Source organism: Rutidosis leptorrhynchoides, chromosome 1 (assembly GCF_046630445.1).
Source record: "Rutidosis leptorrhynchoides isolate AG116_Rl617_1_P2 chromosome 1, CSIRO_AGI_Rlap_v1, whole genome shotgun sequence".
Lineage (NCBI taxonomy): Eukaryota > Viridiplantae > Streptophyta > Magnoliopsida > Asterales > Asteraceae > Rutidosis > Rutidosis leptorrhynchoides.
This window is the reverse complement of record NC_092333.1, coordinates 584,416,859-584,561,037: the sequence shown is the minus strand read 5'-3', so window position 1 is coordinate 584,561,037 and position 144,179 is coordinate 584,416,859. Positions and strand designations below refer to the sequence as shown.

The window sequence follows — 144,179 nt, the reverse complement described above, 5'->3', positions numbered from 1 at the left end:
CTACCGTGGTCAGCATTCAAGCAATTGATGAACGAGCAGTACCGTCCTAGAAATGAGGTCAATAAGCTCAAGGTAGAGCTTAGAGAGTTACGAACACAAGGGTTCGACATTACCACATATGAACGACGATTCACAGAGTTGTGCCTATTGTGTCCGGGAGCGTTCGAAGATGAAGAAGAGAAGATCGACGCCTTTGTAAAAGGGTTACCAGTAAGGATTCAAGAAGATGTGAGTTCACACGAGCCCCTTCCATACAAAAGGAAAGTCGAATGGCTCATAAACTCATAAATCAGATTGAGGGAAGAATTAAAGAGCAGGCGGCCGAAGAAGGCAACATGAAACAACTCAAGAGGAAGTGGGAGGAAAACGGTGACAAGAGTCACCAGTACAACAACAACAACAATTACAACCACAATCGCAACAACTATCCCAACAACCACAACAACAATCGCAACAATAATCGCAATCCTAACAATAACTACAAAAAACGTCCCAACAACAACTACAACAACCGTTTCAACAACAATAACAATCCCAACAACAACCTCAATAACAACAACGACAATAAAAACCAAAAACAGCCATGTCAAAGGTGTGAAGAAAATCACTCGGGGTTTTGCACGACATTTTGCAACAGGTGTAAAAGAAATGGTCATAACGCAACAAAGTGTGAGGTCTACGGACCAAGGTTTAACAGAACTAAAGGAACAAATAGTGTCGGAACAAGTAATGCCGGAACGAATAGTGTCGGAGCAAGTAATACCAACGCTGTTTGTTATAAATGTGGAAAACCGGGCCACATTATTAGAAATTGCCCGAATCAGGGGAATACTAATGGGCAGGGCCGCGGAAGAGTTTTCAATATTAATGCGGCAGAAGCACAGGAAGACCCGGAGCTTGTTACGGGTACATTTCTTATTGACGATAAATCTGCTTATGTTTTATTTGATTCGGGTGCGGATAGAAGCTATATGAGTAGAGATTTTTGTGCTAAATTAAGTTACCCATTGACACCTTTGAATAATAAATTTTTACTCGAATTAGCAAACGGTAAATTAATTTCAGCAGATAATATAAGTCGGGATAGAGAAATTAAACTGGGTGATGAAACGTTTAAGATTGATTTAATACCAGTCGAGTTAGGGAGTTTTGATGTAATAATTGGCATGGACTGGTTGAAAAAGGTGAGAGCAGAGGTCGTTTGTTACAAAAATGCGATTCGCATTATGCGTGAAAAAGGAAAACCTTTAATGGTGTACGGAGAAAAGAACAACGCGAAGTTAAATCTTATTAGTAGTTTGAAGGCGCAAAAACTAATAAGAAAAGGTTGTTACGTCATTCTAGCACACATCGAGGAAGTTAAACCTGAAGAAAAGAACACAGTGATGTTCCCGTCGCAAAAGAATTTCCCGATGTATTTCCGAAAGAATTACCAGGATTACCCCCACATCGATTCGTTGAATTTCAAATAGACCTTATACCAGGAGCTGCACCAATAGCTCGTGCTCCATACAGACTTGCACCCAGCAAAATGAAAGAATTACAAAGTCAGTTACAGGAACTTTTAGTGCGTGGTTTCATTCGACCAAGTGCATCACCATAGGAAGCTCCTGTTCTGTTTGTCAAGAAGAAAGATGGTACATTCAGGTTGTGTATCGACTACCGAGAGTTGAACAAACTTACCATCAAGAACCGTTACCCATTACCAAGAATCGACGACTTATTTGATCAACTACAAGGCTCGTCGGTTTATTCGAAGATCGATTTGCGTTCTGGATATTATCAAATGCTGGTGAAGGGGATGATATTCTGAAGACTGCTTTTAGGATGCGTTACGATCATTACGAGTTTATGGTTATGCCTTTTGGATTGACTAACGTACCAGCTGTGTTCATGGACCTCATGAACCGAGTGTGTGGGCCATATCTTGACAAGTTTGTCATTATTTTCATCGATGACATACTTTTTTACTCGAAGAATGATCAAGAGCACTAAGAACATTTGAGAAAAGTGCTAAAGTTGCTGAGAAAAGAAAAACTGTACCCTAAGTTTTTAAAGTGTGCATTTTGGTTGGAAGAAGTTCAATTCCTCGGTCACATAGTGAACAAAGAAGGTATTCAGGTGGATCCAGCAAAGATTGAAACCGTTGAAAAGTGAAAAACCCCGAAAACTCCGAAACACCTACGCCAATTTTTAGGGCTGGCTGGTTATTACAGGAGATTCATCTAAGATTTTTCCAAAATAGCAAAACCCTTGACTGCATTAACGCATAAAGGGAAGAAATTTGAATGGAAGGATGAACAAGAGAAAGCGTTTCAATTGTTGAAGAAAAAGTTAACTACCGCACCTATATTGTCATTACCTGAAGGGAATGATGATTTGGTGATATATTGTGACGCCTCAAAGCAAGGTCTCGGTTGTGTATTAATGCAACGAATGAAGGTAATTGCTTATGCGTCTAGACAATTGAAGATTCACGAGCAGAATTATACGACGCATGATTTGGAATTAGGCGCGGTTGTTTTTGCATTAAAGACTTGGAGGCATTACTTATATGGGGTCAAAAGTATTATATATACCGACCACAAAAGTCTTCAACACATATTTAATCAGAAACAACTGAACATGAGGCAGCGTAGGTGGATTGAATTGTTGAATGATTATGACTTTGAGATTCGCTACCACCCGGGAAAGGCGAATGTGGTAGCCGATGCTTTGAGTAGAAAAGACATAGAACCTATACGAGTAAAATCTATGAATATAATTATTCGTACCAACCTTACTACTCAAATAAAGGAGGCGCAACAGGGAGTTGTAAAAGAAGGAAAGTTGAAGAATGAAATACCCAAAGGATCGGAGAAACATCTTAATATTCGAGAAGACGGAACCCGGTATAGAGCTGAAAGAATTTGGGAACCAAAGTTTGGAGATGTGAGAGAAATGGTACTTGGGAAAGCACATATGACCAGATACTCAATACATCCCGAAGCAGGAAAGATGTACAAGGACCTCAAGAAACATTTTTGGTGGCCGGGTATGAAAGCCAATATTGCTAAATACGTAGGAGAATGTTTGACGTGTTCTAAGGTCAAAGCTGAATATCAGAAACCATCAGGTCTACTTCAATAACCCGAAATCTCGGAATGGAAATGGGAAAACATTACCATGGATTTTATCACTAAATTGCCAAGGACTGCAAGTGGTTTTGATACTATTTGGGTAATAGTCGATCATCTCACCAAGTCAGCACACTTCCTGCCAATGAGAGAAGATGATAAAATAGAGAAGTTGGCGCGATTATATTTGAAGGAAGTCATTTCCAGACATGGAATACCCGTCTCTATCATCTCTGATAGGGATGACAGATTTGTTTCAAGATTTTGGCAGACATTACAGCAAGCATTAGGAACTCGTCTAGACATGAGTACTGCCTATCATCCACAAACTGATGGGCAGACTGAAAGGACGATACAAATGCTCGAATACATGCTACGAGCATGTGTTATTGATTTTAGAAACAATTGGGATCGACATCTACCGTTAGCAGAATTTTCCTACAACAACAGTTACCACTCGAGAATTGAAATGGCGCCGTTTGAGGCACTTTATGGTAGAAAGTGCAGGTCTCCAATTTGTTGGAGTGAAGTGAGGGATAGACAGATTACGGGTCCAGAAATTATTCAATAAACCACAGAGAAAGTCATTCAAATTCAACAACGGTTGAAAACCGCCCAAAATCGACAAAAGAGCTATGCGGACATTAAGAGAAAAGATATAGAATTTGAAATTGGGGAGATGGTCATGCTTAAGGTTTCACCTTGGAAAGGTGTTGTTCGATTTGGTAAACGGGGGAAACTAAATCCAAGGTACATTGGGCCATTCAAGATTATTGATCGTGTCGGACCAGTAGCTTACCGACTTGAGTTACCTCAACAACTCGCGGCTGTACATAACACTTTCCACGTCTCGAATTTGAAGAAATATTTTGCTAAAGAAGATCTCACTATTCCGTTAGGCTAAATCCAAATTAATGAAAAACTACAATTCATTGAAGAACCCGTCGAAATAATGGATCGTGAGGTTAAAAGACTCAAGCAAAACAACATACCAGTTGTTTAGGTTCGATGGAATGCTCGTAGAGGACCCGAGTTCACCTGGGAACGAGAAGATCAGATGAAGAAGAAATACCCGCACTTATTTCCAGAAGATACGTCAACACCTCCAACTGCTTAAAATTTCGGGACAAAATTTATTTAATGGGTAGGTACTGTAGTGACCCTAACTTTTCCATGTTCTTATATACTAAATGAAATTGATATTTTACATGATTAAATGTTTCCAACATGTTAAGCAATCAAACTTGTTAAAACTTGATAAATTGAAATGAGTTTCATGCAGACAATTGATCACCCAAGTTGACCGGCGATTCACGAACATTAAAACTTGTAAAAACTATATGATGACATATATATATATATATATATATATATATATATATATATATATATATATATATATATATATATATATATATATATATATATATATATATATATATATATATATATATATATATATATATATATATATATAGTTAACATGATATTATGATAAGTAAGTATCTCACTAGGTATATTAACAATGAGTGATATACATAAAAATGAGTTTATTGAATTAAGAAACTCGAAACGATATATATAACGATTATCGTTATAACAACGTCTTACTAAATATATATGAATCATATTAAGATATTGATACACTATGTTTAATCATGATAAATGATAAGTTAGCATGTCAATAAGTGTATTAACAATGAACTACATATGTAGAAACAAGACTACTAACTTAAGGATTTCGAAACGAGACATATATGTAACGATTATCGTTGTAACGACATTTAACTGTATACATATCATGTTTAGATATATTAATACATCATAATATAATGATAATGTAATAATTTAACATCTCATTAGATATAATAAACAATGGGTTAACAACATTTAACAAGATCGTTAACTTAAAGGTTTCAAAACAACACTTACATGTCACGACTAATGATGATTTAACGACTCAGTTAAAATGTATATACATGTAGTGTTTTAATATGTATTCATACACTTTTGAAAGACTTCAAGACACTTATCAAAGTACTTCTACTTAACAAAAATGCTTACAATTACATCCTCATTCATTTTCATCAACAATTCTACTCGTATGCACTCGTATTTGTACTCGTACAATACCCAGCTTCTAAATGTATTTACTATTGGTATATACACTCCAATGATCAGCTCTTAGCAGCCTTTGTGAGTCACCTAACACATGTGGGAACCATCATTTAACATCTAGCAAGAAATATCTAACAAAACAACAAACTAATGGAGACTATATGACACCATGTATATCACATTTTCTAGCACTCACACAAACACTTTCACTTTTCAATTTTTATGCATCAAACTAAACTCTCTCGAGTGTTCTTCTATTGTTCTAAGTGTTCTTCATCATCTTCATCAAAATCTAGCTCAATCTAGTTCATAAATCTATACATAAACCAAGATACAAAACAACTACTCAAGAACACACCAACAACACTTCCAAGTTTACTAGCTTACTTTCAATCTTGCAAATCCATTTCAAGTGATCATCCAACCTCAAGAAATGTTTCTTATTTACAGTAATATATCTTTCTAATACAAGGTAATACTCATATTCAAACTTTGATTCAATTTCTATAACTATAACAATCTTATTTCGAGTGGAAATCTTACTTGAACTTGTTTTCGTGTCATGATTTTGCTTCAAGAACTTTCAAGCCATCCAAGGATCCTTTGAAGCTAGATCTATTTTTCTCATTTCCAGTAGGTTTATCCACAAAACTTGAGGTAGTAATGATGTTCATAACATCATTTGAATCATATATATAAAACTATCTTATTCGAAGGTTTAATCATATCCTAGCTAACTTATATTGTATTATACATGTATTATAACATATTATGTAATCTTGGGATACCATAGACACGTATACAATGTTTTGACATATCATATCGACCCATGTATATATATTATTTAGAACAACCATAGACACTCTATATGCAGTAATGTTTGAGTTAGCTATACATGGTTGAGGTTGATTCCAAAAATATATATACTTTGAGTTGTGATCTAGCCTGAGACATGTATACACTGGGTTGTGGATTGATTCAAGATAATATATATCGATTTATTTCTGTACATCTAACTGTGGACAACTAGTTGTAGGTTACTAACGAGGACAGCTGACTTAATAAACTTAAAACATTAAAACGTAATAAAAATGTTGTGAATATATTTCGATCATACCTTGATGTATATGTACATATTGTTATAGGTTCGTGAATCGACCAGTGACCAAGTCTTATTTCCAACGAAGGAAAAATCTGTGAAAGTGAGTTATAGTCCCATTTTTAAAATCTAATATTTTGGGATGAGAATACATGAAGTTTTATAAATGTTTTACGAAATAGACACAAGTAAATGAAACTACATTATATGGGTGAATGATCGAAGCCGAATATGCCCCTTTTTGCTTGGTAGCCTAAGAATTAGTAAACCGATCTACTAATTGAAGCGAATCCTAAAGATAGATCTATTGGGCCTGACAAACCCCATCCAAAATACCGGATGCTTTAGTACTTCGAATTCGTTTTTATCATGTCCGATGGATGTCCCGGAATGATAGGGGATATTCTTATATGCATCTTGTTAATGTCGGTTACCAGATGTTCACCATATGAATGATTTTTATCTCTATGTATGGGATGTATATTGAAATATGAAATCTTGTGGTCTATTATTATGATTTAATATATATAGGTTAAACCTATAACTCACCAACATTTTTGTTGACGTTTAAAGCATGTTTATTCTCAGGTGATTATTAAGAGCTTTCGCTGTTGCATGCTAAAATATGGATAAGATTTGGTGTCAGCATGCTTGTATAATATTGTTTAAAACTGCATTCTAGATTTACTTTGTTGTAACATATTAATATTGTAAACCAATATGTATTGGTCGTGTGTAGGTGTGATATTTTTAGATTATTATTTCTTGATAATCTAGGTGGTGTCCTTTTAACCTTGTCGATAAAATAAAGGTTATGGTTTGTTTTAAAAACGAATGCAGTCTTTGAAAAACGTCTCATATAGAGTTCAAAACCTCGCAAAGAGATCAATTAATATGAAACGCTTATAATCGATATGAACGGGACATTTCAATATATAATAATGTACCACAGTGATAATCCAAAATATCAGTCATAGTAACCAAAAGATAAATAAAAGCACATTTAATGTCATCAAATAACAAACATATCTATCTCAAGCTATTGAACTTTTCAATATAAATGCAACTCTAATCTATACATATAATCCCTTAACTCGCCTGCAATAGTAACAAACAATAAGGTCCTAATACAAATATGTTCTAAGAACGATATCTAATTGTCAATATTAAATAAGATAAAAGGCTATATTAGAAAGAACATACCCTGTCCGGTCGAAATGAGGAAACGGTGTTGTTCATGACCATCCTTTTTTCAAACAACAAAGCCAGGCATCAGTTGATGAGGCTAATAATCACAGAATATAGGTCCAGATTAAGTGATACCACCTGTCAGTAAAAACGGAATGCTTATATCACCCTTGTTTTGTTCCACAAAAGGCGCGCAATTCAAGTGTAACTTAACGATCCGGTTGCAAGCGCATAATAAATCTATTTCGGTCCTTGACTTAAACCTTTAATGAGGAACAAACTATTAGAATGCATACAAATAGAAACCAAATGACACTACCCTGTATAATAAAAGTTAGTCAATACAAATATTTATGATAAAAGAATACTAAAGAACACAAGTCTCTTGAACAGAGAAAAAGATCTTACTGTCAGTAAAAACGGAATGCATATATCACCCTTGTGCAAGCAAAGGTATTGCTCCAGAATTGATAGCAGTTTCAATAGGAGGAAACTCAGATTTAGACTAAAACGCCTTAGTTAACGAAGAGCTTTAACCTTCTTTGGAATTGCACCTTTCCCCATAATCATAATAGTATAAAATGATATGACTTTAATGAAGTTAACCCACAGTATCAAGTGATTTGACCATAAGTCCAACTGAGAAATTAAGAAACATAATTAGACTCTTAGACTCCATACTAAATACGTATAAACACGTACTTATCAAATCAAATAACCATACAAAAGTTTGCGAGGTAGCTATTAGTGGTAGATCTTTGATTCAACAGTACGTCAATATACTCTGATTAACAAAATTTTCAATGAGATTACACTACAATAACATACTTTAGGAGGTGTTTGGGTTTGCATATTCCATAGTCCTTATCTGCATTAGTTAACCAAGTACTAACCTACTTCAAAGTGCTTATTTCTCAAAAAGAAACAATCCAAAAAAAAACACACATGATTTTGATATTTTTACACTAAATAGAACTTTCGTGTATACAACATAAATGAACTCAACAGAATTACTTCACAAATAATAACGAACTGACTCACTGAAAGGCAATTGCAGTCTTCAGTTCTTCAACTGCTTTAGACATTTGAGCCTCTAAAATCGATTGCTCTTCTTCAATCATCATGTCATTATTATCACCAAGAACATCCATATTAGTGCTAACTCTCACTCTACATAAGCATTTGGTTCGAAACAATGCTTCACTTCTTTCTTTACCAACTGAAACTGAATTGTGCTTTCTCTTTTGTGCAGTTGTACTCCCACCTACAATACTAAATTAACAGTTCCATCATAAGACCGAACTACATATGCCATATTTGCAAAAATATCTCATTGGGACATTTCACCAAACAGCTTGTCTACATATAAATTCCTTATTTCCTATTTCAGTCAATTGAAAGAATAGATGAAAGAATACTACTCAATTACCTTTATAATCAAGGATCGATCATTATTTGAACCCTAATTTAGAACCCTAATTGAGGATTTCAAGGATGAACTGACCGGCGAAGCGTCCAACGAGTTCTATTAATCAGGCTATATTGTATAAAATTTATACCTTTATGTAGATAAAATCCTAACGGATTAAATAGGGGTATCAGCGTCGTCTATTCAGGCAGCATGAGGCCATGGACGCCGATTTGAAGGATGGCGTTTTTTCAATTTTGAGGAGAGAGGAAAAGGGTGGGTTTGTTCTGCGTATTTTGTGGAAACTGCTGTTAATGACGGATTTTAGACGGATACATGTAATTTTATTGTAATTAACTGAAATAATCATGATTATTTGGAGAATTAACACGTGGCCAGTAATTATCAGAGTCATTAGCAGAGTGACAAGTCAGCAGTACCCTACACGCTTTGTAAATTGTAGAGATAAATGTATATATGTATACATATTTTTTAGCCAAAATTTTAATCGACTAATTTGTACCCATGACAGATATGGTCGTTAATTTAATACAAAAAGTTCAAACTAAAATATGTCAAATTTGACCGATTTTACATACTTTCTGACTTTTTCGAACTTTGACAGACTTTGACCCAATTTTTTTCAACTTTGACCAGAATTTTGACCGTTGACTGTCATATTAGACGGTTTTCTTTGAGAGTGGACGGGGTAGTCACCAAACCGTCGGAACGGGCGTCGCAACGGCTTGAGACGAGGTCTTTTGCAACAGTGGGTGCAACAGTGCACTCAATACCTAAATTATTCATCCAGGTCGTTTTTCACTTAGTGCGGGGGTAACGGAGAGGGGTTTTTACTGGCCATGCCCTCGGATTGGTTCAGGTTTCCTCTAGGGCAGTAGTTGGGGGCGGATTATGCAACTACGAGAGATGAATGCGTGAGTGGTTAAGTTCCCCTGATTGATTCCAAACTGATGTCCCAAAAAAAATTACTCGTAAAATTAGTATAAATAAAAAGAATAAAGAATTTTTTATTTGTAGCTCTAAATGCTAAGGTACTGGAGTACATTCGGATATACTTTGCTTTATTGCACTCCATTTTTTTATTTTTAATAAAAAAACATATATCACTGACTTTTTTTTTCAACGACGACTTTTTGGAATCAGTAGATCATTTATTTCAACGACTCTCATCATTTGCACCTAACACACACACGTTCGGGCGGAAACCAGAACACGATCGACGGTACTCGGGAACATATCAATTCGAGCAGTGTTACGGGTAGAGATCTGTGAACGAATCCAGTAAAACCTCTCTATAGGGTCAATATATACCACCATTATTGATATTCAATTGGTTTAAAGAAAATCATGTCATTCCTAATTATCGAACTCATGACATCTCTCTATTCCATGGGCTATGCCTGCAAATTCATATATCACCAATTAGGGATGGCATGGTGTCGGGTTTGGGCCGGGTTTAGGTAATCCCAGACCCGAACCCGATTAGAAAAACCCGTTCCAAACCCGGATCCGAACCCATCACGTCCCCATTTAGTTATTAACTAGCGGGTAATCGGGTTTTCCCACGGATATTCGTGTCCCCATTTACTTAAGAACTATTGGATAAATGAGTTATCCCATGGTTATTCGAGTCTTTTTCGGGTATACGGGCCGAATATTCGAGCAAATGGGTCGAGTAATCGGGTATACGGGCCTAGTATATGGACTCGGGTCTTTTTTCGGGTATATGCAGGCGGGTAATCGGGTTTGTGTCTAAAACCATCCTCGGACCCGAACACGCAAAAAATTGAAAACTATCTCCATACCCGACCTAGAGCCATTTACCCGGTCTGAACCCGGTCCAAAAATATCGGATTTCGGATTTCTCCATCAAGTACCGGTTTTTTGCCATCCCTATCACCAACGGACTTCATCTATCGAGAAAAGGACCTATCAAACATAACAAGTAAAACGGATAATTAGTCACTAACTTTTAATAACCACACCATTTATTACTTTGATGTAATATCAATGAAGCATACAAAATATTCTTTTGGGGGGGGGGGGGGGACGACTTTCCTTTTGCTTTACGCTCTGCTCACTTTTAACGTCATTGTTTCCGATCAATTTTTTTTCCCACGATCTCGACTTCGTAGACATGGTTCAAAATTTGTTTAAAGAGGCTAGCGATGTTGTGATTGTTGGTGGACCCTCATTTTTAGCTGGGGGACGTACATCAGGTTCATTCGGGTGAAGCCTCTACCTCTTCGAGATCAAATGGTTTTGATATGTTTAAAAACAAGTTGGAGAAAGACAAAAGTAAGGCGGTGATTGAAGTGGTCGCGATTGTGGATAAAGATGAAGTGGAGGAGATTGATGCGGAAAAGAATGGGCCTGACTTTTTTGATGGCTTGTGAAACGAGGTGTTATTCCTCCCTCCACAACTATTTTAGTTGGGTCAGGATCGTCAAATGTTTTAACTAATAGGATTTGATCATCCTTCGGGTAAAGAGCTTCATAAAAAAAAAGTATTATCTAATTTTGTTTGGTCACGGGTTACTAGCAAATCGGGTTATTGTCCTGGGACTAGTCGGCTGTCGAGGTATAACAAAAGATATTACTATTTTTTTCCTAATAAACCATTCATACTTTTTTCAAAGGTAGATGTGTTAATTATATAAATTTGTACGCAGCTACATAACATACTTTAAATCATCCTCGTATGAAATAATACTTGTTATTATTTCCTTTTAAATTTTAATAAATATCCTTATCCTTGATATCCGTATACATTTTAGATCATAAAATATAAAATGTAGTATAGAACGTAAAAATAAAAAGGGTATAAACTGTAGATCTGGTGTTCATGTGTCAAAATCTCATAGAAAAGGTGTGAAAGGGAGGTGATATTTTTACTTTCTTTTTCTATAAATCTATTACAATTTCATGCAATATTCCAGACATACCATTCACTATATACTAATGAGAGATTTATACAACGTATCATTTAAGAACGGATTAGTAAATTTAACTGTATCTATCAAAATTAAACTTGAAAATATCATCTCCCTAACATAAACCACGACACCTGCACTCCTAAAGGGAAATTGATAATTGCATCTTATAGTACAACTATAGTTAGACACACACAATAGCAAGTTGCAGTATAAAATATTTTAAATCAACTTGAACTTATAAAACAAAACCTGTTATTTCCCATGTACTTTACATAAATAAATAAAAAGCCTTATAAATTTTAGATCATAAAATATTAAAAGTATTATCTAATTTTATTAGGTCATGTGTTGCTAGCAAATCGAGTAATTGCTTTGGGATTAGTTGGCTCATAAAAAAAGTCGGATATCCAAGTATAACAAAAGATATTACTTTATTTTTGTGGTAATAAACCTTCCATACCTTTCAAAAGTAGATGTGTTAATTTTATAAATTTGCAAGTAGCTACATAAATTACTTTAAATCATCATAAACTTATAGACAAAACTTGTTATTATTTCCCATTAAATTTTAATAAGTATTCTTTTTTTTTTTTTGGAAAAAAACAAAACAAATTATTGATTATCAAGCCTAACCATCAAAATGATGACTTAGCCCATTAAAAATAAGTCCCTCCAATGATCCATTATAAACTTGGATTTGAGGGCTTAAACGAATTACAATATGAGTATACATTTTAGATCATAAAAAATAGAAAGTAATATAGAATTATAAAAATAAAAGTATTATAGATCATAAAATATAAAAAATTATTTTTGGAATTGAACATGTATCAATTTGATTAGAAAAAAGCTAAGCCCACATGATTTGGGCTTTATCCGAATAATTCGGAATTTGGAATCAAAGCTAAGCCCACATGATTTGGGCTTTATCCGAATAATTCGGAATTTGGATTGTACCCTATAACCATCTTTTGAGTTAAATGCCGAGCCCACATGATTTGGGCTTTATCCGAATAATTCGGAATTTGGATTGTACCCTATAACCATCTTTTGAGTTAAATGCCGAGCCCACATGATTTGAGCTTTATCTTGACTAATTCATAGTTCAAGAAAGTCATACTTTAATAAGGATGATGCCTCCACTTGGATCATAGTTCCACATTACTAGACTGGCATGAAGTTAAATCTAAATAGCATTTAAATATTTTCCATCACATTTATTTGCAACCTATGTGGGACTATTTCTTTTGATTTTCCATTTAACAATACGTAACACAAACGAGCGCCTTCTTTTAATAACGATAAGTGGCAAAATTCCAATTGGTCTTCTATTTTGACCCAGTTAGTACATGAGGTGTAATTCTAGCCAAATTTCCTATCTAGTAATTTATAACAGAAATTTTGAAGTAGGACTACCAACAAAGTGTATCACACACATTGCATTGAAGCAAAATTTGCACGCTGACCAGGTTTCCTAGTGTGATCAAGTCTGGTTTATCTTGATACGAGACTTGCTGCTCTACTCTGTTTAAACTTTTGGACCATATCGTAAGCCTGCATATTCAGTATTGTGTCGTTATTCATTTATATGTCATTATTGTAAACCAAGATCACTAGAGAAAAAAATTATGTTTTTATGTAACTAATCTTCAAACAGATTTATTTCAGTAAAAAAACTATTTGAATCTTTTTGCATTAAATGCCGAGCCCACATGATTTGGGATTTATCCTGACTAAGTTGTAGCTCAGGAAACCGATCCTTTAATAAGGATAATGCCTCCACTTGGATCATAGGTCCACGTTACTAGACCGGCGAGAAGTAAAGTCTAAATAGCATTTAAATATTTTCCATCACATTTATTTGCAACCTATGTGGGACTAGTCGTTTGTTTTGTTTTTCCTTTTTAACAATACGTAACACAAACGAACATCTTTTTAATATCGATATGTTGCAAAATTCCAATTGGTCTCCCTATTTTGAACCATTTAGTACATGAGGTGTAATTCTAGCCAAATTTCCTATCTAGTAGTAATTTTATAACAGAAAATTTGAAGTAGGACTATCAACAAAGTGTATCAAGTCTGGTTAATCTTGATACGAGACTTGCTGTACTCTGTTTAAACTTTTGGACCATATCGTAAGCCTGCATATATTCAGCTAGCGTTTGTCAAAAGCCATAATTAAACATCATCTTTCATCATTCAGTGAACCATAGAATTTCAAAGCACAAAAATTAGTAATTAGTGATGAATGAAAAGGTAAAAAAAAAAAAAAGTTGTAGTAATTCCATATCTTGACAAGGGGTATCTAAAAGGCCTAAACTGAGAGTTCAATGAGCAGATTATAATTATTAAAAGTGTTATATATTTTGGCAATAATAATAATAATAATAATAATAATAATAAACTTTAAAGCCACAACATGTTTACCTTTCTAACTCCAGTTGATAATCCCAGGGTAGCAATGGTTTTGGTATGTACATACTTATAAGACATCATTCCTTTATCCTTCATTTTGTTCAAATCTGTAACCAAATAATAACACTTTCTATAAAACAAAATTGTTATGATATAGAAGGTTGTAGAAATTATAAGCACAAGTGTTCGTCCCATTTATCACATTTTCTTTATAGCTTGTTTATTTTCCCATTTGATCCATAAATAAAGGTTACTTGATTGTAACCATAACATTATACATCATGTGTAACATCTCATATACTAACATTAAATTAAACTTGACACATTTCTGTTAATTAAATAAACTTTAAATTACCTTGTGAGCGTAGAACCAGTAGCTCGATATACATCTTGAGACGAATGTGAGTAAAGATATGAACATATTCTCCTATTTCTTCTCTTGTAACTATATTCGACTTCCTATTAAGCTTTAAACCAAACGATTTTTTCAAAAAATCATCAACAGCCGATCTCCTTGTTACCAAATCAGTTTCTCCATCCAAAGAAACTGACGGAAACTCCCAAAGACCAGCAAGTAAACCCCCTTCTGGTCTCTTAACTAATAAAAACTTATTATTTCCCATATCAAAATTAATCAATTTACTTTCTTCACCTTCTTCTAATATTTCAACGACACTAACGGCCGAAAAATCCCGCCTTTGTTTCACCTTCGCAACTTTAGTCGGATAATCAGTAACAAGTGCTGACGGGTTATTCTTGGACTCTGAAATTGCACTACATTGACCAAAAACCGGGCAGGATGAACAATTAGGGCTTAACGGAGTACATAATGTAGCACCGAGTTCCATAAGTGCCTGGTTGAAATCACCGGGCCTAATAGGATCAACTAGTTGCCCCGCTAGTCTCCTGTTAAAAGTATCATCTTTAAATGATAATCCAACGTTATCTGAAAAGGAAGACGTAACTAAAAAGTGAACATACCAGATGTTTTTGACAGTTACATTGTCTTTAAGGTTTGCAGAAATTGTCTTTAATCTAGCAATCACCCTAATAACATTTCCGTCAACCACAGGTACTGCCTAGATTAATAACATAACATGTGTTAAAATTACAAACGTGTACAAAAACAAGAAATGGAAGAATTATTTTTTTAACTACTCACCTCGTTGAAGGCTATAGAGGCAATTGCACCAGCTGTGTATTCTCCTATTCCTTTAACCTTACGAAGATCATTTACTGATCTAGGAAATCGCCCTCCTTCTTCAACAATCATTTTTGGCATATTTTCTGAATAATAATAATAATAATTTATAATACCTCAATAGAAGCTTGAGCTTGGTGATGAACAGAGGGCCATTTCTGAATCCATCGATTGAAATAATCAATAACAGTTTGAACCCTAGTTTGTTGAAACATGATTTCAGAAACCCATACAGCATATGCTTTTACATCAATATCAACATCATCATCAGAGTTGATTCTACGCCATGGAAGGTCTCGTTTGTTATCATCGTACCATTTTAACAACGATGCCATGATTTTGTTAACTTGGTGTTGATTAAATTTAAGAGCATCTTCTATGTCGTTGATTGTAGAATCTTGTTTAGGTTTTGATTGACGTGTTCTTTTGTTGGATTTGGTTACCATATTAGCATCTGCAACAGTCTTGTTGTTGTTGTTAAGTTTCTTGTTCTTCATGTTTGGATTTTGGAAGTGAGCAGAGGTTAGTGGGTTTCCCGCTTCAGTTAGGTTAGGGCGCTGCAATTATATACTCCGTATTTCTGCTACTAAATTCTTTTTATTTTTTTTATTTTTTTAAATAGTCCCTTTTCCACTTTAGTTTAGCTCTAGTGGTCCCCACCCTGTTGGTGGTGGCCACTGACGGTGATCTACCACCATGAGAAGGTGGTTACGAGGTGCTGACTTCTGTGGAGGTAGGGTGATCTACCACCATGTTGGTGGTGATTATCCGACATTAAAGGGAATCAAAGGAGGTGGTGGTGGGTGGGTCTTCGGTTGCGGGTTTGGGTGCTTAATAGTCGTAGGTGTGTTTCAGATCATGTTCCTTTCTTCGGGGTTGGACCGGACGACATTCGCTCGGTTGGAGATCTAATCTAGATCTGGGGTTGATCTGGTCTTTTGCGGTTCGAGAATTTTATTTGACGGCATGTGATGTTGTGATCGTTATTGATGTTCTGTTGCAGTTACGATCGACGTTCTCTCAATCTTCACCATTCCTTATGTTTGTTGCTTTTACTAGTGTAATTATTACATATGTATTCATGTTGACTTTGTTTACAATTCTTTACTTCCCTAGTTAATGTAATTAATTGTAATAATCCCTGTGGGATGGACATTCATTATAGAATTGTAATAGTGGGCAATATCATATCTATGCATTGCACGGCTTGTTCCAAATTTCTATACTTCAAAATTTATGTTTAACTTGATGTTGGTCTTAATCTGTATATGTCTAAATATGATTTTTTTTTTTTTTTTTTTTTTTTTTTTTTTTTTTTGCATATGTGCTTGCGAAAAGTTGTACATTTAAGAATGATTCCCCATCATTCATTGGAGGAATTGCTCGAAAACACATAAAAGAGATTATAGATTGTATTTCTACACAATAAGTGACTTGGATAGTTGAGTTATATATTTTGTGTTGTTACAATCACACTTTGTAAATGTTGAGGTAAACGTTTAAAATACCCCGTAGCATAAATTAATAGAAGGATAATTTCTATACAAACTCTAAATATGATATAGTTAACAATGATATTGTTTTTATTTTTTTAAAAGGCAAAATATTATGCAATCTTTTTTTTTCTCCTTTTGTTAGTTGCAATCTTTGCAATTAGCTTAGGGCGGTGTAATTTGTTTTCTCTATTTCTTTCGTGGTGTATCGTGTTGTTAAGGTTGTCCAGTCAACCATGTACTATTCGTGATTGTTTAATATAAGTCCTTCTTGCTTTTCAAAAAAAAAAATATTATATTAAACACGAAGATTACAATACGGGCGGTCTAAAACATTAGTCGTCTTGAGCCTTACATTACACGAAGACAAACAGATTCACGAAACTAAAACAATGATATAGTAAACATGATGCAAAAGTTTGTTACGTTGTGTACGTTAGCAATGCATGAATTATTTAAAAGAAAACTTTTTCATTTCATCATTTTTAACATCATCATTTTTAACATGGTAACCATATTTACAACTTCGGATTTGATCGAAAAAAATGTTTATGCTAAGCCCAACAAATATCATAATATTAAAATAAACAAAGAGATGTGATTGTCTTACTAAGAGTAATGTATCAAGTTTCTTTAGTAATTAGTAATACACAGATTTCTATCCACTCGATCGAGCTTCGCCAGCTAGAAATTACTTGCAAAAAATAACAATAATATCCATCAAATCATCATTCGAACTAATTATAAGCTCGCCATGTTTTTAGTTCTACGTAATGCAAATTCAACAATGTAATCTCAAAGAGGGTGTAAAAAGTTCCTCTCTTTTCCACTTCATCTTCTCAAAATGCAAAGCTTCTAACTTTTGAGAGTAAATTAACAATGAAGCTAGAAAATGAGAGGAAAGTGAATGGTATAAACGTACATGTGATGATGTTGCACGGTTTGGTTATCTTTCTTGTACTATATATACTCATTCAATTAGTTCTACGTAAATGAGTAGACCGATGTTACTTTCCATAAAACTCGTACGTACTATTTCAAGCTTTATATATTTGTCTTATGTTGGTATACTAACCTTACCTTCAATGTTTTTGCACATCCACACATAAATTCTTCCAATGTTTGATAATCTTCATCAAGTTCATCCCAGCCTATGAAAACAACAATCTTGAAATCATGTATATTTCTTCAAAGAAAGTTTGCAAGCAACTTATAGCAACTTATTCTTCTTTTGTGAACTGAGTGTAGATGAAAAAATACAATAAAAAAGACATTAATAATATCGTTTTCAAGAATAAAAGATGATCTCCTTTTGGAGTAATTTTTATACCACATAAGAATCAAATAATCATGTTTGTAGTATTTAAGAAGTGTGAACTGAAATAGTTAATGAATACCGGGAGTATGACATAAAAATTTCTAACTTATCAATGCAACTACATGTAGTACCTAAAAGATCTACAGAAATTAAACATGGAAAATAAGTAAAACAAAGGGTCTAATGTAACAACATAACCTCTAGACAAAAATTAGGAGATACCAACCTTAAGATGTCATCGCTGATTTCTGGAGTAATAGTAATGATTCTTCTTCGATTTCTACGGTGTTCTGAAGTTGTTGTGCCTTATGACCTGTCACATACACACAATGTAATAATTTAGATTAGTTTGTTTACTGATGAAGGATATTCAAGAATCAAGAATATAAATGATGTTTCATAACTCATCGGAAAAATAGAAGAGATTGGTTATTAATTACTAAATTAATTTTAACAATGTAACTTAAAAGACTTCACAACATCAACTCAAATGTTATTTTTATTATTTAAAAGAATTAATTGTTCGTATCTTTTTTACCATAGATTTTTATCTTTTACTATAGATTAATTAATACATGGGATAAATCATATTTATTAGGCCATATTAAATCCTATGGGAGTCAATCTCTCTCTCTCTCTCTCTCTCTATATATATATATATATATATATATATATATATATATATATATATATATATATATATATAAAAGATATGTCGTTTCTTTGGCTCTGTTTGGATATCTTTGTGTATAATGTGTGTTTAAGATATTCGGATCCGTTTAGAGTAATTTGTTGATGTAGAGTAAGATTGTTGCATGTATCATTCATTCTACATGAATGATTTTTTTTTCCGGCGAATATATATATATATATATATATATATATATATATATATATATATATATATATATAAAAGAAGATCGTAAAGATCTGGTGGAGTACACAAACGATTACAATTGAAAGGCCTCGCTCTGATCGTCCTACTCAATGGACGATAACATTGAAATAGAGCGAACACATTGAAAATGATTGAAAATGAAATTGAAAGATACAATACAATCGTACATTCCACCAAACCTAAATCTAAAACTATATAAAAACTAATCTCGTATCCAACACCGCAATCGCCACTAAATAGAAGCCGCACAACTAAAAAGAATGTCGGGCACTCCAGCAACACCTAACCCGCGGCCTGAAAACCAAAATAGCCTCTCGTACCCGAAAACCCTGTACAACTCCTAAACCAGAGAAACACAAGCCCGTCGAATAAGATCAAATCCCCGTTCGAGCGAAAAAAGGACCCCGAGAGAACACTCTAGTAAACATCAATTTTCCGAGGACAACTAAGTCGACACACGTCGGCAACGACATCGGGCCTACCCTAATAGACCCGACTACGGGAAAAGTATGAACTAAATACACAAACAGTAACCACCCAGGGCCAAACACAGAATCAAACCTAAAAGAAACCAATCTATCTCTGCCAAATTTTCTGAGGATAAACAAACCCGCAGATCCCAGCGGCTACAAACCGTCGACTAGCCTCCACCCACTTCATCGATAGCTGTCAGCAATTGCCAACACCCACCTCCATAGGCTGCAGGTAGCAACTCAAGGTTACCAACAACATCACAGCAACAAGTCGCTTGATGCCGTCGTCGAACCCAAGTCATCACCAAACTCCCGGAAGTAGAAGCCACTCTCCTGTTTTGTGGCTTCCCGCAGCCATGTTAACAAAAGTTGACCGCCAGGATCCAACGAAGGCTGTTAGCAGTCGTCCTTCGTCGACAAAAGCTTCCGGAAGGCAAAAAACTGCCGGATTCCACCAGTCACACAAACACATAACGCCGGAACCAACCCAACGGCCACCAAACCCCACCCACCGATGCCAACCAAGAAGGAAGTAGAGTTCTGAGGAACTCTCCGCCTACAACCAACAGGGTGCAACACGCCGGCGAGGGACAGAGGACGTCACCGACGACCGGAACCCACCTAAAACCCCAAAAACCCCGTGATACCCAGATCTCGAACAAAGAGACTCAGGATCGCCGCCTGGACGAAAAGAGAGTAACCGGAGAACCAGATGCGTCCCAACTCGCCGGAGAGAGAGAAAATTCCGGCATTACCTTATTAAACGACAGAAAGCGAAAAACACCGAACCACCGGTGTGACAACCCGGAAATTTCCGACCAAATTTAAACTTAATCTTTATATGTTTCCGAAACGATAAGCAAAGTCTGTAATATTGATTCTCAAACTTTTTGAACTAATGTTATATATTCAGTTAACCTTTGACTATTGACCGACGATTCACAAATATTTGTAAATAGATATATATATATATATATATATACACACACACACAATAAGTTAAAATATTAATTATTCATAAATAACTTGCAATGTGTATTTAAAAACTGATTTATGTATATTAAATAAAGATATATACATATATATAATTTCACGTTATTTAGTAAACGATAGTAACATTCGTTTATTGATTCGATTGATATTTAGATAAGTTAACTAAAACGTTTAAGAAGAAAAAGTAAAACACTAATTTACTACAGTATTTTCGAATTGCTACAGTACCCGAAAAGCTACAGTGTTTTCGAAAATCACTATTTGCTACAGTAAAAATCATTTTGCTACATTGTTTTCGAAAATCACTATTTGCTACAGTAAATACTATTTGCTACAGTAAAACACTATTTGCTACAGTGAAAATTATGTCGACAAACTAGAAAACAAAACGAACATGAGCTGGACACAAGTGCCATGCGATCGCATGGGCATATGCCTTCCCAGCCATGCGATCGCATGGAAGGCTGGGACAGGTGAGATCCTATAAATTCGTTCGATTTCAGGCGAGTTTAAACATATATCCTTCTCATCTATCTACCTCCCTATCTATCTCCCTATGTATATATATAATTATTTATATTATTATTATTATTATTATTATTATTATTATTATTATTATTATTATTATTATTATTATTATTATTATTATTATGAAATGGAAATTATATTAACTTAAAAGTTTTAAAACTTACAAAAAATTAGTGGGAAGCCTAGAGACAATCTGGGCCCCCACACCTCTAGCAATAGCAAAACCTATCCTAGTAAAAATATGAGCAGCAGCACCGGCACCAATATCTTGCGCCATCGAAATCTTCTGAACCCGCTTTAGCAAAGAAACAGCCTCCTTCTCTAATTCCCCAAGCGAAGAAAATGAGAAAGGAATGAAACCATAACCAATCGCCTGACAGCTAGATTCGTACTTGTCCCGCTTCCGACGAGCCGCATCAACCACAGCACGTCCAGGGACGAAGTTAGAAAGCCCAGACTGTGTCAAAGGAGAAGACCCTGTCAGGTCAACACAAACATCACGACCACGATCCCAGGAATAAAGTAACACATCTGCAGGTCTGAGGGCCCTGTCGTTCCCTCCAGACAACCCAATGTCAACCTCCTTTCTCGCTGAAATCCCAGATCGATAACAAACATCAACAAGGGAATCCCGAACAACATTATGTCGATGCTTAATACCCACCATACCAGCACAAGACACCGCGTGATCCCCGAAAATATCCCCATGAAAAACCCGTGAACAGGCAGAGCATGCCGTCGAGACAGAGAACAAAGGAACACCCAACCGGTAACACAACACACATCGGTAAGTCTTTGCGTTCATCGTCTGACCCAACCCCAAAATAGGGACTGCCCTTAGCCAAGCAGAGGTGTGATCCCCCTGTTGTGATTTCCACAATGCCGATTGTCGTGGAGATAAGGAAAAAGTGGATTCTGCAGAAGCGGTAACCTTTGTGAAATAAACATCTGCCAATTTCTTCATGAGTATTGGGGCAGCGACCTCACTCTGATTACCCAAAAAATCAAACCCAACCGTTTGATTAAACAGACCCAAAGCATCTTCGAAAGCACGACCAAGACCAACAATACCAGCATGTCGTAGGAGCTTGGTCTGCAACCCAGCAGACTGTAATCGAGATGCAAGGAAAGCATAACGACGAACATCTCCCGCAGAATAAACACCAAGCCCTCCAAATGCAAATGGCAAGGTGGCAAGCCGCCACTGCCAATCACCAAACCCAGGCCCTGAAGCAGTAACAATACGCTCCAAGGAAGATCGAAGGGCTCCATCGAAAGCGCGTTGAGCCGCCTCAAATATACTAGGAGGACAAGTACGCAAGGAAAAGTAGAGTTTAGAAACTCCAGTACATGCCCTAAGCAACAACAACTCACACTGAGGATCATCACACTGAGGATTATTATTATTATTATTATTATTAAAGATTAATATCAGTATTAATCTTATTATTATTAGTAGTATTTGTATTATTATTAGTAATATACATAAAATACTACGACGAGGTTATGTCCAAATGATTTTTTCGAGCGGGAAAGAGCTAAGAAAATTATGAGTTATAGTTAAGGAGGTGATGGGTATTATTCGAGGGTATTGCTCGTGAGTCAAACTAGTATTTATCATCTGCGTTGCGTCTACGTACTTTCCTGCGATATTGAATCACAATATTGATACGTGAGCATACATATCTTATCTTTTATATATTAATAGTGTATCCATGTCTAGTGCTCGAGTATATATGTTTATGCATGCTTGTATGCTTTAATTTTGTCGTTAGATAGTTTATGATGAATCGCGAATTTTATGCATATGCTTCTGATATAAAGTATATGATATGCATGTTTTTGGAAAGCTGGCGAAAAATTATTAACTTTTCATTTAGAAATCGCGTGATTTTGATGAACGGATTAAAAAATATGGTCAACTGAATTATATTTGACGTCAATTGAAATTGTGTTTGAAACTGTAAATTAATATTTAAATAACTTGTCTATGAGATTGATAAATCGGATTTTTAGATATTACTAATCGAGTAAATGAATTTCTATATAAGGCACGTCTCGTTTTGTTGAACAATTGTCAAAGTTGACTGTCTTATCATGTTTTAAAGCTTTATAAACACTATAATCTGATTTTACAAGTATTGAAAAGCTATGTGAAATAATAAAATATTTTCGATTGCCATGATAATTCAAATATAATATAGCTCTTGAAATAAATAATATTTTAAACGCAATGGATACAAGTACATACTAAATTCTACACTGAGTTTGAACCGAAAATCCCTTAGCTTTGGTAACTGGTAACTGCCGGTTATAAGAACTGGTGGGCGCGAGTAGTTGTATATGGATCCATAGGGCTTGACATCCCCGTCTGTTCCAGGTATAGAAACTCTAGCCTGAACTATAATACAGACGTATGCTATTTGAGTTTAGTACACGTTGGTTTGCGTGTATTGTACATGTTGGTTGTATGTATGTTAAAACAGGGGTACTTATTATATATACGTTAAGTTTAGTTACCAGGGTGCTCAATCTTGTAGAATATTTTGATAAACGTTTCTGGATGAAACAACTGAAATCTAGTGATCCACCTTTATATACAGATTGTGCGCAACATTAAAACTATGAACTCACCAACCTTTGTGTTGACACTTTAAAGTATGTTTATTCTCAGGTTCCTGGAAGTCTTCTGCTGTTTGCTTATCTGTTTTACAAGCTATGTGCATGGAGTCATACATGCTTTATTCGAGAAAACGTTGCATTCATAAAATCATCATCATGTATCTTATTTTGACTGCATTATCAACGGATGTAGTATTGTGTAACGACCCTGGAAATTCCAACTTTTATTAATAATATTTATTATTAATACTTGCACATTAATAAATGTATTTTTATACGTTTACTTGTTATCGTACTTGACTTTACATGGCCCGACACGTCTTTGTGACACGCGTACTTTTCACAAATAATATTTTCAAATATTATTTACATTCATGATTATTTATTATTAATCATTTTTAATTAACTAAGGTTAGTAGTTAATTACTTGGGCTTTATTTATTTTAATTGCTTACTTGGGCTTGGGCTTGTGTTAATGGACTTAGAAGCCCACCCTACTTATCTTAATGGATTAATTAAGAGCCCAACATTATGTTAATGACTTATTAAACTTAATCAAGGATTAATTAGTGAAGGAATCTAGTTACAAGTATCCTTACACCTTGTTCCCATGCTACTTTGCTTTTATACCACTTCAAGCATTCACCATCTCCCCATATTAGAAAGTTGAAGTTTGACATTTCCTCTTTGGGACACCCTTTTGGTCGTCGGCCTTGGCTCACATGGGGAAGAGTTTTGTTTCAAATTTTGGTTACTTATTCTCTCATTTTACTTCACATTTCACACACACTCTTACTTGCACTTTCATTTACTCTTCATTCTCTCTCAAACTTGTAAGTTACAAGGCTTCTTTTCCTCTTCTTTTTCTTGAGAAAACCGAACCCATAAACCTACATCATCATCATCTTTTACTTGTTTAAGTTACTTGTTGTTTGTTGATTGTTTACTTACTAGTTGCAAGAATCAAACTTCCTAGTTTATTCTTCATATTATCTTGTCATTACAAGAACAAACAAGAACCTAAACTTTCTAGTTTATGGTTCTACATTTAATGTTTTCAAGATTTAAAGTTCATAAATTTCATATTCATACTTGTGTTCATGTTTGTAGACTTAAACCCTAAGATTCAAACTTTGATTTGAATCTTCCTAAGTATGAAACAAAACATGAACATAATACTTGTACTTTAGTTTATTTCTTTCTTTTGTAAGTACTTTAAAGTTTGTGATATTGTTATTTTGGTCAAGTGTTACTAGTTAATCTTGATCTCATTTTTCTTGAACCAATGTTAACTTTGTAAGTTCAAGAACATGGAAGTATAACTTTTTAGTTATAACTTCATATACTTGTGTTGGATCTAAGTTTCTATAGCTTATGGTCTTCTAATTTTGTTGTAAATAAGAGCTTACAAGCTTACATACATTTTTTAAGTTGAAAATCTAAGTTTCATAACTTATGGTTTCATTAAAATGTAGATCCAAATTTTATAACTTAGGATCAAACTTAAGAACACTAGATCTAGACTTTCTAGTCTAGGATCTTTAAGATCTAGCTAAGATCTAAGTTCTACAACTTAAGATCTTGATTATTTAGTTTACTTTCAAGTTTGTAGCTTAATATTACTTTTGTAACTCATGTATGTGTCGGATCTAAGATCTTGATGTAACTTTGGTTCATCAAACTACATACAACTCTTAAGTGAGTTGTGCTACATATCTTAGACTTACACAAGTATTATGATGGTTAAACCTTGGCTAAAATGATGCAAACCTGTCAATGAGTTGTACACTTGAAGCTATACGCATCAAGGATGAGAACCGTGATGAGCATCAAGCACCAAGAACCCACCGGAGCACTTTTAGCTACTGTTTCTGGAACTGATCAGACTACCTGGGCTACTGTAAAGTTGATTTTCATTTAGTTCGGTTCTAGTAGATGATTTTCCATTTAGACCTCGTCTTAATCCGAGTTACGGTTTAGGATCTATGGCCTCCCGAAAGTCACTACACCCTATTAATGTTGTGCTGAAATTTTTGAACTACTCGCACTTAAACCGTCACCACGGTCAAACGAAGACCCGTTTGGTTCTGGAAATTGGTCAGCCTCTAGGGGAATCATATACGGAGCCATGGCCACTGGTCTCACCCCATTTCAGTTTGTATAGAGGTCGTGGCGACTGAACGAAGTCAACCTTTATTTCAAACTCTACTCTTGAATGAAACTACTTTACACTTTTGTTTAATGATGAATGATGACGGTACTTAAGACCTAATTTACATACATTTAAACCTTTGGGAACGATTTACTGACTTAGTAACTTTTGACTTAGGTTGAGGACCTTTTGGACAAACGTACTTGCTTACTTTTCCCGAGTCAACTTTACTACTACTTTTTCACTGTGAGTTATAGCATCCCTTTTTACTTTAACTATTTTGGGAACTGAGAATACATGCGCGTTTTATGTTTTACATACTAGGCACGAGTACTTAAACTTATTATATGTGTGGGTTATACAACGGCATAAACTTTCCCCTTAGCTCAGTAACGTTTAGTCATTGGTCTTTGAACCGGTGAACGCGAATCTTAGATATGGATCCATAGGGTTTGACATCCCCACTCGGGCTAGTAGCGCTAATATTTAACGGGTGTTTAATACTTTGTAAGCATACGCACTCGCCAAGTGTACTTTTAGGGGGTGATAAACGTTAAGTTAGTTACCAAGTGCCCACGGTGATACATATACTTTTCATACTGTTTTAAAACGCTGTTAAAGCATTGAAATCTTGTGGCCTACCTTACATTACTGTTATATTTAAACTATAGCTCACCAACCTTTGTGTTGACATTTTTAAGCATGTTTTTCTCAGGTGCTTAAGGTTTGCTTGCTTCCGCTGTACTAGTTATGCTTTGTAGACACCCGCTGCGCTTGTTAGAGTTGTCACCGCATGAAACGTTTTATTTGCATTCAAACTATGTTACCTTTTGAAACAATGATTTGTAACGACCATTGGGTCACGTACTATTACTAATTGCTTCTGTTCATTGAAGCATACTTGTGTTGTAAGACACTTGATGTTGGTTAAGACATCACCTTTATTCACAAATGCAAACTTCTTTTGAAACAGCATATAGTATTTGACCTTGTAATGATCCTGTTGTTGATGATTCGTACACGATGGTTTTGTACAGGGCATCACATTTGGTATCAGAGCATTGGTTGTAGGGAATTAGGTTGCATTAGTGAGTCTAAGACCGAATCAAGTAGGATTCACTAATAGGACTAATCTACAACTTGCTAGTTTACTTGATTCTGCAAAACTTACTGCATGTTGTTGCTTACTTTTACTGCTATATGTCGTATACTGTTACTTGCTTTCTCTACTGCATGCTATTATCTGCTTTTGATTGCATGCTACTTCCGTACGAATTGTTATTTTTACCATGCTATTTACTGCTATACATGATTTAGACTGTCATAGTTACTTTGCCTAATACGTGCTTGCTTATGACTCACTGACATGGAAAAAGTTATTTTTCCTTGTTCAGATGTCGGATATTCCACCTGTCATCATTTTGGACAGCGACACAGACTCATCAGCCACCTCACCTGCCATCGTTGCCTATTCTCAGATCCCGTCGTCGACACCCTCCAGTGACTCAGGCGCTTCGTCCTTCGGAGCTAGTAGCCATGCACCCGGCCCAGTGATTACCTCAGACGGAGCCGAGGACCCACTGGAGATTCCAGCTCCACTTGCCCCAGGATCCTCGGAGCCACAGCGCCATTCTGGTGGTGCTGTGATTCCTGCAGAACTTGGGGAAGGTCCAGTCCGTAATGAGCATAACCATTGGTGCCGACGCCTTCCTGATGGACGTCTCGTGACGATCGGGCCCGGTAGATACCGACAGATGATGGCCGCCCGAGGAGAGCCACCCGTGCAGCCACCCCCAGCCGATCTAGACGACCCATCATCCGCCGATTCTTTATCCAACGACTCATCCTCTGACCACTCTAGTGACGAGGATTCAGATGAGGACCTGATGATGCACCTGTACAGCCACCCTCCACCTCGCCGAAGAAGCGGTACCGTTTCGATGGTACCGTCATTCTAGGGATTAATGGAGGTCGACCATTCGTTGACGCTCATGGTCAGCGTCGTAGGGTTACCGCCCGTAAGCGGCTTGTGCCGTACCCTGCTGATCCTTTTGTGCGTAAGCCTTACCGCTTTGCAGCCTCTACTTCTGGGGCCAGATCGTATGCACCACCGGCACCACCTGCACCACCAGCACTGCCTGCCCCACCATCTCCCTCCGTCGAGGAATTGACGAGGGAAGTGGAGATCCTCCGTGCTCGGTTAACTGAGCTCGAGGACCAGATGTCCCACATATTGGACATCCTACACCCACCGTCACCGTAGGGCCTTTGTAGTAGATTTCATTATGTAATCTAGTTGTAGTTTCATGTTTCACTTATGTATTGTACGAACCTATGCTGATGTATGCAACTTATTATTAATGAATGGAACTTTGTGTTGTTTAATTCTTGTACAGTGTTCTATTTACGTTACTGTATGATGATTCTGTGGTATCTGAATCTATTTGCGTTACTTAATAAACATGTGATGTGTTGATTCCATGTTGGTTACCATATACTGTATTATTACTATTTGATTACTGGATTTTGACTTGAGTCAAAATTTTTGTTTAGAACATCAATGGCCAACGGAAGATCAACACCCACCGCAGCCCAAATCGAGGAAATGATCAACGAACGAGTCGCCGCAGCTTTAGCGAAAATGAACCCCCAAGCTCCACCGCCACCGGTTATCCAGCCCATTCGTAATGGGTGTACATACAAAGAGTTTCAAAGCTGCAAGCCCCACAACTTTAGTGGAATTGAGGGGCCAGTTGGTCTCACTAGGTGGTTTGAGAAATTAGAATTTGTGTTTCGAGTTAGTAACTGCTCAGAGGCGAACAAAACCAAGTTTGCTTCATGTACGCTGTCTGACGGCACACTAACATGGTGGAACACGTTGGTTCAAGCAAAGGGTATTGATGAGGCGTTTGCTACCCCATGGTGAAATGTCCCGTTCATATTGATTATAAACGTTCCATATTAATTGATTTCGTCGCGAGGTTTTGACCTCTATATGAGATGTTTTTCAAAGACTGCATTCATTTTTAAAACAACCATAACCTTTATTTTATCGATAAAGGTTTAAAAAACATTACGTAGATTATCAAATAATGATAATCTAAAATATACCGTTTACACACGACCATTACATAATGGTTTACAATAAGAATATATTACATCAAAAATAAGTTTCTTGAATGCAGTTTTTACATAATATCATACAAGCATGGACTTCAAATCTTGTCCTTATTTTAGTATGCAACAGCGGAAGCTCTTAATAATCACCTGAGAATAAACATGCTTAAAACGTCAACAAAAATGTTGGTGAGTTATAGGTTTAACCTATATATTATCAAATCATAATAATAGACCACAAGATTTCATATTTCAATATACATCCCATACATAGAGATAAAATTCATTCATATGGTGAACACCTGGTAACCGACATTAACAAGATGCATATAAGAATATCCCCTATCATTCCGGGAAATCCTTCGAACATGATAAAAACGAATTCGAAGTACTAAAGCATCCGGTACTTTGGATGGGGTTCGTTAGGCCCAATAGATCTATCTTTAGGATTCGCGTCAATTAGTAGATCAGTTTACTAATTCTTAGGCTACCAAGCGAAAGGGGCATATTCAGCTTCGATCATTCACCCATATAATGTAGTTTCAATTACTTGTGTTTATTTCGTAAAACATTTATAAAACTGCATGTATTCTCATCCCAAAATATTAGATTTTAAAAGTGGGACTATAACTCACTTTCACAGATTTTTACTTCGTTGGGAAGTAAGACTTGGCCACTGGTCGATTCACGAACCTATAACAAATATGTACATATATATCAAAGTATGTTCAAAATATATTTACAACACTTTTAATACATTTTGATGTTTTAAGTTTATTAAGTCAGCTGTCCTCGTTAGTAACCTACAACTAGTTGTCCACAGTTAGATGTACAGAAATAAATCGATATATATTATCTTGAATCAATCCACGACCCAGTGTATACACGTCTCAGGCTAGATCACAACTCAAAGTATATATATTTTTGGAATCAACCTCAACCTGTATAGCTAACTCCAACATTACTGCATATAGAGTGTCTATGGTTGTTCCAAATAATATATATACATGGGTCGATATGATATGTCAAAATATTTGCATACGTGTCTATGGTATCTCAAGATTACATAATATATTATAATACATGTATAATACAATATAAGTTAGCTAGGATATGATTTGTATAGAATTGTTAATATTTCCCGTAGCTACAAAAATAAAAAAATATCCAATCTTGTTTTACCCATAACTTCTTCATTTTAAATCCGTTTTGAGTGAATCAAATTGCTATGGTTTCATATTGAACTCTATTTTATGAATCTAAATAGAAAAAGTATAGGTTTATAGTCGGAAATATAAGTTACAAGTCATTTTTGTAAGAGGTAGTCATTTCAGTCGAAAGAACGACGTCTTGATGACCATTTTGAAAAACATACTTCCACTTTGAGTTTAACCATGATTTTTGGATATAGTTTCATGTTCATAAGAAAAATAATTTTCCCATAAGAACAACTTTTAAATCAAAGTTTATCATAGTTTTTAATTATCAAACCCAAAACAGCCCGCGGTGTTACTACGACGGCGTATGTCCGGTTTTACGGTATTTTTCGTGTTTCCAGGTTTTAAATCATTAAGTTAGCATATCATATAGATATAGAACATGTGTTTAGTTGATTTTAAAAGCCAAGTTAGAAGGATTAACTTTTTTTTGCGAACAAGTTTAGAATTAACTAAACTATGTTCTAGTGATTTCAAGTTTAAACCTTCGAATAAGATAGCTTTATATGTATGAATCGAATGATGTTATGAACATCATTACTACCTCAAGTTTTGTGGATAAATCTACTTGAAAAGAGACAAATGGATCTAGCTTCAAAGGATCTTGGATGGCTTGAAAGTTCTTGAAGTAGAATCATGACACGAAAACAAGTTCAAGTAAGATTTCCACTCGAAATAAGATTCTTATAGTTATAGAAATTGAATTAAAGTTTGAATATGAGTATTACCTTGTATTAAAAAGATATCTTACTGTAAATAAGAAAGATTTCTTGAGGTTGGATGATCACTCTACAAGATTGGAAGTAAGCTAGCAAACTTGGAAGTATTCTTGATTGTATGAAACTAGAACTTGTAGAATTTATGAAGAACACTTAGAACTTGAAGATAGAACTTGAGAGAGATCAATTAGATGAAGAAAATTGAAGAATGAAAGTGTTTTTGGTCATTGGTGTATGGATCAGATATAAAGGATATGTAATTTTGTTTTCATGTAAATAAGTCATGAATGATTACTCATATTTTTGTAATTTTATGAGATATTTCATGCTAGTTACCAAATGATGGTTCCCACATGTGTTAGGTGACTCACATGGGCTGCTAAGAGCTGATCATTGGAGTGTATATACCAATAGTACATACATCTAAAAGCTGTGTATTGTACGAGTACGAATACGGGTGCATACGAGTAGAATTGTGATGAAACTGAACGAGGTTGTAATTGTAAGCATTTTTTTTAAGTAGAAGTATTTTGATAAGTGTCTTGAAGTCTTTCAAAAGTGTATGAATACATATTAAAACACTACTTGTATATACATTTTAACTGAGTCGTTAAGTCATCGTTAGTCGTTACATGTAAATGTTGATTTGAAACCTTTAAGTTAACGATCTTGTTAAATGTTGTTAACTCAATGTTTATTATATCTAATGAGATGTTAAATTATTATATTATCATGATATTATGATATATTAATATATCTTAATATGATATATATACATTTAAATGTCGTTACAACGATAATCATTACATATATGTCTCGTTTCAAAATCATTAAGTTAGTAGTCTTGTTTTTACATATGTAGTTCATTGTTAATATACTTAATGATATGTTTACTTATCATAATATCATGTTAACTATATATATATATATATATATATATATATATATATATATATATATATATATATATATATATATATGTCATCATATAGTTTTTACAAGTTTTTAACGTTCGTGAATCACCGGTCAACTTGGGTGGTCAATTGTCTATATGAAACCTATTTCAATTAATCAAGTCTTAACAAGTTTGATTGCTTAATACGTTGGAAACACTTAATCGTGTAAATAACAATTTTATTTAATATATATATAAACATGGAAAAGTTCGGGTCACAACAGTACCTACCCGTTAAATAAATTTCGTCCCGAAATTTTAAGCTGTTGAAGGTGTTGACGAATCTTCTGGAAATAGATGCGGGTATTTCTTCTTCATCTGATCTTCTCATTCTCAGGTGAACTCGGGTCCTCTACGAGCATTCCATCGAACCTTAACAATTGGTATCTTGTTTTGCTTAAGTCTTTTAACCTCCCATTATTTCGACGGGTTCTTCGATGAATTGAAGTTTTTCGTTGATTTGGATTTCATCTAACGGAATAGTGAGATCTTCTTTAGCAAAATATTTCTTCAAATTTGAGACGTGGAAAGTGTTATGTACAGCCGCGAGTTGTTGAGGTAACTCAAGTCGGTAAGCTACTGGTCTGACACGATCAATAATCTTGAATGGTCCAATATACCTTGGATTTAATTTCCCTCCTTTACCAAATCGAACAACGCCTTTCCAAGGTGCAACTTTAAGCATAATCATCTCTCCAATTTCAAATTCTATATCTTTTCTTTTAATGTCAGCGTAGCTCTTTTGTCGACTTTGGGCGGTTTTCAACCGTTGTTGAATTTGGATGATCTTCTCGGTAGTTTCTTGTATTTTCTCCGGACCCGTAATCTGTCTATCCCCCACTTCACTCCAACAAATCGGAGACCTGCACTTTCTACCATAAAGTGCTTCAAACGGCGCCATCTCAATGCTTGAATGGTAGCTGTTGTTGTAGGAAAATTCTGCTAACGGTAGATGTCGATCCCAACTGTTTCCGAAATCAATAACACATGCTCGTAGCATGTCTTCAAATGTTTGTATCATCCTTTCGTTCTGCCCATCAGTTTGTGGATGATAGGCAGTACTCATGTCTAGACGAGTTCCTAATGCTTGCTGTAATGTCTGCCAGAATCTTGAAATAAATCTGCCATCCCTATCAGAGATAATAGAGATTGGTATTCCATGTCTGGAGACGACTTCCTTAAAATACAGTCGTGCTAACTTTTCCATCTTGTCATCTTCTCTTATTGGTAGGAAGTGTGCTGATTTGGTGAGACGATCAACTATTACCCAAATTGTATCAAAACCACTTGCAGTCCTTGGCAATTTAGTGATGAAATCCATGGTAATGTTTTCCCATTTCCATTCCGGGATTTCGGGTTGTTGAAGTAGACCTGATGGTTTCTGATGCTCAGCTTTGACCTTAGAACACGTCAAACATTTTCCTACGTATTTAGCAATATCGGATTTCATACCCGGTCACCAAAAATGTTTCTTGAGATCCTTGTACAGCTTCCCCATTCCAGGATGTATTGAGTATCTGGTTTTATGAGCTTCTCTAAGTACCATTTCTCTCATATCTCCAAATTTTGGTACACAAATCCTTTCAGCCCTATATTGGGTTCCGTCTTCTCGAATATTGGGATGCTTCTCCTATCCTTTGGGTATTTCATCCTTTAAATTTCCCTCTTTTAAAACTCCTTGTTGCGCCTCCTTTATTTGAGTAGTAAGGTTACTGTGAATCATTATATTCATAGATTTTACTCGAATGGGTTCTCTGTCCTTCCTGCTCAAGGCGTCGGCTACCACATTTGCCTTCCCCGGGTGGTAACGAATCTCAAAGTCGTAATCATTCAACAATTCAATCCACCTACGCTGCCTCATATTCAGTTGTTTCTGATTAAATATGTGTTGAAGACTTTTGTGGTCAGTATATATAATACTTTTGACCCCATATAAGTAGTGCCTCCAAGTCTTTAATGCAAAAACAACCGCGCCTAATTCCAAATCATGCGTCGTATAATTTTGTTCGTGAATCTTCAATTGTCTAGACGCATAAGCAATTACTTTCGTTCGTTGTATTAATACACAACCGAGACCTTGCTTTAAGGCGTCACAATATATCATAAAATCATCATTCCCTTCAGGTAATGACAATATAGGTGCCGTAGTTAACTTTTTCTTCAATAACTGAAACGCTTTCTCTTGTTCATCCTTCCATTCAAATTTATTCCCTTTATGCGTTAACGCAGTCAAGGGTTTTGCTATTCTGGAAAAGTCTTGGATGAACCTTCTGTAGTAACCAGCTAGTCCTAAAAACTGGCGTATGTGTTTCGGAGTTTTCGGGGTTTCCCACTTTTCAACGGTTTCAATCTTTGCTGGATCCACCTGAATACCTTCTTTGTTCACTATGTGACCGAGGAATTGAACTTCTTCCAACCAAAATGCACACTTTGAAAACTTAGCGTACAGTTTTTCTTTCCTTAACAACTCTAGCACTTTTCTCAAGTGTTCTTCGTGCTCTTGATCATTCTTCGAGTAAATAAGTATATCATCGATGAAAACAATGACAAACTTGTCAAGATATGTCCCACACACTCAGTTCATGAGGTCCATGAACACAGCTGGTGCATTAGTCAATCCAAATGGCATAACCATAAACTCGTAATGACCGTAACGCGTCCTAAAAGCAGTCTTTGGAATATCATCCTCCTTCACCCGCATTTGATGATATCCAGAACGTAAATCGATCTTCGAATAAACAGACGAGCCTTGTAGTTGATCAAATAAGTCGTCGATTCTCGGTAGTGGGTAGCGGTTCTTGATGGTAAGTTTGTTCAACTCTCGGTTGTCGATACACAACCTGAATGTACCATCTTTCTTCTTGACAAACAAAACAGGAGCTCCCCACTGTGATGTGCTTGGTCGAATGAAACCACGCTCTAAAAGTTCTTGTAATTGGCTCTGAAGTTCCTTCATTACGCTAGGTGCGAGTCTGTATGGAGCACGAGCTATTGGTGCAGCTCCCGGTACAAGGTCTATTTGAAATTCAACGAATCGGTGTGGAGGTAGTCCCGGTAATTCTTTCGGAAATACATCGGGAAATTCTTTTGCGACGGGAATATCATTGATGTTCTTTTCTTCAGAATTGACTTTCTCGACGTGTGCTAGCAGAGCATAGCAACTTTTTCTTATTAGTTTTTGTGCCTTCAGGTTACTAATAAGATTTAACTTTGCATTGCTCTTTTCTCCGTACACCATTAAGGGTTTTTCTTTTTCTCGTATAATGCGAATTGCATTTTTGTAACAAACGATCTCTGCTTTCACTTCTTTCAACCAGTCCATACCGATTATCACATCAAAACACCCTAACTCTACTGGTATCAAGTCATTCTTAAATGTTTCGCTAACCAGTTTAATTTCTCGATTCCGACATATATTATCTGCTGAAATTAATTTACCATTTGCTAATTCGAGTAAAAGTTTACTATCCAAAGGCGTCAATGGGCAACTTAATTTAGCACAAAATTCTCTACTCATATAGCTTCTATCCGCACCCAAATCAAATAAAACATAAGCAGGTTTATCGTCAATAAGAAATGTACCCGTAACAAGCTCCGAGTCTTCCTGTGCTTCTGCCGCATTAATATTGAAAACTCTTCCACGACCCTTCCCATTAGTATTTCATTAATTCGGGCAATTTCTAATAATGTGGCCCGGTTTTTCACATTTATAACAAACAGCGTTGGTATTACTTGCTCCGACACTATTCGTTTCTGCATTACTTGTTCCGACATTATTTGCTTCCTTAGTTCTGTTAAACTTTGGTCCGTAGACCTCACACTTTGTCGCGCTATGACCATTTCTTTTACACCTGTTGCAAAATGTCGTGCAAAACCCCTGGTGATTTTCTTCACACCTATGACATGGCTGTTTTTGGTTTTTGTTGCCGTTGTTGTTATTGAGGTTGTTGTTGGGATTGTTATTGTTGTTGAAACAGTTGTTATAGTTGTTGTTGTTGTTGTTGGGATGTTTGTTGTAGTTATTGTTTGGATTGCAGTTATTGTTGCGATTGTTGTTGCGGTTGTTGGGATAGTTGTTGCGATTGTGGTTGTAATTGTTATTGTTGTTGTACTGGTGACTCTTGTCACCGTTTTCCTCCCACTTCCTCTTGAGTTGTTTCGTGTTGGCTTCTTCGGCCGCCTGCTCTTTAATTCTTCCCTCAATCTGAATTATGAGTTTATGAGCCATTCGACTTGCCTTCTGTATAGAAGCGGGCTCGTGTGAACTTACATCTTCTTGAATCCTTACTGGTAACTCTTTTACAAATGCGTCGATCTTCTCTTCTTCATCTTCGAATGCTCCAGGGCACAATAGGCACAACTCTGTGAATCATCGTTCATATGTGGTAACGTCGAACCCTTGTGTTCGTAACTCTCTAAGTTCTGCCTTGAGTTTATTGACTTCGTTTCTAGGACGGTACTGCTCGTTCATCAATTGCTTGAATGCCGACCACGGTAGTGCGTAAGCAACATTTTGTCCTACCTGTTCAAGATAGGTGTTCCACCACGTTAACGCAGTACCTGTGAAGGTATGCGTAGCGTACTTAACTTTGTCCTCTTCAGTACACTTACTTATGGCAAACACCGATTTGACTTTCTCGGTCCACCGTTTCAATCCAATTGGTCCTTTGATTCCATCAAATTCCAAAGGTTTGCAGGCAGTGAATTCTTTGTAGGTGCATCCTACACGATTTCTTGCACCGTTAGCTGCATTGCTAGATTCAGAGTTATTGTTGGTATGTAGCGCAGCCTGTACTGCGGCTATGTTTGCAGCAAGAAAGGTACGAAATTCCTCTTCGCTCATATTCATGGTTTGTCGAGTCGTCGGTGCCATTTCCTTCAAAATAGCCAACTGAATCGAGTTAATCATACAGAATATTAAGAGTAGTCAATAGTATTTCGTAGCATAATATGAACTCATTTATAAAAGCTTTTTCTTCATAATAGCGTTTTATAAGTTTAAATTCGGGTACTACCTACCCGTTAAGTTCATACTTAGTAGCTAATATACAATTCAACTACTACAATTCCATATGAAAAACTGATTATAATAATATATCACATACAAATATTCTTCAAACTTACAACTTCGCTATATTACATATAACATGAAATATAGTACACTTTGATACAGGACAGTTTTGAAGATAAACCTAGTTAATACGCAAGTTGTTCAACAAAGGAAATAAAGACACACAATTCATAAGTCCAGAAACAAGTCATGCATTCTGGTTTTACTAAGACGACTTCCCATCCTTGGTCTTGTGGAAAATAACCGTTATGACCATTGGCTAGGCAGCATGTTGTAATGTCGTCAAAAGGACGAGGGTTTCGTAATGTCCAACAGCCCCGTAATAATCTAAAAACCTTGTTTCTCACCCCAACTACTGAATCCGTCACTTGTGGGAAGGTTTTATTTAAAAGTTGTAATCCGATGTTCTTTATCTCACTTTGGTAAGAAGCGAACATCACTAACCCGTAAGCATAACATGCTTCTTTATGTTGCATGTTAGAAGCTCTTTCTAATTCACGAAATCCTATGTTGGGATATGTTGAGTCAAAATAGGTTCTTAACCCGTTGCGTAAAATTGCATTTGGGTTCCCCGCATTTAATGCTTTAAAGAAAACACGGCGTAACTTACGGTCTCCCTAATGTGATATACCCCACCTATCAAAGGAAAGCCTTTTATAAACTAAGGCATTTCCGGAAAGTCTTTCAAATGTTTGACAAGTTAATTTCGCCATAACTGAATGTGCTGATGAATTCTGACCGACTCTAGACAAGATTTCCTCAATCATATCTTCTGGTAGGTCTTCTAAAATATTCGGTTGTCTACCCTTAACGTCCATTTTGTTTTTATACTGTAAAATAGACAAGGATTAGATTCGTAAAAGATAATTAACAAACAATACAAGCAATTTTTACATAGAACATAAAAGTACAAGCATACTACAATACATATAATACACAACATGATTACAACCCTCTAATCTGAATTGCTGGTTTCTTCTTCTTCGGACTTGGTTCGTTTTTCTAATTTTCTAGGAATATATGATGTTCCTCTAATACGAGTCATCGTTTTCCACATTGGTTTAGAAAAACCTGGTGGTTTAGAGGTTCCCGGGTTATTGTCACGATATTGAAAATACGGGTGTTGATGGTACATATAAAGTTCATCGGGGTCGGAATCAGATTTCTCTGGGGTAATTTCTATAACATCATCGGAATCCTCATCAGGATCCGATTCATCGGAAAATTGGTAATTTTCCCAATATTTTGCTTCCTTAGCGGAAACACCATTGACCATTATTAACTTTGGTCCATTGGTTGAGGATTTTCTTTTACTTGATCGGTTTTCTGTGGTTCCTACTATTCCCCCCTCCGGAACCTCTTCTTCTTCCGGTTCCTCTTCTTCTGGTTCCTCTTCTTCCGGTTCCTCTTCTTCCGGTTCCGTTTCCTCTTCTTCCGGTTCTTCAGGAACTTGTGACTCTTGCCAATATATATACGACTCTTCGTTATTATTAGGTAAGTCAATGGGATTTGTGCTAGAGGTAGACATCTATCACACAATATCAAATATATTAAGATATTAATATATCACATAATATTTACATGTTAATAATACATAGTTTCCAACAAAAATGTTAAGCAATCATTTTTAAAGAAAATACGGTCGAAGTCCAGACTCACTAATGCATCCTAACAAACTCGATAAGACACACTAATGCAAATTTTCTGGTTCTCTAAGACCAACGCTCGGATACCAACTGAAATACAGTTGGGGACAACCACCGTCCCACCCAGTGCCTTCCCAGCTAACCGCCTGGTGACCACTGAGTGTACCTCAGATACTGATTTTAGGGCCTGCCTCTCGGCTACTGCCAACCCTCGTAAGGGATCGCAAGGAGTAAGAGCCAATGCTTCGTCACAAGTAACACTGTGAGAACCTCCTTTACGACTAACCTGCCACACATGGACGCGGTTATACCAGCTCTAATACCAACTGAAATGTCCCGTTCATATTGATTATAAACGTTCCATATTAATTGATTTCGTCGCAAGGTTTTGACCTCTATATGAGACGTTTTTCAAAGACTGAATTCATTTTTAAAACAACCATTACCTTTATTTTATCGATAAAGGTTTAAAAAGCATTACGTAGATTATCAAATAATGATAATCTAAAATATACCATTTACACACGACCATTACATAATGGTTTACAATAAGAATATATTACATCAAAAATAAGTTTCTTGAATGCAGTTTTTACATAATATCATACAAGCATGGACTCCAAATCTTGTCCTTATTTTAGTATGCAACAGCGGAAGCTCTTAATAATCACCTGAGAATAAACATGCTTAAAACGTCAACAAAAATGTTGGTGAGTTATAGGTTTAACCTATATATTATCAAATCATAATAATAGACCACAAGATTTCATATTTCAATATACATCCCATACATAGAGATAAAATTCATTCATATGGTGAACACCTGGTAACCGACATTAACATGATGCATATAAGAATATCCCCTATCATTCCGGGAAATCCTTCGGACATGATAAAAACGAATTCGAAGTACTAAAGCATCCGGTACTTTGGATGGGGTTCGTTAGGCCCAATAGATCTATCTTTAGGATTCGCGTCAATTAGTAGATCGGTTTACTAATTCTTAGGATACCAAGCAAAAGGGGCATATTCGGCTTCGATCATTCACCCATATAATGTAGTTTCAATTACTTGTGTCTATTTCGTAAAACATTTATAAAACTGCATGTATTCTCATCCCAAAATATTAGATTTTAAAAGTGGGACTATAACTCACTTTCACATATTTTTATTTCGTCGGGAAGTAAGACTTGGCCACTGGTCGATTCACGAACCTATAACAAATATGTACATATATATAAAAGTATGTTCAAAATATATTTACAACACTTTTAATACATTTTGATGTTTTAAGTTTATTAAGTCAGCTGTCCTCGTTAGTAACCTACAACTAGTTGTCCATAGTTAGATGTACAGAAATAAATTGATATATATTATATTGAATCAATCCACGACCCAGTGTATACACGTCTCAGGCTAGATCACAACTCAAAGTATATATATTTTAGAATCAACCTCAACCCTGTATAGCTAACTCCAACATTACTGCATATAGAGTGTCTATGGTTGTTCCAAATAATATATATACTTGAGTCGATATGATATGTCAAAACATTTGCATACGTGTCTATGGTATCTAAAAATTGAATAATATATTAGAATACATGTATAATACAATATAAGTTAGCTAGGATATGCTTTGTATAGAATTGTTAATATTTCACGTAGCTACAAAAATCAAAAAATATCCAATCTTGTTTTACCTATAACTTCTTCATTTTAAATCCGTTTTGAGTGAATCAAATTGCTATGGTTTCATATTGAACTCTATTTTATGAATCTAAACAGAAAAAGTATAGGTTTATAGTCGGAAATATAAGTTACAAGTCGTTTTTGTAAGAGGTAGTCATTTCAGTCGAAAGAACGACATCTTGATGACCATTTTGAAAAACATACTTCCACTTTGAGTTTAACCATGATTTTTGGATATAGTTTCATGTTCATAAGAAAAATCATTTTCCCACAAGAAAAACTTTAAATCAAAGTTTATCATAGTTTTTAATTATCAAACCCAAAACAGCCCGCGGTGTTACTACGACGGCGTATGTCCGGTTTTACGATGTTTTTCGTGTTTCCAGGTTTTAAATCATTAAGTTAGCATATCATATAGATATAGAACATGTGTTTAGTTGATTTTAAAAGTCAAATTAGAAGGATTAACTTTTTTTTCCGAACAAGTTTAGAATTAACTAAACTATGTTCTAGTGATTTCAAGTTTAAACCTTCGAATAAGATAGCTTTATATGTATGAATCGAATGATGTTATGAACATCATTACTACCTCAAGTTTTGTGGATAAACCTACTGGAAAAGTGACAAATGGATCTAGCTTCAAAGGATCTTGGATGGCATGAAAGTTCTTGAAGTAGAATCATGACACGAAAACAAGTTCAAGTAAGATTTCCACTCGAAATAAGATTGTTATAGTTATAGAAATTGAATCAAAGTTTGAATATGAGTATTACCTTGTATTAGAAAGATATCTTATTGTAAATAAAAAAGATTTCTTGAGGTTGGATGATCACTCTACAAGATTAGAAGTAAGCTAGCAAACTTGGAAGTATTCTTGATTTTATGAAACTAGAACTTGTAGAATTTATGAAGAACACTTAGAACTTGAAGATAGAACTTGAGAGAGATCAATTAGATGAAGAAAATTGAAGAATGAAAGTGTTTTAGGTGTTTTTGGTCGTTGGTGTATGGATTAGATATAAAGGATATGTAATTTTGTTTTCATGTAAATAAGTCATGAATGATTACTCATATTTTTGTAATTTTATGAGATATTTCATGCTAGTTGCCAAATGATGGTTCCCACATGTGTTAGGTGACTTACATGGGCTGCTAAGAGCTGATCATTGGAGTGTATATACCAATAGTACATACATCTAAAAGCTGTGTATTGTATGAGTACGAATACGGGTGCATACGAGTAGAATTGATGATGAAACTGAACGAGGATGTAATTGTAAGCATTTTTGTTAAGTAGAAGTATTTTGATAAGTGTCTTAAAGCCTTTCAAAAGTGTATGAATATATATTAAAACACTACATGTATATACATTTTAACTGAGTCGTTAAGTCATCGTTAGTCGTTACATGTAAATGTTGATTTGAAACCTTTAAGTTAACGATCTTGTTAAATGTTGTTAACTCAATGTTTATTATATCTAATGAGATGTTAAATTATTATATTATCATGATATTATGATATATTAATATATCTTAATATGATATATATACATTTAAATGTCGTTACAACGATAATCGTTACATATATGTCTCGTTTCAAAATCATTAAGTTAGTAGTCTTGTTTTTACATATGTAGTTCATTGTTAATATACTTAATGATATGTTTACTTATCATAATATCATGTTAACTATATATATATATATATATATATATATATATATATATATATATATATATATATATATATATATATATCCATATATATGTCATCATATAGTTTTTACAAGTTTTTAACGTTTGTGAATCACCGGTCAACTTGGGTGGTCAATTGTCTATATGAAACCTATTTCAATTAATCAAGTCTTAACAAGTTTGATTGCTTAACATGTTGGAAACACTTAATCATGTAAATAAAAATTTCATTTAATATATATATAAACATGGAAAAGTTCGGGTCACTACACATGGGAGGAGTTCAAAGGGGCCATGATTGAGGAATATTGCCCTAGGACAGAGATCCAGAAAATGGAGATTGAGTTTATGCAGTTGAAGGTTGTGGGAAACGATCTCGATGGTTACAACCGTAGGTATATGGAGTTAGCCCTGATGTGTTCTACCATGGTTACCCCGGAGTTTAAGCATATGGAAAGGTATTTGTGGGGACTTCCTAAGTCCATTAAGGGAAATGTCACCTCGTCTAAGCCACCTAATGTCCCGGAAGCAATGCGCATGGCGCATACCTTAATGAACCAAATCATCAGCGATGAACCAGAGAAGGCTAAGTCCGAAGCTGGTAGTAGTGATAAGCGTAAGTGGGATAACAACAAGGGGAGAGCCTATGATCAAACCCCCGCCAAGAGGTACAATGATGAAAGGAACCCCAATCCAAACACCAATTCGAACCCCAACTACAAGGGTAGTCTGCCACAGTGCAAGAGGTGCTACAAGCACCATACCGGGTACTGTAAAGTTGTTTGTGAAAAATGTAAAAGGACCGGGCATATTGGCAAGGACTGCAAGATCACCACCATGACTGGGAAGCCGAACCCCAATGGACCGAGAAAGTGCTATGAATGCGGACAAACGGGCCACTTCAGAAATGAGTGTCCCAATAAGTGAAAGGACGGCGGACCACCGCGTGGCAGAGCTTTCAATGTGAATGCAAGGGATGCTCGTGAGAACCCCGACTTGGTGACAGGTATATTCACTATCAACAATCTATTAGCTTCTGTCTTATTTGATACTGGTGCTGGTAGGAGTTATGTATGTAGACACTTTTGCGATAAGATAAATTGGTCGTTAGTTCCTTTAAAGGAGAGTATGCGTGTAGAGGTAGCCAATGGGAAACTTAAGAAAGTTGACCAAATTAGCCGAGGAGCTATTATCAATATAGCTGGTGTGGATTTCAAGATTGACTTGATACCCATTAAGTTAGGAAGCTTTGACGTTATTGTCGGTATGGACTGGTTGACCAAGATAAGGGCTGACATTATCTGTAGAGATAAAGCTCTTCGTATACCGTACGGAAATAGTGAGCCACTGATTATTTACAGAGAGAGATGTAATTCGAAACTGAATCTCATTAGTTGTATAAAAGTGCAAAAGATCATGAAGAAAGGACGTCTTACTGTTTTGGCATATGTGAAAACGTTAGAAACTGAGGAAAAGAGCGTGGATGACGTGAGAATTGTGAACGAATTTTCTGATGTCTTTCCGGAAGAATTGCCTGGATTACCGCCACCGAGAGCAGTGGAGTTTCAGATCGATTTAGTGCCAAGAGCTGCACCTGTAGCTCGCGCACCTTACCGACTCGCACCTTCTGTGATGCAAGAGTTGCAGAGCCAATTACAAGAACTGCTAGACCGTGGATTTATCCAACCAAGTTTCTCGCCTTAGAGCGCACCTGTTTTGTTTATGAAGAAGAAGGACGGATCATTCCGCATGTGTATCGACTACCGTGAACTCAACAAATTGACGATCAAGAATCGGTATCCTCTTCCCCGCATTGACGATCTTTTTGATCAGCTACAAGGATCGAGCGTTTACTCTAAGATCGATTTGTGATCCGGTTATCACCAGTTGAGAGTGAAATAGAGCGATGTGATGAAGACTGCATTCAGAACTCGTTATGGTCATTACGAGTTTCTCGTGATGCCATTCGGATTAACCAACGCACCTGCCGTATTCATGGATCTCATGAATCATGTCTGCAAGCCATACCTGGATAAGTTTATTATCGTCTTCATAGATGATATCCTCGTCTACTCCAAAAGCGAAGAAGAACATGAGCAGCATCTTCGGTTAGTGTTGGAACTCTTGAGACAAGAGCAACATTATGCCAAATTCTCCAAATACGAATTTTGGTTAAAGGAAGTCCAATTTCTGGGTCATTTTGTGAGCGACCAGGGTATCAAGGTTGATCCCGCCAAGATTGAAGCTATCAGCAAGTGGGAAACCCCCACTACTCCAACTCACATTCGCCAATTTTTAGGTCTCGCCGGTTACTACCGAAGATTTATTGAAGGTTTCTCTCTGATTGCGCACCCTTTGACCGCGCTGACTCACAAAGAGAAGAAGTTCATTTGGGAACCCGAACAGGAATCTGCATTTCAAACCTTGAAGAAGAAGTTAACCACCGCACCGATCTTATCACTTCCTGAAGGCAGTGACGATTTCGTCGTTTATTACGATGCTTCGAAAAGTGGTTTTGGTTGTGTACTGATGCAACGAACAAAGCTTATCGCTTACGCCTCTCATCAACTGAAGATTCACGAGCAAAATTACACAACGCACGATCTCGAGCTTGGAGTCGTTGTCTTTGCATTAAAACTGTGGAGACACTATCTTTATGGAACAAAGAGCACTATTTTCACCGATCATAAAAGTCTCCAGCACATCTTCGATCAGAAGCAACTGAATATGAGACAGCGTCGATGTATCGAGACGCTGAACGACTATAATTGTGAACTTTGTTATCACCCTGGCAAGGCCAATGTTGTAGCTGACGCTTTGAGCTAAAATGAGAGGATGGCACCTCTTCGTGTCCGAGCCTTGAACATCACCATTCATTCGAACCTCAATAGCCAGATCCGAGCAGCCCAAGATGAGGCTCTCAAGGAGGAAACTATATGTCATGAACACTTGAACATTCTCATTTCTCGATTCGAAGTTAAGGAGACTGGACTCCGATGCTATGCCGGAAGAATTTGGGTACCTCGTTATGGAGATTTACGAAACCTTATATTAGATGAAGCCCACAAGTCTAGATATTCGATTCACCCCGGAGCGGGTAAAATGTACCACGATCTCAAGGAACAGTACTGGTGGCCGAATCTTAAGAAGGATGTTGCAACTTATGTTGGGAAGTGTTTGACTTGTTCGAAAGTTAAGGCCGAGCATCAGAGGCCCTCTGGATTACTACAGCAACCGGAAATCCCACAATGGAAGTGGGAAAGGATAATAATGGATTTCATTACCAAGCTACCAAAGACGGTGGGCGGATACGATACCATCTGGGTTATCGTTGACCGCCTTACCAAATCTGCACACTTCCTAGCTATGAAGGAAACCGATACGATGGAGAGACTCGCTCAACTGTACATCAAAGAGCTTGTATCTCGTCATGGTGTACCTTTATCGATCATCTCAGATCGCGATCCCCGTTTTGCTTCTAGATTTTGGCGTTCCTTACAAGAAGCCATGGGAACCCGTCTCGACATGAGTACTGCATATCACTCACAGACCGACGGGCAAAGCGAACGCACGATTCAGACTTTGGAGGACATGTTGCGTGCATGTGTCATTGATTTTGGAAAGTCCTGGGAAAGGCATTTGCCGCTAGCCGAATTCTCTTACAACAACAGTTATCATTCGAGTATTAATGCCGCACCTTTGAAGCATTGTATGGCCGCAAGTGCTGATCTCCTATTTGTTGGGCCGAAGTAGGCGAAACGCAAATCACCGGACCTGAGATAGTCCCTGAAACCACTGAGAAGGTTGTCCAGATTTAAGCGAGACTCAAGACGGCCCGTGATCGTCAAAAGAGTTATGCCGACCTAAAACGTAAAGACTTTGAATTCAACGTGGGTGACCGTGTAATGTTGAAGGTCGCACCTTGGAAAGGTGTGATCCGTTTTGGAAAACGTGGGAAGATCAACCCGCGATACATTGGTCCTTTTGAAATCTTGGAGCGTGTTGGACCCGCTGCTTACCGTTTGGATCTTCTAACTCAATTAAGCTCCGTTCATCCTACCTTTCATGTATCGAAATTGAAAAAGTGTCTTGCTGAACCGGAACATGTCATACCTTTGTAGGAACTTACAATTGATGACAAACTCCACTTCGTGGAGGAACCTGTTGAAATTATGGACCGTGAGGTCAAAACTTTGAAATACAACAAGATTCCGATCGTCCGAGTACGATGGAATGCCAAATGAGGACCTGAGTTTACCTGGGAACAAGAGGATCAAATGATGCAGAAGTATCCTCACCTTTTCCCGACTCCTCCATCTACCTCAGCTTAAAATTTCGGGACGAAATTTTCTTTAACAGGTGGGTAATGTAACGACCCTGGAAATTCCAACTTTTATTAATAATATTTATTATTAATACTTGCACATTAATAAATATATTTTTATACGTTTACTTGTTATCGTACTTGACTTTACATGGCCCGACACGTCTTTGTGAAACGCGTACTTTTCACAAATAATATTTTAAAATATTATTTACATTCATGATTATTTATTATTAATCATTTTTAATTAATTTAAGGTTAGTAGTTAATTACTTGGGCTTTATTTATTTTAATTGCTTACTTGGACTTGGGCTTGTGTTAATGGACTTAGAAGCCCACCCTACTTATCTTAATGGATTAATTAAGAGCCCAACATTATGTTAATGACTTATTAAACTTAATCAAGGATTAGTTAGTGAAGGAATCTAGTTACAAGTATCCTTACACCTTGTTCCCATGCTACTTTGCTTTTATACCACTTCAAGCATTCACCATCTCCCCATATTAGAAAGTTGAAGTTTGACATTGCCTCTTTGGGACACCCTTTTGGCCGTCGGCCTTGGCTCACATGGGGAAGAGTTTTGTTTCAAATTTTGGTTACTTATTCTCTCATTTTACTTCACATTTCACACACACACTCTTACTTGCACTTTCATTTACTCTTCATTCTCTCTCAAACTTGTAAGTTACAAGGCTTCTTTTCCTCTTCTTTTTCTTGAGAAAACCAAACCCATAAACCTACATCATCATCATCATCTTTTACTTGTTTAAGTTACTTGTTGTTTGTTGATTGTTTACTTACTAGTTGCAAGAATCAAACTTCCTATTTTATTCTTCATATTATCTTGTCATTACAAGAACAAACAAGAACCTAAAATTTCTAGTTTATGGTTCTACATTTAATGTTTTCAAGATTTAAAGTTCATAAATTTCATATTCATACTTGTGTTCATGTTTGTAGACTTAAATCCTAAGATTCAAACTTTGATTTGAATCTTCCTAAGTATGAAACAAAACATGAACATAATACTTGTACTTTAGTTTATTTCTTTCTTTTGTAAGTACTTTAAAGTTTGTGATGTTGTTATTTTGGTCAAGTGTTACTAGTTAATCTTGATCTCATTTTTCTTGAACCAAAGTTAACTTTGTAAGTTCAAGAACATGGAAGTATAACTTTTTAGTTATAACTTCATATACTTGTGTTGGATCTAAGTTTCTATAGCTTATGGTCTTCTAATTTTGTTGTAAATAAGAGCTTACAAGCTTACATACAATTTTCAAGTTGAAAATCTAAGTTTAATAACTTATGGTTTCATTAAAGTGTAGATCCAAATTTTGTAACTTAGGATCTAACTTAAGAACACTAGATATAGACTTTCTAGTCTAGGATCTTTAAGATCTAGCTAAGATCTAAGTTCTACAACTTAAGATCTTGATTATTTAGTTTACTTTCAAGTTTGTAGCTTAATATTACTTTTGTAACTCAGGTATGTGTCGGATCTAAGATCTTGATGTAACTTTAGTTCATCAAACTACATACAACTCTTAAGTGAGTTGTGCTACATATCTTAGACTTGAACAAGTGTTATTATGGTCAAACCTTGGCTAAAATGATGCAAACCCATCAACGAGTTGTACACTTGAAGCTATACGCATCAAGGATGAGAACCGTGATGAGCATCAAGCACCAAGAACCCACCGGAACACCTTTAGCTACTGTTTCTGGAACTGATCAGACTACCTGGGCTATTGTAAAGTTTATTTTCAGTTATTTCAGTTCGATTAAATGATTTTCGGTTTATACCTCATCTTAATCCGAGTTACGGTTTAGGATCTATGGCCTCCCGAAAGTCACTACACCCTATTAACGTTGTGCTGAAATTTCTGAGCTACTCGCACTTAAACTGTCACCACAGTCTAACGAAGATGAGTTTGGTTCTGGAAATTGGTCAGCCTCTAGGGGACTCATATACGGAGCCATGCCATTTCAGTTTGTATAGAGGTCGTGGCTACTGAACGAAGTCAGCCTTTATTTCAAACTCTACTCTTGAATGAAACTACTTTACACTTTTGTTTAATGATGAATGATGATGGTACTTAAGACCTAATTTACATACATTTAAAACTTTGGGAACGATTTACCGACTTAGTAACTTTTGACTTAGGTTGAGGACCTTTTGGACAAACGTACTTGCTTACTTTTCCCGAGTCAACTTTACTACTACTTTTCCACTGTGAGTTATAGCATCCCTTTTTACTTTAACTATTTTGGGAACTGAGAATACATGTGCGTTTTACGTTTTACATACTAGGCAGGAGTACTTAAACTTATTATATGTGTGGGTTATACAACGGTATAAACTTTCCCCTTAGCTCGGTAACGTTTAGTCATTGGTCTTTGAACCGGTGAACGCGAATCTTAGATATGGATCCATAGGGTTTGACATCCCCACTCGGGCTAGTAGCGCTAGCATTTAACGGGTGTTTAATACTTCGTAAGCATACGCACTCGCCAAGTGTACTTTTAGGGGGTGATAAACGTTAAGTTAGTTACCAAGTGCCCACGGTTTTACATATACTTTTCATACTGTTTTGAAACATGTTAAAGCATTGAAATCTCGTGGCCTACCTTACATTACTGTTATATTTAAACTATAGCTCACCAACCTTTGTGTTGACATTTTTAAGCATGTTTTTCTCAGGTGCTTAAGGTTTGCTTGCTTCCGCTGTACTAGTCATGATTTGTAGACACCCGCTGCGCTTGTTAGAGTTGTCACCGCATGAAACATTTTATTTGTATTCAAACTATGTTACCTTTTGAAACAATGATTTGTAACGACCATTGGGTCACGTACTATTACTAATTGCTTCTGTTCATTGAAGCATACTTTTGTTGTAAGACACTTGATGTTGGTTAAGATATCACCTTTATTCACGAATGCAAACTTCTTTTGAAACAGCATATAGTATTTGACCTTGTAATGATCATGTTGTTGATGATTCGTACACGATGGTTTTGTACGGGGCATCACATATTGTAAACTATTAATTACGGTGATTGTCTATATGTAGAAATAATCAAACCTCAAAAACCTTGGAATTTGATATATAATTATGGTGTGCCTTTTTCAAAAGAATGCAATGTTTACAAAACGTATCATGTAAAGGTCAGTACCTCACTGTGAAATCGATGAATGATGTGTTAGTCCAAAGGGATTTGGACGGATCATCACAACCTGCGAGATGCCGGTGGTCGGGAAGAGTAGAGACCAGAAACTACAAACCAGGAGAAGAATGAAGACGGCGGTGGACGATGTTGAAGACCAGAGAGAGAAGCCGGCGAGCAAGTGTAGATCTGTTTTGCACCAGAAATGAGGTAGGGAGGTTTTTTATTGAAGCTTTGTGATAGAAAAAGGAGATAACGTTTAGCCGGACAAAAATGAAGAGGAGATTACGTTTAGATCTGGCCGGAGTGGAAGAGTTTGAACAAGTTAAAGATGTTTCACGGGAACCAAGAAAAGAGAGCAAAAGTTGAGCAGTGATAAAGCTAAAAGAAAGTATAAATTCAACGAGATTCTACATGAATGATGATTGTGCTCCAAAAATTCTTTTTTGCTCATTTTTGTGTTTGTATATATGCCCTTTTCAGGAGCTCGTGTACATTGCTTTGGATTTGGCTGTTTTGGTTCTCAAAAATGTATCAGCAACCTTCTTTTTTGTCTATTTTTACTTGATTTTGTTGAGCATTTTGTGTTGATTGAAATGGAAAACTGTAACGAATTTTCTTATATTATAACTTGCTAAAAATATGTTCAAGGTACAACTTCAAATATTGTTGGATCGTTTTTTCTGTTCCATCTATGCAATTGTTTTCTACATAGGCAACCATGGACTCAATGGGTGACGACCTTGTGAAAGTCTTCAGTTATGAAAAAGAAATATCGGTATAATTTTTCAGGCAAAGAAACTAATGCTAATCTCGAAAACGTGTTTTATGCTTTATGTTTTTAAGTCACTTCTATTTAAACGTGATGAACACCAAGCCCACACTAATCAACATGATTGATAAGGAGATGTGATGCGAGAACTCGACTATGCATACCTATTTTATGCGAACACATTACATAACATCCAAAAGGGTATAAACTGTAGATCTGGTGTTCATGTGTCAAAATCTCATAGAAAAGGTGTGAAAAAGAGGTGATATTTTCACTTTCTTTTTCTATAAATCTATTACAATTTCATGCAATGTTCCAGACATACCATTCACTATATACTAATGAGAGATTTATACAACGTATCATTTAAGAACGGATTAGTAAATTTAACTGTATCTATCAAAATTAAACTTGAAAATATCATCTCCCTAACATAAACCACGACACCTGCACACCTAAAGGGAAATTGATAATTGCATCTTATAGTACAACTATAGTTAGACACACACAATAGCAAGTTGCAGTATAAAATATTTTAAATCAACTTGAACTTATAAAACAAAACCTGTTATTTCCCATGTACTTTACATAAATAAATAAAAAGCCTTATAAATTTTAGATCATAAAATATTAAAAGTATTATCTAATTTTATTAGGTCATGTGTTGCTAGCAAATCGAGTAATTGCTTTGGGATTAGTTGGCTCATAAAAAAAGTCGGATATCCAAGTATAACAAAAGATATTACTTTATTTTTGTGGTAATAAACCTTCCATACCTTTCAAAAGTAGATGTGTTAATTTTATAAATTTGCAAGTAGCTACATAAATTACTTTAAATCATCATAAACTTATAGACAAAACTTGTTATTATTACCCATTAAATTTTAATAAGTATTCTTTTTTTTTTTTTGGGAAAAAACAAAACAAATTATTGATTATCAAGCCTAACCATCAAAATGATGACTTAACCCATTAAAAATAAGTCCCTCCAATGATCCATTATAAACTTGGATTTGAGGGCTTAAACGAATTACAATATGAGTACACATTTTAGATCATAAAAAATAGAAAGTAATATAGAATTATAAAAATAAAAGTATTATAGATCATAAAATATAAAAAATTATTTTTGGAATTGAACATGTATCAATTTGATTAGAAAAAAGCTAAGCCCACATGATTTGGGCTTTATCCGAATAATTCGGAATTTGGATTGTACCCTATAACCATCTTTTGAGTTAAATACCGAGCCCACATGATTTGAGCTTTATCTTGACTAATTCATAGTTCAAGAAAGTCATCCTTTAATAAGGATGATGCCTCCACTTGGATCATAGTTCCACGTTACTAGACTAGCATGAAGTTAAATCTAAATAGCATTTAAATATTTTCCATCACATTTATTTGCAACCTATGTGGGACTATTTCTTTTGTTTTTCCATTTAACAATACGTAACACAAACGAGCGCCTTCTTTTAATAACGATAAGTGGCAAAATTCCAATTGGTCTTCTATTTTGACCCAGTTAGTACATGAGGTGTAATTCTAGCCAAATTTTGTAGTGACCCGAACTTTTCCATGTTTATATATATTAATTGAGATTGATATTTACATGATTAAATGTTTCCAACATGTTAAGCAATCAAACTTGTTAAGACTTGATTAATTGAAATATGTTTCATATAGACAATTGACCACCCAAGTTGACCGGTGATTCACGAACGTTAAAACTTGTAAAAACTATATGATGACATATATATGGATATATATATATAGTTAACATGATACTATGATAAGTAAACATATCATTAAGTATATTAACAATGAACTACATATGTAAAAACAAGACTACTAACTTAATGATTTTTAAACGAGACATATATGTAACGATTATCGTTGTAAAGACATTTAATGTATATATATCATATTAAGAGATATTCATACATGATAATATCATGATAATATAATAATTTAAAATCTCATTTGATATTATAAACATTGGGTTAACGACATTTAACAAGATCATTAACCTAAAGGTTTCAAAACAACACTTACATGTAACGACTAACGATGACTTAACGACTCAGTTAAAATGTATATACATGTAGTGTTTTAATATGTATTTATACACTTTTGAAAGACTTCAATACACTTATCAAAATACTTCTACTTAACAAAAATGCTTACAATTACATCCTCGTTCAGTTTCATCAACAATTCTACTCGTATGCACCCGTATTCGTACTCGTACAATACACAGCTTTTAGATGTATGTACTATTGGTATATACACTCCAATGATCAGCTCTTAGCAGCCCATGTGAGTCACCTAACACATATAGGAACCATCATTTGGAAACTAGCATGAAATATCTCATAAAATTACAAAAATATGAGTAATCATTCATGACTTATTTACATGAAAACAAAATTACATATCCTTTATATCTAATCCATACACCAACGACCAAAAACACCTACAAACACTTTCATTATTCAATTTTCTTCATCTAATTGATCTCTCTCAAGTTCTATCTTCAAGTTCTAAGTGTTCTTCATAAATTCCAAAAGTTCTAGTTTCATAAAATCAAGAATACTTTCAAGTTTGCTAGCTCACTTCCAATCTTGTAAGGTGATCATCCAACCTCAAGAAATCTTTGTTTCTTATAGTAGGTTATCATTCTAATACAAGGTAATAATCATATTCAAACTTTGGTTCAATTTCTATAACTATAACAATCTTATTTCAAGTGATGATCTTACTTGAACTTGTTTTCGTGTCATGATTCTGCTTCAAGAACTTCGAGCCATCCAAGGATCCGTTGAAGCTAAATCCATTTTTCTCTTTTCCAGTAGGTTTATCCAAGGAACTTAAGGTAGTAATGATGTTCATAACATCATTCGATTCATACATATAAAGCTATCTTATTCGAAGGTTTAAACTTGTAATCACTAGAACATAGTTTAGTTAATTCTAAACTTGTTCGCAAACAAAAGTTAATCCTTCTAACTTGACTTTTAAAATCAACTAAACACATGTTCTATATCTATATGATATGCTAACTTAATGATTTAAAACCTGGAAACATGAAAAACACCGTAAAACCGGATTTACGCCGTCGTAGTAACACCGCGGGCTGTTTTGGGTTAGTTAATTAAAAACTATGATAAACTTTGATTTAAAAGTTGTTATTCTAAGAAAATGATTTTTATTATGAACATGAAACTATATCCAAAAATTATGGTTAAACTCAAAGTGGAAGTATGTTTTCTAAAATGGTCATCTAGACGTCGTTCTTTCGACTGAAATGACTACTTTTACAAAAACGACTTGTAACTTATTTTTCCGACTATAAACCTATACTTTTTCTGTTTAGATTCATAAAATAGAGTTCAATATGAAACAATAGCAATTTGATTCACTCAAAACGGATTTAAAATGAAGAAGTTATGGGTAAAATAAGATTGGATAATTTTTCTCATTTAAGCTACGTGAAAATTGGTAACAAATCTATTCCAACCATAACTTAATCAACTTGTATTGTATATTATGTAATCTTGAGATACCATAGACACGTATACAATGTTTCGACCTATCATGTCGACACATCTATATATATTTCGGAACAACCATAGACACTCTATATGTGAATGTTGGAGTTAGCTATACAGGGTTGAGGTTGATTCCAAAATATATATAGTTTGAGTTGTGATCAATACTGAGATACGTATACACTGGGTCGTGGATTGATTCAAGATAATATTTATCGATTTATTTCTGTACATCTAACTGTGGACAACTAGTTGTAGGTTACTAACGAGGACAGCTGACTTAATAAACTTAAAACATCAAAATATATTAAAAGTGTTATAAATATATTTTGAACATACTTTGATATATATGTATATATTGTTATAGGTTCGTGAATCAACCAGTGGCCAAGTCTTACTTCCCGACGAAGTAAAAATCTGTGAAAGTGAGTTATAGTCCCACTTTTAAAATCTAATATTTTTGGGATGAGAATACATGCAGGTTTTATAAATGATTTACAAAATAGACACAAGTACGTGAAACTACATTCTATGGTTGAATTATCGAAATCGAATATGCCCCTTTTTATTAAGTCTGGTAATCTAAGAATTAGGGAACAGACACCCTAATTGACGCGAATCCTAAAGATATATCTATTGGGCCTAACAAACCCCATCCAAAGTACCGGATGCTTTAGTACTTCGAAATTTATATCATATCCGAAGGGTGTCCCGGAATGATGGGGATATTCTTATATATGCATCTTGTTAATGTCGGTTACCAGGTGTTCACCATATGAATGATTTTTATCTCTATGTATGGGATGTGTATTGAAATATGAAATCTTGTGGTCTATTATTATGATTTGATATATATAGGTTAAACCTATAACTCACCAACATTTTTTGTTGACGTTTTAAGCATGTTTATTCTCAGGTGATTATTAAGAGCTTCCGCTGTCGCATACTTAAATAAGGACGAGATTTGGAGTCCATGCTTGTATGATATTGTGTAAAAACTGCATTCAAGAAACTTATTTTGTTGTAACATATTTGTATTGTAAACCATTATGTAATGGTCGTGCGTAAACGGGATATTTTAGATTATCATTATTTGATAATCTACGTAAAGCTTTTTAAAACCTTTATCTATGAAATAAAGGTTATGGTTTGTTTTAAAAATGAATGCAGTCTTTGAAAAACGTCTCATATAGAGGTCAAAACCTCGCAACGAAATCAATTAATATGGAACGTTTTTAATCAATAAGAACGGGACATTTCAAATTTCCTATCTAGTAATTTATAACAGAAATTTTGAAGTAGGACTACCAACAAAGTGTATCACACACATTGCATTGAAGCAAAATTTGCACGCTGACCAGGTTTCCTAGTGTGATCAAGTCTGGTTTATCTTGATACGAGACTTGCTGCTCTACTCTGTTTAAACTTTTGGACCATATCGTAAGCCTGCATATTTAGTATTGTGTCGTTATTCATTTATATGTCATTATTGTAAACCAAGATCACTAGAGAAAAAAATTATGTTTTTATGTAACTAATCTTCAAACAGATTTATTTCAGTAAAAAAACTAAGCCCACATGATTTGAGCTTTTTCCCGATAATTGGGTTTTCGGGTAACGTCTTGAATCTTTTTGCATTAAATGTCGAGCCCACATGATTTGGGCTTTATCCTGACTAAGTTGTAGCTCAGGAAACCGATCCTTTAATAAGGATAATGCCTCCACTTGGATCATAGGTCCACGTTACTAAACCGGCGAGAAGTAAAGTCTAAATAGCATTAAAATATTTTCCATCACATTTATTTGCAACCTATGTGGGACTAGTCGTTTGTTTTGTTTTTCCTTTTTAACAATACGTAACACAAACGAACATCTTTTTAATATCGATATGTTGCAAAATTCCAATTGGTCTCCCTATTTTGAACCATTTAGTACATGAGGTGTAATTCTAGCCAAATTTCCTATCTAGTAGTAATTTTATAACAGAAAATTTGAAGTAGGACTATCAACAAAGTGTATCAAGTCTGGTTTATCTTGATACGAGACTTGCTGTATTCTGTTTAAACTTTTGGACCATATCGTAAGCCTGCATATATTCAGCTAGCGTTTGTCAAAAGCCATAATTAAACATCATCTTTCATCATTCAGTGAACCATAGAATTTCAAAGCACAAAAATTAGTAATTAGTGATGAATGAAAAGGTAAAAAAAAAAAAAAAAGTTGTAGTAATTCCCTATCTTGACAAGGGGTATCTAAAAGGCCTAAACCTAGAGTTCAATGAGCAGATTATAATTATTAAAAGTGTTATATATTTTGGCAATAATAATAATAATAATAATAATAATAAACTTTAAAGCCACAACATGTTTACCTTTCTAACTCCAGTTGATAATCCCAGGGTAGCAATGGTTTTGGTATGTACATACTTATAAGACATCATTCCTTTATCCTTCATTTTGTTCAAATCTGTAACCAAATAATAACACTTTCTATAAAACAAAATTGTTATGATATAGAAGGTTGTAGAAATTATAAGCACAAGTGTTCGTCCCATTTATCACATTTTCTTTATAGCTTGTTTATTTTCCCATTTGATCCATAAATAAAGGTTACTTGATTGTAACCATAACATTATACATCATGTGTAACATCTCATATACTAACATTAAATTAAACTTGACACATTTCTGTTAATTAAATAAACTTTAAATTACCTTGTGAGCGTAGAACCAGTAGCTCGATATACATCTTGAGACGAATGTGAGTAAAGATATGAACATATTCTCCTATTTCTTCTCTTGTAACTATATTCGACTTCCTATTAAGCTTTAAACCAAACGATTTTTTCAAAAAATCATCAACAGCCGATCTCCTTGTTACCAAATCAGTTTCTCCATCCAAAGAAACCGACGGAAACTCCCAAAGACCAGCAAGTAAACCCCCTTCTGGTCTCTTAACTAATAAAAAATTATTATTTCCCGTATCAAAATTAATCAATTTACTTTCTTCACCTTCTTCTAATATTTCAACGACACTAACGGTCGAAAAATCCCGCCTTTGTTTCACCTTCGCAACTTTAGTCGGATAATCAGTAACAAGTGCTGACGGGTTATTCTTGGACTCTGAAATCGCACTACATTGACCAAAAACCGGGCAGGATGAACAATTAGGGCTTAACGGAGTACATAATGTAGCACCGAGTTCCATAAGTGCCTGGTTGAAATCACCGGGCCTAATAGGATCAACTAGTTGCCCCTCTAGTCTCCTGTTAAAAGTATCATCTTTAAATGATAATCCAACGTTATCTGAAAAGGAAGACGTAACTAAAAAGTGAACATACCAGATGTTTTTGACAGTTATGTTGTCTTTAGGGTTTGCAGAAATTGTCTTTAATCTAGCAATCACCCTAATAACATTTCCGTCAACCACAGGTACTGCCTAGATTAATAACATAACATGTGTTAAAATTACAAACGTGTTCTAAAACAAGAAATGGAAGAATTATTTTTTTAACTACTCACCTCGTTGAAGGCTATAGAGGCAATTGCACCAGCTATGTATTCTCCTATTCCTTTAACCTTACGAAGATCATTTACCGATCTAGGAAATCGCCCTCCTTCTTCAACAATCATTTTTGGCATATTTTCTGAATAATAATAATAATAATTTATAATACCTCAATAGAAGCTTGAGCTAGGTGATGAACAGAGGGCCATTTCTGAATCCATCGATTGAAATAATCAATAACAGTTTGAACCCTAGTTTGTTGAAGCATGATTTCAGAAACCCATACAGCATATGCTTTTACATCAATATCAACATCATCATCAGAGTTGATTCTACGCCATGGAAGGTCTCGTTTGTTATCATCGTACCATTTTAACAACGATGCCCTGATTTTGTTAACTTGGTGTTGATTAAATTTAAGAGCATCTTCTATGTCGTTGATTGTAGAATCTTGTTTAGGTTTTGATTGACGTGTTCTTTTGTTGGATTTGGTTACCATATTAGCATCTGCAACAGTCTTGTTGTTGTTGTTGTTAAGTTTCTTGTTCTTCATGTTTGGATTTTGGAAGTGAGCAGAGGTTAGTGTGTTTCCCGCTTCAGTTAGGTTAGGGCGCTGCAATTATATACTCCGTATTTCTGCTACTAAATTCTTTTTATTTTTTTTTATTTTTTTAAATAGTCCATTTTCCACTTTAGTTTAGCTCTAGTGGTCCCCACCCTGTTGGTGGTGGCCACTGACGGTGATCTACCACCATGAGAAGGTGGTTACGAAGTGCTGACTTCTGTGGAGGTAGGGTGATCTACCACCATGTTGGTGGTGATTATCCGACATTAAGGGGAATCAAAGGAGGTGGTGGTGGGTGGATCTTCGGCTGCGGGTTTGGGTGCTTAATAGTCGTAGGTGTGTTTCAGATCATGTTCCTTTCTTCGGGGTTGGACCGGACGACATTCTCTCGGTTGGAGATCTAATCTAGATCTGGGGTTGATCTGGTCTTTTGCGGTTCGAGAATTTTATTTGACGGCATGTGATGTTGTGATCGTTAGTGATGTTCTGTTGCAGTTACGATCGACGTTCTCTCAATCTCCACCATTCCTTATGTTTGCTGCTTTTACTAGTGTAATTATTACATATGTATTCATGTTGACTTTGTTTACAATTCTTTACTTCCCTAGTTAATGTAATTAATTGTAATAATCCCTGTGGGATGGACATTCATTATAGAATTGTAATAGTGGGCAATATCATATCTATGCATTGCACGGCTTGTTCCAAATTTCTATACTTCAAAATTTATGTTTAACTTGATGTTGGTCTTAATCTGTATATGTCTAAATATGATTTTTTTTTTTTTTTTTTTTTTTTTTTGCATATGTGCTTGCGAAAAGTTGTACATTTAAGAATGATTCCCCATCATTCATTGGAGGAATTGCTCGAAAACACATAAAAGAGATTATAGATTGTATTTCTACACAATAAGTGACTTGGATAGTTGAGTTATATATTTTGTGTTGTTACAATCACACTTTGTAAATGTTGAGGTAAACGTTTAAAATACCCCGTAGCATAAATTAATAGAAGGATAATTTCTATACAAACTCTAAATATGATATAGTTAACAATGATATTGTTTTTATTTTTTTAAAAGGCAAAATATTATGCAATCTTTTTTTTTTCTCCTTTTGTTTGTTGCAATCTTTGCAATTAGCTTAGGGCGGTGTAATTTGTTTTCTCTATTTCTTTCGTGATGTATCGTGTTGTTAAGGTTGTCCAGTCAACCATGTACTATTCGTGATTGTTTAATATAAGTCCTTCTTGCTTTTCAAAAAAAAAAATATTATATTAAACACGAAGATAACAATACGGGCGGTCTAAAACATTAGTCTTCTTGAGCCTTACATTACACGAAGACAAACGGATTCACGAAACTAAAACAATGATATAGTAAACATGATGCAAAAGTTTGTTAGGTTGTGTACGTTAGCAATGCATGAATTATTTAAAAGAAAACTTTTTCATTTCATCATTTTTAACATCATCATTTTTAACATGGTAACCATATTTACAACTTCGGATTTGATCGAAAAAAATGTTTATGCTAAGCCCAACAAATATCATAATATTAAAATAAACAAAGAGATGTGATTGTCTTACTAAGAGTAATGTATCAAGTTTCTTTAGTAATTAGTAATACACAGATTTCTATCCACTCGATCGAGCTTCGCCGGCTAGAAATTACTTGCAAAAAATAACAATAATATCCATCAAATCATCATTCGAACTAATTATAAGCTCGCCATGTTTTTAGTTCTACGTAATGCAAATTCAACAATGTAATCTCAAAGAGGGTGTAAAAAGTTCCTCTCTTTTCCACTTCATCTTCTCAAAATGCAAAGCTTCTAACTTTTGAGAGTAAATTAACAATGAAGCTAGAAAATGAGAGGAAAGTGAATGGTATAAACGTACATGTGATGATGTTGCACGGTTTGGTTATCTTTCTTGTACTATATATACTCATTCAATTAGTTCTACGTAAATGAGTAGACCGATGTTACTTTCCATAAAACTCGTACGTACTATTTCAAGCTTTATATATTTGTCTTATGTTGGTATACTAACCTTACCTTCAATGTTTTTGCACATCCACACATAAATTCTTCCAATGTTTGATAATCTTCATCAAGTTCATCCCAGCCTATGAAAACAACAATCTTGAAATCATGTATATTTCTTCAAAGAAAGTTTGCAAGCAACTTATAGCAACTTATTCTTCTTTTGTGAACTGAGTGTAGATGAAAAAACACAATAAAAAAGACATTAATAATATCGTTTTCAAGAATAAAAGATGATCTCCTTTTGGAGTAATTTTTATACCACATAAGAATCAAATAATCATGTTTGTAGTATTTAAGAAGTGTGAACTGAAATAGTTAATGAATACCGGGAGTATGACATAAAAATTTCTAACTTATCAATGCAACTACATGTAGTACCTAAAAGATCTACAGAAATTAAACATGGAAAATAAGTAAAACAAAGGGTCTAATGTAACAACATAACCTCTAGACAAAAATTAGGAGATACCAACCTTAAGATGTCATCGCTGATTTCTGGAGTAATAGTAATGATTCTTCTTCGATTTCTACGGTGTTCTGAAGTTGTTTTGCCTTATGACCTGCCACATACACACAATGTAATAATTTAGATTAGTTTGTTTACTGATGAAGGATATTCAAGAATCAAGAATATAAATGATGTTTCATAACTCATCGGAAAAATAGAAGAGATTGGTTATTAATTACTAAATTAATTTTAACAATGTAACTTAAAAGACTTCACAACATCAACTCAAATGTTATTTTTATTATTTAAAAGAATTAATTGTTCGTATCTTTTTTACCATAGATTTTTATCTTTTACTATAGATTAATTAATACATGGGATAAATCATATTTATTAGGCCATATTAAATCCTATGGGAGTCAATCTCTCTCTCTCTCTCTCTCTCTCTCTCTCTCTATATATATATATATATATATATATATATATATATATATAAAAGATATGTCGTTTCTTTGGCTCTGTTTGGATATCTTTGTGTATAATGTGTGTTTAAGATATTCGGATCCGTTTAGAGTTATTTGTTGATGTAGAGTAAGATTGTTGCATGTATCATTCATTCTACATGAATGATTTTTTTTTTTTGGCGAAAATATATATATATATATATATATATATGTATATATAAGAAGATCGTAAAGATCCGGTGGAGTACACAAACGATTACAATTGAAAGGTCTCGCTCCGATCGTCCTACTCCATGGACGATAACATTGAAAAAGAGCGAACACATTGAAAATGATTGAAAATGAAATTGAAAGATACAATACAATCGTACATCCCACCAAACCTAAATCTAAAACTATATAAAAACTAATCTCGTATCCAACACCGCAATCGCCACTAAATAGAAGTCGCACAACTAAAAAGAATGTCGGGCACTCCAGCAACACCTAACCCGAGGCCTGAAAACCAAAATAGCCTCTCGTACCCGAAAACCCTGTACAACTCCTAAACCAGAGAAACACAAGCCCGTCGAATAAGATCAAATTCCCGTTCGAGCGAAAAAAGGACCCCGAGAGAACACTCTAGTAAACATCAATTTTCCGAGGACAACTAAGTCGAAACACGTCGGCAACGACATCGGGCCTACCCTAATAGACCCGACTACGGGAAAAGTATGAACTAAATACACAAACAGTAACCACCAGGGGCAAACACAGAATCAAACCTAAAAGAAACCAATCTATCTCCGCCAAATTTTCTGAGGATAAACAAACCCGCAGATCCCAGCGGCTACAAACCGTCGACTTGCCTCCACCGACTTCATAGATAGCTGTCAGCAATTGCCAACAACCACCTCCATAGGCTGCAGGTAGCAACTCAAGGTTACCAACAACATCACAGCAACAAGTCGCTTGATGCCGTCGTCGAACTCAAGTCATCACCAAACTCCCGGAAGTAGAAGCCACTCACCTGTTTTGTGGCTTCCCGCAGCCATGTTAACAAAAGTTGACCGCCAGGATCCAACGAAGGCTGTTAGCAGTCGTCCTTCGTCGACAAAAGCTTCCGGAAGGCAAAAAACTGCCGGATTCCACCAGTCACACAAACACACATAACGCCGGAACCAACCCAACGGCCACCAAACCCCACCCACCGATGCCAACCAAGAAGGAAGTAGAGTTCCGAGGAACTCGCCGCCTACAACCAACAGGGTGCAACACGCCGGCGAGGGACAGAGGACGTCACCGACGACCGGAAGCCACCTAAAACCCCAAAAACCCCGTGACACCCAGATCTCGAGCAAAGAGACTCAGGATCGCCGCCTGGATGAAAAGAGAGTAATCGGAGAACCAGATGCGTCCCAACTCGCCGGAGAGAGAGAAAATTCCGACATTACCTTATTAAACGACAGAAAGCGAAAAACACCGAGCCACCGGTGTGACAGCCCGGAAATTTCCGACCAAATTTAAACTTAATCTTTATATGTTTCTGAAATGATAAGCAAAGTCTGTAATATTGATTCTCAAACTTTTTGAACTAATATTATATATTCAGTTAACCTTTGACTATTGACCGACGATTCACAAATATTTGTAAATAGATATATATATATATATATATATATATATATATATATATATATATATATATATATATATATATATATATATATATATATATACAATAAGTTGGAATATTAATTATTCATAAATAACTTGCAATGTGTATTTAAAAACTGATTTATGTATATTAAATAAAGATATATGCATATATATAATTTCACGTTATTTAGTAAACGATAGTAACATTCGTTTATTGATTCGATTGATATTTAGATAAGTTAACTAAAACGTTTAAGAAGAAAAAGTAAAACACTAATTTACTACAGTATTTTCGAATTGCTACAGTACCCGAAAAGCTACAGTGTTTTCAAAAATCGCTATTTGCTACAGTAAAAATCATTTTGCTACATTGTTTTCGAAAATCACTATTTGCTACAGTAAACACTATTTGCTACAGTTAAAAATTATGTCGACAAACTAGAAAACAAAACGAACATGAGCTGGACACAAGTGCCATGCGATCGCATGGGCGTATGCCTTCCCAGCCATGCGATCGCATGGAAGGCTGGGACAGGTGAGATCCTATAATTTCGTTCGATTTCAGGCAAGTTTAAACATATATCCTTCTCATCTATCTACCTCCCTATCTATCTCCCTATGTATATATATAATTATTTATATTATTATTATTATAATTATTATTATAATTATAATTATTATTATTATTATTATTATTATTATTATTATTAAAGATTAATATCAGTATTAATCTTATTATTATTAGTAGTTTTGTATTATTATTAGTATTATACATAAAATACTACGATGAGGTTATGTCCAAATGATTTCAAAATGATTTTTTCGAGCGGGAAAGAGCTAAGGAAATTATGAGTTATAGCTAAGGAGGTGATGGGTATTATTCGAGGGTATTGCTCGTGAGTCAAACTAGTATTTATCATCTCCGTTGCGTCTACGTACTTTCCAACAATATTGAATCACAATATTGATACGTGAGCATACATATCTTATCTTTTATATATTAATAGTGTATCCATGTCTAGTGCTCGAGTATATATGTTTATGCATGCTTGTATGCTTTAATTTTGTCGTTAGATAGTTTATGATGAATCGCGAATTTGATGCATATGCTACTGATATAAAGTATATGATATGCATGTTTTTGGAAAGCTGGCAAAAAATTATTAACTTTTCATTTAGAAATCGCGTGATTTTGATGAACGAATTAAAAGATATGGTCAACTGAATTATGTTTGACGTTAATTGAAATTGTGTTTGAAACTGTAAATTAATATTTAAATAACTTGTCTATGAGATTGATAAATTGGATTTTTAGATATTACTAATCGAGTAAATGAATTTCTATATAAGGCACGTCTCGTTTTGTTGAACAATTGTCAAAGTTGACTGTCTTATTATGTTTTAAAGCTTTATAAACACTATAATCTGATTTTACAAGTATTGGAAAGCTATGTGAAATAATAAAATATTTTCGATTGCCATGATAATTCAAATATAATATAGCTCTTGAAATAAATAATATTTTGAGTTTGTAAACTATAAATTCGTTCAATTATCAAGACTTATACTATGATAATAAACATGTATAGATTTAAAGATCATATTGGATCCGGTTGACTTTTGAGATGACTTTTGTTAACTTTTGCATGTCGGTCTCGAGCATTAGGATTGTGATACACTATGACCCGACCTAGCTTGTTAGACATGTATTGACCACCATATGTTCTCTAGGTTGAGATCTACGATTATGTTGCATTCCGAGTTTCGATCACATTTCGATGAATGACCTTATGTGCTGCTAAGGTGAGTTTCATTTGCTCCCTTTTTAATTGCTTTTGCAATCTATATTTTTGGGCTGAGAATACATGCACTTTACTTTAAACGCAATGGATACAAGTACATACTAAATTCTACACTGAGTTTGAACCGAAAATCCCTTAGCTTTGGTAACTGGTAACTGCCAGTTATAAGAACTGGTGGGCGCGAGTAGTTGTATATGGATCCATAGGGCTTGACATCCCCGTCTGTTCCAGGTATAGAAACTCTAGCCTGAACTATAATACAGACGTATGCTATTTAAGTTTAGTACACGTTGGTTTGCGTGTATTGTACATGTTGGTTGCATGTATGTTAAAACAGGGGTACTTATTATATATACGTTAAGTTTAGTTACCATGGTGCTCAATCTTGTAGAATATTTTGATAAACTTTTCTGGATGAAACAACTGAAATCTTGTGATCCACCTTTATATACAGATTGTGCGCAACATTAAAACTATGAACTCACCAACCTTTGTGTTGACACTTTAAAGTATGTTTATTCTCAGGTTTCTGGAAGTCTTCTGCTGTTTGCTTATCTATTATACAAGCTATGTGCATGGAGTCATACATGCTTTATTCGAGAAAATGTTGCATTCACAAAATCATCATCATGTATCTTATTTTGACTGCATTATCAACGGATGTAGTATTGTGTAATGACCCTGGAAATTCCAACTTTTATTAATAATATTTATTATTAATACTTGCGCATTAATAAATTTATTTTTATACGTTTACTTGTTATCGTACTTGACTTTACATGGCCCGACACGTCTTTGTGACACGCGTACTTTTCACAAATAATATTTTCAAATATTATTTACATTCATGATTATTTATTATTAATCATTTTTAATTAACTAAGGTTAGTAGTTAATTACTTGGGCTTTATTTATTTTAATTGCTTACTTGGACTTGGGCTAGTGTTAATGGACTTAGAAGCCCACCCTACTTATCTTAATGGATTAATTAAGAGCCCAACATTATGTTAATGACTTATTAAACTTAATCAAGGATTAGTTAGTGAAGGAATCTAGTTACAAGTATCCTTACACCTTGTTCCCATGCTACTTTGCTTTTATACCACTTCAAGCATTCACCATCTCCCCATATTAGAAAGTTGAAGTTTGACATTGCCTCTTTGGGACACCCTTTTGGCCGTCGGCCTTGGCTCACATGGGGAAGAGTTTTGTTTCAAATTTTGGTTACTTATTCTCTCATTTTACTTCACATTTCACACACACACTCTTACTTGCACTTTCATTTACTCTTCATTCTCTCTCAAACTTGTAAGTTACAAGGCTTCTTTTCCTCTTCTTTTTCTTGAGAAAACCAAACCCATAAACCTACATCATCATCATCATCTTTTACTTGTTTAAGTTACTTGTTGTTTGTTGATTGTTTACTTACTAGTTGCAAGAATCAAACTTCCTATTTTATTCTTCATATTATCTTGTCATTACAAGAACAAACAAGAACCTAAACTTTCTAGTTTATGGTTCTACATTTAATGTTTTCAAGATTTAAAGTTCATAAATTTCATATTCATACTTGTGTTCATGTTTGTAGACTTAAATCCTAAGATTCAAACTTTGATTTGAATCTTCCTAAGTATGAAACAAAACATGAACATAATACTTGTACTTTAGTTTATTTCTTTCTTTTGTAAGTACTTTAAAGTTTGTGATGTTGTTATTTTGGTCAAGTGTTACTAGTTAATCTTGATCTAATTTTTCTTGAACCAAAGTTAACTTTGTAAGTTCAAGAACATGGAAGTATAACTTTTTAGTTATAACTTCATATACTTGTGTTGGATCTAAGTTTCTATAGCTTATGGTCTTCTAATTTTATTGTAAATAAGAGCTTACAAGCTTACATACAATTTTCAAGTTGAAAATCTAAGTTTAATAACTTATGGTTTCATTAAAGTGTAGATCCAAGTTTTGTAACTTAGGATCTAACTTAAGAACCCTAGATATAGACTTTCTAGTCTAGGATCTTTAAGATCTAGCTAAGATCTAAGTTCTACAACTTAAGATCTTGATTATTTAGTTTACTTTCAAGTTTGTAGCTTAATATTACTTTTGTAACTCATGTATGTGTTGGATCTAAGATCTTGATGTAACTTTAGTTCATCAAACTACATACAACTCTTAAGTGAGTTGTGCTACATATCTTAGACTTGAACAAGTGTTATGATGGTCAAACCTTGGCTAAAATGATACAAACCCATCAACGAGTTGTACACTTGAAGCTATACGCATCAAGGATGAGAACCGTGATGAGCATCAAGCACCAAGAACCCACCGGAACACCTTTAGCTACTGTTTCTGGAACTGATCAGACTACCTGGGCTATTGTAAAGTTTATTTTCAGTTATTTCAGTTCGATTAAATGATTTTCGGTTTATACCTCATCTTAATCCGAGTTACGGTTTAGGATCTATGGCCTCCCGAAAGTCACTACACCCTATTAACGTTGTGCTGAAATTTTCGAACTACTCGCACTTAAACCGTCACCACGGTCAAAAGAAGATGAGTTTGGTTCTGGAAATTGGTCAGCCTCTAGGGGAATCATATACGGAGCCATGGCCACTGGTCTCACACCATTTCAGTTTGTATAGAGGTCGTGGCGACTGAACGAAGTCAACCTTTATTTCAAACTCTACTCTTGAATGAAACTACTTTACACTTTTGTTTAATGATGAATGATGACGGTACTTAAGACCTAATTTACATACATTTAAACCTTTGGGAACGATTTACTGACTTAGTAACTTTTGACTTAGGTTGAGGACCTTTTGGACAAACGTACTTGCTTACTTTTCCCGAGTCAACTTTACTACTACTTTTTCACTGTGAGTTATAGCATCCCTTTTTACTTTAACTATTTTGGAAACTGAGAATACATGCGCGTTTTACGTTTTACATACTAGGCACGAGTACTTAAACTTATTATATGTGTGGGTTATACAACTGCATAAACTTTCCCCTTAGCTCGGTAACGTTTAGTCATTGGTCTTTGAACCGGTGAATGCGAATCTTAGATATGGATCCATAGAGTTTGACATCCCCACTCGGGCTAGTAGCGCTAGCATTTAACGGGTGTTTAATACTTTGTAAGCATACGCACTCGTCAAGTGTACTTTTAGGGGGTGATAAACGTTAAGTTAGTTACCAAGTGCCCACGGTGATACATATACTTTTCATACTATTTTAAAACGCTGTTAAAGCATTGAAATCTCGTGGCCTACCTTACATTACTGTTATATTTAAACTATAGCTCACCAACCTTTGTGTTGGCGTTTTTAAGCATGTTTTTCTCAGGTGCTTAAGGTTTGCTTGCTTTCGCTGTACTAGTCATGCTTTGTAGACACCCGCTGCGCTTGTTAGAGTTATCACCGCATGAAACGTTTTATTTGCATTCAAACTATGTTACCTTTTGAAACAATGATTTGTAACGACCATTGGGTCACGTACTATTACTAATTGCTTCTGTTCATTGAAGCATACTTTTGTCGTAAGACACTTGATGTTGGTTAAGACATCACCTTTATTCACGAATGCAAACTTCTTTTGAAACAGCATATAGTATTTGACCTTGTAATGATCCTGTTGTTGATGATTCGTACACGATGGTTTTGTACAGGGCATCACATTTGGTATCAGAGCATTGGTTGTAGGGAATTAGGTTGCATTAGTGAGTCTAAGACCGAATCAAGTAGGATTCACTAATAGGACTAATCTACAACTTGCTAGTTTACTTGATTCTGCGAAACTTACTGCATGTTGTTGCTTACTTTTACTGCTATATGTCGTATACTGTTACTTGATTTCACTACTGCATGCTATTATCTGCTTTTGATTGCATGCTACTTCCGTACGAATTGTTATTTTTGCCATGCTATTTACTGCTACATATGATTTAGACTGTCATAGTTACTTTACCTAATACGTGCTTGCTTATGACTCACTGACATGGAAAAAGTTATTTTTCCTTGTTCAGATGTCGGATATTCCACCTGTCATCATTTTGGACAGCGACACAGACTCATCAGCCACCTCACCTGCCATCGTTGCCTATTCTCAGATCCCGTCGTCGACACCCTCCAGTGACTCAGGCGCTTCGTCCTTCGGAGCTAGTAGCCATGCACCCGGACCAGTGATTACCTCAGACGGAGCCGAGGACCCACCGGAGATTCCAGCTCCACTTACCCCAGGATCCTCGGAGCCACAGCGCCATTCCGGTGGTGCTGTGATTCCTGCAGAACTTGGGGAAGGTCCAGTCTGTAATGAGCATAACCATTGGTACCGACGCCTTCCTGATGGACGTCTCGTGCCGATCGGGCCCAGTAGATACCGACAGATGATGGCCGCCCGAGGAGAGCCACCCGTGCAGCCACCCCCAGCCGATCTAGACGACCCATCATCCGCCGATTCTTTATCCAACGACTCATCCTCTGACCACTCTAGTGACGAGGATTCAGATGAGGACCTGATGATGCACCTGTACAGCCACCCTCCACCCCGCCGAAGAAGCGGTACCGTTTCAATGGTACCGTCATTCTAGGGATTAATAGAGGTCGACCATTCGTTGACGCTCATGGTCAGCGTCGTAGGGTTACCGCCCATAAGCGGCTTGTGCCGTACCCTGCTGATCCTTTTGTGCGTAAGCCTTACCGCTTTGCAGCCTCTACTTCTGGGGCCGGACCGCATGCACCACCGGCACCACCTGCACCACCAGCACTGCCTGCCCCACCATCTCCCTCCGTCGAGGAATTGACGAGGGAAGTAGAGATCCTCCGTGCTCGGTTAACTGAGCTCGAGGACCAGATGTCCCACATATTGGACATCCTACACCCACCGTCACCGTAGGGCCTTTGTAGTAGATTTCATTATGTAATCTAGTTGTAGTTTCATGTTTCACTTATGTATTGTACGAACCTATGCTGATGTATGCAACTTATTATTAATGAATGGAACTTTGTGTTGTTTAATTCTTGCACATTATTCTATTTACGTTACTGTATGATGATTCTGTGGTATCTGAATCTATTTGCGTTACTTAATAAACATGTGATGTGTTGATTCCATGTTGGTTACCATATACTATATTATTACTATTTGATTACTGGATTTTGACTTGAGTCAAAATTTTTGTTTAGAACATCATTGGCCAACGGAAGATCAACACCCACCGCAGCCCAAATCGAGGAAATGATCAACGAACGAGTCGTCGCAGCTTTAACGAAAATGAACCCCCAAGCTCTGAAATGTCCCGTTCTTATTGATTAAAAACGTACCATATTAATTGATTTCGTTGCGAGGTTTTGACCTCTATATGAGACGTTTTTCAAAGACTGCATTCATTTTAAAACAAACCATAACCTTTATTTCATCAATAAAGGTTTAAAAAGCTTTACGTAGATTATCAAATAATGATAATCTAAAATATCCTGTTTACACACGTCCATTACATAATGGTTTACAATACAAATATGTTACAACAAAATAAGTTTCTTGAATGCAGTTTTTACACAATATCATACAAGCATGGACTCCAAATCTCGTCCTTATTTAAGTATGCGACAGCGGAAGCTCTTAATAATCACCTGAGAATAAACATGCTTAAAACGTCAACAAAAATGTTGGTGAGTTATAGGTTTAACCTATATATATCAAATCATAATAATAGACCACAGGATTTCATATTTCAATACACATCCCATACATAGAGATAAAAATCATTCATATGGTGAACACCTGGTAACCGACATTAACAAGTTGCATATATAAGAATATCCCCATCATTCCGGGACACCCTTCGGATATGATATAAATTTCAAAGTACTAAAGCATCCGGTGCTTTGGATGGGGTTTGTTAGGCCCAATAGATCTATCTTTAGGATTCGCGTCAATTAGGGTGTCTGTTCCCTAATTCTTAGATTACCAGACTTAATAAAAAGGGGCATATTCGATTTTGATAATTCAACCATAGAATGTAGTTTCACGTACTTGTGTCTATTTTGTAAATCATTTATAAAACATGCATGTATTCTCATCCCAAAAATATTAGATTTTAAAAGTGGGACTATAACTCACTTTCACAGATTTTTACTTCGTCGGGAAGTAAGACTTGGCCACTGGTTGATTCACGAACCTATAACAATATATACATATATATCAAAGTATGTTCAAAATATATTTACAACACTTTTAATATATTTTGATGTTTTAAGTTTATTAAGTCAGCTGTCCTCGTTAGTAACCTACAACTAGTTGTCCACAGTTAGATGTACAGAAATAAATCGATAAATATTATCTTGAATCAATCCACGACCCAGTGTATACGTATCTTAGTATTGATCACAACTCAAACTATATATATTTTGGAATCAACCTCAACCCTGTTGATGTGTGCAGCGGGGTATACGAAATACTATTAATTTTTACAAGGAAATACTATTAAATACGATACAATTTTACACAAGATATTTATTTATTTAGAGAATGGATATACTTAAACCTTGCTACAACACTTATATGCAGTGTACCTAATCGTACAGTAGTGTAGTTTTTAGTAAGTCCGGTTCGTTCCACAGGGAATCTTTTTAAACAAAGCTTAACGCTATATTAGTTTACTTTTATAAAAATACAAATATATATATAAGTAATATTATTATTATAAAGGGGGGTTTTTACCGTTTAATGACCGGTTTGTCGATTTTAAAACTTTAGTCGCAGTTAAAACCAAATGTAAAATAATATAAATACAAGACTTAAATTAAAGCGTAAAGTAAATAACGATAATGAAATTGCGAATAATAAAAGTGCGATAAAATAAACTTGCGATAATTAAAAAGTACGATAATTAAAAGTGCAATTAAATATAATAACAATAAAAATGCGATAATTAGAAGTGCAATTAAATATAAAATAAAGGAAATTAAATATGAAATAAAAGAATTATGCTTATTTAAACTTCCGTAATCATGATGTTTGACGTGTTGATTTTAGTTTTATGCCCATGGGTTAATTGTCCTTTGTCCTGAATTATTTAATATGTCCATACGGATTTGTCCATAATAGTCCATCAGTCATAAATATAAAGAGCGAAAGCCTTCGTCAAATTATTCTTATTCCCGAAGTCAAATATTCCAACTAATTGGGGATTCGAATTGTAACAAGGTTTTAATACTTTGTTTAATGAATACACCAGGTTATCGACTGCGTGTAAACCAAGGTTTTACTACTTTGTTAACAATTACACCAATTACCCTTGAATGTAATTCACCCCTGTTTCAACAAGTCTATTAACTATTAATCCAGTTCCGTATCCGGTAAAATGAATAATTATTGGTATTTATAGATATCCTGCCCACCGTACCCAGTCAAGCGTATGTGGTTATATATAAATACGTTGAATTATAAGTTTGTATATTAAATTAACAAGGTATTGTTTAATTAATATAAAACCCATTAATAACACATAGTCTAATTTCCACAAGTGTCGTTCTTTTATCCAAACCCCAATTATGGTACAAACCCCAATTACCCAATTTTAGTAATTAGCCCAACATCATGATTACTTCGTTTAAATAAGCATAATAATAACTTAGCTACGAGACATTAATGTAAAAAGGTTGAACATAACTTACAATGATTAAAAATAGCGTAGCGTTACACGGACAGAATTTCGACTTGCACCCTTACAATATTTGCTAACATACCTTATTATTAGGATTTAAAATTAAAATTAAAATTAAAATATAAATTATAAATATATATTACGTATATATTGAGAGAAGAAGGAAAAAATGATGATTTTTGCGATCAGAATTCGTTTGCTTTTATAGGGATTTTCAGAGTTTGGGGCTCCGCGACTCGCGGCCCTTTTGGCCTTCAAACTCCGCGAGTCGCGGAGTTTGCTTTCACAGCTCACACAAGTTTGGCTCTTTGTTTACCGACGGTTTTTTAAATAAATATAATATATTAAATAATTATAAGAATTATTTAAATATTATATTATATTTATGTGCATAGTTGACTTGTAATTTTTAGTCCGTTGCGTCGAGCGTTGAGAGTTGACTCTGGTCCCGGTTCCGGATTTTCGAACGTCCTTGCGTACAATTTTATATTTTGTACTTTGCGTTTTGAATCTTGTACTCTTGTAATTTTGAGACGTTTCTTATCAATAATTGGAACCTCTTTGATTGTATTTTGTACTTTTGAGCTTTTTGGTCGTTTGCGTCTTCAATTCGTCGAATCTGTCTTTTGTCTTCACCTTTTATTATTTAAACGAATATCACTTGTAAATAGAACAATTGCAACTAAAAGCTTGTCTTTCTTGAGGAATAATGCTATGAAATATATGTTCGTTTTTAGCATTATCAAATATTCCCACACTTAAGCGTTGCTTGTCCTCAAGCAATATCGTCTTGAAATACTAGAATCACTTCTTTATTCTTCACACTTTGTACATCAGTGATTTCTATACGGCGGTATAAACAATGGTAATAACGATATGGTTTACAATCCCACATGACTATAAAAATTTAGATCCATTAAGGAAATTGGATCTTTATGAAAACATTTGATCTTTTGAAAATTAAATCTAGTTTTTACCCTAGATAAGTTTTCCGGAATAACCCTTCACCGGTGTTTGCAAAATATTTTTGTGGGTTTGGTGGGTTTCAGATTTGAAAATTTTAGCTCAAAACTTGCGGTTTTGTGTCACCCACTTGCTATCCTTGTATTTGGAAAGCAACACGTCCAGTTTACTTGTCCCGTATATTACCTTTCGGTAAACTACCGTCCGGTTGTAAAGGAAAGCGTTGAACAAGCAATTGTTAAGGCAATGTCCCCTGACATGCTTTTAATTATGGTCTATAACGTATCGGACGCAATTACTATCCTTGGTAGGAGCAATAGTAAAGCTCACCCTTATGATTTTTCGGTCTGGCACAAGGTCATTTCTTTGACCATGCTATGCAACCACCGTTCTTACGGTTGACACCCGATTTGGTTCAGGTGACCTAATGAATTCCAGGTGAATTCTTAGGATTTTACGTTCAATGGTAATGAACGCATTGAAAATGGGGTTTTCAGAAAACAAATCGGTTTGTAATTTTGATCAAAATATTTTCTCGTTCAAGCTCGAGTTTAGATATCATTGAATTCCATGAGTTTGTAATTCTCAATCTTTAAGGTCAATCTCAAGGATTGAGTAATATCAGGCTTAAAAGCTGATTTTTGATCTTTTAAGGAGATTATCCTTTCTGGGGATCTGATTCATTAGTCTTATCAAGCTAATTTGCATGGTGCCCCCCCATTGCACGAGATAAATCCTTCTCATGGTTAGGATAAATCTGACCACTTGGCGACCCTGTTTAATACTGAGGTCCGCGGATTTCCTGCTGATTTTAGTGATGACTTTTCTAGATTTTTCGTCAACCTACAGCTGGTCTGGACGACAACTTCTTGACCTAAATCAAGAAGCGCGTGTCTTTTTCGGAAGACTTTACTTCCTTTTAATGATGGAATTGATTCATCGTGTAGATCCATCTCTTCTTTTCTTTCATTGGATAAAACAGTTTAGTTTAGTCCAAAGCAAAAGTATTTTCAGTTATTTGTACAAAAATATGTGACATATGTTTTGAATAACTTGGTAAATTTTCCTACACTTGGCTTTTGTTTTCCTTTTTATCGTCCTCTATTCCATATTAAATGAATTTTAACATTTTGGTTTGTTTCTCAATTTATGTCCTTTCCGAGGTAACAATAATTTCGGTGTTAAAACCTAGTTTTATCGTTCATAAATATGTATAAAATGATTTTGAGTTCATTTAATTGAAAATTTTGAAAAATTTTACTAGAATTGGGTAGTCAGTATATAAGACTAGGGATGTTCTTTATTATCAGAGAGCACTAGATTCTAATACAACTACTGCTTTACTAGTATTTTTAATGGTAACTAAGTGTTTAAGATAAAAATTTTAAAATCCGAAAGAATTTAACCCCTTCCCACACTTAAGATCTTGCAATGCCCTCATTTGCAAGAAATCAGTAACAATTTAAATTATTGAGGGTGATTTGTGTGAAAATGATTAAATTTTTACCAAAGTTTCCAAATATATTGGCGTTTGTTTGCTGAATGATAAATGGTGCACATCATTTGTTCATTCTGTCTTGTTATTATTTCACATATATTTTGCATCTTGTAGTCAAAATTAGTTGCTTTTGCTGAACTTAATGCCAGTCTTTGAAAATGCGTTGTTTTACCCGGTTGTGTACATAAGATAAACTGCAAACATATATACATATTTTTGAAGTTTGGTATATAACCCCACATTCAAAAATTATTAAAATCTAAGAATAAAAATTAGAAAATTATAAAAACTATTATAATATTAACATAAGTATTAAACGTATCAACATTACAAATTACAAAATAAATAAAACTAAGTAGACTAGGGATGATACTGATACCAATAGGGGTTCCATGGATAACCATAGGTGCTATAGAATGCTTCGGCAGGGTTATACGTAGGATACGGTGGTTGCATCTCTATAGACCAGGGAGGGAATATGGGTTTTGGTGTAGGAATATAGTTTCTACCTATATGTTGGCAATGAGCTATGATTTGGTTCTGATGAACTTGCCAATCTTCAAATGCTCTCTGTCTAGCATTTTCGTACTCCTGTGAAGCTATAAACCTTTGCATTTCTTGCATCTCATTTCCCCCTCCTACATTACCTTGCTGTTGGTTTCTCTCAACCTGTGGATGTCTACCATGGTATTGTACTGCGGCGTTATTTCGCCTCTTCAAAACTTTCGCACCATGGTATACATTTAAACCTATAGTATCGCGGGGTTCTGGTTCTTCTACTAATAATCCCCCCCGACTTATATCCACACCGAGATATTCAGCAATCAAAGTAATAAAAATACCACCTCCTATTATGCTATGCGGTCTCATCCCCCTAACCATAGCTGATAAATAATAACTCACACAATAAGGTATACTTACAGCGCTTTGTGGGTCTCGAATACACATATGGTAAAACAAATCCTGTTCATTTACCTTTTCCTTGTTCTTACCTCTTTGTGTAATCGAATTAGCTAAAAACCTATGAATCACTCTTAATTCAGCTCTATCTATATCCAAATAAGAGTAATTTCCCCCTTTGAATCGGTGATGGCTTGTCATTTGACTCCATACACCGTGTGTATCAAAATTTTCATCTATCTTTCTACCATTTAGTATCAACCATCTACAATCGGCAGATGCTAACTCCTCAGGCGTATATATACGTAAAGCCTGAGCCATGTCTAGTAAAGACATGTGGTGCATCGAACCTCCTAACAAAAATCTAATAAAAGATCGATCGGTTAAACTAGCTACCCGATCATTTAATTCTATACTACACAACAATTCTTCACACCATACTTTATATACAGGTCTACGCATGGTGAATAAACGTACCCAGTCATTAAAAGTAGAATTACCATACCTCTGTACAAGTAATTCTCTAATTGGCCCGGCCAATTCTACAGCTTCTAAGGGTCCCCATTCTATGACCCTAGGTACCTCAACAACTTTAGAATGAAGAGTATGCAACCCCCTTTGATATTTTGGATAATCTATCCAAAGTCTGTCAAATCTCAGGTTTGGGTGCAAATCTTCCAAGTGCATATCAGAAAATGTCATGACTGGATGAGGTATATCTTGCTTGTAGTAGTTATCCACCTCCTGTTGTTCCGCATTCTCAGCAGGAGCATTGCGAGCTTGGGATGAAGATTCACCCCTTTCAGTCTGCAAAACACATCAAACACAATTTTTGTGCATCCAAATATGCATTAGTGTCAGCAAAATCATCAATCAAAATAATTACAATGAGATGATCAATTTATATCAAACTTAAGCTCATTTTCATATTTTCATCAAATCTACACTTTTTCAAATAAGCATATACTAAAATGTTCGCTAAGTTCATAAGCATTCAACTCAAATAACATGTCAAAATAATCATTGCTAGCAATTAAACAAGTTTCAAATGGTATTATCTCTCAAAAATCAAGTTCATGAATTTTAGACTTGAAAAAGTCCACTTTAATTCTCAAAATCATGTTTAGGCTCAAAGTTTGGATCATTTAACTACCTAAACATGTTACACTACTTAATTTAGCAACAATTCATGACAAAAATCGGCCATAACCTGTTTATATCAAAAAGCCCCAAATTTGCTCAAGAACACAAACCCTAGATTACTCAAAATTTGAAGTTTAAGGCTTCTAATCATGTTAAACAGCATCAATCTAGGTTATACAAGCATAGTACATAAACAATTTAAGCCTAATTACACTAAAAAGCATCAAAATCAAATTGGAAAAAAAATTGCTCAAGAACACTAATTTTCGGATTAAATGGTGTTTAGGTGTAGAAATTTACCGTTTTTCTTGAGTAATTCCTTGATATCATCCTTCTCAACATGATTTTAGTAAAAGATTTGATGATTAACGGTTAAAAATTGTGATTTTGGGGGTGTTTTTGGGGGTTTTTTCGGTAGTTATTTCGCAGTGTTTTCTTTGTGTGTTGTGTGGACTGAGCTGTTTCAGCTCTTTTTATTTTTTCTGTAATCCGATCCCTCCACGACTCGCGGTGAATTACCCTTCAAACTCTGCGAGTCGCGGAGTTTTTTTTTTTTTTATATAATCTTTAACTTATAAAATAATTAAGTAATTAATTTTTAAAATTTTGTTTCCCTTGTTATTTAGGACGAGGTCGTTTCGGATCGATGTCCTAGTCCGTTCCTCGACAAAATTTTAAAATTTTTCTTTTTGTAGCGATTGTTTTAAAAGCTAAGATTTTTGGTTTTTTAATGTTTTTGGCATACTTTAATTCAATAAGATCAAAAATAATGATAATAAAAGTTCTCGTTCCTCCCTTGGGTAAAGCAATTTCGGTTCAAAGACCTAGTCTTCAACTTACGACGAATTTTAAAAATCATATTTTTAACTTAATGAGATAAAGTAAATTTTTATTTTTAAATTCACACAATTTAAATATAAAATTCAAAATTAATATTAAAAATTCACACCAAACTTAAAATTTGAAATGCATAAAATTAAAAATTCATATTTTAAAAATTAAAAATTCACACCAAACTTAATTTAAAAATTCATATTATAAATTCACACCAAACTTATATTAATTTTTCAAATATTTACAATTTTAAATATATTATTTTTACAAAGTTTACAATATTAATTTAAGATTTAAATATTAATTTTAAAAACATGGTAAAAATAAAATTAAAAATCTTTTTGGCTTTTTATCCCACTTTAATCAATCAAATATTATCAAAAATATGCGCCCCTCTTTTCGGTAAAGTAATTTCGGTTCCAAGACCTAATTTAACTCATGACGAATTTTTGAAATATTTTGGGTTGATTGTTTAAAGATATTTATACCTTAAGAATAAACGTTAAATTTCGCAGTGATGTAATAAATTTTTGAATGATATCAATAATTTCGGTCGTCAAACCTAATTTTATTCAATACCAATTTAATACTTTATAGAGAACAAATTAGCGTTTATTATCAAAAGGTTAAAAATAAAAATAAAAAATAAAATAAAATAAAATAAAAACTGTACAGACTTACCTGTGAAATAGATTTCTTAGTTATATGATCTATCCCATTCATAAGATAGTCGGTTTAATTGGTTTTCCATGGCTACATAGGCATAACCTCGAGCATTCAGTGTCTTTTCTTCTAAACATATGAACGGTCCGTCTCTGCATAAAGTAACAAATTCGGTGTTTGAATAGGTTTGATTATTTGAACATTTACCTCTATGTGACCATTTTCCGCATTTGTGACATCTTTCTAGGTGTCGTGCTCTTCTTTTTGCTGCGGATTTTGATTTTCCTTTACCAAATTGTAACTTATTATCTTCGCATCTGGATTCTTTTCTAACTCCGTCCATTCTTTCTCTGATTACTGATACTATTTCACTCGGAAGTGTGTCATTATTACGTTTAGTGATCAAAGCGTGTAGCATTAGACCATGGTTTAGTTCACAGGCAGTCTTCATTTCCTAAAAACCTAAAAAAATAAAAATTCAGAATGGGGGGGAGAAGACTAGTTCTTTAGGGTCTGCTAGGGAAAGACCATTCGGGTTCCATTTTCGAGAACTACACGAAAACAGACAATCTAACTCTAACAGAAATACATAAACCCCCTATACTTAGTTGAAATTGTGATTAACATTATTTTCAATTGAATCATCAACAACTTGTATATCTTTGACTTTTACTTCAATCCATTTGTTGATTTCCTCCGTAACTTTCACAAATTCAACTAACACTGCCTTTTCTTTTGACGATAAATTGGATATTAATCGGTTATATAGCTTAAAGTTTTCTTTAATTTTAGCATCGTGAATCCGTTTATAAAGTTTCTTCGTTGAACTGTTAAAAATGGGTTCATCTAATTTCGTATCATCAACGGCATTCTTTGTGATTGGATCATCATTAAGTGTTTCTTCATCTTCCCCACACTTATGAGTTTTTATTGGTCTAACAGTTTTGGTTTGTGGAGATCTAAACTTTCGGTTCACAAAGGTGATCGATGTATCACCATCCCTAAGTGTCATTCTACCTTCTCTTACATCAATGAATGCCTCGGTGGTTGTTAAAAATGGGCGACCTAGAATTAGAGGAATATCAAGGTTTTCCTCCATATTAATCACTATGAAGTTTGTAACAAAGGTCAAACTTCCCACGTTAACAAGTAAATTATTTGCTATTCCAACCGGGTGTTTAATGGTTTGGTCAAATGATTGAACACCTATTTTGGTTGGTTTTAATTTACCCATGCCTAATCTTTTGTATAGGGAAAGAGGCATAATATTTGCACTTGCTCCTAAATCTGCGAGTCCATTATATACAGCATCATCATTAAGTAAGCAAGAAATGATAAATTCACCCGGGTCTCCTGCTTTAGTAAGTCGAGTTGGTTTGTAAACTTTTTTCGGGTGTTCTTTCCTTGATTCTTTCATTTCTATTTGAATTTCTTGTTCTCATTTTTCTTCGTTTCTTGGAATGGGAGGTTTGTATAGGAATTCTTCTTCATCACTCAAATTTGAATCCTCCCTATATTCCAATTTTGATTTTTCATATGTTGTTGATAACATATTTATGTTTTCATTTTGAAGGTTTCCTTGGGTGGTGAAATTATGATTAACTTCATTGTCAACTTCCATCGGACCATGTATGTAATGTTTAACTCTGTGACCATTAACTTTAAATTCAATCCCATTTGAATTTATTAATTCTATCGTTCCGTATGGGAAAACTCTTTTGACTATGAATGGTCCAGACCATCTTGATTTCAATTTTCCAGGAAATAGCTTGAATCGTGAATTGAAAAGAAGAACTCTGTCTCCTTCTTTAAATTCTTTTGAACTTCTGATTCTTTTATCATGCCATTTCTTCGTTCTTTCTTTATAGATTAACGAATTATCGTATGCTTCATGTCTTAATTCTTCTAATTCGTTTAGTTGACTTAATCGTAGACGTCCGGCTTCATGTAAATCAAGATTACATGTCTTCAAAGCCCAAAATGCTTTGTGTTCAATTTCTACTGGAAGATGACATGCTTTTCCATAAACAAGTCTAAAAGGTGTGGTTCCAATTGGAGTTTTGTAGGCTGTTCTAAAAGCCCAGAGTGCATCCTCCAATTTAATGGACCATTCCTTCGGATTTGATCCTACGGTTTTCTCTAGAATACGTTTTAAAGCTCGGTTAGTATTTTCAACTTGTCCACTTGTTTGTGGATGATATGAAGTGGAGATTTTATGAGTTACTCCATATCTTTTAAGAACTTTCTCAAGTTGATTATTACAGAAATGAGTACCCCGATCACTTATTAAAGCTTTCGGTGTTCCAAACCTTGCAAAAAGACGTTTTAAAAAGTTGACTACAACTCGTGCATCGTTAGTTGGGAGAGCTTGTGCTTCCGCCCATTTAGATACATAATCAATGGCTACGAGTATATATAGATTATTATGAGATTTTGGAAATGGACCCATAAAGTCAATACCCCAAATGTCAAATACTTCACATACTTGGATGACATTTTGTGGCATTTCATCACGTTGACTTATTTTTCCGGCCCTTTGACAAGCATCACAGGATTTGCAAAGAAGGTGTGCGTCTTTGTAAATTGTAGGCTAATAGAATCCAGCATCATAAACTTTTCTTGCTGTTAATTGAGGCCCATAATGCCCTCCTGTTGGTCCTGTGTGACAATGGTTTAAAATTTTACTAGCTTCATCTCCAAATACACATCGGCGTATTATTCCATCGGGACAACTTTTAAACAGATGTGGATCTTCCCAAAAATAGTGTTTTATATCACTGAAGAATTTCTTTCGTCTTTGGTACGATAATCCTTTTTCAAGGAATCCACAAACTAAGTAGTTTGCATAGTCTGCAAACCATGGAATTTCTTTATAATCTATCTTCAATAGATATTCATCAGGAAAGTTGTCTTGTATGGCCGATTCATTTAGAACTTCTAACTCAGGATTTTCAAGACGAGAAAGATGATCAGCGGCGAGATTTTCTGCTCCTCTTTTATCTCGGATTTCAATATCAAACTCTTGTAAGAGTAAGATCCAACGGATTAATCTTGGTTTAGTATCTTGTTTCGAAAATAGGTATCTAAGAGCAGAATGGTCGGTATAGACCACCGTTTTTGCTAGAACGAGATATGATCGAAATTTGTCAAAAGCAAAGACAATAGCAAGGAGTTCTTTTTCAGTAGTTGTATAGTTCGTTTGTGCTCCTTGTAACGTCTTACTAGCATAATATATAGGTTGAAATCGTTTTTCAATCCTTTGTCCTAAAACGGCTCCCATTGCAAAATCACTTGCATCGCACATTAGTTCAAATGGTAGATTCCAATTTGGTGTTATCATGATCGGCGCATTAGTGAGTTTCTCTTTAAGAATATTAAAAGATTTGATACACTCATCTGAAAAGATGAATGGAGCATCCTTTTCTAGGAGTTTATTCATAGGAGTGGCAATTTTAGAAAAATCTTTTATGAAACGTCGGTAAAAACCGGCATGCCCTAGAAAACTCCTAACTCCTCTAACATTGGTGGGATGTGGAAGTTTAGCAATTACATCTACTTTAGCTCTATCCACTTCAATTCCTTCTTTTGAAATTTTATGTCCAAGAACGATGCCTTCTTTAACCATGAAATGGCATTTCTCCCAATTAAGTACTAGATTTGACTGTTCGCATCTAATAAGCATTCGTTCCAGATTAACTAGACATGATTCAAATGTATCACCAAAGACTGAAAAGTCATCCATGAAAACTTCCATGCATTCTTCTATCATGTCGTGAAAAATCGCCATCATACACCTTTGAAAGGTTGCAGGGGCGTTGCAAAGTCCAAATGGCATGCGTTTGTAAGCAAAAGTACCATAAGGGCACGTGAATGTGGTTTTCTCTTGATCTTCGGGTGCTATTGGAATTTGAAAATATCCGGAAAATCCATCTAGAAAACAATAGTAACTATTTCCGGCTAATCTTTCCAACATTTGATCAATGAAATGTAAGGGAAAGTGATCTTTTCTGGTGGCGTCATTTAATTTTCTATAATCAATACACACACGCCATCCTGTTACAGTCCTAGTAGGAATAAGCTCATTTTTTTCATTTGTAATGACAGTCATGCCACCCTTCTTAGGCACGCATTGAACTGGGCTTACCCATGGACTATCAGAAATTGGATAAATTAGACCTGCATCTAGCAGTTTAATAATCTCTTTCTTAACTACATCTTGCATATTAGGATTTAGTCTTCGTTGGCGTTGCACATACGTTTTATGACCTTCTTCCATAAGGATTTTATGTGTGCAATACGAAGGACTTATTCCTTTAATATCATGAATCTTCCATGCAATGGCTGGTTTATGAGCTTTCAACACAGAAATGAGTTGTGATTTCTCATTTTCAGTAAGAGAAGACGATATTATTACAGGTAATTCAGATTCACCATGTAAATAAGCGTATTCCAAATGGTTTGGAAGTGGCTTTAACTCTAATTTCGGAGGTTCTTCTATCGATGATTTGTATCGATATCTGTCTTCTTCTTTTAGCATTTGAATTTCTTCTGTTGTTGGTTCATATCCATTAGCTATAAGTGTAGCTAACATTTCAGCTTCATCAATTGGTTAATTACCTTCTCCTAAAGAACGTTCTCCTGTTCCTTGTAATTCTGGAAATTCTTCTAATAATTCTGCATGTGCATCTATAGTTTGAATATAATAACATGTATCATCTACAGATTGCGGTTGTTGCATTGCTCTATCAACTGAAAAGGTAACACTCTCATCCTCTATACTTAGGGTCAATTTCTTACCGAACACGTCTATCATTGCTTTAGCCGTGTTTAAGAATGGTCTTCCTAATATGAGAGAAACTTGAGAATCTTCTTCCATGTCCAGAACAACAAAATCTACTGGAAATACTAAAGTACCAACTTTAACTAGCATATTCTCCATTATCCCTCTAGGATATTTTATTGATCTATCGGCTAGTTGTATGCTTATTCTGGTTGGTTTCAATTCTGCAAGGTCTAGTTTAGCGTATAGTGAATATGGCATTAAATTTATACTAGCACCTAAATCTGCTAATGCTTCTATTGAACTAAGACTACCCAGAAAACATGGAATTGTGAAACTTCCTGGATCAGATAATTTTTCTGGTATCTTATTCAACAGCACTGCTGAACAATTAGCATTCATAGTAACAGCCGAGATTTCTTCCATTTTCTTTCTATTTGAGATTAGATCTTTCAAGAATTTAGCATATCTAGGCATTCCTGAAATCACATCAATGAAAGGAAGATTTATATATATCTGTTTAAACATATCCAAGAATTTGGATTACTCGGCTTCAAGTTTCTCTTTCTTCATTTTACTCGGGTAAGGAAGTGGTGGTTGGTATGGTTTAACATAAGGTTTAGCCTTAACTGTGTTATCTTCATTAACCTTTTCAACTACCGGTTCTTTTTCCTTATCTTGATCAGGTTGTGGTTCTTGTAGAGTAGGAATAGCTTCATCAGAAGTTACAGGTATTTCAGGTGGTTTAAGTGTTGTACCACTTCTTGTGGTAATGGCTTTAGCTGTTTCATTCCGGGGGTTAGCATTTGTATCACTAGGTAGACTTCCCGGTTTTCTTTCACCTATTAACCTTGCTAGGTTACTTACTTCTTGTTCCAGATTTTGAATAGAAGCTTGTTGATTTCTAAATGCTTGAGCATTTTGTTCATTAGTTTGTTTCTGAGATGTGAAAAACTGCGTTTGAGTTTCAACTAGCTTCGTCATCATATCTTCTAAATTCGGCTTTTTATCATCGGTTTGTTGTGGTGGTTTGTTTTGAAAATTAGGTCTTTGCTGATTGTAAGTATTATTGGATACTAGTTGATTGCTAGGACCTTGTTGGTTGTTGTATGGAATATTTCTGTTATAATTCTGGTTTTGATTGTAAATCGGTCTTGGCGGTTGATAATTATTCTGATAATTATTTCCAGGCCTTTGGTTTATGTATGAAATATTCTCTCTTTGTTCCATTGTTAATTCAATACTGAGACAATCTTTTGTCAAATGTGGTCCTCCACACTGCTCACAACTAATTCGTATCGAGTGAATATCTTTAGTCATCTTTTCCATTCGTCTCTCCACAGCATCTATCTTTGCGGAAATGGAATCTAAGTCATGGCTAGAATCGGCTCTAGCTGCTTTAGATGATCTAACGATATCTTTTTCTTGGTGCCACTCATGTGAGTGGGAAGCAGTGTTATCAATAATTTTGTAAGCATCAGTTTCGGTTTTCTTCATAATAGAACCACCAGCTGCTATATCTATGTCTTTCCTTGTAGTGATGTCGCATCCTTGGTAGAATATTTGTACTATTTGACAGGTGTCTAAACCATGTTGCGGACATCCTCTTAATAACTTTCCATATCTTGTCCACGCCTCATATAGAGTTTCATCCGGCTTCTGTGTGAACGTAACAATTTCTGCTTGAAGTCTTACGGCTTTAGATGCAGGAAAGAATTGTTTAAGAAAATTTTCAACTAAAACATCCCATGTCTCAATCGCCCCTTCAGGTAACGATTCCAACCAATCTTTGGCTTCTCCCTTTAAAGTCCAGGGAAATAACATGAGATATATCTGTTCATCCTCCACTTCTCGGATTTTAAATAGTGTGCAGATCCTATTAAAGGTACGTAAATGTTCATTTGGATCTTCCTTCGACACACCACTAAATTGGCATTGATTAGTCACCATGTGTAGAATTTGTCCTTTGATTTCATAATCTGGCGCATTAATGTCTGGATGAGTAATTGCGTGACCTTGGCCAGTGCGTTTAGCTCTCATTCGGTCTTCCATACTTAAAGGTTCCAGATTCTCCATAATTGAATTTGTTGAATCGGAATCACTAGAGGATTCTAATTTAATGGTTCGTTCCTCAACAATCTCTGTTTGAATGATTGGTGGTTCCGGAGGAAAGTTTAATGGTTCAGGATCTACGAATCGTTCCTGAATATTCTCCGGATTCTCAATTGTGAGGTCGGGTTCAAAAAATGGATTATCAGAAATTTGAACTGGAGTACTTGGTCGACTGGATGACGATTCTAAAGAAAAATCAACGGCAGTAATATTTGCTAAATGTCTTGATCTAGTTACAGGTGGTGAACGTACAAAAGGTGGTGAACGTCTTGCTCGGTGCATTCACTGAATATCCTATTAGTTTTTAAAAGGAAAGAAAAATTATAATAAGTTATCCAATCAATAGACTTTTCTGATTTTGCCCACGTTTCGAATAGCCAAAAGATGCAGCAGAGGGGCAGGATTCGTTTGGTCTCAATATAATTGAGGACTGTTTGGCTCCAATAACCCGGTCCACGTACAAATCCAACTATTACTACGAACCAGAAAATTTTGATGTCTATTAATTTAACCACTTAAAATAAATTTTCGTAATTTTAAGAAATTTAGATAAGAAGTACAATAAAAATCTATGTCCTAAAAACTAGAATAACGAGAAATAAGAAAGAAAAAGAGCGCGTCGGAAAAAGGTCGAAAAAGAAAAATGGTTGAAAAATAAAAGATGACGGAAAAATAAAAGAAACTTATAAAACTTAAAAACACTTGACTAACCTAACCTTATTACTACAACTGACTTAAAATTATAATCGCAAATTGAGATTACTAATTGGAATGATAATTGATACATAGGTAAAAGTTGTCTAAAAATATTAAAGCTTACAGGAAAAACTAAATCCCAAATGGAAATAACTTAAAAAGAAACTAAAACTTAAAAAGGCGTCGCAAAATTCTAAAGCACCTAAATCTTAGTCTAAAGAAAAAGCACTTAAGGAATTCTACGGCAAAGCCTAAAAATCTAGAAGTAAAAATAACTATGGTAAAAACTAAGTTTAAAATTAAATATGAGCTAAAAATACAAATATTACGCTAAAACGATTAAAAAGGGATAAAATATAAAAATATACAAAAAGTTGTAAAAAATACAATTTTTATAAAAATATTATTTTTATATTATTTATTTTATAAAACTATTAATTTTACAATTTAATTAAACTAACTTAACTAAAATATAAATTAAATAAAAAGTAAAACTTTAAAATAAAACTAATTATAATAATAATAATAATTAGGGTTAATAATTATAATAATTAATAATTACCCGTAATAAATGCAGAATTAGGGTTCTGTCGCGTGTCAGAGTATCTCCGCGACTTGCGGTATTTCAAGCAGTGAACCTCCGCGAGTCGCGGGGTTCCAAAATTCAACCATGGAACAGTTTAAAACTGACGCGTTTTTTTTTTTAATTTCTGTTTTTATATTTTCTGTTTATATTGTATAATAAAAACTTATAATTAAAAACTTAAATAAAAATAGAACTTACTTTATAATTTTAAAAATATCTTAAAAATAGATTTATATATATTAAAATTTTTTTTATTTATTTTTTCAGTTTTTTTTTATGTTTTAAATAAAAACAAAATACTTAAATAAAACTTATATAAAAATAAAGAAACTTTATAAAACTTAAATATTTAACAAAAATCTTAAAAATACTTATATATATATATTTTTTTTTATATTAGCGTTGCGCTTCCGGCTTTTAAGAGACTCCCCGGCAGCGGCGCCAAAAATACTTGATGTTTTAGCAGAGTAGTATACGAAATACTATTAATTTTTACAAGGAAATACTATTAAATACGATACAATTTTACACAAGATATTTATTTATTTAGAGAATGGATATACTTAAACCTTGCTACAACACTTATAGGCAGTGTACCTAATCGTACAGTAGTGTAGTTTTTAGTAAGTCCGGTTCGTTCCACATGGAATCTTTTTAAACAAAGCTTAACGCTATATTAGTTTACTTTTATAAAAATACAAATATATATATAAGTAATATTATTATTATAAAGGGGGGTTTTTACCGTTTAATGACCGGTTTGTCGATTTTAAAACTTTAGTCGCAGTTAAAACCAAATGTAAAATAATATAAATACAAGACTTAAATTAAAGCGTAAAGTAAATAACGATAATGAAATTGCGAATAATAAAAGTGCGATAAAATAAACTTGCGATAATTAAAAAGTACGATAATTAAAAGTGCAATTAAATATAATAACAATAAAAATGCGATAATTAGAAGTGCAATTAAATATAAAATAAAGGAAATTAAATATGAAATAAAAGAATTATGCTTATTTAAACTTCCGTAATCATGATGTTTGACGTGTTGATTTTAGTTTTATGCCCATGGGTTAATTGTCCTTTGTCCTGGATTATTTAATATGTCCATACGGATTTGTCCATAATAGTCCATCAGTCATAAATATAAAGAGCGAAAGCCTTCGTCAAATTATTCTTATTCCCGAAGTCAAATATTCCAACTAATTGGGGATTCGAATTGTAACAAGGTTTTAATACTTTGTTTAATGAATACACCAGGTTATCGACTGCGTGTAAACCAAGGTTTTACTACTTTGTTAACAATTACACCAATTACCCTTGAATGTAATTCACCCCCATTTCAACAAGTCTATTAACTATTAATCTAGTTCCGTATCCGGTAAAATGAATAATTATTGGTATTTATAGATATCCCGCCCACCGTACCCAGTCAAGCGTATGTGGTTATATATAAATAAGTTGAATTATAAGTTTGTATATTAAATTAACAAGGTATTGTTTAATTAATATAAAACCCATTAATAACCCATAGTCTAATTTCCACAAGTGTCGTTCTTTTATCCAAACCCCAATTATGGTACAAAGCCCAATTACCTAATTTTAGTAATTAGCCCAACATCATGATTACTTCGTTTAAATAAGCATCATAATAACTTAGCTACGAGATATTAATGTAAAAAGGTTGAACATAACTTACAATGATTAAAAATAGCGTAGCGTTACACGGACAGAATTTCGACTTACACCCTTACAATATTTGCTAACATACCTTATTATTAGGATTTAAAATTAAAATTAAAATATAAATTATAAATATATATTACGTATATATTGAGAGAAGAAGGAAAAAAAGATGATTTTTGCGATCAGAATTCGTTTGCTTTTATAGGGATTTTCAGAGTTTGGGGCTCCACGACTCGCGGCCCTTTTGGCCTTCAAACTCCGCGAGTCGCGGAGTTTACTTTCACAGCTCACACAAGTTTGGCTCTTTGTTTACCGACGGTTTTTTAAATAAATATAATATATTAAATAATTATAAGAATTATTTAAATATTATATTATATTTATGTGCATAGTTGACTTGTAATTTTTAGTCCGTTGAGTCGAGCGTTGAGAGTTGACTCTGGTCCCAGTTCCGGATTTTCGAATGTCCTTGCGTACAATTTTATATTTTGTACTTTGCATTTTGAATCTTGTACTCTTGTAATTTTGAGACGTTTCTTATCAATAATTGAAACCTCTTTGATTGTATTTTGTACTTTTGAGCTTTTTGGTCGTTTGCGTCTTCAATTCGTCGAATATGTCTTTTGTCTTCACCTTTTATTATTTAAACGAATATCACTTGTAAATAGAACAATTGCAACTAAAAGCTTGTCTTTCTTGAGGAATAATGTAATGAAATATATGTTCATTTTTAGCATTATCACCTGTATAGCTAACTCCAACATTTACATATAGAGTGTCTATGGTTGTTCCGAAATATATATAGATGTGTCGACATGATAGGTGGAAACATTGTATACATGTCTATGGTATCTCAAGATTACATAATATACAATACAAGTTGATTAAGTTATGGTTGGAATAGATTTGTTACCAATTTTCACGTAGCTAAAATGAGAAAAATTATCCAATCTTGTTTTACCCATAACTTCTTCATTTTAAATCCGTTTTGAGTGACTCAAATTGCTATGGTTTCATATTGAACTCTATTTTATGAATCTAAACAGAAAAAAGTATAGGTTTATAGTCAGAAAAATAAGTTACAAGTCATTTTTGTAAAGGTAGTCATTTCAGTCGAAAGAACGACGTCTAGATGACCATTTTAGAAAACATACTTTCACTTTGAGTTTAACCATAATTTTTGGATATAGTTTCATGTTCATAATAAAAATCATTTTCTCAGAATAACAACTTTTAAATCAAAGTTTATCATAGTTTTTAATTAACTAACCCAAAACAGCCCGCGGTGTTACTACGACGGCGTAAATCCGGTTTTACGGTGTTTTTCGTGTTTCCAGGTTTTAAATCATTAATTTAGCATATCATATAGATATATAACATGTGTTTAGTTGATTTTAAAAGTCAAGTTATAAGGATTAACTTTTGTTTGCGAATAAGTTTAGAATTAACTAAACTATGTTCTAGTGATTACAAGTTTAAACCTTCGAATAAGATAGCTTTATATGTATGAATCAAATGATGTTATGAACATCATTACTACCTTAAGTTCCTTGGATAAACCTACTGGAAAAGAGAAAAATGGATCTAGCTTCAACGGATCCTTGGATGGCTCGAAGTTCTTGAAGCAGAATCATGACACGAAAACAAGTTCAAGTAAGATCATCACTTGAAATAAGATTGTTATAGTTATAGAAATTGAACCAAAGTTTGAATATGATTATTACCTTGTATTAGAATGATAACCTACTATAAGAAACAAAGATTTCTTGAGGTTGGATGATCACCTTACAAGATTGGAAGTGAGCTAGCAAACTTGAAAGTATTCTTGATTTTATGTAACTAGAACTTGTAGAATTTATGAAGAACACTTAGAACTTGAAGATAGAACTTGAGAGAGATAAATTAGATGAAGAAAATTGAAGAATGAAAGTGTTTATAGGTGTTTTTGGTCGTTGGTGTATGGATTAGATATAAAGGACATGTAATTTTATTTTCATGTAAATAAGTCATGAATGATTACTCATTTTTTTTGTAATTTTATGAGATATTTCATGCTAGTTGCCAAATGATGGTTCCCACATATGTTAGGTGACTCACATGGGCTGCTAATAGCTGATCATTAGAGTGTATATACCAATAGTACATACATCTAAAAGCTGTGTATTGTACGAGTACGAATACGGGTGCATACGAGTAGAATTGTTGATGAAACTGAACGAGGATGTAATTGTAAGCATTTTTGTTAAGTAGAAGTATTTTGATAAGTGTATTGAAGTCTTTCAAAAGTGTATAAATACATATTAAAACACTACGTGTATATGCATTTTAACTGAGTCGTTAAGTCATCGTTAGTCGTTACATGTAAGTGTTGTTTTGAAACCTTTAGGTTAACGATCTTGTTAAATGTTGTTAACCCAATGTTTATAATATCAAATGAGATTTTAAATTATTATATTATCATGATATTATCATGTATGAATATCTCTTAATATGATATATATACATTAAATGTCTTTACAACGATAATCGCTACATATATGTCTCGTTTAAAAATCATTAAGTTAGTAGTCTTGTTTTTACATATGTAGTTCATTGTTAATATATTTAATGATATGTTTAATTATCATAGTATCATGTTAACTATATATATATATACATATATATGTCATCATATAGTTTTTAAAAGTTTTAACGTTCGTGAATCACCGGTCAACTTGGGTGGTCAATTGTCTATATGAAACATATTTCAATTAATCAAGTCTTAATAAGTTTGATTGCTTAACATGTTGGAAACATTTAATCATGTAAATATCAATCTCAATTAATATATATAAACATGAAAAAGTTCGGGTCACTACAGTACCTACCCGTTAAATAAATTTCGTCCCGAAATTTTAAGCTGTTGAAGGTGTTGACGAATCTTCTGGAAATAGATGCGGGTATTTCTTCTTCATCTGATCTTCATGCTCCCAGGTGAACTCGGGTCCTCTACAAGCATTCCATCGAACCTTAACAATTGGTATCTTGTTTTGCTTAAGTCTTTTAACCTCACGATCCATTATTTCGACGGGTTCTTCGATGAATTGGAGTTTTTCGTTGATTTGGATTTCATCTAACAGAATAGTGAGATCTTCTTTAGAAAAACATTTCTTCAAATTCGAGACGTGGAAAGTGTTATGTACAGCCGCGAGTTGTTGAGGTAACTCAAGTCAGTAAGCTACTGGTCCGACACGATCAATAATCTTGAATGGTCCAATATACCTTGGATTTAATTTCCCTCGTTTACCAAATCGAACAACGCCTTTCCAAAGTGCAACTTTAAGCATGACCATCTCTCCAATTTCAAATTCTATATCTTTTCTTTTAATGTCAGCGTAGCTCTTTTGTCGACTTTGGGCGGTTTTCAACCGTTGTTGAATTTGGATGATCTTCTCGGTAGTTTCTTGTATAATCTTTGGACCCGTAATCTGTCTATCCCCCACTTCACTCCAACAAATCGGAGACCTGCACTTTCTACCATAAAGTGCTTCAAACAGCGCCATCTCAATGCTTGAATGGTAGCTGTTGTTGTAGGAAAATTCTGCTAACGGTAGATGTCGATCCCAACTGTTTCCGAAATCAATAACACATGCTCGTAGCATGTCTTCAAGCATTTGTATCGTCCTTTCGCTCTGCCCATCAGTTTGTGGATGATAGGCAGTACTCATGTCTAGACGAGTTCCTAATGCTTGTTGTAATATCTGCCAGAATCTTGAAATAAATCTGCCATCCCTATCAGAGATAATAGAGATTGGTATTCCATGTCTGGAGGCGACTTCCTTCAAATACAGTCGTGCTAACTTCTCCATCTTGTCATCTTCTCTTATTGGCAGGAAGTGTGCTGATTTGGTGAGACGATCAACTATTACCCAAATAGTATCAAAACCACTTGCAGTTGATGAAATCCATGGTAATGTTTTCCCATTTCCATTCCGGGATTTCGGGTTGTTGAAGTAGACCTGATGGTTTCTGATGCTCAGCTTTGACCTTAGAACACGTCAAACAATCTCCTACGTATTTAGCAACATCGGCTTTCATACCCGGCCACTAAAAATGTTTCTTGAGATCCTTGTACATCTTCCCCGTTCCAGGATGTATTGAGTATCTGGTTTTATGAGCTTCTCTAAGTACCATTTCTCTCATATCTCCAAATTTTGGTACCCAAATCCTTTCAGCCCTATACCGGGTTCCGTCTTCCCGAATATTAAGATGCTTCTCCGATCCTTTGGGTATTTCATCCTTTAAATTTACCTCTTTTAAAACTCCTTGTTGCGACTCCTTTATTTGAGTAGTAAGGTTATTATGAATCATTATATTTATAGATTTTACTCGAATGGCTTCTCTGTCCTTCCTGCTTAAGGCATCGGCTACCACATTTGCCTTCCCCGGGTGGTAACGAATCTCAAAGTCGTAATCATTCAACAATTCAATCCACCTACTCTGCCTCATATTCAGTTGTTTCTGATTAAATATGTGTTGAAGACTTTTGTGGTCGGTATATATAATACTTTTGACCCCATATAAGTAGTGCCTCCAAGTCTTTAATGCAAAAACAACCGCGCCTAATTCCAAATCATGCGTCATATAATCGTGAATCTTCAATTGTCTAGACGCATAAGCAATCACCTTCATTCGTTGCATTAATACACAACCGAGACCTTGCTTTGATACGTCACAATAAATCACAAAATCATCATTCCCTTCAGGCAATGACAATATAGGTGCCGTAGTTAGCTTTTTCTTTAATAACTGAAACGCTTTCTCTTGTTCATCATTCCATTCAAATTTCTTCCCTTTATGCGTTAATGTAGTCAAGGGTTTTGCTATTCTGGAAAAGTCTTGGATGAACCTTCTGTAGTAACCAGCTAGTCCTAAAAACTGGCGTATGTGTTTCGGAGTTTTTTGGGGTTTCCCACTTTTCAACAGTTTCTATCTTTGCCGGATCCACCTTAATACCTTCTTTGTTCACTATGTGACCGAGGAATTGAACTTCTTCCAACCAAAATGCACATTTTAAAAACTTAGCGTACAATTCTTCCTTCCTCAATACTTCTAACACATTTCTCAAATGTTCACCGTGTTCTTGGTCATTCTTTGAGTAAATAAGTATGTCATCAATGAAAACAATGACAAACTTGTCAAGGTATGGTCCACACACTCGGTTCATAAGGTCCATGAACACAGCTGGTGCATTAGTTAAACCAAACGGCATGACCATAAACTCGTAATGACCGTAACGTGTTCTGAAAGCAGTCTTTGGAATATCATCTTCTTTCACCCGCATTTGATGATACCCGGAACGTAAGTCAATCTTTGAATAAACAGACGAGCCTTGTAGTTGATCAAATAAGTCGTCGATTCTCGGTAGTGGGTAGCGGTTCTTGATGGTAAGTTTGTTCAACTCTCGGTAGTCGATACACAACCTGAATGTACCATCTTTCTTCTTGACAAACAAAACAGGAGCTCCCCACAGTGATGTGCTTGGTCGAATGAAACCACGCTCTAAAAGTTCTTGTAATTGGCTTTGCAGTTCTTTCATCTCGTTGGGTGCGAGTCTGTAAGGAGCACGAGCTATTGGTGCAGCTCCTGGTACAAGATCTATTTGAAATTCAACGGATCGATGTGGGGGTAATCCCGGTAATTCTTTCGGAAATACATCGGGAAATTCTTTTGCAATGGAAACATCATTGATGCTCTTTTCTTCAGTTTGTACTTTCTCGACGTGTGCTAGAACAGCATAGCAACCTTTTCTTATTAGTTTTTGTGCCTTCAAATTACTAATAAGATGTAGCTTCGTGTTGCCCTTTTCTCTGTACACCATTAAGGGTTTTCCTTTTTCTCGTATAATGCGAATTGCATTTTTGTAACAAACGATCTCTGCTTTCACTTCTTTCAACCAGTCCATACCGATTATCACATCAAAACTCCCTAACTCTAATAGTATCAAATCAATCTTAAATGTTTCGCTAACCAGTTTAATTTCTCGATTCTGACATATATTATCTGCTGAAATTAATTTACCATTTGCTAATTCGAGTAAAAATTTACTATCCAAAGGCGTCAATGGACAACTTAATTTAGCACAAAAATCTCTACTCATATAGCTTCTATCCGCACCCGAATCAAATAAAACGTAAGCATATTTATTGTCAATAAGAAACGTACCCGTAACAAGCTCCGGGTCTTCCTGTGCCTCTGCCGCATTAATATTGAAAACTCTTCCGCGGCCTTGTCCATTCGTGTTCTCCTGGTTCGGGCAATTTCTAATAATGTGGCCCGGTTTTCCACATTTATAACAAACTACATTGGCATAACTTGCTCCGACACTACTTGCTCCGCCATTACTCGTTCCGACACCATTTGTTCCTTTCGTTCTATTAACCCCTGGTCCGTAGACCTCACACTTCGCCGCGCTATGACCATTTCTTTTACACTTGTTGCAAAATTTGGTGCAGAACCCCGAGTGATACTTTTCACACCTTTGGCATAGCTGCTTCTGATTGTTGTTGTTGTTGTTGCGGTTATTATTGTTGTTGGGATGATTGTTGTAGTTGCTGTTGTTGTTGTTGTTGTTGTTGTTGTTGTTGTTGGGCCGTTTGTTGTAGTTGCGATTGATGTTGCAATTGTTGGGATAATTGTTGCGATTATTGTTGTAATTGCTGTTGTTGTTGTATTGGTGATTCTTATCACCGTTTTCCTCCCACTTTCTTTTGACTTGCTTCACATTGGCCTCTTCAGCAGTCCGTTCTTTAATTCTTTCTTCAATCTGGTTCACTAGTTTGTGAGCCATTCTACATGCCTGTTGTATGGAGGCAGGCTCGTGTGAACTTATATCTTCTTGGATTCTTTCCGGTAATCCTTTCACAAACGCGTCGATCTTCTCTTCCTCATCTTCGAATGCTCCTGGACACAATAGGTACAATTCTGTGAATCGTCTTTCGTACGTGGTAATATAAAATCCTTGGGTTCGTAACGCTCTAAGTTCTGTCTTGAGCTTATTGACCTCGGTTCTGGGAAGGTACTTCTCGTTCATCAAGTGCTTGAATGCTGACCACGGTAGTGCGTACGCATCGTCTTGTCCCACTTGATCTAGATAGGTATTCCACCATGTTAACGCAGAACCTGTGAAGGTATGCGTAGCGTACTTCACTTTGTCCACTTCAGTACACTTACTTATGAAAAACACCGATTCGATCTTCTCGGTCCACCGTTTCAATCCGATCGGTCCTTCGGTTCCATCAAATTCCAAAGGTTTGCAGGCAGTGAATTCTTTGTAGGTGCATCCTACACGATTTCCTGTACTGCTGGATCCAAGGTTATTGTTGGTATGTAGCGCAGCCTGTACTGTGGCTATGTTTGAAGCTAGAAAAGTACGGAATTCCTCTTCATTCATATTCACGGTGTGTCGAGTAGTCGGTGCCATTTCCTTCAAAATAGTCAAATGGAACAAGTTAATCATACAGAATATTAAGAGTAGTTAATAGTATTTCATAGCATAATATGAACTCATTTATAAAAGCTTTTTCTTCATATTAGCGTTTTATAAGTTTAAATTCGGGTAGTACTTACCCGTTAAGTTCATACTTAGTAGCTAATATACAATTCAACTACTACAATTCTATATGAAAAACTGATTATAATAATATTTCGCGTTCAAACTTTTACACAATATTTTACAAACTTACAATACCGCTTATTTTACATATAGTATGAAATATAGCACACAATAAATTTGATACAAGATGGTTGTGAAGATAATTCTAGCTAGTACACAAGTCGTTCAACAAAGGCAATAAAGACACGTAATTCATACGTCCAGAAACAAGTCATGCATTCTGGTTTTACTAGGATTACTTCCCATCCTTGGTCTTGTGGAACATAACCATTATGGCCGTTGATAAGACAGCGTGTTGTAACGTCGTCAAAGGGACGAGGGTTACGTAATGTCCAACAGTCCCGTAACAATCTAAAAACCTCATTTCTTACCCCAATTACCGACTCCGTCACTTGTGGGAACGTTTTGTTTAATAGTTGTAGCCCGATGTTCTTGTTCTCACTTTCGTGAGAAGCGAACATTACTAATCCATAAGCATAACATGCTTCTTTATGTTGCATGTTAGCCGCTTTTTCTAAATCACGAAGTCCAATATTCGGATATATTGAGTCAAAATAATTTCTTAACCCATTGCGTAAAATAGCATTTGGGTTCCCCGCAATATATGCGTCAAAGTAAACCCATCGTAACTTATGGATTTCCCAATGTGATATCCCCCATCTTTTGAACGAAAGCCTTTTATAAACCAAGGCATTCTTGGAACGTTCTTCGAATGTCTTACAAACTGATCTCGCCTTAAATAGTTGTGCCGAAGAATTCTGACCGACTCTAGACAAGATTTCATCAATCATGTCTCCGGTAGGTCTCTTAAAATATTGGGTTGTCTATCCATTTTGTGTTTTTATAATGTAAAATAGACAAGAGTTAGATTCATAAAAAAAATACTTATTAATACAAGCAATTTTTACATATATCATAAAGCATAAGCACACTATATTACATATATTACACCACACGAATACAACTATCTTATTCCGACTCGCTTGTTTCTTCTTCTTCGGTTTTGGATCGTTTTGCCAAGTTTCTAGGGATATATGATGTTCCCCTAATACGAACCGTCGTTTTCCACATTGGTTTAGAAAAACCTGGTGGTTTAGAGGTTCCCGGGTCATTGGTTGACGATACATATAAAGTTCATCGGGGTTGGAATTAGATTTCTCTATTTTTATGCCCTTTCCCTTATTATTTTCTTTTACCTTTTTAAATTCAGTTGGGGTAATTTCTATAACATCATCGGAATTCTCGTCGGAATCCGATTCATCGGAGAATTGGTAATCCTCCCAATATTTTGCTTCCTTGGCGGAAACACCATTGACCATAATTAACCTTGGTCGGTTGGTTGAGGATTTTCTTTTACTTAACTATTTTATTATTTCCCCCACCGGTTCTATTTCTTCATTCGGTTCCGATTCTTCTTCCGGTTCCGACTCTTCTTCCGGTTCCTCTTCGGGAACTTGTGAATCAGTCCACGAATCATTCCAATTTACATTTGACTCTTCATTATTATTAGGTGAGTCAATGGGACTTGTTCTAGAGGTAGACATCTATCACATAATATCAAACGCATTAAGAGATTAATATATCACATAATATTCACATGTTAAAAATATATAGTTTCCAACAAAATTTGTTAAGCAATCATTTTTCAAGTAAACACGGTCGAAGTCCAGACTCACTAATGCATCCTAACAAACTCGATAAGACACACTAATGCAAAATTCTGGTTTTCTAAGACCAACGCTCGGATACCAACTGAAATGTCCCGTTCTTATTGATTAAAAACGTTCCATATTAATTGATTTCGTTGCGAGGTTTTGACCTCTATATGAGACGTTTTTCAAAGACTGCATTCATTTTAAAACAAACCATAACCTTTATTTCATCAATAAAGGTTTAAAAAGATTTACGTAGATTATCAAATAATGATAATCTAAAATATCATGTTTACACACGACCATTACATAATGGTTTACAATACAAATATGTTACAACAAAATAAGTTTCTTGAATGCAGTTTTTACACAATATCATACAAGCATGGACTCCAAATCTCGTCCTTATTTAAGTATGCGACAGCGGAAGCTCTTAATAATCACCTGAGAATAAACATGCTTAAAACGTCAACAAAAATGTTGGTGAGTTATAGGTTTAACCTATATATATCAAATCATAATAATAGACACAAGATTTCATATTTCAATACACATCCCATACATAGAGATAAAAATCATTCATATGGTGAACACCTGGTAACCGACATTAACAAGTTGCATATATAAGAATATCCCCATCATTCCGGGACACCCTTCGGATATGATATAAATTTCGAAGTACTAAAGCATCCGGTACTTTGGATGGGGTTTGTTAGGCCCAATAGATCTATCTTTAGGATTCGCGTCAATTAGGGTGTCTGTTCCCTAATTCTTAGATTACCAGACTTAATAAAAAGGGGCATATTCGATTTCGATAATTCAACCATAGAATGTAGTTTCACGTACTTGTGTCTATTTTGTAAATCATTTATAAAACCTGCATGTATTCTCATCCCAAAAATATTAGATTTTAAAAGTGGGACTATAACTCACTTTCACAGATTTTTACTTCGTCGGGAAGTAAGACTTGGCCACTGGTTGATTCACGAACCTATAACAATATATACATATATATCAAAGTATGTTCAAAATATATTTACAACACTTTTAATATATTTTGATGTTTTAAGTTTATTAAGTCAGCTGTCCTCGTTAGTAACCTACAACTAGTTGTCCACAGTTAGATGTACAGAAATAAATCGATAAATATTATCTTGAATCAATCCACGACCCAGTGTATACATATCTCAGTATTGATCACAACTCAAACTATATATATTTTGGAATCAACCTCAACCCTGTATAGCTAACTCCAACATTCACATATACAGTGTCTATGGTTGTTCCGAAATATATATAGATGTGTCGACATGATAGGTCGAAACATTGTATACGTGTCTATGGTATCTCAAGATTACATAATATACAATACAAGTTGATTAAGTTATGGTTGGAATAGATTTGTTACCAATTTTCACGTAGCTAAAATGAGAAAAATTATCCAACCTTGTTTTACCCATAACTTCTTCATTTTAAATCCGTTTTGAGTGAATCAAATTGATATGGTTTCATATTGAACTCTATTTTATGAATCTAAACAGAAAAATTATAGGTTTATAGTCGGAAAAATAAGTTACAAGTCGTTTTTGTAAAGGTAGTCATTTCAGTCGAAAGAACGACGTCTAGATGACCATTTTAGAAAACATACTTCCACTTTGAGTTTAACCATGATTTTTGGATATAGTTTCATGTTCATAATAAAAATCATTTTCTCAGAATAACAACTTTTAAATCAAAGTTTATCATATTTTTTAATTAACTAACCCAAAACAGCCCGCGGTGTTACTACGACGGCGTAAATCCGGTTTTACGGTGTTTTTCGTGTTTCTAGGTTTTAAATCATTAAGTTAGCATATCATATAGATATAGAACATGTGTTTAGTTGATTTTAAAAGTCAATTTAGAAGGATTAACTTTTGTTTGCGAATAAGTTTAGAATTAACTAAACTATGTTCTAGTGATTACAAGTTTAAACCTTCGAATAAGATAGCTTTATATGTATGAATCGAATGATGTTATGAACATCATTACTACCTTAAGTTCCTTGGATAAACCTACTGGAAAAGAGAAAAATGGATCTAGCTTCAACGGATCCTTGGATGGCTCGAAGTTCTTGAAGCAGAATCATGACACGAAAACAAGTTCAAGTAAGATCATCACTTGAAATAAGATTGTTATAGTTATAGAAATTGAACCAAAGTTTGAATATGATTATTATCTTGTATTAGAATGATAACCTACTATAAGAAACAAAGATTTCTTGAGGTTGGATGATCACCTTACAAGATTGGAAGTGAGCTAGCAAACTTGAAAGTATTCTTGATTTTATGTAACTAGAACTTGTAGAATTTATGAAGAACACTTAGAACTTGAAGATAGAACTTGAGAGAGATCAATTAGATGAAGAAAATTAAAGAATGAAAGTGTTTGTAGGTGTTTTTAGTCGTTGGTGTATGGATTAGATATAAAGGACATGTAATTTTATTTTCATGTAAATAAGTCATGAATGATTACTCATTTTTTTTGTAATTTTATGAGATATTTCATGCTAGTTGCCAAATGATGGTTCCCACATGTGTTAGGTGACTCACATGGGCTGTTAAGAGCTAATCATTGGAGTGTATATACCAATAGTACATACATCTAAAAGCTGTGTATTGTACGAGTACGAATATGGGTGCATACGAGTAGAATTGTTGATGAAACTGAACGAGGATGTAATTGTAAGCATTTTTGTTAAGTAGAAGTATTTTGATAAGTGTATTGAAGTCTTTCAAAAGTGTATAAATACATATTAAAACACTACATGTATATGCATTTTAACTGAGTCGTTAAGTCATCGTTTGTCGTTACATGTAAGTGTTGTTTTGAAACCTTTAGGTTAACGATCTTGTTAAATGTTGTTAACCCAATGTTTATAATATCAAATGAGATTTTAAATTATTATATTATTATGATATTATCATGTATGAATATCTCTTAATATGATATATATACATTAAATGTCTTTACAACGATAATCGTTACATATATGTCTCGTTTAAAAATCATTAAGTTAGTAGTCTTGTTTTTACATATGTAGTTCATTGTTAATATATTTAATGATATGTTTACTTATCATAGTATCATGTTAACTATATATATATCCATATATATGTCATCATATAGTTTTTACAAGTTTTAACGTTCGTGAATCACCGGTCAACTTGGGTGGTCAATTGTCTATATGAAACATATTTCAATTAATCAAGTCTTAATAAGTTTGATTGCTTAACATGTTGGAAACATTTAATCATGTAAATATCAATCTCAATTAATATATATAAACATGAAGAAGTTCGGGTCACTACAAGCTCCACCGCCACCGGTTATCCAGCCCATTCGTAATAGGTGTACATACAAAGAGTTTCAAAGCTGCAAGCCCCACAACTTTAGTGGAACTGAGGGGCCAGTTGGTCTCACTAGGTGGTTTGAGAAATTAGAATCTGTGTTTCGAGTTAGTAACTGCTCAGAGGCGAACAAAACCAAGTTTGCTTCATGTACGCTGTCTGACGGCATACTAACATGGTGGTACATGTTGGTTCAAGCAAAGGGTATTGATGAGGCGTTTGCTACCCCATGGTGAAATGTCCCGTTCATATTGATTATAAACGTTCCATATTAATTGATTTCGTCGCGAGGTTTTGACCTCTATATGAGACGTTTTTCAAAGACTGCATTCATTTTTAAAACAACCATAACCTTTATTTTATCGATAAAGGTTTAAAAAACATTACGTAGATTATCAAATAATGATAATCTAAAATATACCATTTACACACGACCATTACATAATGGTTTACAATAAGAATATATTACATCAAAAATAAGTTTCTTGAATGCAGTTTTTACATAATATCATACAAGCATGGACTCCAAATCTTGTCCTTATTTTAGTATGCAACAGCGGAAGCTCTTAATAATCACCTGAGAATAAACATGCTTAAAACGTCAACAAAAATGTTGGTGAGTTATAGGTTTAACCTATATATTATCAAATCATAATAATAGACCACAAGATTTCATATTTCAATATACATCCCATACATAGAGATAAAATTCATTCATATGGTGAACACCTGGTAACCGACATTAACAAGATGCATATAAGAATATCCCCTATCATTCCGGGAAATCCTTCGGACATGATAAAAACGAATTCGAAGTACTAAAGCATCCGGTACTTTGGATGGGGTTCGTTAGGCCCAATAGATCTATCTTTAGAATTCACGTCAATTAGTAGATCGGTTTACTAATTCTTAGGCTACCAAGCAAAAGGGGCATATTCGGCTTCGATCATTCACCCATATAATGTAGTTTCAATTACTTGTGTCTATTTCGTAAAACATTTATAAAACTGCATGTATTCTCATCCCAAAATATTAGATTTTAAAAGTGGGACTATAACTCACTTTCACAGATTTTTACTTCATCGGGAAGTAAGACTTGGCCACTGGTCGATTCACGAACCTATAACAAATATGTACATATATATCAAAGTATGTTCAAAATATATTTACAACACTTTTAATACATTTTGATATTTTAAGTTTATTAAGTCAGCTGTCCTCGTTAGTAACCTACAACTAGTTGTCCACAGTTAGATGTACAGAAATAAATCGATATATATTATCTTGAATCAATCCATGACCCAGTGTATACACGTCTCAGGCTAGATCACAACTCAAAGTATATATATTTTTGGAATCAACCTCAACCCTGTATAGCTAACTCCAACATTACTGCATATAGAGTGTCTATGGTTGTTCCAAATAATATATATACATGAGTCGATATGATATGTCAAAACATTTGCATACGTGTCTATGATATCTCAAAATTACATAATATATTAGAATACATGTATAATACAATATAAGTTAGCTAGGATATGATTTGTATAGAATTGTTAATATTTCCCGTAGCTACAAAAATCAAAAAATATCCAATCTTGTTTTACCCATAACTTCTTCATTTTAAATCCGTTTTGAGTGAATCAAATTGGTATGGTTTCATATTGAACTCTATTTTATGAATCTAAACAGAAAAAGTATAGTTTTATAGTCGGAAATATAAGTTACAAGTCATTTTTGTAAGAGGTAGTCATTTCAGTCGAAAGAACGATGTCTTGATGACCATTTTGAAAAACATACTTCCACTTTGAGTTTAACCATGATTTTTGGATATAGTTTCATGTTCATAAGAAAAATCATTTTCCCAGAAGAACAACTTTTAAATCAAAGTTTATCATAGTTTTTAATTATCAAACCCAAAACAGCCCGCGGTGTTACTACGACGGCGTATGTCTGGTTTTACGGTGTTTTTCGTGTTTCCAGGTTTTAAATCATTAAGTTAGCATATCATATAGATATAGAACATGTGTTTAGTTTATTTTAAAAGTCAAATTAGAAGGATTAACTTTTTTTTTGTGAAAAAGTTTAGAATTAACTAAACTATGTTCTAGTGATTTCAAGTTTAAACCTTCGAATAAGATAGCTTTATATGTATGAATCGAATGATGTTATGAACATCATTACAACCTCAAGTTTTGTGGATAACCCTACTGGAAAAGAGACAAATGGATCTAGCTTCAAAGGATCTTGGATGGCTTGAATTTTCTTGAAGTAGAATCATGACACGAAAACAAGTTCAAGTAAGATTTCCACTCGAAATAAGATTGTTATAGTTATAGAAATTGAATCAAAGTTTGAATATGAGTATTACCTTGTATTAGAAAGATATATTACTGTAAATAAGAAAGATTTCTTGAGGTTGGATGATCACTCTACAAGATTGGAAGTAAGCTAGCAAACTTGGAAGTATTCTTGATTTTATGAAACTAGAACTTGTAGAATTTATGAAGAACACTTTGAACTTGAAGATAGAACTTGAGAGAGATCAATTAGATGAAGAAATTTGAAGAATGAAAGTGTTTTAGGTGTTTTTGGTCGTTGGTGTATGGATTAGATATAAAGGATATGTAATTTTGTTTTCATGTAAATAAGTCATGAATGATTACTCATATTTTTGTAATTTTATGAGATATTTCATGCTAGTTGCCAAATGATGGTTCCCACATGTATTAGGTGACTCACATGGGCTGCTAAGAGCTGATCATTAGAGTGTATATACCAATAGTACATACATCTAAAAGCTGTGTATTGTACGTGTACGAATACGGGTGCATACGAGTAGAATTGTTGATGAAACTGAACGAGGATGTAATTGTAAGCATTTTTGTTAAGTAGAAGTATTTTGATAAGTGTCTTGAAGTCTTTCAAAAGTGTATGAATACATATTAAAACACTACATGTATATACATTTTAACTGAGTCGTTAAGTCATCGTTAGTCGTTACATGAAAATGTTGATTTGAAACATTTAAGTTAACGATCTTGTTAAATGTTGTTAACTCAATGTTTATTATATCTAATGAGATGTTAAATTATTATATTATCATGATATTATGATATATTAATATATCTTAATATGATATATATACATTTAAATGTCGTTACAACGATAATCGTTACATATATGTCTCGTTTAAAAATCATTAAGTTAGTAGTCTTGTTTTTACATATGTAGTTCATTGTTAATATACTTAATGATATGTTTACTTATCATAATATCATGTTAACTATATATATATATATATATATATATATATATATATATATATATATATATATATATATATATATATATATATCCATATATATGTCATCATATAGTTTTTACAAGTTTTTAACGTTCGTGAATCACCGGTCAACTTGGGTGGTCAATTGTCTATATGAAACCTATTTCAGTTAATCAAGTCTTAACAAGTTTGATTGCTTAACATGTTGGAAACACTTAATCATGTAAATAACAATTTTATTTAATATATATATAAACATGGAAAAGTTCGGGTCACTACACATGGGAGGAGTTCAAAGGGGCCATGATTGAGGAATATTGCCCTAGGACAGAGATCCAGAAAATGGAGATTGAGTTTATGCAGTTGAACGTTGTGGGAAACGATCTCGATGGTTACAACCGTAGGTATCTAGAGTTAGCCCTGATGTGTCCTACCATGGTTACCCCGAAGTTTAAGCGTATGGAAAGGTATTTGTGGGGACTTCCTAAGTCGATTAAGGGAAATGTCACCTCGTCTAAGCCACCTAATGTCCCGGAAGCAATGCGCATGGCGCATACCTTAATGAACCAAATCATCAGCGATGAACCAGAGAAGGCTAAGTCCGAAGCGGGTAGTAGTGATAAGGGTAAGTGGGATAACAATAAGGGGAGAGCCTATGATCAAACCCCTGCCAAGAGGCACAATGATGAAAGGAACCCCAATTCGAACACCAATTCGAACCCCAACTACAAGGGCAGTCTACCACAGTGCAAGATGTGCTACAAGCACCATACCGGGTACTGTAATGTTGTTTGTGAAAAATGCAAAAGGACCGGGCATATTGGCAAGGACTGCAAGATCACCACCATGACTGGGAAGCCGAACCCCAATGGACCGAGAAAGTGCTATGAATGCGGACAAACGGGCCACTTCAGAAATGAGTGTCCCAACAAGTGAAAGGACGGCGGACCACCGCATAGCAGAGCTTTCAATGTGAATGCAAGGGATGCTCGTGAGAACCCCGACTTGGTGACAGGTATATTCACTATCAACAATCTATTAGCTTCTGTCTTATTTGATACTGGTGCCGATAGGAGTTATGTATGTAGACACTTTTGCGATAAGATAAATTGGTCGTTAGTTCCTTTAAAGGAGAGTATGCTTGTAGAGGTAGCCAATGGGAAACTTGAGAAAGTTGACCAAATTAGCCGAGGAGCTATTATCAATATAGCTGATGTGGATTTCGAGATTGACTTGATACCCATTAAGTTAGGAAGCTTTGACGTTATTGTCGGTATAGACTGGTTGACCAAGATAAGGGCTGACATTATCTGTAGAGATAAAGCTCTTCGTATACCGCACGGAAATGGTGAGCCACTGATTATTTATGGAGAGAGATGTAGTTCGAAACTGAATCTCATTAGTTGTATGAAAGTGCAAAAGATCATGAATAAAGGACGTCTTGCTGTTTTGGCACTTGTGAAAACGTTAGAAACTGAGGAGAAGAGCGTGGATGACGTGCGAATTGTGAACGAATTTTCTGATGTCTTTCCGGAAGAATTGCCTGGATTACCGCCACCGAGAGCAGTGGAGTTTCAGATCGATTTAGTACCAGGAGCTGCACCTGTAGCTCGCGCACCTTACTGACTCGCACCTTCTGAGATGCAAGAGTTGCAGAGCCAATTACAAGAACTGCTAGACCGTGGATTTATCCAACTAAGTTTCTCGCCTTGGGGCGCACCTGTTTTGTTTGTGAAGAAGAAGGACGGATCATTCCGCATGTGTATCGACTACCGTGAACTCAACAAATTGACGATCAAGAATCGGTATCCTCTTCCCCGCATTGACGATCTTTTTGATCAACTACAAGGATCGAGCGTTTACTCTAAGATCGATTTGCGATCCGGTTATCACCAGTTGAGAGTGAAAGAGAGCGATGTGATGAAGACTGCATTCAGAACTCGTTATGGTTATTACGAGTTTCTCGTGATGCCATTCGGATTAACCAACGCACCTGCCGTATTCATGGATCTCATGAATCGTGTCTGCAAGCCATACCTGGATAAGTTTATTATCGTCTTCATAGATGATATCCTCATCTACTCCAAAAGCGAAGAAGAACATGAGCAGCATCTTCGGTTAGTGTTGGAACTCTTGAGACAAGAGCAACTTTATGCCAAATTCTCCAAGTGCGAATTTTGGTTAAAGGAAGTCCAATTTCTGGGTCATTTTGTGAGCGACCAGGGTATCAAGGTTGATCCCGCCAAGATTGAAGCTATCAGCAAGTGGGAAACCCCCACTACTCCAACTCACATTCGCCAATTTTTAGGTCTCGCCGGTTACTACCGAAGATTTATTGAAGGTTTCTCTCTGATTGCGCGTCCTTTGACTTCGCTGACTCACAAAGGGAAGAAGTTCATTTGGGAACCCGAACAGGAATCTGCATTTCAAACCTTGAAGAAGAAGTTAACCACCGCACCTATCTTATCACTTCCTGAAGGCAGTGACGATTTCGTCGTTTATTACGATGCTTCGAAAAGTGGTTTTGGTTGTGTACTGATGCAACGAACAAAGCTTATCTCTTACGCCTCTCATCAACTGAAGATTCACGAGCAAAATTACACAACGCACAATCTCGAGCTTGGAGTCGTTGTCTTTGCATTAAAACTGTGGAGACACTATCTTTATGGAACAAAGAGCACTATTTTCACCGATCATAAAAGTCTCCAGCACATCTTCGATCAGAAGCAACTGAATATGAGACAGCGTCGATGGATTGAGACACTGAACGACTATAATTGTGAACTTCGTTATCACCCTGGCAAGGCCAATGTTGTAGCTGGCGCTTTAAGCCGAAATGAGAGGATGGCACCTCTTCGTGTCCGAGCCTTGAACATCACCATTCATTCGAACCTCAATAGCCAGATCCGAGCAGCCCAAGATGAGGCTCTCAAGGAGGAAAATATATGTCATGAACACTTGAACATTCTCGTTTCTCGATTTGAAGTTAAGGAGATTGGACTCCAATGCTATGCCGGAAGAATTTGGGTACCTCGTTATGGAGATTTACTAAACCTTATATTAGATGAAGCCCCCAAGTCTAGATATTCGATTCACCCCGGAGCGGGTAAAATGTACCACGATCTCAAGGAACAGTACTGGTGGCCGAATCTTAAGAAGGATGTTGCAACTTATGTTGGGAAGTGTTTGACTTGTTCGAAAGTTAAGGCCGAGCATCAGAGGCCCTCTGGATTACCACAGCAACCGGAAATCCCATAATGGAAGTGGGAAAGGATAATAATGGATTTCATTACCAAGCTACCAAAGACGGTGGGCGGATACGATACCATCTGGGTTATCGTTGACCGCCTTACCAAATCTGCACACTTCCTAGCTATGAAGGAAACGGATACGATGGAGAGACTCGCTCAACTGTACATCAAAGAGCTTGTATCTCATCATGGTGTACCTTTATCGATCATCTCAGATCGCGATCCCCGTTTTGCTTCTAGATTTTGGCGTTCCTTACAAGAAGCCATGGGAACCCGTCTCGACATGAGTACTGCATATCACCCACAGACCGACGGGTAAAGCAAATGCACGATTCAGACTTTGGATGACATGTTGCGTGCATGTGTCATTGATTTTGGAAAGTCCTGGGAAAGGCACTTGCCGCTAGCCGAATTCTCTTACAACAACAGTTATCATTCGAGTATTAATGCCGCACCTTTTGAAGCGTTGTATGGCCGCAAGTGCTGATCTCCTATTTGTTGGGCCGAAGTAGGCTAAACGCAAATCACCGGACCCGAGATAGTCCCTGAAACCACTGAGAAGGTTGTCCAGATTCAAGCGAGACTCAAGACGGCCCGTGATCGTCAAAAGAGTTATGCCGACCTAAAACGTAAAGACTTTGAATTCAACGTGGGTGACCGTGTAATGTTGAAGGTCGCACCTTGGAAAGGTGTGATCCGTTTTGGAAAACGTGGGAAGCTCAACCCGCGATACATTGGTCCTTTTGAAATCTTGGAGCGTGTTGGACCCGCTGCTTACCGTTTGGATCTTCCAACTCAATTGAGCTCCGTTCATCCTACCTTTCATGTATCAAAATTGAAGAAGTTTCTTGCTGAACCGGAACATGTCATACCTTTGGAGGAACTTACAATTGATGACAAACTCCACTTCGTGGAGGAACCTGTTGAAATTATGGATCGTGGGTCAAAACTTTGAAATACAACAAGATTTCGATCGTCCGAGTACGATGGAATGCCAAATGAGGACCTGAGTTTACCTGGGAACAAGAGCATCAAATGATGCAGAAGTATCCTCACCTTTTCCCGACTCCTCCATCTACCTCAGCTTAAAATTTCGGGACGAAATTTTCTTTAACAGGTGGGTAATGTAACGACCCTGGAAATTCCAACTTTTATTAATAATATTTATTATTAATACTTGCGCATTAATAAATGTATTTTTATACGTTTACTTGTTATCGTACTTGACTTTACATGGCCCGACACGTCTTTGTGACACGCGTACTTTTCACAAATAATATTTTCAAATATTATTTACATTCATGATTATTTATTATTAATCATTTTTAATTAACTAAGGTTAGTAGTTAATTACTTGGGCTTTATTTATTTTAATTGCTTACTTGGACTTGGGCTTGTGTTAATGGACTTAGAAGCCCACCCTACTTATCTTAATGGATTAATTAAGAGCCCAACATTATGTTAATGACTTATTAAACTTAATCAAGGATTAATTAGTAAAGGAATCTAGTTACAAGTATCCTTACACCTTGTTCCCATGCTACTTTGCTTTTATACCACTTCAAGCATTCACCATCTCCCCATATTAGAAAGTTGAAGTTTGACATTGCCTCTTTGGGACACCCTTTTGGCCGTCGGCCTTGGCTCACATGGGGAAGAGTTTTGTTTCAAATTTTGGTTACTTATTCTCTCATTTTACTTCACATTTCACACACACTCTTACTTTCACTTTCATTTACTCTTCATTCTCTCTCAAACTTGTAAGTTACAATGCTTCTTTTCCTCTTGTTTTTCTTGAGAAAACCGAACCCATAAACCTACATCATCATCATCGTTTACTTGTTTAAGTTACTTGTTGTTTGTTGATTGTTTACTTACTAGTTGCAAGAATCAAACTTCCTAGTTTATTCTTCATATTTTCTTGTCGTTACAAGAACAACAAAGAACCTAAACTTTCTAGTTTATGGTTCTACATTTAATGTTTTCAAGATTAAAAGTTCATAAATTTCATATTCATACTTGTGTTCATGTTTTTAGACTTAAATCCTAAGATTCAAACTTTGATTTGAATCTTCCTAAGTATGAAACAAAACATGAACATAATACTTGTACTTTAGTTTATTTCTTTCTTTTGTAAGTACTTTAAAGTTTGTGATGTTGTTATTTTGGTCAAGTGTTACTAGTAAATCTTGATCTCATTTTTCTTGAACCAAAGTTAACTTTGTAAGTTCAAGAACATGGAAGTATAACTTTTTAGTTATAACTTCATATACTTGTGTTGGATCTAAGTTTCTATAGCTTATGGTCTTCTAATTTTGTTTTAAATAAGAGCATACAAGCTTACATACATTTTTCAAGTTGAAAATCTAAGTTTAATAACTTATGGTTTCATTAAAGTGTAGATCCAAGTTTTGTAACTTAGGATCTAACTTAAGAACACTAGATATAGACTTTCTAGTCTAGGATCTTTAAGATCTAGCTAAGATCTAAGTTCTACAACTTAAGATCTTGATTATTTAGTTTACTTTCAAGTTTGTAGCTTAATATTACTTTTGTAACTCATGTATGTGTCGGATCTAAGATCTTGATGTAACTTTGGTTCATCAAACTACATACAACTCTTAAGTGAGTTGTGCTAAATATCTTAGACTTACACAAGTGTTATGATGGTTAAACCTTGGCTAAAATGATGCAAACCCATCAACGAGTTGTACACTTGAAGCTATACGCATCAAGGATGAGAACCGTGATGAGCATCAAGCACCAAGAACCCACCGGAACACCTTTAGCTACTGTTTCTGGAACTGATCAGACTACCTGGGCTACTGTAAAGTTTATTTTCAGTTATTTCAGTTCGAGTAAATGATTTTCGGTTTATACCTCGTCTTAATCCGAGTTACGGTTTAGGATCTATGGCCTCCCGAAAGTCACTACACCCTATTAACGTTGTGCTGAAATTTCTGACCTACTCGCACTTAAACTGTCACCACGGTCAAACAAAGATGATTTTGTTTCTGGAAATTGGTCAGCCTCTAGGGGACTCATATACGGAGCCATGGCCACTGGTTTCACCCAATTTCAGTTTATATAGAGGTCGTGGAGGCTGAACGAAGTCAGCCTTTATTTCAAACTCTACTCTTGAATGAAACTACTTTACACTTTTGTTTAATGATGAATGATGATGGTACTTAAGACCTAATTTACATACATTTAAAACTTTGGGAACGATTTACTGACTTAGTAACTTTTGACTTAGGTTGAGGACCTTTTGGACAAACGTACTTGCTTACTTTTCCCGAGTTAAATTTACTACTACTTTTCCACTGTGAGTTATAGCATCCCTTTTTACTTTAACTATTTTGGGAACTGAGAATACATGCGTGTTTTACATTTTACATACTAGGCACGAGTACTTAAACTTATTATATGTGTGGGTTATACAACGGTATAAACTTTCCCCTTAGCTCGGTAACGTTTAGTCATTGGTTTTTGAACCGGTGAACGCGAATCTTAGATATGGATCCATAGGGTTTGACATCCCCACTCGGGCTAGTAGCGCTAGCATTTAACGGGTGTTTAATACTTCGTAAGCATACGCACTCGCCAAGTGTACTTTTAGGGGGTGATAAACGTTAAGTTAGTTACCAAGTGCCCACGGTTATACATATACTTTTCATACTGTTTTGAAACATGTTAAAGCATTGAAATCTCGTGGCCTACCTTACGTTACTGTTATATTTAAACTATAGCTCACCAACCTTTGTGTTGACGTTTTTAAGCATGTTTTTCTCAGGTGCTTAAGGTTTGCTTGCTTCCGTTGTACTAGTCATGATTTGTAGACACCCGCTGCGCTTGTTAGAGTTGTCACCGCATGAAACGTTTTATTTGCATTCAAACTATGTTACCTTTTGAAATAATGATTTGTAACGACCATTGGGTCACATACTATTACTAATTGCTTCTGTTCATTGAAGCATACTTTTGTTGTAAGACACTTGATGTTGGTTAAGACATCACCTTTATTCACGAATGCAAACTTCTTTTGAAACAGCATATAGTATTTGACCTTGTAATGATCCTGTTGTTGATGATTCGTACACGATGGTTTTGTACGGGGCATCACATATTGTAAACTATTAATTACAGTGATTGTCTATATGTAGAAATCATCAAACATCAAAAACCTTGGAATTTGATATATAATTATGGTGTGCCTTTTTCAAAAGAATGCAATGTTTACAAAACGTATCATGTAAAGGTCAGTACCTCACTGTGAAATCGATGAATGATGTGTTAGTCCAAAGGGATTTGGATGGATCATCACAACCGGTGAGATGCCGGTGGTCGGGAAGAGTAGAGACCAGAAACTACAAACCAGGAGAAGAATGAAGACGGCTGTGGACGATGTTGAAGACCAGAGAGAGAAGCCGGCGAGCAAGTGTAGATCTGTTTTGCACCAGAAATGAGGTAGGGAGGTTTTTTATTGAAGCTGTGTGATAGAAAAAGGAGATAACGTTTAGCCGGACAAAAATGAAGAGGAGATTACGTTTAGATCTGGCCGGAGTGGAAGAGTTTGAACAAGTTAAAGATGTTTCACGGGAACCAAGAAAAGAGAGCAAAAGTTGAGCAGTGATAAAGCTAAAAGAAAGTATAAATTCAACGACATTCTACATGAATGATGATTGTGCTCCAAAAATTCTTTTTTGCTCATTTTTGTGTTTGTATATATGCCCTTTTCAGGAGCTCGTGTACATTGCTTTGGATTTGGCTATTTTGGTTCTCAAAAATGTATCAGCAACCTTCTTTTTTGTCCATTTTTACTTGATTTTGTTGAGCCTTTTGTGTTGATTGAAATGGAAAACTGTAACGAATTTTCTTATATTATAACTTGCTAAAAATATGTTCAAGGTACAACTTCAAATATTGTTGGATCATTTTTTCTGTTCCATCTATGCAATTGTTTTCTACATAGGCAACCATGGACTCAATGGGTGACGACCTTGTGAAAGTCTTCAGTTATGAAAAAGAAATATCGGTATAATTTTTCAGGCAGAGAAACTAATGCTAATCTCGAAAACGTGTTTTATGCTTTATGTTTTTAAGTCACTTCTATTTAAACGTGATGAACACCAAGCCCACACTAATCAACACGATTGATAAGGAGATGTGATGCGAGAACTCGACTATGCATACCTATATTATGCGAACACATTACATAACATCCAAAAGGGTATAAACTGTAGATCTGGTGTTCATGTGTCAAAATCTCATAGAAAAGGTGTGAAAGGGAGGTGATATTTTCACTTTCTTTTTCTATAAATCTATTACAATTTCATGCAATGTTCCAGACATACCATTCACTATATACTAATGAGAGATTTATACAACGTATCATTTAAGAACGGATTAGTAAATTTAACTGTATCTATCAAAATTAAACTTGAAAATATCATCTCCCTAACATAAACCACGACACCTGCACACCTAAAGGGAAATTGATAATTGCATCTTATAGTACAACTATAGTTAGACACACACAATAGCAAGTTGCAGTATAAAATATTTTAAATCAACTTGAACTTATAAAACAAAACCTGTTATTTCCCATGTACTTTACATAAATAAATAAAAAGCCTTATAAATTTTAGATCATAAAATATTAAAAGTATTATCTAATTTTATTAGGTCATGTGTTGCTAGCAAATCGAGTAATTGCTTTGGGATTAGTTGGCTCATAAAAAAAGTCGGATATCCAAGTATAACAAAAGATATTACTTTATTTTTGTGGTAATAAACCTTCCATACCTTTCAAAAGTAGATGTGTTAATTTTATAAATTTGCAAGTAGCTACATAAATTACTTTAAATCATCATAAACTTATAGACAAAACTTGTTATTATTACCCATTAAATTTTAATAAGTATTCTTTTTTTTTTTGGAAAAAAACAAAACAAATTATTGATTATCAAGCCTAACCATCAAAATGATGACTTAACCCATTAAAAATAAGTCCCTCCAATGATCCATTATAAACTTGGATTTGAGGGCTTAAACGAATTACAATATGAGTATACATTTTAGATCATAAAAAATAGAAAGTAATATAGAATTATAAAAATAAAAGTATTATAGATCATAAAATATAAAAAATTATTTTTGGAATTGAACATGTATCAATTTGATTAGAAAAAAGCTAAGCCCACATGATTTGGGCTTTATCCGAATAATTCGGAATTTGGATTGTACCCTATAACCATCTTTTGAGTTAAATGCCGAGCCCACATGATTTGAGCTTTATCTTGACTAATTCATAGTTCAAGAAAGTCATCCTTTAATAAGGATGATGCCTCCACTTGGATCATAGTTCCACGTTACTAGACTAGCATGAAGTTAAATCTAAATAGCATTTAAATATTTTCCATCACATTTATTTGCAACCTATGTGGGACTATTTCTTTTGTTTTTCCATTTAACAATACGTAACACAAACGAGCGCCTTCTTTTAATAACGATAAGTGGCAAAATTCCAATTGGTCTTCTATTTTGACCCAGTTAGTACATGAGGTGTAATTCTAGCCAAATTTCCTATCTAGTAATTTATAACAGAAATTTTGAAGTAGGACTACCAACAAAGTGTATCACACACATTGCATTGAAGCAAAATTTGCACGCTGACCAGGTTTCCTAGTGTGATCAAGTCTGGTTTATCTTGATACGAGACTTGCTGCTCTACTCTGTTTAAACTTTTGGACCATATCATAAGCCTGCATATTCAGTATTGTGTCGTTATTCATTTATATGTCATTATTGTAAACCAAGATCACTAGAGAAAAAAATTATGTTTTTATGTAACTAATCTTCAAACAGATTTATTTCAGTAAAAAAACTAAGCCCACATGATTTGAGCTTTATCCCGATAATTGGGTTTTCAGGTAACGTCTTGAATCTTTTTGCATTAAATGCCGAGCCCACATGATTTGGGCTTTATCCTGACTAAGTTGTAGCTCAGGAAACCGATCCTTTAATAAGGATAATGCCTCCACTTGGATCATAGGTCCACGTTACTAGACCGGCAAGAAGTAAAGTCTAAATAGCATTAAAATATTTTCCATCACATTTATTTGCAACCTATGTGGGACTAGTCATTTGTTTTGTTTTTCCTTTTTAACAATACGTAACACAAACGAACATCTTTTTAATATCGATATGTTGCAAAATTCCAATTGGTCTCCCTATTTTGAACCATTTAGTACATGAGGTGTAATTCTAGCCAAATTTCCAATCTAGTAGTAATTTTATAATAGAAAATTTGAAGTAGGACTATCAACAAAGTGTATCAAGTTTGGTTTATCTTGATACGAGACTTGCTGTACTCTGTTTAAACTTTTGGACCATATCGTAAGCCTGCATATATTCAGCTAGCGTTTGTCAAAAGCCATAATTAAACATCATCTTTCATCATTCAGTGAACCATAGAATTTCAAAGCACAAAAATTAGTAATTAGTGATGAATGAAAAGGTAAAAAAAAAAAAAAAAAAAGTTGTAGTAATTCCATATCTTGACAAGGGGTATCTAAAAGGCCTAAACCTAGAGTTCAATGAGCAGATTATAATTATTAAAAGTGTTATATATTTTGGCAATAATAATAATAATAATAATAATAAACTTTAAAGCCACAACATGTTTACCTTTCTAACTCCAGTTGATAATCCCAGGGTAGCAATGGTTTTGGTATGTACATACTTATAAGACATCATTCCTTTATCCTTCATTTTGTTCAAATCTGTAACCAAATAATAACACTTTCTATAAAACAAAATTGTTATGATATAGAAGGTTGTAGAAATTATAAGCACAAGTGTTCGTCCCATTTATCACATTTTCTTTATAGCTTGTTTATTTTCCCATTTGATCCATAAATAAAGGTTACTTGATTGTAACCATAACATTATACATCATGTGTAACATCTCATATACTAACATTAAATTAAACTTGACACATTTCTGTTAATTAAATAAACTTTAAATTACCTTGTGAGCGTAGAACCAGTAGCTCGATATACATCTTGAGACGAATGTGAGTAAAGATATGAACATATTCTCCTATTTCTTCTCTTGTAACTATATTCGACTTCCTATTAAGCTTTAAACCAAACGATTTTTTCAAAAAATCATCAACAGCCGATCTCCTTGTTACCAAATCAGCTTCTCCATCCAAAGAAACCGATGGAAACTCCCAAAGACCAGCAAGTAAACCCCCTTCTGGTCTCTTAACTAATAAAAACTTATTATTTCCCATATCAAAATTAATCAATTTACTTTCTTCACCTTCTTCTAATATTTCAACGACACTAACGGCCGAAAAATCCCGCCTTTGTTTCACCTTCGCAACTTTAGTCGGATAATCAGTAACAAGTGCTGACGGGTTATTCTTGGACTCTGAAATCGCACCGCCTTTGTTTCACCTTCGCAACTTTAGTCGGATAATCAGTAACAAGTGCTGACGGGTTATTCTTGGACTCTGAAATCGCACTACATTGACCAAAAACCGGGCAGGATGAACAATTAGGGCTTAACGGAGTACATAATGTAGCACTGAGTTCCATAAGTGCCTGGTTGAAATCACCGGGCCTAATAGGATCAACTAGTTGCCCCTCTAGTCTCCTGTTAAAAGTATCATCTTTAAACGATAATCCAACGTTATCTGAAAAGGAAGACGTAACTAAAAAGTGAACATGCCAGATGTTTTTGACAGTTATGTTGTCTTTAGGGTTTGAAGAAATTGTCTTTAATCTAGCAATCACCCTAATAACATTTTCGTCAACCACAGGTACTGCCTAGATTAATAACATAACATGTGTTAAAATTACAAACGTGTACGAAAACAAGAAATGGAAGAATTATTTTTTTAACTACTCACCTCGTTGAAGGCTATAGAGGCAATTGCACCAGCTGTGTATTCTCCTATTCCTTTAACCTTACGAAGATCATTTACCGATCTAGGAAATCGCCCTCCTTCTTCAACAATCATTTTTGGCATATTTTCTGAATAATAATAATAATAATTTATAATACCTCAATAGAAGCTTGAGCTAGGTGATGAACAGAGGGCCATTTCTGAATCCATCGATTGAAATAATCAATAACAGTTTGAACCCTAGTTTGTTGAAGCATGATTTCAGAAACCCATACAGCATATGCTTTTACATCAATATCAACATCATCATCAGAGTTGATTCTACGCCATGGAAGGTCTCGTTTGTTATCATCGTACCATTTTAACAACGATGCCCTGATTTTGTTAACTTGGTGTTGATTAAATTTAAGAGCATCTTCTATGTCGTTGATTGTAGAATCTTTTTTAGGTTTTGATTGACGTGTTCTTTTGTTGGATTTGGTTACCATATTAGCATCTGCAACAGTCTTGTTGTTGTTGTTGTTAAGTTTCTTGTTCTTCATGTTTGGATTATGGAAGTGAGCAGAGGTTAGTGTGTTTCCCGCTTCAGTTAGGTTAGGGCGCTGCAATTATATACTCCGTATTTCTGCTACTAAATTCTTTTTATTTTTTTATTTTTTTAAATAGTCCCTTTTCCACTTTAGTTTAGCTCTAGTGGTCCCCACCCTGTTGGTGGTGACCACTGACGGTGATCTACCACCATGAGAAGGTGGTTATGAGGTGCTGACTTCTGTGGAGGTAGGGTGATCTACCACCATGTTGGTGGTGATTATCCGACATTAAGGGGAATCAAAGGAGGTGGTGGTGGGTGGGTCTTCGGTTGCGGGTTTGGGTGCTTAATAGTCGTAGGTGTATTTCAGATCATGTTCCTTTCTTCGGGGTTGGACCGGACGACATTCTCTCGGTTGGAGATCTAATCTAGATCTGGGGTTGATCTGGTCTTTTGCGGTTCGAGAATTTTATTTGACGGCATGTGATGTTGTGATCGTTAGTGATGTTCTGTTGCAGTTACGATAGACGTTCTCTCAATCTTCACCATTCCTTATGTTTGCTGCTTTTACTAGTGTAATTATTACATATGTATTCATGTTGACTTTGTTTACAATTCTTTACTTCCCTAGTTAATGTAATTAATTGTAATAATCCCTGTGGGATGGACATTCATTATAGAATTGTAATAGTGGGCAATATCATATCTATGCATTGCACGGCTTGTTCCAAATTTCTATACTACAAAATTTATGTTTAACTTGATGTTGGTCTTAATCTGTATATGTCTAAATTTGATTTTTTTTTTCTTTTGCATATGTGCTTGCGAAAAGTTGTACATTTAAGAATGATTCCCCCATCATTCATTGGAGGAATTGCTCGAAAACACATAAAAGAGATTATAGATTGTATTTCTACACAATAAGTGACTTGGATAGTTGAGTTATATATTTTGTGTTGTTACAATCACACTTTGTAAATGTTGAGGTAGACGTTTAAAATACCCCGTAGCATAAATTAATAGAAGGATAATTTCTATACAAACTCTAAATATGATATAGTTAACAATGATATTGTTTTTATTTTTTTAAAAGGCAAAATATTATGCAATCTTTTTTTTTTCTCCTTTTGTTAGTTGCAATCTTTGCAATTAGCTTAGGGCGGTGTAATTTGTTTTCTCTATTTCTTTCGTGATGTATCGTGTTGTTAAGGTTGTCCAGTCAACCATGTACTATTCGTGATTGTTTAATATAAATCCTTCTTGCTTTTCAAAAAAAAAAAATATTATATTAAACACGAAGATTACAATACGGGCGGTCTAAAACATTAGTCGTCTTGAGCCTTACATTACACGAAGACAAACAGATTCACGAAACTAAAACAATGATATAGTAAACATGATGCAAAAGTTTGTTACGTTGTGTACATTAGCAATGCATGAATTATTTAAAAGAAAACTTTTTCATTTCATCATTTTTAACATCATCATTTTTAACATGGTAACCATATTTACAACTTCGGATTTGATCGAAAAAAATGTCTATGCTAAGCCCAACAAATATCATAATATTAAAATAAACAAAGAGATGTGATTGTCTTACTAAGAGTAATGTATCAAGTTTCTTTAGTAATTAGTAATACACAGATTTCTATCCACTCGATCGAGCTTCGCCGGCTAGAAATTACTTGCAAAAAATAACAATAATATCCATCAAATCATCATTCGAACTAATTATAAGCTCGCCATGTTTTTAGTTCTACGTAATGCAAATTCAACAATGTAATCTCAAAGAGGGTGTAAAAAGTTCCTCTCTTTTCCACTTCATCTTCTCAAAATGCAAAGCTTCTAACTTTTGAGAGTAAATTAACAATGAAGCTAGAAAATGAGAGGAAAGTGAATGGTATAAACGTACATGTGACGATGTTGCACGGTTTGGTTATCTTTCTTGTACTATATATACTCATTCAATTAGTTCTACGTAAATGAGTAGACCGATGTTACTTTCCATAAAACTCGTACGTACTATTTCAAGCTTTATATATTTGTCTTATGTTGGTATACTAACCTTACCTTCAATGTTTTTGCACATCCACACATAAATTCTTCCAATGTTTGATAATCTTCATCAAGTTCATCCCAGCCTATGAAAACAACAATCTTGAAATCATGTATATTTCTTCAAAGAAAGTTTGCAAGCAACTTATAGCAACTTATTCTTCTTTTGTGAACTGAGTGTAGATGAAAAAACACAATAAAAAAGACATTAATAATATCGTTTTCAAGAATAAAAGATGATCTCCTTTTGGAGTAATTTTTATACCACATAAGAATCAAATAATCATGTTTGTAGTATTTAAGAAGTGTGAACTGAAATAGTTAATGAATACCGGGAGTATGACATAAAAATTTCTAACTTATCAATGCAACTACATGTAGTACCTAAAAGATCTACAGAAATTAAACATGGAAAATAAGTAAAACAAAGGGTCTAATGTAACAACATAACCTCTAGACAAAAATTAGGAGATACCAACCTTAAGATGTCATCGCTGATTTCTGGAGTAATAGTAATGATTCTTCTTCGATTTCTACGGTGTTCTGAAGTTGTTGTGCCTTATGACCTGCCACATACACACAATGTAATAATTTAGATTAGTTTGTTTACTGATGAAGGATATTCAAGAATCAAAATATAAATGATGTTTCATAACTCATCGGAAAAATAGAAGAGATTGGTTATTAATTACTAAATTAATTTTAACAATGTAACTTAAAAGACTTCACAACATCAACTCAAATGTTATTTTTATTATTTAAAAGAATTAATTGTTCGTATCTTTTTTACCATATATTTTTATCTTTTACTATAGATTAATTAATACATGGGATAAATCATATTTATTAGGCCATATTAAATCCTATGGGAGTCAATCTCTCTCTCTCTCTCTATATATATATATATATATATATATATATATATATATATATATAAGATATGTCGTTTCTTTGGCTCTGTTTGGATATCTTTGTGTATAATGTGTGTTTAAGATATTCGGATCCGTTTAGAGTTATTTGTTGATGTAGAGTAAGATTGTTGCATGTATCATTCATTCTACATGAATGATTTTTTTTTCGGCGAAAATATTAATATATATATATATATATATATATATATATATATATATATATATATATATATATATATAAAAGAAGATCGTAAAGATCCGGTGGAGTACACAAACGATTACAATTGAAAGGTCTCGCTCTGATCGTCCTACTCAATGGACGATAACATTGAAAGAGAGCGAACACATTGAAAATGATTGAAAATGAAATTGAAAGATACAATACAATCGTACATCCCACCAAACCTAAATCTAAAACTATATAAAAACTAATCTCGTATCCAACACCGCAATCGCCACGAAATAGAAGCCGCACAACTAAAAAGAATGCCGGGCACTCCAGCAACACCTAACCCGATGCCTGAAAACCAAAATAGCCTCTCGTACCCGAAAACCCTGTACAACTCCTAAACCAGAGAAACACAAGCCCGTCGAATAAGATCAAATCCCCTTCGAGCGAAAAAAGGACCCCGAGAGAACTCTCCAGTAAACATCAATTTTTCGAGGACAACTAAGTCGACACACGTCGGCAACGACATCGGGCCTACCCTAATAGACCCGACTACCGGAAAAGTATGAACTAAATACACAAACAGTAACCACCCAGGGCCAAACACAGAATCAAACCTAAAAGAAACCAATCTATCTCCGCCAAATTTTCTGAGGATAAACAAACCCGCAGATCCCAGCGGCTACAAACCGTCGACTAGCCTCCACCCACTTCATCGATAGCTGTCAGCAATTGCCAACAACCACCTCCATAGGCTTCAGGTAGCAACTCAAGGTTACCAACTGTAGTGACCCGAACTTTTCCATGTTTATATATATTAATTGAGATTGATATTTACATGATTAAATTTTTCCAACATGTTAAGCAATCAAACTTGTTAAGACTTGATTAATTGAAATATGTTTCATATAGACAATTGACCACCCAAGTTGACCGGCGATTCACGAACGTTAAAACTTGTAAAAACGACTTGACGATATATATATGGATATACATATGGTTAACATGAGATTATGATAAGTAAGTATCTCCATAAATATATTAACAATGAGTTATATACATATAAACAAGACTACTAACTTAAGGATTTCGAAACGAGACATATATGTAACGATTATCGTTGTAACGACATTTAAATGTATATATATCATATTAAGATATATTAATATATCATAATATCATGATAATATAATAATTTAACATCTCATTAGATATAATAAACAATGGGTTAACAACATTAATTGAGATCGTTAACTTAAAGGTTTCAAAACAACACTTACATGTAACGACTAACGATGACTTAACGACTCCGTTAAAATGTATATACATGTAGTGTATTTATATGTATTAAAATACTTTTGGAAGACTTCAAGACATATATCAAAACACTCATACTTAACGAAAATGGTTACAGTTACTTTCCCATTCTTTTCTTTCATCAAGAATTCTAGTCGTATTCTTACCCGTATTATACACAGCTTCAAAACGTACTTACTATGGGTATATACCAATAGGAACTAGCATGGGATTCCACTCTTGATTATGTCATGTATGACTAATCAATTTTAACTTCTACCATGAGCTAGTCAACTAACTAGAACTCCTTTTAACCCCACTCACCACTCACCAATTAACACTCATCATTCACTCCATTTCACTTCCAAATCTCTTTCTAATTCTCTCTCAACACACCCACACTATTATGAACGTATTTTTCCAGTAGTTAATCATCATCTTCATCAAAAATCACTTCAAGAATCAAGCTATAATCATCATAGGAAGAACACTTCAAGAATACTTCAAAAATCCCTTCAAGTTTACTAATTTACTTCCAAGCTTCCTAATCCATTCCAAGTAATCATCTAAGATCAAGAAACCTTTGTTATATACAGTAGGTTATCTTTCTTATTCAAGGTAAAATTCATATTCAAACTTTGATTCAATTTCTATAACTATAAACTATCTTAATTCGAGTAAAAATCTTACTTGAACTTGTTTTTGTGTCATGATCCTACTTCAAGAACTTTCAAGCCATCCAAGATCCTTTGAAGCTAGATCATTTCTTGTCACTTCCAGTAGGTTTACCTACTAAACTTGAGGTAGTAATGATGTTCATAACATCATTCGATTCATATATATAAAACTATCTTATTCGAAGGTTTAAACTCGTAATCACTAGAACATAGTTTAGTTAATTCTAAACTTGTTCGCAAACAAAAGTTAATCCTTCTAACTTGACTTTTAAAATTAACTAAACACATGTTCTATATCTATATGATATGCTAACTTAATGATTTAAAACCTGGAAACACGAAAAACACCGTAAAACCGGATTTACGCCGTCGTAGTAACACCGCGGGCTGTTTTGGGTTAGTTAATTAAAAACTATGATAAACTTTGATTTAAAAGTTGTTATTCTGAGAAAATAATTTTTATTATGAACATGAAACTATATCCAAAAATATTGGTTAAACTCAAAGTGGAAGTATGTTTTCTAAAATGGTCATCTAGACGTCGTTCTTTCGACTGAAATGACTACCTTTACAAAAACGACTTGTAACTTATTTTTCCGACTATAAACCTATACTTTTTCTGTTTAGATTCATAAAATACAGTTCAATATGAAACCATAGCAATTTGATTCATTCAAAACGGATTTAAAATGAAGAAGTTATGGGTAAAACAAGATTGGATAATTTTTCTCATTTTAGCTACGTGAAAATTGGTAACAAATCTATTCCAACCATAACTTAATCAACTTGTATTGTATATTATGTAATCTTGAGATACCATAGACACGTATACAATGTTTCGACCTATCATGTCGACACATCTATATATATTTCGGAACAACCATAGACACTCTATATGTGAATGTTGGAGTTAGCTATACAGGGTTGAGGTTGATTCCAAAATATATATAGTTTGAGTTGTGATCAATACTGAGATACGTATACACTGGGTCGTGGATTGATTCAAGATAATATTTATTGATTTATTTCTGTACATCTAACTGTGGACAACTAGTTGTAAGTTACTAACGAGGACAGCTGACTTAATAAACTTAAAACATCAAAATATATTAAAAGTGTTGTAAATATATTTTGAACATACTTTAATATATATGTATATATTGTTATAGGTTCGTGAATCAACAGTGGCCAAGTCTTACTTCTCGACGAAGTAAAAATCTGTGAAAGTGAGTTATAGTCCCACTTTTAAAATCTAATATTTTTGGGATGAGAATACATGCAGGTTTTATAAATGATTTACAAAATAGACACAAGTACGTGAAACTACATTCTATGGTTGAATTATCAAAATCGAATATGCCCCTTGTTATTAAGTCTGGTAATCTAAGAATTAGGGAACAGACACCCTAATTGACGCGAATCCTAAAGATAGATCTATTGGGCTTAACAAACCCCATCCAAAGTACCGGATGCTTTAGTACTTCGAAATTTATATCATATCCGAAGGGTGTCCCGGAATGATGGGGATATTCTTATATATGCATCTTGTTAATGTCGGTTACCAGGTGTTCACCATATGAATGATTTTTATCTCTATGTATGGGATGTGTATTGAAATATGAAATCTTGTGGTCTATTATTATGATTTGATATATATAGGTTAAACCTATAACTCACCAACATTTTTGTTGACGTTTTAAGCATGTTTATTCTCAGGTGATTATTAAGAGCTTCCGCTGTTGCATACTTAAATAAGGACAAGATTTGGAGTCCATGCTTGTATGATATTGTGTAAAAACTGCATTCAAGAAACTTATTTTTTTGTAACATATTTGTATTGTAAACCATTATGTAATGGTCGTGTGTAAACAGGATATTTTAGATTATCATTATTTGATAATCTACGTAAAGCTTTTTAAACCTTTATTGATGAAATAAAGGTTATGGTTTGTTTAAAAATGAATGCAGTCTTTGAAAAATGTCTCATATAGAGGTCAAAACCTCGCAACGAAATCAATTAATATGGAACGTTTTTAATCAATAAGAACGGGACATTTCAGTTGGTATCCGAGCGATGGTCTTAGAGAACCAGAATTTTGCATTAGTGTGTCTTATCTAGTTTGTTAGGATGCATTAGTGAGTCTGGACTTCGACCGTGTTTACTTGAAAAATGATTGCTTAACAAATTTTGTTGGAAACTATATATTTTTAACATGTGAATATTATGTGATATATTAATCTCTTAACGCGTTTGATATTATGTGATAGATGTCTACCTCTAGAACAAGTCTTATTGACTCACCTAATAATAATGAAGAGTCAAATGTAAATTGGAATGATTCGTGGACTGATTCACAAGTTCCCGAAGAGGAACCGGAAGAAGAGTCGGAACCAGAAGAAGAATCGGAATCGGAAGAAGAATCGGAACCGGATGAAGAAATAGAACCGGTGGGGGAAATAATAAAACGGTTAAGTAAAAGAAAATCCTCAACCAACCGACCAAGGTTAATTATGGTCAATGGTGTTTCCGCTAAGGAAGCAAAATATTGGGAGGATTACCAATTCTCCGATGAATCGGATTCCGACGAGAATTCCGATGACGTTATAGAAATTACCCCAACTGAATTTAAAAAGGCAAAAGAAAATAATAAGGGAAAGGGCATAAAAATAGAGAAATCTAATTCCAACCCCGATGAACTTTATATGTATCATCAACCCCCGAAGTCCTTAAGTTGTAACAATGACCCGGGAACCTCTAAACCACCAGGTTTTTCTAAACCAATGTGGAAAATAACGGCTCGTATTAGGGGAACATCATATATCCCTAGAAACTTGGGAAAACGAACCAAAACCAAAGAAGAAGAAACAAGCGAGTCGGAATAAGATAGTTGTATTCGTGTGGTGTAATATATGTAATATAGTGTGCTTATGCTTTATGATATATGTAAAAATTGCTTGTATTAATAAGTATTTTTTTTTATGAATCTAACTCTTGTCTATTTTACAGTTTAAAAACACAAAATGGATAGACAACCCAATATTTTAAGAGACCTACCCGGAGACATGATTGATGAAATCTTGTCTAGAGTCGGTCAGAATTCCTCGGCACAACTATTTAAGGCGAGATCAGTTTGTAAGACATTCGAAGAACGTTCCAAGAATGATTTGGTTTATAAAAGGCTTTCGTTCGGAAGATGGGGGATATCACATTGGGAAATCCATAAGTTACGATGTGTTTACTTTGACGCATATATTGCGGGGAACCCAAATGCTATTTTACGCAACGGGTTAAGAAATTATTTTGACTCAGTATATCCAAATATAGGACTTCGTGATTTAGAAAAAGCGGCTAACATGCAACATAAAGAAGCATGTTATGCTTACGGGTTAGTAATGTTCGCTTCTCACCAAAGTGAGAACAAGAACATCGGGCTACAACTATTAAACAAAACGTTCCCTCAAGTGACGGAGTCGGTAATTGGGGTAAGAAATGAGGTTTTTAGGTTATTACGAGACTGTTGGTCATTACGTAACCCTCGTCCCTTTGACAACGTTACAACACGCTGTCTTATCAACAGCCATAACGGTTATGTTCCACAAGACCAAGGATGGGAAGTAATCCTAGTAAAACCAGAATGCATGACTTGTTTCTGGACGTATGAATTACGTGTCTTTATTGCCTTTGCTGAACGACTTGTGTACTAGCTAGAATTATCTTCACAACCATCTTGTATCAAATTTATTGTGTGCTATATTTCATGCTATATGTAAAATAAGCGGTATTGTAAGTTTGTAAAATATTGTGTAAAAGTTTGAACGCGAAATATTATTACAATCAGTTTTTCATATAGAATTGTAGTAGTTGAATTGTATATTAGCTACTAAGTATGAACTTAACGGGTAGGTACTACCCGAATTTAAACTTATAAAACGCTAATATGAAGAAAAAGCTTTTATAAATGAGTTCATATTATGCTACGAAATACTATTAACTACTCTTAATATTCTGTATGATTAACTTGTTCCATTTAACTATTTTGAAGGAAATGGCACCGACTACTCGACACACCGTGAATATGAATGAAGAGGAATTCCGTACTTTTCTAGCTTCAAACATAGCCGCAGTACAGGCTGCGCTATATACCAACAATAACCTTGGATCTGGCAGTACAGGAAATCGTGTAGGATGCACCTACAAAGAATTCACTGCCTGCAAACCTTTGGAATTTGATGGAACCGAAGGACCGATCGGATTGAAACGGTGGACCGAGAAGGTCGAATCGGTGTTTGCCATAAGTAAGTGTACTGAAGAGGACAAAGTGAAGTACGCTACGCATACCTTTACAGGTTCTGCGTTAACATGGTGGAATACCTATCTAGAGCAAGTGGGACAAGATGATGCGTACGCACTACCGTGGTCAGCATTCAAGCACTTGATGAACGAGAAGTACCGTCCCAGAACCGAGGTCAATAAGCTCAAGACAGAACTTAGAGGGTTACGAACCCAAGGATTTGATATTACCACGTATGAAAGACGATTCACAGAATTGTGCCTATTGTGTCCGGGAGCATTCGAAGATGAGGAAGAGAAGATCGACGCGTTTGTGAAAGGATTACCAGAAAGAATCCAAGAAGATATAAGTTCACACGAGCCCGCCTCTATACAACAGGCATGTAGAATGGCTCACAAACTAGTGAACCAGATTGAAGAAAGAATTAAAGAACAGACTGCTGAAGAGGCCAATGTGAAGCAAGTCAAAAGAAAGTGGGAGGAAAATGGTGATAAGAATCACCAATACAACAACAACAACAATCGCAACATCAATCGCAACTACAACAAACGGCTCAACAACAACAACAACAACAACAACAACAACAACAGCAACAGCAACTACAACAATCATCCCAACAACAATAATAACCGCAACAACAACAACAATCAGAAACAGCTATGCCAAAGGTGTGAAAAGTATCACTCGGGGTTCTGCACCAAATTTTGCAACAAGTGTAAAAGAAATGGTCATAGCGCGGCGAAGTGTGAGGTCTACGGACCAGGGGTTAATAGAACAAAAGGAACAAATGGTGTCGGAACGAGTAATGGCGGAGCAAGTAGTGTCGGAGCAAGCTATGCCAATGTAGTTTGTTATAAATGTGGAAAACCGGGCCACATTATTAGAAATTGCCCAAACCAGGAGAACACGAATGGACAAGGCCGCGGAAGAGTTTTCAATATTAATGCGGCAGAGGCACAGGAAGACCCGGAGCTTGTTACGGGTACGTTTCTTATTGACAATAAATCTGCTTACGTTTTATTTGATTCGGGTGCGGATAGAAGCTATATGAGTAGAGATTTTTGTGCTAAATTAAGTTGTCCATTGACGCCTTTGGATAGTAAATTTTTACTCGAATTAGCAAATGGTAAATTAATTTCAGCAGATAATATATGTCGGAATCGAGAAATTAAACTGGTTAGCGAAACATTTAAGATTGATTTGATACCAGTAGAGTTAGGGAGTTTTGATGTGATAATCGGTATGGACTGGTTGAAAGAAGTGAAAGCAGAGATCGTTTGTTACAAAAATGCAATTCGCATTATACGAGAAAAAGGAAAACCCTTAATGGTGTACGGAGAAAAGGGCAACACGAAGCTACATCTTATTAGTAATTTGAAGGCACAAAAACTAATAAGAAAAGGTTGCTATGCTGTTCTAGCACACGTCGAGAAAGTACAAACTGAAGAAAAGAGCATCAATGATGTTCCCATTGCAAAAGAATTTCCCGCTGTATTTCCGAAAGAATTACCGGGATTACCCCCACATCGATCCGTTGAATTTCAAATAGATCTTGTACCAGGAGCTGCACCAATAGCTCGTGCTCCTTACAGACTCGCACCCAGCGAGATGAAAGAACTGCAAAGCCAATTACAAGAACTTTTAGAGCGTGGTTTCATTCGACCAAGCACATCGCCGTGGGGAGCTCCTGTTTTGTTTGTCAAGAAGAAAGATGGTACATTCAGGTTGTGTATCGACTACCGAGAGTTGAACAAACTTACCATCAAGAACCGCTACCCACTACCGAGAATCGACGACTTATTTGATCAACTACAAGGCTCGTCTGTTTATTCAAAGATTGACTTACGTTCCGGGTATCATCAAATGCGGGTGAAAGAAGATGATATTCCAAAGACTGCTTTCAGAACACGTTACGGTCATTACGAGTTTATGGTCATGCCGTTTGGTTTAACTAATGCACCAGCTGTGTTCATGGACCTTATGAACCGAGTGTGTGGACCATACCTTGACAAGTTTGTCATTGTTTTCATTGATGACATACTTATTTACTCAAAGAATGACCAAGAACACGGTGAACATTTGAGAAAGGTGTTAGAAGTTTTGAGGAAGGAAGAATTGTACGCTAAGTTTTCAAAGTGTGCATTTTGGTTGGAAGAAGTTCAATTCCTCGGTCACATAGTGAACAAAGAAGGTATTAAGGTGGATCCGGCAAAGATAGAAACTGTTGAAAAGTGGGAAACCCCGAAAACTCCGAAACACATACGCCAGTTTTTAGGACTAGCTGGTTACTACAGAAGGTTCATCCAAGACTTTTCCAGAATAGCAAAACCCTTGACTGCATTAACGCATAAAGGGAAGAAATTTGAATGGAATGATGAACAAGAGAAAGCGTTTCAGTTATTGAAGAAAAAGCTAACTACGGCACCTATATTGTCATTGCCTGAAGGGAATGATGATTTTGTGATTTATTGTGACGCATCAAAGCAAGGTCTCGGTTGTGTATTAATGCAACGAACGAAGGTGATTGCTTATGCGTCTAGACAATTGAAGATTCACGAACAAAATTATACGACGCATGATTTGGAATTAGGCGCGGTTGTTTTTGCATTAAAGACTTGGAGGCACTACTTATATGGGGTCAAAAGTATTATATATACCGACCACAAAAGTCTTCAACACATATTTAATCAGAAACAACTGAATATGAGGCAGCGTAGGTGGATTGAATTGTTGAATGATTACGACTTTGAGATTCGTTACCACCCGGGGAAGGCAAATGTGGTAGCCGATGCCTTGAGCAGGAAGGACAGAGAACCCATTCGAGTAAAATCTATGAATATAATGATTCATAATAACATTACTACTCAAATAAAGGAGGCGCAACAAGGAGTTTTAAAAGAGGGAAATTTAAAGGATGAAATACCCAAAGGATCGGAGAAGCATCTTAATATTCGGGAAGACGGAACCCGGTATAGGGCTGAAAGGATTTGGGTACCAAGATTTGGAGATATGAGAGAAATGGTACTTAGAGAAGCTCATAAAACCAGATACTCAATACATCCTGGAACGGGGAAGATGTACAAGGATCTCAAGAAACATTTTTGGTGGCCGGGTATGAAAGCCGATGTTGCTAAATATGTAGGAGAATGTTTGACGTGTTCTAAGGTCAAAGCTGAGCATCAGAAACCATCAGGTCTACTTCAACAACCCGAAATCCCGGAATGGAAATGGGAAAACATTACCATGGATTTCATCACTAAATTGCCAAGGACTGCAAATGGTTTTGATACTATTTGGGTAATAGTTGATCGTCTCACCAAATCAGCACACTTCCTACCAATAAGAGAAGATGACAAGATGGAGAAGTTAGCACGACTGTATTTGAAGGAAGTCGTCTCCAGACATGGAATACCAATCTCTATTATCTCTGATAGGGATGGCAGATTTATTTCAAGATTCTGGCAGACATTACAGCAAGCATTAGGAACTCGTCTAGACATGAGTACTGCCTATCATCCACAAACTGATGGCCAGAGCGAAAGGACGATACAAACGCTTGAAGACATGCTACGAGCATGTGTTATTGATTTCGGAAACGGTTGGGATCGACATCTACCGTTAGCAGAATTTTCCTACAACAACAGCTACCATTCAAGCATTGAGATGGCGCCGTTTGAAGCACTTTATGGTAGAAAGTGCAGGTCTCCGATTTGTTGGAGTGAAGTGGGGGATAGACAGATTACGGGTCCGGAGATTATACAAGAAACTACCGAGAAGATCATCCAAATTCAACAACGGTTGAAAACCGCCCAAAGTCGACAAAAGAGCTACGCTGACATTAAAAGAAAAGATATAGAATTTGAAATTGGAGAGATGGTCATGCTTAAAGTTGCACCTTGGAAAGGCGTTGTTCGATTTGGTAAGCGAGGGAAATTAAATCCAAGGTATATTGGACCATTCAAGATTATTGATCGTGTCGGACCAGTAGCTTACCGACTTGAGTTACCTCAACAACTCGCGGCTGTACATAACACTTTCCACGTCTCGAATTTGAAGAAATGTTTTGCTAAAGAAGATCTCACTATTCCGTTAGATGAAATCCAAATCAATGAAAAACTCCAATTCATCGAAGAACCCGTCGAAATAATGGATCGTGAGGTTAAAAGACTTAAGCAAAACAAGATACCAATTGTTAAGGTTCGATGGAATGCTCGTAGAGGACCCGAGTTCACCTGGGAGCGTGAAGATCAGATGAAGAAGAAATACCCGCATCTATTTCCAGAAGATTCGTCAACACCTTCAACAGCTTAAAATTTCGGGACGAAATTTATTTAACGGGTAGGTACTGTAGTGACCCGAACTTTTCCATGTTTATATATATTAATTGAGATTGATATTTACATGATTAAATTTTTCCAACATGTTAAGCAATCAAACTTGTTAAGACTTGATTAATTGAAATATGTTTCATATAGACAATTGACCACCCAAGTTGACCGGCGATTCACGAACGTTAAAACTTGTAAAAACGACTTGACGATATATATATGGATATACATATGGTTAACATGAGATTATGATAAGTAAGTATCTCCATAAATATATTAACAATGAGTTATATACATATAAACAAGACTACTAACTTAAGGATTTCGAAACGAGACATATATGTAACGATTATCGTTGTAACGACATTTAAATGTATATATATCATATTAAGATATATTAATATATCATAATATCATGATAATATAATAATTTAACATCTCATTAGATATAATAAACAATGGGTTAACAACATTAATTGAGATCGTTAACTTAAAGGTTTCAAAACAACACTTACATGTAACGACTAACGATGACTTAACGACTCCGTTAAAATGTATATACATGTAGTGTATTTATATGTATTAAAATACTTTTGGAAGACTTCAAGACATATATCAAAACACTCATACTTAACGAAAATGGTTACAGTTACTTTCCCATTCTTTTCTTTCATCAAGAATTCTAGTCGTATTCTTACCCGTATTATACACAGCTTCAAAACGTACTTACTATGGGTATATACCAATAGGAACTAGCATGGGATTCCACTCTTGATTATGTCATGTATGACTAATCAATTTTAACTTCTACCATGAGCTAGTCAACTAACTAGAACTCCTTTTAACCCCACTCACCACTCACCAATTAACACTCATCATTCACTCCATTTCACTTCCAAATCTCTTTCTAATTCTCTCTCAACACACCCACACTATTATGAACGTATTTTTCCAGTAGTTAATCATCATCTTCATCAAAAATCACTTCAAGAATCAAGCTATAATCATCATAGGAAGAACACTTCAAGAATACTTCAAAAATCCCTTCAAGTTTACTAATTTACTTCCAAGCTTCCTAATCCATTCCAAGTAATCATCTAAGATCAAGAAACCTTTGTTATATACAGTAGGTTATCTTTCTTATTCAAGGTAAAATTCATATTCAAACTTTGATTCAATTTCTATAACTATAAACTATCTTAATTCGAGTAAAAATCTTACTTGAACTTGTTTTTGTGTCATGATCCTACTTCAAGAACTTTCAAGCCATCCAAGATCCTTTGAAGCTAGATCATTTCTTGTCACTTCCAGTAGGTTTACCTACTAAACTTGAGGTAGTAATGATGTTCATAACATCATTCGATTCATATATATAAAACTATCTTATTCGAAGGTTTAAACTCGTAATCACTAGAACATAGTTTAGTTAATTCTAAACTTGTTCGCAAACAAAAGTTAATCCTTCTAACTTGACTTTTAAAATTAACTAAACACATGTTCTATATCTATATGATATGCTAACTTAATGATTTAAAACCTGGAAACACGAAAAACACCGTAAAACCGGATTTACGCCGTCGTAGTAACACCGCGGGCTGTTTTGGGTTAGTTAATTAAAAACTATGATAAACTTTGATTTAAAAGTTGTTATTCTGAGAAAATAATTTTTATTATGAACATGAAACTATATCCAAAAATATTGGTTAAACTCAAAGTGGAAGTATGTTTTCTAAAATGGTCATCTAGACGTCGTTCTTTCGACTGAAATGACTACCTTTACAAAAACGACTTGTAACTTATTTTTCCGACTATAAACCTATACTTTTTCTGTTTAGATTCATAAAATACAGTTCAATATGAAACCATAGCAATTTGATTCATTCAAAACGGATTTAAAATGAAGAAGTTATGGGTAAAACAAGATTGGATAATTTTTCTCATTTTAGCTACGTGAAAATTGGTAACAAATCTATTCCAACCATAACTTAATCAACTTGTATTGTATATTATGTAATCTTGAGATACCATAGACACGTATACAATGTTTCGACCTATCATGTCGACACATCTATATATATTTCGGAACAACCATAGACACTCTATATGTGAATGTTGGAGTTAGCTATACAGGGTTGAGGTTGATTCCAAAATATATATAGTTTGAGTTGTGATCAATACTGAGATACGTATACACTGGGTCGTGGATTGATTCAAGATAATATTTATTGATTTATTTCTGTACATCTAACTGTGGACAACTAGTTGTAAGTTACTAACGAGGACAGCTGACTTAATAAACTTAAAACATCAAAATATATTAAAAGTGTTGTAAATATATTTTGAACATACTTTAATATATATGTATATATTGTTATAGGTTCGTGAATCAACAGTGGCCAAGTCTTACTTCTCGACGAAGTAAAAATCTGTGAAAGTGAGTTATAGTCCCACTTTTAAAATCTAATATTTTTGGGATGAGAATACATGCAGGTTTTATAAATGATTTACAAAATAGACACAAGTACGTGAAACTACATTCTATGGTTGAATTATCAAAATCGAATATGCCCCTTGTTATTAAGTCTGGTAATCTAAGAATTAGGGAACAGACACCCTAATTGACGCGAATCCTAAAGATAGATCTATTGGGCTTAACAAACCCCATCCAAAGTACCGGATGCTTTAGTACTTCGAAATTTATATCATATCCGAAGGGTGTCCCGGAATGATGGGGATATTCTTATATATGCATCTTGTTAATGTCGGTTACCAGGTGTTCACCATATGAATGATTTTTATCTCTATGTATGGGATGTGTATTGAAATATGAAATCTTGTGGTCTATTATTATGATTTGATATATATAGGTTAAACCTATAACTCACCAACATTTTTGTTGACGTTTTAAGCATGTTTATTCTCAGGTGATTATTAAGAGCTTCCGCTGTTGCATACTTAAATAAGGACAAGATTTGGAGTCCATGCTTGTATGATATTGTGTAAAAACTGCATTCAAGAAACTTATTTTTTTGTAACATATTTGTATTGTAAACCATTATGTAATGGTCGTGTGTAAACAGGATATTTTAGATTATCATTATTTGATAATCTACGTAAAGCTTTTTAAACCTTTATTGATGAAATAAAGGTTATGGTTTGTTTAAAAATGAATGCAGTCTTTGAAAAATGTCTCATATAGAGGTCAAAACCTCGCAACGAAATCAATTAATATGGAACGTTTTTAATCAATAAGAACGGGACATTTCACCAACAGCATCACAGCAACAAGTCGCTTGATGCCGTCGTCGAACCCAAGTCATCACCAAACTCCCGGAAGTAGAAGCCACTCACGTGTTTTGTGGCTTCCCGCAGCCATGTTAACAAAAGTTGACCGCCAGGATCCAACGAAGGCTGTTAGCAGTCGTCCTTCGTCAACAAAAGCTTCCGGAAGGCAAAAAACTGCCGGATTCCACCAATCACACAAACACACATAACGCCGGAACCAACCCAACGGCCACCAAACCCCACCCACCGATGCCAACCAAGAAGGAAGTAGAGTTCCGAGGAACTCGCCGCCTACAACCAACAGGGTGCAACACGCCGGCGAGGGACAGAGGACGTCACCGACGACCGGAACCCACCTAAAACCCCAAAAACCCCGTGACACCCAGATCTCGAGCAAAGAGACTCAGGATCGCCTCCTGGACGAAAAGAGAGTAACCGGAGAACCAGATGCGTCCCAACTCGCCGGAGAGAGAGAAAATTCCGGCATTACCTTATTAAACGACAGAAAGCGAAAAACACCGAACCACCGGTGTGACAACCCAGAAATTTCCGACCAAATTTAAACTTAATCTTTATATGTTTCCGAAACGATAAGCAAAGTCTGTAATATTGATTCTCAAACTTTTTGAACTAATGTTATATATTCAGTTAACCTTTGACTATTGATCGACGATTCACAAATATTTGTAAATAGATATATATATATATATATATATATATATATATATATATATATATATATATATATATATATATATATATATATATATATACAATAAGTTGGAATATTAATTATTCATAAATAACTTGCAATGTGTATTTAAAAACTGATTTATGTATATTAAATAAAGATATATACATATATATAATTTCACGTTATTTAGTAAACGATAATAACATTCGTTTATTGATTCGATTGATATTTAGATAAGTTAACTAAAACGTTTAAGAAGAAAAAGTAAAACACTAATTTACTACAGTATTTTCGAATTGCTACAGTACCCGAAAAGCTACAGTGTTTTCGAAAATCACTATTTGCTACAGTAAAAATCATTTTCCTACAATGTTTTAGCAAATCACTATTTGCTACAGTAAACACTATTTGCTACAGTGAGAAATTATGTCGACAAACTAGAAAACAAAACGAACATGAGCTGGACACAAGTGCCATGCGATCACATGGGCATATGCCTTCCTAGCCATGCGATCGCATGGAAGGCTGGGACAGGTGAGATCCTATAAATTCGTTCGATTTCAGGCGAGTTTAAACATGTATCCTTCTCATCTATCTATCTCCCTATCTATCTCCCTATGTATATATATAATTATTTATATTATTATTATTATTATTATTATTATTATTATTATTAAAGATTAATATCAGTATTAATCTTATTATTATTAGTAGTATTTGTATTATTATTAGTATTATACATAAAATACTACGACGAGGTTATGTCCAAATGATTTCAAAATGATTTTTTCGAGCGGGAAAGAGCTAAGGAAATTATGAGTTATAGCTAAGGAGGTGATGGGTATTATTCGAGGGTATTGCTCGTGAGTCAAACTAGTATTTATCATCTCCGTTGCGTCTACGTACTTTCCTACAATATTGAATCACAATATTGATACGTGAGCACATGTCTAGTGCTCGAGTATATATGTTTATGCATGCTTGTATGCTTTAATTTTGTCGTTAGATAGTTTATGATGAATCGCGAATTTGATGCATATGCTACTGATATAAAGTATATGATATGCATGTTTTTGGAAAGCAGGCAAAAAATTATTAACTTTTCATTTAGAAATCGCGTGATTTTGATGAACGGATTAAAAGATATGGTCAACTGAATTATATTTGACGTTAATTGAAATTGTGTTTGAAACTGTAAATTAATATTTAAATAACTTGTCTATGAGATTGATAAATTGGATTTTTAGATATTACTAATCGAGTAAATGAATTTCTATATAAGGCACGTCTCGTTTTGTTGAACAATTGTCAAAGTTGACTGCCTTATCATGTTTTAAAGCTTTATAAACACTATAATCTGATTTTACAAGTATTGAAGAGCTATGTGAAATAATAAAATATTTTCGATTGCCATGATAATTCAAATATAATATAGCTCTTGAAATAAATAATATTTTGAGTTTGTAAACTATAAATTCGTTCAATTATCAAGACTTATACTATGATAATAAACATGTATAGATTTAAAGATCATATTGGATCAGGTTGACTTTTGAGATGACTTTTGTTAACTTTTGCATGTCGGTCTCGAACATTAGGATTGTGATACACTATGACCCGTCCTAGCTTGTTAGATATGTATTGACCAACATATGTTCTCTAGGTTGAGATCTAAGATTATGTTGCATTCCGAGTTTCGATCACATTTCGATGAATGACCTTATGTGCTGCTAAGGTGAGTTTCTTTGCTCCCTTTTTAATTGCTTTTGCAATCTATATTTTTGGGCTGAGAATACATGCACTTTACTTTAAACGCAATGGATACTAGTACATACTAAATTCTACACTGAGTTTGAACCGAAAATCCCTTAGCTTTGGTAACTGGTAACTGCCGGTTATAAGAACTGGTGGGCGCGAGTAGTTGTATATGGATCTATAGGGCTTGACATCCCCGTCTGTTCCAGGTATAGAAACTCTAGCCTGAACTATAATACAGACGTATGCTATTTGAGTTTAGTACACGTTGGTTTGCATGTATTGTACATGTTGGTTGCATGTATGTTAAAACAGGGGTACTTATTATATATACGTTAAGTTTAGTTACCAGGGTGCTCAATCTTGTAGAATATTTTGATAAACGTTTATGGATGAAACAACTGAAATCTTGTGATCATCCTTTATATACAGATTGTGCGCAACATTAAAACTATGAACTCACCAACCTTTGTGTTGACATTTTAAAGTATGTTTATTCTCAGGTTCCTGGAAGTCTTCCGCTGTTTGCTTATCTGTTATACAAGCTATGTGCATGGAGTCATACATGCTTTATTCGAGAAAACGTTGCATTCACAAAATCATCATCATGTATCTTATTTTGACTGCATTATCAACGGATGTAGTATTGTGTAACGACCCTGGAAATTCCAACTTTTATTAATAATATTTATTATTAATACTTATGCATTAATAAATGTATTTTTATACGTTTACTTGTTATCGTACTTGACTTTACATGGCCCGACACGTCTTTGTGACACGCGTACTTTTCACAAATAATATTTTCAAATATTATTTACATTCATGATTATTTATTATTAATCATATTTAATTAACTAAGGTTAGTAGTTAATTACTTGGGCTTTATTTATTTTAATTGCTTACTTGGACTTGGGCTTGTGTTAATGGACTTAGAAGCCCACCCTACTTATCTTAATGGATTAATTAAGAGCCCAACATTATGTTAATGACTTATTAAACTTAATCAAGGATTAATTAGTGAAGGAATCTAGTTACAAGTATCCTTACACCTTGTTCCCATGCTACTTTGCTTTTATACCACTTCAAGCATTCACCATCTTCCCATATTAGAAAGTTGAAGTTTGACATTGCCTCTTTGGGACACCCTTTTGGCCGTCGGCCTTGGCTCACATGGGGAAGAGTTTTGTTTCAAATTTTGGTTACTTATTCTCTCATTTTACTTCACATTTCACACACACTCTTACTTGCACTTTCATTTACTCTTCATTCTCTCTCAAACTTGTAAGTTACAAGGCTTCTTTTCCTCTTCTTTTTCTTGAGAAAACCGAACCCATAAACCTACATCATCATCATCTTTTACTTGTTTAAGTTACTTGTTGTTTGTTGATTGTTTACTTACTAGTTGCAAGAATCAAACTTCCTAGTTTATTCTTCATATTATCTTGTCATTACAAGAACAAACAAGAACCTAAACTTTCTAGTTTATGGTTCTACATTTAATGTTTTCAAGATTTAAAGTTCATAAATTTCATATTCATACTTGTTTTCATGTTTGTAGACTTAAATCCTAAGATTCAAACTTTGATTAGAATCTTCCTAAGTATGAAACAAAACATGAACATAATACTTGTACTTTAGTTTATTTCTTTCTTTTGTAAGTACTTTAAAGTTTGTGATGTTGTTATTTTGGTCAAGTGTTACTATGTAGTGACCCGAACTTTTCCATGTTTATATATATATATATATATATATATATATATATATATATATATATATATATATATATATATATATATATATATATATATATATATATATATATATATATATATATATATATATATTAAATGAAATTGTTATTTTACATGATTAAGTGTTTTCAACATGTTAAGCAATCAAACTTGTTAAGACTTGATTAATTGAAATAGGTTTCATATAGACAATTGACCACCCAAGTTGACCGGTGATTCACGAACGTTAAAACTTGTAAAAACTATATGATGACTTATATATATGGTTATATATATAGTTAACATTTTTTTATGATAAGTAAACATATCATTAAGTATATTAACAATGAACTACATATGTAAAAACAAGACTACTAACTTAATGATTTTGAAACGAGACATATATGTAACGATTATCGTTGTAACGACATTTAATGTATATATATCATATTAAGAGATATTCGTACATCATAATATCATGATAATATAATAATTTAAAATATCTTTTGATATTATAAACATTGGGTTAACAACATTTAACAAGATCGTTAACCTAAAGGTTTCAAAACAACACTTACATGTAACGACTAACGATGACTTAACGACTCAGTTAAAATGTATATACATGTAGTGTTTTAATATGTATTCATACACTTTTTAAAGACTTCAAGACACTTATCAAAATACTTCTACTTAACAAAAATGCTTACAATTACATCCTCGTTCAGTTTCATCAACAATTCTACTCGTATGCACCCGTATTCGTACACGTACAATACACAGCTTTTAGATGTATGTACTATTGGTATATACACTCCAATTATCAGCTCTTAGCAGCCCATGTGAGTCACCTAACACATGTAGGAACCATCATTTGGCAACTAGCATGAAATATCTCATAAAATTACAAAAATATGAGTAATCATTCATGACTTATTTACATGAAAACAAAATTACATATCCTTTATATCTAATCCATACACCAACGACCAAAAACACCTAAAACACTTTCATTCTTCAATTTTCTTCATCTAATTGATCTCTCTAAAGTTCTATCTTCAAGTTCTAAGTGTTCTTCATAAATTCTAAAAGTTCTAGTTTCATAAAATCAAGAATACTTCCAAGATTGCAAGTTTACTTCCAAGTTTTCTAAATTCATTCCAAGTAATCATCCAAGATCAAGAAACCTTTGTTACTTACAGTAGGTTATATTTCTAATACAAGGTAATAATCATATTCAAACTTTAATTCAATTTCTATAACTATAACAATCTTATTTCGAGTGGAAATCTTACTTGAAATTGTTTTCGTGTCATGATTCTGCTTCAAGAACTTTCAAGCCATCCAAGGATCCTTTGAAGCTAGATCCATTTTTCTCATTTCCAGTAGGTTTATCCAAGGAACTTGAGGTAGTAATGATGTTCATAACATCATTCGATTCATACATAAAAAGCTGTCTTATTCAACGTTATAAAATTGTAATCACTAGAACATAGTTTAGTTAATTCTAAACTTGTTCGCAAATAAAGTTAATCCTTCTAACTAGACTTTTAAAATCAACTAAACACATGTTCTATATCTATATTATATGCTAACTTAATGATTTAAAACCCGGAAACACGATAAACACCATAAAACTGGATATACGCCGTCGTAGTAAAATCGGGGGCTGTTTTGGTTGGGATAATTAAAAGCTAAGAAGAACTTTGATTTAAAAGCTATACTTCTGGAAAAATGATTTTTCTTATGAACATGAAACTATATCCAAAAATCATGGTTAAACTCAAAGTGAAAGTATGTTTTTCAAAATGGTCATCAAGATGTTGTTCTTTCGACGGAAATGACTACCTCTTTCAAAAACGACTTGTAACTTTTATTTCCGACTATAAACTTATACTTTTTCTGTTTAGATTCATAAAGTTAAGTTCAATACGAAACCGTTGCCACTGGAATCACTCAAAACGGATTAGAAACGAAGAAATTGCGAGTAAAACAAGATTGATAAAAACTACTCATTTTACCTACGTGAAAGTTAGTAATAAATCTATTCCAACCATAACCTAATCAACTTATATTGTATATTATGTAATCTTGAGATACCATAGACATGTATACAATGTTTCGACCTATCATGTCGACCCATCTATATATATATATATTGCGGAACAACCATAGACACTCTATATGTGAATGTTGAAGTTAGCTATACAGGGTTGAGGTTGATTCCAAAATATATATATAGTTTGAGTTGTGATCAATACTGAGATACGTTTACACTGGGTCGTGGATTGATTCAAGATAATATTTATCGATTTATTTCTGTACATCTAACTGTGGACAACTAGTTGTAGGTTACTAACGAGGACAGCTGACTTAATAAACTTAAAACATCAAAATGTATTAAAAGTTTTGTAAATATATTTTGAACATACTTTGATATATATGTATATATTGTTATAGGTTTGTGAATCAACCAGTGGCCAAGTCTTACTTCCCGACGAAGTAAAATTATGTGAAAGTGAGTTATAGTCCCACTTTTAAAATCTAATATTTTTGGGATGAGAATACATGCAGGTTTTATAAATGATTTACAAAATAGACACAAGTACGTGAAACTACATTCTATGGTTGAATTATCGAAATCGAATATGCCCCTTTTTATTAAGTCTGGTAATCTAAGAATTAGGGAACAGACACCCTAATTGACGCGAATCCTAAAGATAGATCTATTGGGCCTAACAAACCCCATCCAAAGTACCGGATGCTTTAGTACTTCGAAATTTATATCATATCCGAAGGGTGTCCCGGAATGATGGGGATATTCTTATATATGCATCTTGTTAATGTCGGTTACCAGGTGTTCACCATATGAATGATTTTTATCTCTATGTATGGGATGTGTATTGAAATATGAAATCTTGTGGTCTATTGTTACGATTTGATATATATAGGTTAAACCTATAACTCACCAACATTTTTGTTGACGTTTAAAGCATGTTTATTCTTAGGTGAATACTAAGAGCTTCCGTTGTTGCATACTAAAATAAGGACAAGATTTGGAGTCCATGTTTGTATGATATTGTGTAAAAAATGCATTCAAGAAACTGATTTCGATGTAACATATTTGTATTTTAAACCATTATGTAATGGTCGTGTGTAAACAGGATATTTTAGATTATCATTATTTGATAATCTACGTAAAGCTTTTTAAACCTTTATTTATGAATTAAAGGTTATGGTTTGTTTTAAAAATGAATGCAGTCTTTGAAAAACGTCTCATATAGAGGTCAAAACCTCGCAACGAAATCAATTAATATGGAACGTTTTTAATCAATAAGAACGGGACATTTCATACTAGTTAATCTTGATCTCATTTTTCTTGAACCAAAGTTAACTTTGTAAGTTCAAGAACATGGAAGTATAACTTTTTAGTTATAACTTCATATACTTGTGTTGGATCTAAGTTTCTATAGCTTATGGTCTTCTAATTTTGTTGTAAATAAGAGCTTACAAGCTTACATACATTTTTCAAGTTGAAAATCTAAGTTTCATAACTTATGGTTTCATTAAAGTGTAGATCCAAGTTTTGTAACTTAGAATCTAACTTAAGAACACTAGATCTAGACTTTCTAGTCTAGGATCTTTAAGATCTAGCTAAGATCTAAGTTCTACAACTTAAGATCTTGATTATTTAGTTTACTTTCAAGTTTGTAGCTTAATATTACTTTTGTAACTCATGTATGTGTCGGATCTAAGATTATGATGTAACTTTGGTTCATCAAACTACATTGTGACAACCGTAAATTTCCGGCAAAATTTAAATAAAAATCTTTATATGATTTCATTTAACCTCGAATAATTCCGACGATTCACGAACAATTATTTGTAAATAATTACGCATTAATTTGATATATTAATATTATTATTATTAATATCCTTTTTAAACAAGATATCAATAATTAATATCGTTATTATCAGTATTGTTATTATGAATAAAAAAAATATTGACAAATATTCTTGGAAAAGTAGTAAATCAATTTGTTTATTTTAAAAAAATATATATAAAAAAATCCTTAAAATAAATGATTTTTTTAATAAAATAAATAAATAAATAAATTACTTTTTAATTAAAAATTATAATGGAAAATTACTTTTATTATTTTATTTTGTGCATTATCCCATGACCTAACATTAATACTTTTGAATTTTAAAATCTCATTAAAAATTAAAATATTTCTTTTTCTTTTAATTATTTTATTCTTTTCACCTAATTTTTTTTAGTATAAATACCCCTCATTTCTTATTCAAACTCACACCAAAATTTCTCTCATTCTCTCTTTGAAGAATTACTACTAGTTAGTATTCTTTTCTTACTTTTTACTTTTTACTTTTTACTATTTACTTCGGTTTATTATTTTTTTCCCGAAACATGTAAATAATGTTATAAATTATATGCAATTAAAATTAAAATAAATAACATGTTATAATTAGTAATATATGTTACTAAAAATTATAAAAGTATTTTTATGAATTAATATATAGGAGTTATAATTAAAATCGAATTAATGAATATATATGTATATACGCACCTAACGTGAAGGTTATAATTAAAGATAGCGTACAAAGACTACAAACATCACCGCTACTTGTGGCCTAGGGTTATCCTTGTTACCATTATGGGACGCTTGTGGATCTCGAATGCCAAGACTTAGATTCTGGTCAAGAGATCCTGGGCCGCTCGGTAACAATAGATCATTCTAGTGACTTGCATGTTAGCGACGAAGTTTGGGCGAGATTGTACAACATCTTTGTTAAGAATTATAACCCGAACATTCTTAAACTAGAAGCTTACTATAAGTGGAAGTTTTTCATAAATAGTAGGTTTCCAAAAATAGAAACTTTTGAGAAATAGAAAATTTTCTCGAAAACCGTCATTGTCATTATAGTTGCTATATTAATAAACATACTTTATGTCAAGTTAGACATTAACTAATCAAATGTTATACCTCAAGGTTGATATCCAGATCACTTACTTGCTTTACTTTCCTTCTTGCGTGGAATACTTCAACTGCTATTTAATGTGAGTTCATCTGCTCCCTTTTTATCTATATTTTTGGGCTGAGAATACATGCGCAACTTTTATAACTATTTTACACGTATCAACTATTAAACTGTGATATGTTGGGCTATGACCAGCAAGTCCCCAACCGACAAGTATAAACGATAACTTGTTACGGGGCAAACTTGAAAGTCTAGTCTAAATACAAGTACCAACTATTAAACTGTGATATGTTGGGCTATGACCAGCAAGTTCCCAACCGACAATTCCCTACGGTGATATGTTGGGCTATGACCAGCAAGTATAAACGATAACTTGTTACGGGGCAAACTTGAAAGTCTAGTCTAAATATCAGTACCAACTGTTAAACTATGCAATACCCGGCTATGTCCGACTAAGTCCCTACAGTGATATTTTTAATTGCTGCGGCATTCTTAATTATTGGGGATAGGCCTATCGGGAGTAACGTCCCCGATACATTTGACTAAGTCTTTGTATTACTTGATAATGAAATTAAACGACAAGGACAGAACAACTTGTCACGGGGCAAACAACGTTTAGTCTAAATATCACGCACTGGCATAACTTTTTGATCATGTGGGAGATCAACTTTACAAACTAAATCTTGTGGTCTATATCTATTACTGAAATTATTGTTTATGACAAACCTATGAACTCATTCAACCTCGTGTTGACTTTTTAAGCATGTTTATTCTCAGGTACTTAAATATTGCTTCCGCTGTATATCTGCTGCTTTGATGATGATTGCTTTCCATGCTTGGAGTCTTCATGCATTACTTACCAATTCATTTAAAAACATTTAATGAAATCTATTTATCTTCCGCTGTAAAACTCAGTAAAACGTCTCATATAGAGTCGTTCTCGTTTATACAACTGTGATTTGATATATTAAGTCACGTTATTCTTCCAGGCCCTATCTGGAGGACGTGACATACATACAACTCTTAAGTGAGTTGTGCTACATATCTTAGACTTACACAAGTATTATGATGGTCAAACCTTGGCAAAAATGATGCAAACCCATCAACGAGTTGTACACTTGAAGCTATACGCATCAAGGATGAGAACCGTGATGAGCATAAAGCACCAAGAACCCACCGGAACACTTTTAGCTACTGTTTATGGAACTGATCAGACTACCTGGGCTACTGTAAAGTTGATTTCAGTTAGTTCGGTTCTAGTAGATGATTTTCCATTTAGACCTCGTCTTAATCCGAGTTACGGTTTAGTATCTATGGCCTCCCGAAAGTCACTACACCCTATTAACGTTGTGCTGAAATTTCTGAACTACTCGCACTTAAACCGTCACCACGGTC

The 144,179-nt window shown here is 34.6% G+C and overlaps 3 pseudogenes; all 3 read right to left on the bottom strand.

Annotated features, from left to right (window-relative positions):
• Positions 1 to 13,949: 13,949 nt before the first annotated feature.
• LOC139846396 (adenine DNA glycosylase-like) lies at positions 13,950 to 16,012 on the bottom strand (annotated as a pseudogene).
• A 39,279-nt stretch (positions 16,013 to 55,291) lies between these two features.
• Positions 55,292 to 57,922, bottom strand: LOC139846380 (adenine DNA glycosylase-like; annotated as a pseudogene).
• A 2,577-nt stretch (positions 57,923 to 60,499) lies between these two features.
• On the bottom strand, positions 60,500 to 116,601 carry LOC139846364 (adenine DNA glycosylase-like; annotated as a pseudogene).
• Positions 116,602 to 144,179: the final 27,578 nt, after the last annotated feature.